Genomic DNA, 144,179 nt, shown 5'->3' with positions numbered 1-144,179 from the left:
ATATGCGAAAATACGACAAACCAATCAGAATGAGCGTATGACTTCAAGCACTTCGGTCGAAGAATCCCTCAGGAATATTTTTTTTATTTTACATTTGTCTTGCATTTAATAACATACCCAAGATACAGTTAAATGTGTATAATCATACTGTATAATACTGTAAGTCCCGATGTGTTCAATAGCATCTGGAATATCTATGATATATTGGGGTAATACGTGTGAACCATCAGCGCTCATTACTGTAAAGTGTTGGCTTCTATTGTCTTTTACTAATCACCCATCAGCGCCAGTCATCTGTTGGCCTCCCTTGTTAGTTTCCACCTTTTGTTGTCTTATTACTCCTGTTGTCCTTACATGTACATATAAATGCTCTCTGTCTCATGGCATTCATTCACCTGATGAAGAAGTAAGCATATACTCCGAAACGTTGTGTTAAGCAGAGACCATATAGTCTCTGGTTAAGCCATAATAAAGAAGTTGACATCCATAAATTCTTTTCCTTATATGTATCACTTCTAAATGCCATTCAAAGACTTGATTACGCAACGAGTTAACAATTCGTTTGGTGTCCTCCCATTAGTTAGACGTCCCAATAGTTAGACAGCTTAAAACAACACTTTAAACGGTTGAGTGCACACAAATCCTTTTGCCTGTTACCTCTGACTTTAAAATGGAATAGTCCAGATAAGATCTAACAAACAAAGCAAAGCAGCTTAAATAGATACTTTAATATTATACTTAACATTTAATGACACTTTACATTTGATAAATTTTATACAGTTTGGATTTGTAGATTGCTGATTGTGTATTGCTGAGGCCATGCCCATTAGTTCGGCCGTGAATATGGATTGGTTGTTTGGGAGTCGGTAAGATTGTGTGTTTTGGGTTGGTTGTGCGATGTGGACTCCGAAACCAGTGTGTTTTGAGATCGGTTCTGAGGATCGTTAATCATAATATTGAAGAGTGTTGGGCTAAGGATGCTGCCCTGGGGAGTGCCATTTTCTAGGGGACATTGGTCCGATAGCGTTTGGTCTATGCCCACGGTGATTTTGCGGTTTGTTAGGAAACTTTGGATGTAGTTAATTATTCGACCTTTAAGACCTGTTTTTTGTACTTACTTCCACGCCGCGAGGTGAAGTACTCTACTTTCCTTAAACCAGTCATATCGATACTGATAATGATACATACCCCATGATCATTTTTATTTGTTGGATAAGTAGATAATCTAAACTCAAGTCCTTCAACTGAACATACAGTAAGACCTTAGTTTACATAGTTAATCTCATGCCTATTGAACCTGTGCTGAGAGTAAGGTAATTTAGGTTAATTAAACGAAATTGTAACATATATACTCCCTATACTGTGAGTCCCCTATCCCTACTCAGTAATTTAATCTAATTAGGACTGATCCATTATACCTGTAGGTATATTCGATCTTTGCCTAAATAAAAATGTCTAACAAATGGGACGTCTAACAAATGGGACGTCTAACTAATGGGATATAACCATTCGTTTAGCTATGCCCGTTTGCGTTTAGACGGAACCCAGTCGTATGAATGGCCACGAGAGGGGCGCGTGTCGCCATTTGGCTTGTCCCGGAATAACACGAATTGGTCACGAATCATTCGCTAAACTGACCGGGATATCCACACCGTAGTTATCAGTTCATTACAAGGAGTCGGTTATTAAATTTTAGTATCAAATGTGATTGTTACCGTTTCTTCAGCATCTGATTCTTATTTTTTGTGTAAGTTAAATCGTTGTCAAGCAAGGAATATCACTGCAAAATTTCAGTCAGTCCCAATTTCCTTTCGATTTTGAATCACGAATAAGACGTCTGAATATTTACTGAAACGCTTTGAAAAAGCATAGTGGATTTTCACTCTTAATAAGTAACACGTGACTGAAAGCTTATGTCCAGCTATGACAAAGTGAATGAGGATTAAAAGTCATTATTGCGATGTTGCATGCCTTCAGACCTCACCCAGTACCACCGTTTACATTTATGTTTGTTTGGTGTTTTTGTTGTTTAACCTCGCACTCAGCAAAATTCCAGCTATTTGACGGCGGTCTGTAAATAACCGAGTCTGGACCAGACAATCCAGTGATTGACATCATGAGCATCGATCCACCAATTGGGATACAATGATATGCATCAACCAAGTCAGGGGGCCGGACCACCCGATGCCGTTAGTCGCCTCTTACAACAAGCATAGTCACATTTTACGGCAAACATGGGTTGCTGAAGCCCTATTCTACCCCGGATCTTCTTTGTTTTCTGTCAGTTCGCTGACAATTATTTCGCAAATTCCACAGCGCGCTTTCATACTCTGTCAGTGTATTTCTGGTTGTATAGTATTCCCGTGGATGCCGATTTAACCTCTAAAGGCACATTTTCATAAATTCTGTACGAAAATAACGCTTTGCGAGAACAACACTGGATCTCAATGCAATTAAGTAGAGTTGTTGAGTATTAAATCTAAAAATTTAAATTTAAATTATAATTTTGTGTGTGTGTGTCTGTGTGTGTGTGTGTGTGTGTGTGTGTGTGTGTCTGTGTGTGTGTGGGTGTGTGTGTGTGGGTGTGCGTGTGTTGTTGTTGTTATTATTCTCTTGTTGATTTTTTGTTTGTATGTTTTGTTTTGTTTTTTGGGGGTGTCGGTTTTTTATTGTTCTGTTTTGGGTTTTTTGGGGGGGTGGGGGGGACAACTTGAGATGAACTATTACTAAAACACTCCATTATATGTCATTAAAACTAATGAAATCAACGGAAAATCTTCATATGCGGTAGACACATTAATCTTCAATAAAATTATAAATTAGAATTACCTAGTTAAGTTTACAAATACTGTCCTTGAGAATTCAGATAGAAATTGTTTTCATTACCAATCTCATTAAAATCAGATCTTAGTTCTCGCTATCGCTAAACAAAGATCTGAGGACATCCCATTACGGGTCACGTCAGAACGACCTTTCATCCAACCAATCAGAGCGTCATTTACCAGATCATGAACGTGACAGTCGGAATGTGTTTTCTAATCATGCAACAACGAAATATTTAACACGGGGTATTCCGTACGACAGTAACAGGTTTTATGAATATATCCATACAATCTAGGCCATCTATAAGCCATTCCAGAATGTTCTTCATATCAGTTTTAATTTTTTTTAATCGAGAATACGTCAAAATATGTTTCGAAGCGTAGTCGCCAGTTTGAAACTTGTGTCGTAAAGCTCGAGAAAGCTGCCTTCTGATTGGCTAATGTCGATTTCTTGTCAGTCATTTCATTGGTCCGTCAAAATTCGCGAAAGGTCGTTCTGACGTGTAATGGGATGTCCTCAGATCTTTGTTTAGCGGTAGCGAAAACTAAGATCTGATTTTAATGAGATTAGGTCATTACAAACAACGAGTTTCTAATAAACTGATGATAAGTTTATAATTACCGGACATATGCTCCACTTGTGATGACAGATGCAAATCATATGATCTATTGGTGGTGACATTGTGATAAGTGTGCATGTTTAATGTTTCAATTCTCAGCCCTGAATTGTATGTATACCCATAGCTTCATGCAAACACTTGGATCTGCTTGTTAAACTTATAACAGAGCAAACAATAAAGCCTTCACCTGACGTTATTGTTTAATCATGAATATAAGCAATTTAATGTGAAAGCATCTCCCACTGTCATGTCGTCAATGGCACTGATTCAGAATCTTCACGTGGTGCAAGTGAAAAGACAAAAACTAAACAGCATAATATCAAATTAAAAATATGTAAATTCAGCAACCAATACTACTGTGTGTGGAAAAGGTTGCATTTAATGCGTTATTTCAGGTACTGTTCTAAGTTATCCTTGATTTCGAGTGGTTAACTCAGGTTGAATCTATCAACCATACCTGTCAGAAATGTGTTCAACTCGATTGACTCAGGTCACACGAATCTTAATAAACGAATGCACGTTCACATGAACGCAAAATTGACAAAGTGAAAGTCAACTCTGAAATACCGGTAACACTGTTTAGCCATTTTACATGATATTCAGTCGCCTGATGATATTCTGTCGCCTAATAAACCGTGAAGATCCGGGGTAGAATAGGTCTTCAGCAACCCATGCTTGCCATAAAAGCGACTATGCTTGTCGTAAAAGGCGACTAACGGGATCGGGTGGTCAGGCTCGCTGACTTGGTTGATGCGTGTCATCGATCCCAATTGCGTGGATCGATGCTCATGTTATCAACCACTGGATTGTCTGGTCAAGACTTAATTTTTACAGACCGCCGTCATATAGCAGGAATATTGCTGAGTGTGGTGTTAACCACAAACAAACAAATTTGATTAGTCTCTAAAGAGCGTGAAGAAGAGCCCGGGTTCGACGATTGCCTGTGACGATCCTGTTTGACGTCATTCCGATCGGAAACTGAGGACGTAATCGTAGCCGGTGTCTTCTCTCTAAAGACTACGGAATGAGCTGATACTGACAGATGAATATGTTGAGATATATCGGACAAAAGGAAAGAACCTGAAGTTTGGTCCAGGGAAGGTAGGGTATTGTTCGACGAAGCAACCTTCGAAGGTTTTGAACGAGGGGCCTTCAATGTATGTCTCTTGGCTTTCTTAGCGTCAAAAGATCCCTGTTTCTCAGATTTTGATTTTGAACATCCATCGTCTGCTTCAGTCTATAGAGAGTAAAATCTTCACCATTTCACCCTCTACATTTCTCACATCTATCGGCATAAAAATATATTCCCCGGCAATAAATACATCATGGGGATTGAAAACGTTAGCTTGCATTTATCACAAACTTTCCTCTTTTGTCCGACCATAAGCATAACCAATACACTGTGTGACAAAGGAATATTCTCTTCATTGAAAACACATCTCCACTCAGAGGCGATAAGAAAGAGAATGAGTTAATAAGGCAGGCCACGTGGTCAGGTTGCACAAGGTCCATGCGTGACTGAGGCTTGTGGTGATAGTGGTAACCATGGTTATGGCTGGGGTGTGTTTGGGTGGTGTTTTTTGAAGCTGCAAAGAGGTTCAGGGATGCTGCAAAGGGAGAAATGCATAGTGTGAGATAGTAGAAGTTTTAAAAATGGTATATTTCCTTTATGGCTATGAAGGCATGTGTCTCATACCAAAAGACGTTAAAAGATGGTACTTGTTGTTATCCTGCCTGGCGCTCAGCATAAAGGGGATAAAACAAGGACTGGTCAGCTTGGAGTCAGTATACTGTGTCTGAGTTGGGTATTCATGTTAAATTGCGTCATGGTATCTCAGTGGGCTATTACTATAAAATCGACATTAGTCTGGACTAGTACAAGCAGCCACACACACGTGCATGCACATCCCTCTTTTTAAATGAAATAATCTTGAACGCGACGCTAAACCCCATTTCACCTCAACTCCAGATCAGCCTAGCATCTACCAGATTGTGGGTGAGCCGACATGCAGTGACACGCCTGTAGTACTGTTCCAAGTGGCAGAAAACCCCACTCACTCACTCACTCACTCAGCAAATAAAAACAGTCAAACATTTGAAGTATGTGTTTAATTGACGTTGCACTCAGAAAAAGCATCATGAGATTACAAAACAATAAATCAAGCAAGTAAAGATTCAGGAATGCCACTTTCAAATGATAAACAATCTTCATGCTTTGACTAAAATTGTTTGAATGCGCTCTGGTAGTATCCAACACATACAGAGTAACACAACACAGGCTTCAAGTATGGACGGCTACTGATTAAGACATTGTAAAATCTAACATCAAAACTGTAAAACATAGCTGCAGGAATCAATATATCATAAAATAAATAACATAAAAAATAATTTTCTAAACAAGTAAACGAGTAAACAAAGTGTTGGGACCAAGTTGGGACGTTCAATACAGATATTACAAAGCTGACATGATTATAACAGGAAAATGTCCTTTGCCAAACATTATGTATTTCAATGACAATCTAGTATGTCTAAAAACATTGAGATGGCAAAATATATATAATGCAAAGCATAGACAGTTTTTTAAGAGATGACCTATAATATTATTGATAAAACACACCACAGAAGATGATTTCTCGTCTTCCTGCTGTTCATCTAAAAGATGTGAACAAATTGTATCTTGGATGATCAATAATATTTTACATTTGTTATATTCTATTTAAATCCAGAATGTCAGGACTTTAATGGAATTTCATCATTCCCGATCTTAACGATGTTCCCCTGGATAATAATAAGTTTTTGCCTTGTTGTCTGGTCGTTTGAAAATTACCTGAAGATGAAAAACATTCTTGTAATGGCCTAATGCTTAATAAGGGCTTATTTGTATGTACGGGCAGCCTTGATTTGAAATTTTTTAACAGTAGGTTAGACTTCTCATAAGATACAGACATACAAATGAAGAATATAGTTATAGGGTCATGATTCAAAATACCAGTATGAACATTCTCCACACATTTCTTTTGCACCAAATAATTCCTTCAAAATCTAAGGTCAGTACTATGAACTACAACAATAAAACATCAGAAACAGCTATAGTATTTTGACATAAGGCCACAACAAATTGTATATTTGTTATTCAGGTGTTTTCCCAAAGTGAAAGTATGAAAGGAAAGACCTTTGTTGAAATGATAACATCATAAAGACTTTTTATAACATAAAAACAATTTCACCATTTGGTTTGGCACATGCTGATCATTCATAATCGTCACGAACATCCAGCAGAGTTCTATATGACCTATTATTTTTACCAGGTATATTTTTGCAAACTAGATACTAAAGTTTATCAAAATAATAACAAGTGACCACCAGAAACCAGTTGGTGAAAAGAGTGGGATTCTGAATCACTAATCAATTTGTCGTGGCTAAAGGTTACTGTATTCTGAGTTCACAGTCAAAGATTCCTTTCCTCCATGGCATTATCTTTCAGTTCATTGTGAATGTGTTCAAAGATGACAAAAATATGGTCATTTACAATAATGTGATGATTAACACCAAATTCCATACATGAGTGAACAAAAGACAGAAACTCTTCACATAAAATCTGTTTGTCGTTGAAACACTGAAATTAACACAAAATGTTCATCACAGGACTGGAACAGACATTGGGCCATGGCACTAACAATCTTAGTTTTTGATTAACATAGTCAATTGGTAGGCTGTCTATAACGACCAACATTAAACACTATGAAATCAAATCACACAAGAAAAGTTATTTTGACTTATTTATCATTACTTTGTTCTTTGATTTGATATAGCAAGGTGTTATGAGAATGATTTCAAGAACAAATACAGGAGAATGGTTGTATTTGTCAGATGACAAAATGGCTCCAAATATGAATTTGTTCACAGTGTAAAATATATCTAAATTGTTGATGCCTGAATGCTTAACACAGTTAATTTTGGAACATACTACACAATGAAATTACACAATTACAAACACATACACAGAAAGAGAAACTAACAAAAATTGCATCCTTATAGCGTGTCTGTACATTTCTATGTTACGTCATCTGCATTATTGGTATCTGTATGTACCAGGGCCACTTGACTTAGGTAACATGAATTTCATAATTATTCTAATGCCATAACTTACAAGACAAACACTAATGGTAAAAATTATGAATTTGAGATTTGTAAGTATTTGGTGACGTACACATTATTTTAACTTCAAAGACACACTTAATTTGACTTTCATTACTCATAAATTCTGTCCAGTTTGTATTGATAATTCTTTGATCGTATCCATATTTACCTTTAATGAATGTGTTCTGTCACAATTATCTCCCTTACAGTCTATGAAACCAGAGTTATCTCCCTTCTTTCACACACCCAGAACCAAGTTATTTCTCCTACCATTACTCAGTTTACAGGTCCATAAGTTATTCATGTCAGCTCATGTCCCAATGACAATGTGCAATACTGAGACACAATAAAACAAATATAAATTACAAGTTGTATGTACAATGCAAAATTGTACATCAGATATGTACATATTAATACAAAACATGAGTAAAAAACACATAAAAAAGTTTGCTATCTCTCAATTACAGCTTGCACACAAAAGCAAATATATTTAGCTTTCAAATTACTCTTTTACCTGGTGAAGAAACATGACTATGCCTTAGTGTGAATATATTTGTACCATTCTCAAAATATTTTCTTACAATGACAAATTCACAACAGGCATAAAATGGAATATGTGTGAAGACTATGTACAACAAAATCATTCTGGCTTATTCAAAACTCATATCAAGAGTTGAGATAACATTTTCTCCAAATTGTCAACAATTCTCGGCAATAATATTTATTATATCTGTAATTCCTAAACTTTAATCCAGCCTCAATACAATGTACTGCTCAAAACAATTTAAGGACAACACAATTCTTTCATTATAACTGTTAATCTGTCATGACATGACATGATAGATTAACTATAGTAATATGAAGGAATCGGGTAGTCCATAACTTCTTTTGAGTAGTATATGTAAAGACAAAATGAACACATGAAATTCAATCACAAGTGATGTTGGTAGAGACAGACAAACATAGAATGTGCATATCATATATTTCCTATTGTATTTGCATGTTACGATTCAACAAATAGACTATCTGTCATATCACATTCACCAAATTGGACAAGAGCAGTTATCAACATCCACATGATCATCGCCATCTTGGCTGCAGCTGTACAAAGAGCTAGTCCACACTGCATACAACATCATAAAGGAGAAACAGAAAATCCACAAACTTTCATCTTAAAAATGCATTTACAACTTATTTCCTATGCTGAATGAAGATAACTTTCTTAACCTGCTTCATCAACTCATTGAGTGAATGATTTAGGTCTCATTCTATCGGAACAGTGAGTGAGTGAGTGAGTGAGTGAGTATGGTTTTACCCCACTTTTAGCAATATTCCAGCAATATCATGGCTGGGGACACCAGAAATGGGTTTCACACATTGTACCCATGTTGGGAATCGAACCCAGGTCTTCAGCGTGAAGATCAAACACTTTAACCGCTAGGCTACCCGACGGCCCCCTGTCAGAACAGTATTTCCGTCACAATGTGTGAGCCAAATGATGGAAGGAGAGACAGGGGAGAGCCGAAGTGATGCTTATGGTTGCACACAGTTGATGCTCACTACTTTGGTGAAGCCCAGGAACATAGTGAGGACAGGTCAGGTGAAACAGGGTTTAAGGTCACATCCAAGATTATTGCACTCATATAGCACCTTGCATGCAAGTGTGTGGTTAATTGTACTTGTCCTGACTTTACAGTGCTGACAGAAGGTTGGACAGGGGCGGTCCCAGGAGAATGGTTGTAATGAAACCAAGGGTAATGATCGGGACAAATCAGGGATTTAACAGACCCTGGTACAACAAGAGTCATTACCCCGTACAGCCAATTGTCAATTGAGATTCGGACCATACATGATTGGGAAACTTCACAAATATGTGTCGAGGATGAACCCAGTCAGCATATAAATATACTATCTTGTTACAGTGACAGTAACCATTATCTTCAGCATTAGCAACATACAGGATAGGCATGTTAACTATATTATTCATCATTCCTGATTGAAAATAATTCTACATTTTGTCTGATATGACAAAATCATCAGAGGCAGATATCCCCCCTTTTTCATGGATTAAGATCAATGTATTCTTATGGAAGTACCCCAAAGAAATAAACTGAACATGATAAATGGCCAAGACACACCAAGATCGTTTAGATAAAAAGAACTGCTTTTGAGTCAAATCTTGAATCAAATCTTGATGGACAGATTGACCAAGTATTAATGTAATTTTCCAAAAAACTGTGTTGTGTTGTGGGATAATATGCTACATTCAAGATTTATATGATGAAAGTTCAATCACGTTTAAGCAAAATGAAATTTGACAGAAGAACATGCCTTTGAACCACACAATGAGACTAAATCATGTTATGTATATTTATATTTATGTAAGTTGATGGAATGGCATCCCCTTGGTGTTACAAACCTCCTAACAACTTTACCATAAACTTCCTGTCTCAAAGTCGTCATGGGAACAACACAGCTATTAAGTACACTCCCTTGTCTCTTGTGAACCAACAACCTCCTTAAGCTGATAGCGCCAAAAGAAAAGTTTTACTGGGCCCCTGGCAAGTTAAAAATAACCTTTCAAATCACTTGCTCTCAAGTTTAAAGTCTCTTTAGTTACTACCTAACCAACCATGGGATTGAAATTGTACCACTTGTCTTCTGGGTAGTTCATTTCTTAAATCATAAACTTGACATTTTTAACGATCTGCAGAAAATGAACAGGGTGTTATGCTGCTTTATGCAATACTTAGATATATTAAAACATATCTATATATAAAAACGATTTATCTCCACTTCAGATAAAATCGCTAAATGACTGTATCAAAATGTCAGTCAAGTTTCGTAATATGAACAAAAATCAAATACATTAAACCTGCATCACAGTATTATCATTATGAAATTTGTCTTCCAGTCACCCAAACCACCAACCCTGAAACTAAAAGTTATCCTTTAAGCTGAACTAAACACTCTCTAGTTATTTTATCTATGTGCAATTTCAGTATTACCTCTGCTCCACAAGAGGCCGTCTAGATTGTGTCAATCACTTTTCTACATCATTACAATACTTTACAACGAAACTATCCACACTTTTTCTCTTCCATATTTGCACACACCAGATTCCTTCATCATATCTGGTACTGTGTGCAAATAGTAACACGAGACATGAGTGTGAGGTATTTGTCATCTCCATGGAAACACACCAACAAATGTATCCTCCTTCAGACATCATCATATCAAGCGGTAGCAGTCTGCACAACACAAGCTTCACTTACAGCTCAACCACACCAACATCTTATCAACATCTCTAAAAAGAAGTTTAAAATATTTAGTACAAAAATATTACCTACCAACTATTTCATATTAGGATAACATCAATAGTTTGTTTCATTCGCCATTTACACTTCAGTTCACATATACCGTATTCAACATAATAAGCACCCATGGTGATATTTGCTAATATATTGGCAACAATCCCAATTAGCATCCCTTCGAATTGATCAATGTACACAAGACTTATTTATTCGTGTATAATCACACTCATGTGTTATATGCAGTATACACCCTTAATTATGGAAAATCAAATTCTGGAAAAATATATCTGTTGTATATAAACATTAAAGGCTGTCAGCATAAACCATGAAATTATTTTTTTTCCACCAAATCAATATTGTAATAAGAGCCCCCTATTTCTAATTTTGATAGCACCTTGGGCGCGTATTACGTTGAATACGGTAATTTCCAAATCAGCACACACTCAATAGGTTAATATTGTTTTGTGGCACGAACAACAATAATCAAGGGGAAGGTATATATTAGAAACAGAACATTCAAAGTATGCTAAAAAAATCATGGTTAATAATGCTTGATTCAAAGTGTATCGAACAAGTCTTACCAAGGAATAAGTAGTTCATAATGACCAATGACATAATACTAAATGACACGCTGCAATGTAACTTAGTAAACAACAGTATGAAATTTGAAGATGGTAAATGTTTTACAATAACAGTACATTAACAAACTCATAATTTGGCACATGTTTTCGTTCCCCTATGATTAATTTTGTTTACTAAAGTTTATTCATAAAAGACACAATCAGGGATTTACCCCATTCATATAGAAATACAATTTATATCAACATCCTAAACAAAATACCATACAAGTCATGCATCTAGATATAATCCTCAATAAAATCTTCACTTTACTTCATCATAGCATAGGGTATCTTAAATTATTTTTCGTATATAACTTAATATTTCTGTGCTCAATAAAGGCCAGGCCAATGTAAGTATTTGTTTTATCAGCTTTCATCCCCAAAACTCCTGAAGGCAGGAGAACTCTTAAATTTTAATGATGGAAGGACAAAGTATGATCAGAACTCTCTCTGGCCAACAGGAAGTACCCAGTATTAAACTAGGAGTGAGTGAGTGAGTGAGTGAGTGAGTATAGTTTAACACCGCTTTTAGCAATATTCCACCAATATAACGGCGGGAGACACCAGAAATGGGCTTCACACATTGTACCATAAAATTAGGAAATGAGGAAAAGTTTTGCAACCAGTTATGAGTGAGTGAGTGAGTGAGCTGGGTTTATCGCTGCTTTGAACAGTATATTCCAGTTATATCGCGGCGTGTCAGCTTAATGTGGGAGGAAAGCCTGAAGTGCTGCATGTGTCAAACGTTCATCAGTTTGATGACACCCACGACCATGGGTATGGTGCTTACTAACCTAGAAACATAATCAGGGTAAACCGAGGATTCAAACCCACAAGATTGGTGGTGTGTACAGTCAATTGAGCACCTTAGATGACTGGATCCCTTTAAACCATTATGAAAGTAAACAGATGTTTTCATATGAATAACAAACAAACTAGACACAATTATTATTCCAATTGAAAACGGCTTAAGAGTGACAGGTGGATCTCTAAAACAAGTAATTGAATTGGTCTGGCCATAGAATTGACTATTGATGGTGTACACCCCCTGCTTCCATGCTGTGCAGACTGTCTGACTGTTCTGTAGGACACTAGCAGTGGCGTGTGTCAGGCACTCAGTGTATTGGTTGACGATCTGATGATGGAGCAAGTGATCACATGCCCATCTGCATGTCGGCAAAGTTGTAGAAGTTGTCGATCTGCTGCAGCGCTGCTGTCAGGTTCTGGCTCACGAACACCAGCCCAGTTGTCCCCTTCGTCAGATCCACAACTGTTTCTTGGCAGTGTTTTATTACACCAGTTCCATTATACTCCAACCCAATCACAGGCCCTGAAATAGTATTAAAATACTGTGAACTTTGAGGTGGTGAGGTGAAATGGGGTTTAACATCGTGTCCAAGATTATTGCATTTATATAGCAACGTCCATACACGTGTATGTGTGTGTTTGAGTGTGGCAGCTTGTACTCGTCCGGACTGATGCCGATTTATAGTGCTAGCCCACTGAAATACCATGCAGCAGTTTAACAAAGAATACCCCACTCAGACACAGTATACTGACTCCGAGCTGACCAGTCCTTGTTTAAGCCTCTTAATGCCAAGTGCCAGACAGGGTAACAACAAGTACCATCTTTAAACGTCTTTTGGTATGACGTGGCCGGGGATCGAACACCTTCTTTTCCGCTCTCCGGACAGACGCTCTACCAATAGACCACCAGGGCGGTTGTGAAGTTTGAGGACTGACATGACCATGAGTGAATGTTGTTTAACACTGCAGTTATCAATCTTACAGCTTAAAGAGGAGCCTGTAAACAGTTGAGTCTGGACTAGACAAAGTATGATTGGTGTTATGAGGAACGGCCCATGCTGCCAACAATAAGCAGACTACTATGATGAAACACAGGAGTACGAGTGCTGCCAACCTTGAAACATCATCAGGACAAATGTTGGAATAAAACTGACCATCAATGCTTTTAGTGACAGAACTCTACACAGAAAAATGCCGCATCTCAGATGATTCACTGAGTACAGGTTTCTGGTGCGCCTAAGGGATGCAACTCTGGACAGAGAAATGAAGCACTTTAGAGATACCCTGCTGAACATACCTTGTTGTACTGCTAATGAATAGGAGTCAGTGCCAAACACTCGTTGTGCGTCTGCAGACTGCATAGAGACTTCCTTCGTCTGCATCAGGGAACAGTCAGGCTGAGGAAGGGAGAAAAAGTATTATTCCAGATATACCTCAAATTTTTCAGTTTCACAAAATGTATGTCCTTTGAACAGAAGTAATTCACCTTCATCAAGCCATATGTATGATACACTTATAATACCAAGCAACCTTTACACGATGGCTGCCCCAATCAATAGGTAGACATGTTATTTATTTTAGAAAACTCACATGGTTATTCCTCATGGCTTCTATAAATGAGATGGCCCGGTCATGAGAGCCTCCATCATTGAAGAATATAATGAGACATGACTGGAACAGAGAGATGAAACATTGAAATGCCATAAAAATGAATGGTTTGTTCTCCCTGCAGTGTTTTATTCACTCCTAGTTGTCGTTTATTTCTTAAATACATGTAACAGATTGAGACAATTAATATAATCATAATACATGTAACAGATAAACAATGTAAAAAGCAGCATTACTCCGTATTCAAGATTCACACTCTAAACATTAGTGTAATAAAGATATTATGCTGAAAACACCACAATATAATTTTCACACCTCATCTGACTTTTTCCGCCTTGTGCCGAGTGTGTAAGGGACACAACTCTTCCTGGCATCATATGTGATCTGTAAAGAGGCAAACTGCTCCCCAGTTGGCAGTGGGATATAGTCCTCAATATTCACATCCTGAAGTAAATAGAGACATTAAATCATCACCATACAAGGCAAAAAAAATATTTGTCCATGCAAGATAACAATTAGAACTCCCAAGCATCAAAATGATCACATATATATTGTCTCTCACAGTCCCTACTTGATTTCAGTAAATGGAAAAAAATGAGAAAGTTATTTAGTACATCCTGGTTATTTTTGTATTATGTGTGTTTGTTGTTTAACACCGCACTCAGCAATATTCCAGCTATTATGAGGGCGGTCTGTAAATAAGTGGGTCTGAACCAGACAATCGAGTGATTGAAAACATGAGCATTGATCTACACAATTGGTATACAATGACATGCATCAACCAAGTCAGTGATCCCATTATTTGCCTCTTACGACAAGCATAGTCGCCTTTTTTGCATGGTTTGCTGAAGACCTATTCAACCCCGGATCTTAACGGACATATTTTTGTATTAACGCTATTTCAGGCATCCCTTGTGATGACATTGGAGGAATATTGCTAAAACCGGTAAAAAAACCATGATTAGGGTTATCATGAACACCTTGACAGACCTACATAAAACTTGAGATGGCAAAGAGGAAGAAGACGGTACTAAAACAAACTTGGGTTGCCAACTGGCCTACATCTCGTCCCCCTCATCACACTAATGTCCTGAGTGAATGTGTTCTGTTGAGCTGCTACTCACCTCTGAGAGAAGGGAGAAGTTTGTCTCCCCTGGGGCGGGCGTAAAGTCGTGGATGTTACTCCAGGTGTTATTGAACACTGTCCTCCCGGCCGCCTTCATCTGAGCTGCAAGTAGACATGGGGATCCATTAACTTGCAGGTTTTACCAGACAAACATATACTGTCGGATACACGTACAACTTGAGAAGGGACTCAAATAACCAGACCTGAGATTCACATGGGATGTAAACTATTCTATGTTGCAAACATTAACACTTCAGTTAAATTCCACAGAGTGAGTGAGTAAGGGGAGGAAGGAAGGCCTGACATTTCAGCTGCCACTATATCATCCATAAGGTTGAGACAACTCTCCGACAACATCCTCCACAGCTGTTTCAATGGCAATACTGTTGCATTGGCTAAAGTTTAAATAATACACTAAAGAAAAACTGTAGAACTGTAGAAAAACAGTTGATACCAAATGATTAAACAACGTATCACTATATAAAAATAGTTGATACCCAATGATTAAACAACGTATCACTATAGACATGATAGAAAAGCAGTTGATACGCAAAGATTAAACAACATATCACTATAGAAAAGCAGTTGATACACAATGATTAAACAACGTATCATTGTAGCAAAACAGTTGATGCCCGATGACTAAACAATGTATCACTATAGAAAAACAGTTGATACGCAATGACTATCACAATGTATCACTATAGGAAAACAGCTGATACCCAATGAATATCACAATGTATAACTATAGGAAAACAGTTGATACCCAATGACTATCACAATGTATAACTATAGGAAAACAGTTGATACCCAATGACTAAATAATGTATCACTATAGGAAAACAGTTGATACCCAATGAATATCACAATGTATCACTATAGGAAAACAGTTGATACCAATGACTATCACAATGTATCACTATAGGAAAACAGCTGATACCCAATGACTATCACAATTTATCACTATAGGGCACAGGAAAACAGCTGATACCCAATGACTAAACAATGTACAGTATCACGATTGGACAAGGAAAACAGTTGATACCCAATGACTATCACAATGTATCACTATAGGACATAGGAAAACAGTTGATACCCAATGACTAAACAATGTATCACTATAGAACGAAGGGTATTGTGTATTATGCTGTGTGACTATTGTGGTGAAGCAGTGCATCAGTGAAACACTTGAAGCTGAGCCCCAGTACAAGCTTCTCAATAAGTTCATCAAACATACTGTCGAGCTGTGGGTAGGAGCACTGGAAGCAGCCTAACTTGACATTGTTGGTGGACTCAATGATAGGCTGCGATCCACAACACAAGAATATGTCCAGTCGGCTGCAGTCTCGCGTCCGGAACTGCTGGCAGGCAACCATTGCTTTGATGTCCTTGCAGTCACGGAAAAAAACACTGAAACCAAAGATATACTTCATTGACTATTGGAAAAAATATGTAGCGATTGCATATCATTTTTCATGAGAACCATGAGATAAATATGTACAAGTTATTGTAACACAATATTATTTGTTGCTGCACTTAGCAATATTCCAGCTATATATATATGACAGCCTGTAAATAATCGAGTCTGGACCAAGCAAACCGGTGTTTGATATTATGAGCTACATCCCATGCTGGTGGGGTATGATGATACACAATCAGCTATGCCTGACCTCCCGATCCATTTAGTTGCCTTATATGACAAGCATAGGCTGCTGAGGAATAGTTGGTCTGCTGATATAAGCACCAGATTATACTACCCTTATACAGTTGCTTGTAATATTCTTACACACTAAGAATGACTGTAGCACTTGTAGCACAGTGCTGTTTGTTTGCTTGGACGAATAAATATGGCAGAGTGACGCTGTGTTCAATCTTTGTTTTATTGCCAGGATTACATCTGGTAAGGGGTACCGCGGCTTGGACGTCAAGGGAGACAACTTTCATGCATCACACACTATAACATTCACTTATCGCACAATACAACAATGATACACTGCTCACCATCCTTAAGGTTAAAGATGCACAACTGTGGCGTATTGATCAATAAGAGACACACAATTCTAATAAGGCCAACTGTAACACAGTATATCATCATGATCATGCCAAAAAGGTTTTTACTTGCCTTTATTTAGCAAAGCTTTAGTTAAAGCATGTTCTGTAGTGACATGATTGAGAGATGAGATGAATGCAGCTAGACAGCATTCTAACAAACCTTGTTTTGATTGGTCCAAGGAACATCCGACAGTTCGTGCAGTCATCTATGGTTATAGTTGCAGAGTGGTCAAACACATAGATGTTACAGTCCTAAAGGAAATGTAGAACTGTACTATACCAATAACAATAATAACAATAATAATCTTCATAATACTCATCCTAATCATCATGATCATAATCATAATAGTGAGTTGTTTTTAACACCGCTTTTAACAGTATTCCAGTTATATCACGGCATGTCAGCTTAATGTGGGAGGAAAGCCTGAAGTAATGCAGGTCTCAGACATTTAGCACTTTGGTGAAACCCACGAGCACGGGTATGGTGCCGACAAACCTAGAAACATATTCGGGGCGAATCAGGATTCGAACCCACAACCATAGGTTTCTGGTGTGCCCAAGGGACGCAACTCTGCACAGCAAATTGCGGTGCCTTAGACGACTGTGCCCCCTCATAATCATAATAAGCAGTAATAAGTTACACACATTTCTAAAATATATTTATGGTGCCTATAATCATGATAATGCAGCTAACATCCAGGATATCCAATTACATAGTAATCATGGTGTCATATCAGACAATGGATTAGTGTGCACTCCAACTGCATTTTCAGCTGGTAAACATGGTAACGTAATGAGTCAAAGCTTTCTGCTGAAATCAACAATATAACAACAGTAATATAACAAAAACATCTACATCATTGCCATCGGTAATCCTTGCAAACCTAAAACATTAGTAATCATCGTAATAATTATCATAACAATGAACTGGTGAATGTTTACTTCAAGTTTGGGCATTTTGAACAGCTAGAGGACTGCAGGTAGAGGGTGGACCGTGAGGCTGAGAGTTGCAGATGAACCTGTGGTAGTTACCTCACAGTTCTGTATGACCAGCTGCTGCCCATTGACACTTCCTGGCAGTCGACTGACCGTTTCATTCTTCAAGTCTTCTATGATGAAGTCTTTCACATTCACCTGGGCTCGTACATCCCTGAAACAGAAGTAACCACAGATGTTTCGTTTGTTTGTTTGTTTGTTGTATAATGTCTCACGCAGATATAGGAAGGCTTTCTGTAATTAATCGAATCTGTACCAGACAATCCGGGATATGATGACATGCATAGGTGAAGTCAGTGAGTCTGACCACCCAATCCCTAAAGTTGCCCCTTCCGGCAAAGCATGGGTTGCTAAGAGACCAATTCTGACCCAGATCTTGACGGGGAAACACAGATGTAGTCCATTATACTGCAATGTTGGGATAGCACATTCACATGGTCTTAGGACTTCTTAGGATTTCAAAATAAAGGTTAGATCAACATGGTAAATAGGCCATTTTTATTAGATCATATTTGTCAGGTGGACCACGTATATGAGTAAGTGAGTTCAGTGCTGCTTTGAACAGTATTCACTTTCAGTCATATCCGAGCATGAGTATAATGAGAGGAAAGCCCGGAGATGCAATCTTTTACCATTTTGGCCAAACCCACAAGCAAGGGTATGATGTGAGGAAAGCCCGAAGTGATGCAATCCTTTACCATTTTGGCAAAACCCACAAGCATGGGTATGATGCTGACAAACCAATAAACATAAGCAGGTAGAAATGAGATTTGAATCTACAATCATAGGTTTCTGGAACACCTAACACCTAAGGGATGTGATTCAACACAGCAAATTGCAGTACCTTGTAAGACTGGTCCAGCAGTGCTCCTTAATAACTGTTGAACTCTTGAAGTCACAATGTTCATGTGGTGAGGTGAGGTGAAATGGGGCTTAACGTCACATTCAAGATTATTGCACTTAAATAGCAACGAGCATGCATATGTGTGTGCGTGTGTGTGTGTGGCTGCTTGTACTAGTCTAGATCCATGCCGATTTTATAGTGATAGCCAACTGAGATACCATGCTGCAGTTTAACATGAATATCCAACTCAGACACAGTATACCAACTCCGAGCCGCTTTTTTTAGCCCCTTATTGCCAAGTGCCAGCCAGGGTAACAACAAGTACCATTTTTAAACGTCTTTTGGTATGACATGCCCGGGGATTGAACCATGGCCCTTTTTGTTCTCTGGGCAGACACTCTACCATAAGACCACACGGGCGGTTGTGAAGGAAACAAAGACATTATACACATACCATAAAAAAAATGAAAAAATTCAAATTTAATTATTGATTGTTAGGTCAACAGGTCAAGAACATGATGAAAAATAAATACTTTTTCATAAAGAGGTTATTTTAAAGGACTTGATAATCAGCTTTTTTCACTCAAAATACAGAAAAATAATGCATGTTTCAGCAACACACAAGAAAAGATCATTTTGCCATTAACATGATTAAAATCCAGGGAGTCTTGACATCCACTTAATAGAAAAACTGGAATTTAAACAAACTGAACCAGAAGTTATTCATCACCCTGAAACAAAAAATCATTCAAATTTCAACTTTTCAAAGCTCTTGTGTGTTGTACATGTTTTAGCACTGAGTTGCAAGAAACATACATGGCTACTCATTGATGAAAATCTGCAATTTCAACCATCAAGTCATGAAGGTCATGATGGCTTGCCCAGCCATTTCAGATGATTTGACAATAACACACATAAACACCTTATCCAATCAATCAAACACAAGCTTCAACGGTTTTTACAGTATCAACACAGGGAGAACCATGCACGTCTCGACAAGGCCTCCTCTTGTACAACAGTTCTGTTTGTCAGAAAAATCAACAAAAATGACAATCACTTAACAGGCTGCCTCGTTACATCAGACAACTGGAGCAGAACAGCGTACCTTCTAATCAACACCCTGTACAAGGTCGTTCTTATTGATTGTGTTGATTGCTTTCATTTGTCAATAGCAATGTGAGCATGACAACACTGCTGAGCTACCTTCTGCATATCAGCTGATCATGTCTATCTATACCAAAACAGAAATGTACCTCCCAATGTTTATAACAGTCATTTCATCAACACTCATCAGAAAACTGGATTGATTGAGTCTCTTGATTGGTCTCTGAGTGGTCAGGCATCAAGGTCATAGTGTTAGACATAATGTGACTTTCTTCTTGTTTGTTTTTTAACTTACTTTCTTTATTTGTTTACTTATTTATTTGTTAGTTAATTCAGGCTGCTGTCAGGAACATTCAAGCTATGTAACAAGAGCCATTTAATATCCTTATCTTCACTGGTCAAAGAATCTAGTCATCTGAGGATCAGCCAGGTGGTCAAAAAACAATTCAGCTGATGTGACATTGCTTGGCATGTCACAACTGATGCTGTTCACACTTCAAGTTACAAAATTCAAAATTCAAAGTAATATAGCAGTCACGGGATAGTTCAAGGATAGATCATTATCAAGGTTCCATGCATACAGCATATGCTTAGAGGTTGACACACAATCAAGGTTCCATGCATATACAGTGATCCCTCGCTGCAACGCTTCCTTAGGGGTCCAAATGATTGATGAGCATTCTAGATGATGAGCGGTTTAACCGAGGTGGAGTCGTTAGTGGTAGATGACCAACAAAACAGTATACATGTTCTGCCAACCTAACACGATCTATGTTACACGTTTCAGAGTTAAAAAAAGATTAGAATAGACATGATAGAAGTTGTTTATGATTCATAGTGTAAATAAAGATTTATCGAGGAACTCAGTATCAATATGCGCTTTCAAAAAAACACATAATATCCCTTCAGCGAATTCAGGAATAACAAACTGGGTCAATAAAAATATGCAATTTGATTTAAGACATCACCAGACATGATTTACCATCTAAATTGTATTTCCTGCTCTCCAAGGCATTGTTTTATTTGTAGAGATTAAGATTACCATGTGTATTTTCTTATAAACTAAGTCAGAAATAGCAATCAGCTGTGCACACGTTTCCTCCCAATCTACCGGTGATTCAGTTAAAATGTACCCAATGATACACTGATACAACGGCAAAGAATTTTGATATATAAACTATATATATTAAAAAATAAGTATTTTTGTACAGGTGGTACGCGGGATATTTTTACATATGGAACAATTTAACCAGTCACCGTAAGGACTTCCCGCGCTACATGTATTTCAATTGCGAAAACGTTATGTTGACATTTAATAGTTAAACTGCCAAAAACATGACTTTTAACTAGTCAAGGTATGGCATTTATGATATTTGTATCCATTCTCTTGCAATTAAAGTTTGTTTCAAGGGGCCAATAGCGGTAATCTGACTGTGGTTGCTGTATATAACAGTGTGCAATCTACCGATCACTACGCATATGATTTCGCCAAAATTGTTGTGAACATTATTATAATTATTGAATGAAATTTTGAATATAATTAATAAAATATATTGCAAACATTAGTCCAGATAAACAATGAACAATTTTTTTATAACCAGATATTATAATAATAGGATTAAAATGTGTACTTCAATTGTTGATTTATATGATCACGGCGATCAGCTGATAATGTTTTTTGAGATGGGGCAAAACATCACGTCATTAGAAATCTTGAGTCTATTAAAAATGTAGGTAAATTTTGGGAGCCATGCTTTACTGCGAGCTGTAACCGAGTTAGCACCATATTGAAGAGCCCAATAGTGGGGGAACACTGTAGCATATGCTCAGTGGTTGACACGATCAAGGTTCCATGCATACATCATATGCTCAGTGCTTGACACGATCAAGGTTCCATGCATACAGCATATGCTCAGTGCTTGACACATGATCAAGGTTCCATGCATACAGCATATGCTCAGTGCTTGACATGATCAAGCTTCCATGCATACAGCATATTCTCAGCACTTGACATGATCAAGGTTTCATGCATACAGCATATGCTCAGTGCTTGACACATGATCAAGGTTCCATGCATACAGCATATGCTCAGTGCTTGACATGATCAAGGTTCCATGCATACAGCATATGCTCAGTGCTTGACACATGATCAAGGTTCCATGCATACAGCATATGCTCAGTGCTTGACACGATCAAGGTTCCATGCATACAGCATATGCTCAGTGCTTGACACATGATCAAAGTTCCATGCATACAGCATATTCTCAGTGCTTGACACATGATCAAGGTTCCATGCATACAGCATATGCTCAGTGCTTGACACATGATCAAGGTTCCATGCATACAGCATATGCTCAGTGCTTGACACATGATCAAGCTTCCATGCATACAGCATATGCTCAGTGCTTGACATGATCAAGCTTCCATGCATACAGCATATGCTCAGTGCTTGACACATGATCAAGGTTCCATGCATACAGCATATGCTCAGTGCTTGACATGATCAAGGTTCCATGCATACAGCATATGCTCAGTGCTTGACACATGATCAAAGTTCCATGCATACAGCATATGCTCAGTGCTTGACACATGATCAAGGTTCCATGCATACAGCATATGCTCAGTGCTTGACACGATCAAGGTTCCATGCATACAGCATATGCTCAGTGCTTGACACATGATCAAGGTTCCATGCATACAGCATATGCTCAGTGCTTGACACATGATCAAAGTTCCATGCATACAGCATATGCTCAGTGCTTGACACATGATCAAGGTTCCATGCATACAGCATATGCTCAGTGCTTGACACGATCAAGGTTCCATGCATACAGCATATGCTCAGTGCTTGACACATGATCAAGGTTCCATGCATACAGCATATGCTCAGTGCTTGACACGATCAAGGTTCCATGCATACAGCATATGCTCAGTGCTTGACACATGATCAAGGTTCCATGCATACAGCATATGCTCAGTGCTTGACACATGATCAAAGTTCCATGCATACAGCATATGCTCAGTGCTTGACACATGATCAAGGTTCCATGCATACAGCATATGCTCAGTGCTTGACACGATCAAGGTTCCATGCATACAGCATATGCTCAGTGCTTGACACATGATCAAGGTTCCATGCATACAGCATATGCTCAGTGCTTGACATGATCAAGCTTCCATGCATACAGCATATGCTCAGTGCTTCACACGATCAAGGTTCCATGCATACAGCATATGCTCAGTGCTTGACACATGATCAAGGTTCCATGCATACAGCATATGCTCAGTGCTTGACACGATCAAGGTTCCATGCATACAGCATATGCTCAGTGCTTGACACATGATCAAGGTTCCATGCATCCAACAAAAGAACAGGATACACAGGGGTAGAAACTAACATTTTTTGTCCACCAGTCCTTATAATGATAACATATAGCAAAAACCTTAAAAATGGCAAATATCTACTAGTCCTTATGATATCTTAACTATTGGGCAGATTGGCAAGGACTATAGGACTGGTGCCAATTTCTAACCCTGATACAATTAGTCAAGTCACACAACCTGACCACCTAATCCTCATTTTAGTCGTCTAAGACCTATTCTGACCAGGAATCAACACCAGGGCATCCCAACATATAATTCTGTGTGACTTATTCCCATAAACATTGATCCCAGTCCCACACTTAATTACTTTACTCTATCATGACACATCAAATACATATAGTGTGATATACAGGCCTCCAGACAAGGAGGTTCCAGTAAAACCCTCTCATCGAACATAAAAGCAAACATGAAGTAATTTAGCTCACATTTCAGGCAAATGATTAATTCTATCAATGGTGTTTACCTACCCTTATCAAAAGCATTGTAAACACAGCAAAGTACATGTGTTAGCCCATGTAAATAGCAGAGGTTCTTAATCACTTAATTTCCCTGATAACACTGATATTTTTGTTTGTTTGTTTGTCTTGTTTGCCTGTTGTTTAACTCTGCACTCAACAATATTTCACCTATATGATTATGGTCTGTAAATATTCAGACAATCCAGGAATTGATATCCTGAGCATCAATCTAAGCAAATGGGATATGATGACATGAATCAACCAAATCAACACATCTGACCACCCGATCCCGTTAGTCGCCTCTTACGGTAAAGCATGGGTTGCTGAAGACCTAAACTGGTTCCACTGTTGGTATGCGACGCAAGCTTAGCCCATTCTACTCCGGATCTTCACAGGTTTATCTTTATGTGGCACAGGTCATAAGTACAAGTACCCGTGAAGATCTGGGTAGGAACTGCTTGTCATAAGATCGGGTGGTCAGGCTCGCTGACGTGGTCGATTCTTGTCACTGTATCCCAAATTGCGTAGATCGATGCTTGTGATGTCAATCACTGGATTGTTTGGTCCAGATATGATTATTTACAGACCGCCATCATATAGCTGGAATATTGCTGAGTGCAGCTTTAAGGAACAAAGAAACAAACAAATAAAACAAAGGGAACAAATAGCACACATACAAACATGTCGAGAACAAATAACGGCAAAGGAATCTTATATGTCGCTCAGGCCCCAAAGAGGTTACTCCAGAATTAGACATCCCAATCAAATGTGTCATCACAGAAAAGAGTATTGATTTGATTGCCTTCTACCCACCTACATGAAGCCAGTTTCATTTATAATATATCTCACATGAAATACTAATGAGGCTGTGTTGATATCATCAACTAGTTGTAGATGTGCAAGATCACTATGGCAGAACCACAAAACAATGTCTGTTGTCATCAGGTCATAAAACTGTATTGGTAGTTCAGAAAATACTAATAAAAGAAGGGTCATCTCATGTAAAACATTGTTACACTGAGTGAATTATGCAGATTTTAGACGTTTACCACATTGGTCGAACCTAGGAGCTCAGGTATGGTGTGACAAACCAAGAAGCATAATCAGGTCGTATATGGGATTCAAACCCACGATCAGAAGCACATCAATGGATGCAACTCTGCACAACATGCACAACAAATTGCAACTTAGTTAGACCCTTGGAACTTCCTTTAAACGTCACAAATGAACATACCATAATATATTGGTGTTACATGAGAATTATGAAAATCATTTCACAAAGACTATGTTCATTCATGGTAGTTATGGTTTCTAAATATTTCGGGGAGATTCTATTTTCTGTTTGTTTTGTTTGTGGTACATTTTTATGATTGTATTCCCTTTTTTTGCCCCATATTCATATTTACCATGTTACACAGGATAAAACATGGTTCATCCAGTTCATACATGGTTACCATGGTTACATTAGCAGTTGGTACCATCAGGGTTTCAGATGGGTTCATTTTCGAATTCTGTTCTTATATTTACACTTTGCGATCAAAATATGATCAAAACCTTTCTGTTCTCATGAAGTGTTTCGCTTGTTAACCTACCTACAAACCCTAAACCTATTGTTCGTTACAGACAAAAGCAAAAAGAAATTCACATTATATTGCATGTTCCAGTACATTCGGAACATTGAAAAGTACCCTTCAGTTATTACCCGATGTATTAGTCCTTTGAACATGTTGAACAAGACAAACCAAAGACAATACCAAAATTTGTTTGTTTTGTCAATTTATACTGCAAACAAGAATGTTACTTGTTACAAAGCAGCAATTTTGTACAAAATAATTTCCACAGCATTTAAAAAATGGCAGGTACAAAAAACAAACCTACCAAAACATTCAGTGTCAACACAAACATAAACACAACCAAATTTCATTCACTGAAAAATGTTTACATTGATTACGAAATTATAGTCACCTAGCTAACCACATGTAGTTAAAATAACAACTTGACTTTGGACAATAATTGAGTTACATAAGCATGATACACAGCGATGAAGATCATTGGCAGAAATTTGTGTGAAACCTAAAAATCATGGTAATATTCATGATAATCATGATAATCATGTGATAATATTGGTTATTTACTCCTGTTGTTATGTTTCGTTATTACCTCAAGACCCAGATTGCTTTCAGTAGTGCTAAAATGTACAAAACAGATTTTTACCATATCACAAAAGTGTATCACCTTTATTGTGTTGGTTTATCAAATCGATAACTATCATAACACTATCCAATATATCCTCTAAAAAATATTACCTGCTTAATTGACGACATCTTCTGCACTTGTGTTTTGTCATAACAGTACAAGTTTTGTGAAATCCCAGCAGATGACTGATACACTCCATGGCAAAAGGGTATCGTATTACACAGCAAACCCCATTCTATCTCCAGCGGTCAAAACAACACAAGCACAGTTGTGTCTGTCTGCTTCTCATTGCCACAGTAAATATTGTCATCACTGTGTTGGTAGCAGAATTTTCAGTATATCATCAACGTTTCATCGACTTGCTTCATGAAACAAACTCAAGCTGAACATCAAACAATCATTTCCCACTGAAATTGAATTGCTTGTTACTGGTATCCAATGTTTGCTCATAAATATTGATATCACTAAGTCATTAATAACTGTGACATCAAAAATTCATCACACCTCAAGCATGTCGAGGACGTCATACCCAACAATGCATGATTACCATATTTACATATTATGTAAGTATGTCATAAATATAATCAAAAACTTCCAAATGCTTAAAAATGAGTCAACACACCACATAAAGCCATAGTGAAGTCATTGTATCCAGAAAGGCTTCATATACACAACCGATTTGGCCAAACCTTATCACAGAACAATCCACAACATCAAAGAACCCTTACATGCTTGTGGCTGACCAAACACAATACATATGAAAGTGGGTTCATAATCAGATCACTAGTCACAGGTAATCAACCATGGACGACTTGTAATCACAAACAAAAAGCCAGCCAACTACATCTTCACTGTACACTCCTCGGTACAATTCCTTCACAAGAGTATCAGCCAAGCATCGTGGCTGATAAGGTCTGAATCAACGAGACCTAGGTCACGAAATATTAATTCCTGTTCCGTACATGCCCACTGCTTGACGACATGGAGGGAAGAAGTGACTACATTCCTCTGGCAGTTTCACACAGAAATAATCAATGGTGTATTGATGACCATGATGAATGGGAAAGGCCGGGAAAATGAAAATATTCTTTATTCATGACTGACCCAGCAAAGAGTGGTGGAACTTAAAATGGGAGTCACATTGTGACTAGAACACATAACGATTACAAAGGTTTGGGGGTAGTTTCACATTATGACAAACCTACACTGCTATCAATCTCTTACAATTTCACAGCAAAATCTGATAGTGGTGTGGTGTGGTGTGGTGTGGTGTGGTGTGGTGTGGTGTGGCGTATGTAATATCCCAGTAATATCATATTATTATGATAATGAGTCAAGTTCCATACAATCAGGGTTCAATGACACACAATCAACCATGTCACCAAGACCCTAACAGGGCCGGGTGGTCAGACTCAGTGTCTCGGCTGCTGTATGTCATCGTATCCTAACTGCGTCGATCAGTGCTCATGATGTTGATCACTGGATGGTCTGACCCAGACTCGATCATTAACTGTCCGCCATCATATGGCTTAATATTGCTGAGTGAGGCGTTAAACAACAAACAAACACACCATGTTAGGTATCTTAATCACCCAATCCATCTAGTTGCTCTTACAGCAAGGCACTGATTGTTTGCTTGTTTGTTGTGTAACGGCGGGCTGTAGATAATCGAGTCTGGATCAGACAATCCGGTGATTGACATCATGAGCATCAATCCACCCAATTGGTATACAATGACATGCATCAACCAAGTCAGCTAACCAGACCACCCGATCCCGCTAGTCGCCTTTTATGGCAAATGCTCCAGATCTTCACGGGTCTGTGACGTTATGAGACCAGAGTTATGCTTACACAAGACCAAAACTTACATTGTTGAGCATATTAACTAACAGTGCAATTTCTATGAAAAAGATGGGAAACACTGACCGGGACAAAAACACATCTTACAAACATGAACTTCCCCTGACAACTCAAGTACATGTACACTGAAACCCTGGTCACCAATATCCAAAATCTACTTAAAATTGATTTATTATTTATAAGACAATGTGATTTCATAGCCACAGCAGGTCTTTGGTCTGATATTGGTTGACAATCATCCCACGATTTCACTGTAGACACAACTAAAAAACTACCTCTCGCTGTGTTCAGCGAGTTTTCTGTTGCTCCGAGTGAGTAAGTGTGTATGGTTTTAAATCATATTTAGCAATATTCCAGCAACATCAAGGTGAAAGACACCAGAAATGGGCTTCACATATTGGACCCACATGGAGAATCCAAGCCAGGTCCTCGGCATGACAAGTGAATGCTTTAACCAGTAGGCTACCCCACCACCCTATGTTGCTGATTATCGATATGAAATTGTTCATCGATAATAACTTACATAAACTATTGTGATGAAATAAAGTTTAGATTTACCGAAACAGACTTCTTATTGTCAATCATGTCAATTGCTGAACACGGAAAGCGACTGTTTTCGTTATATCCCAAATGTCCACAAAGTAATCCATGCATAAATATGTCACTGCTCACCAGTGGCGTGAAATATGTTGATTTCTTACAGGACTTTCTTGCATATTTGCTGAAAGTTACTTCTCCAATATTATATCGATAATTGATTAATATTTAGTTAGCTATTATCGATCTCTATGATCTATATTGATAGCCAAGCCTCCTATTGACACCAAGAATCATAATCAAGGCGAATCTGGTATTCAAACCCATGATCGTATGATTCAAGTTCACCTACATGCCTAAGGGAAGCAACTCTGCACAGATAATTGCAGTACTTTAGATCACTGGGCTCCTCATTTAGCTGATGATAGTACTGCATGTTTGTTTGATCGTTTGTTTGTTTGTATCTTGTTTAATGCTCTGCTCACCAATACTCTAGCTGTATGACAATGGTCTGTACATAATCGAGTCTGGACCTGACAATCCAGAATTTGACATCATGAGCATCGATCCATGCAACTGCAATAGATGACATGCAATCAACCAAGTCACCGACCCTGACCAACCAACCAATCCATTAAGTCACCTCTTAAGACCAGCATAGGTTGCTAGGCACCAAGTCACCGACCCTGACCAACCAACCAATCCATTAAGTCGCCTCTTAAGACCAGCATAGGTTGCGAGGCACCAAGTCACCGACCCTGACCAACCAACCAATCCATTAAGTCGCCTCTTAAGACCAGCATAGGTTGCGAGGCACCTAGTCCTACCCGGAACACACACTGGGGTTTGGCTGGTACAATGACAGGTACTATTAGATTTGACCCGTTTGTTTTCAGTATTTTCAAAGAAAGTGACATAACTATAACAACAATGTTTCCCTCAATTTTCTCGAGCCTACCAAAACAAAACTGAACATATCTGTCATCAAACGAATTTCAGTCAAATTCAAATCAATACAATTAAAAAGCCATATCAGGCTTATATAAACCTTAAAACATCCACAAACCCACACAGCTAAATGGTCAGTTATGTTCTATGGACTTCCTAGCCTCCAACTCTGCAGAAACTTGACCCTTTCACCCTGGGTGGGGGTGGGGGGTGGGGGGTGGACACTTTAGCTGACATGCTTGTTTTCTTATGCAAACATTCTGGGTTGTTAACAAGGAACAATATTTCGTGTAGAGATGAATATTGTCTTTACCTCTCAAGGTTCATGGGTTCAATTGGTATGTTTGGTCAATCAACATATGATAAAATTCAGTCAGACCATTTGAGCATATACATTTTGGAGATACATTTACATGTCAAATTTCGGAAATCATAATTTTTGGTTCAGTTTGGTTCAAATTTTCAAACACTGACCATGCTGACTGTTTCTTATAAAAAAAACTGTAAACATTGCTGAAATAAATGATATAGAATACACGATTCATTGACTTCTACATCATTTATGAATTTTGAAGAAAGTCCAGTCAGATATTGATATTGATCAACTAGTAAGAATGCCTTATTCCTCTTGTTAAATTACTATCACATAAAACTTTGACGAAATACTATAACCATGACAACTGTGTAAAATATATAATGAATTGGAACCCTAAGTCTATAAAACCAAACCAACAGTCACACATGTTCATTATCTCGGCCTAGCCAAGCTGTCTGGTTTAACATCCCGAACAAAACACTTTTATCATTTATGGATGTAAGTGAAAATCGATGTCTGTTGCCATCAAGCCCAGTCTGAAAATAACATTGTGTATGAACCATAGCATGCACCTGTCAAACAGGTTAGATGACAGGTGCTCTTTTGCATATCTCTGTTACCATAGCAACACTAAACAAACATTCTCTCAGGACTGCAAAACAAAGCCAATGACATACAAGAAAGACTAATGATGTCACAGCTGGTTCTACTCTGTGATATGAATATGCCTTACATTATCACTACCAAATAATTAAATATAAACAGAGCTCCAGATAAGCTTTTGGTGTTGTTGGTATTTTACCCATGCATTTTAAAATCATTGGGTATCAGTAATTCTATCTGGGTATTCAAATTTCTGTTACCCACTAGTTTTTACACATGTGGGTATTAAGTTAAATATTTAAAAACACTATTCATCTAGTCCCTGCAAATCTGTCGTCCTGTGGGTTCGAGAGCTTTATAGGACTCAAAAATACCACGATACTTCCACAAGAAAGTGTGATGGCAAATGATCATGATGTAACTGTCATCGTGTGGTTTGGCAAGGTTGACGGAATGCCCGTTTATAATTTCAAAATAAGTTGCTGATTTGCTAATTGAATACGCAGGGTTACTTCACAATATTTTGATGATACGCACAAGTTTTATTTTTGCAGCGTATCTGTAATGTTCGTTGCGTATTTGATACGCTTGGATTTTGTTTTACTGCGTATTTCTGCATTTCTGATGTGTATTTTACGCAGATACGCAGCTTATCTGGAGCTCTGTATAAATAACATTTAATCTGTAACTATGATAATGATGATATACGATATAATGGAAATCAACAAGCTATTTTTCAAAACTCACTATCAGCTAGTATCAAGATTCAGAAAATGTTTGTGACATGTTTGAAGGCATTTTAAGTCATCATTGGTTATACAGTATACAGAACCATGGTCTATATCATGAGGAATCTGTAAAACAGAATGTTAAGGCTGAATTTGAGAGATTTGTATGCAAGATTTGTTTGTTTGTTGTTTAATGCTGAACTCGAGAGATGGGGATGGAGATAGAGTTATCAGTCTGGTTGTCTGACTGAAATTTGGAGGAATTTTATACACTGCTTATAGCAATAACAAAGGGGATACCTGGGACTAAATTGCTAAAACAATCTTCGTCACTATCATAAGATAATCGTACATTGTCATTCCCTAAGTTCAAAACTATTGCATACTGAAGATATTGTAAAATATGGCAATCACCTGGTAGCTTATTCTGCAAATATATGTGTATGATAAACATTTGCCTTGCTTTTAAAACATGTTTTTAGAATCTACTATTCCAATTGCATATTGCAACCTGTTTATGACATAAAACTGTACATTATCATGATTATCATGATTGTAAAATGTAAACATGCATTTCCAACCTATCCTAATTTTTAAGTTTGTGAAAATGGAAATCAAAATATCTTTGACATATTACATGTAGCATGCATGTTTAGTTGCATTAGATATAATAATACTTTGATTTTAGGCAATCATCATATGACTCAGGAGAAGTCAACATGATCAGATGATCAAAGAAATTATTTCTATCCCTGAATTCAACATTTAATTGAAACAAATATTTATACAAACTCAGCATACTGAGATGTCCATACGCTATGAACAATTTCCTGTAAAGAAAGTTCTGTCATTATCATCAGCTGTCTATTGATTTTATCGAATTCTAAAGCTAAAAAATGTTTCAACTTATTGAATTCAAAGAATGACCATAAGCATGATAAGAATACTTCAATCTTATTAACAAGTAAAGAAAGATTTATACAATGAAGAAAATCAACAAATGCTTTGCAGCATTATAGTCAAAGGGAGATAACTCTCATTCAAACAAATATAAACTTTTGCAAACTATCTTCCAAATGCATTACAGTAAGAACTATTTTCAGGCAACAATCCCAACATGCCCAAAGAGTCTTGAATACAAACGAACACAATTCAAACATCTATTGAATAAAATTGCTGAAAAGAATCACATTTAACCATAGCTCCTTTGTCTTTGACCGTGTTCTAACTAACTGAATTGTTAGTTAAACACCACTTGGCAATGACAGAACTTCTTTTTTCAGCTATCATTTGTCTTGATGAAAGAACAATTTCATGAAAAACATTTGTCGCCCAGTGGGATTCAAACCCGCGAAGTCCGCACTGAAGACTAACGAATGTAGTCTTCAGCCACGGCGACATGGGAGAAAAGGTATGAAATTAACAAATAAATATCAATTGCATATCCCTTTATGAACTACGAAATGTGTTGAAATGATTGATTAAACCACTCGGCGCTGCACACCTCGTGGTTTAATTAACCATTTCAAGGATTAGACACTGGGTCCTCGTGGTCTAACCTATACATAATAATCAGTGTAAAGCTTACATGCTTTACCTTACTAACCCACAAACTAAAAACTTATTGACCATGCATTGCTGTATTGTATGATGTATCAAAAGTTTTGAGTCAAATTATGATGGATTGCATGGATGCAACCAATTACTTATCAACAGAAGTGCGTCCGAGGTGAACAGACACGATGCTAAAGAGCCTGAATCCCACTGGTGTAGGCTTCCTCCTGGTGGTGTAAGTCCTTCACAGTAGAAATGATGTCATCATTATTTGTATAATGCTTGCCAACAAGTTCAAGTTGGTAAAGAGGGGGAAATCTAACTGTGCCAAATCTTGTGAATACAGAGGCTGTTAACTGTGTGTAAAGCCACAGTCATGTACTGCAGTCATGGCAACACAGACTTCTGCACAGGTGCATTGTCCTAGAGGAACAACACACCTTCACTGACTTTTCCTTGACATTTAGCCTTTTTTGTTTGTTTGTTTGTTGTTTAACGCTACGCTCAGCAATATTCCAGCTATATGACGGCGGTCTGTAAATAATGAAGTCTGGACCAGACAATACAGTGATTGACATCATGAGCATCGATCTGCACAATTAGGATACGGTGACATGCATCAACCAAGTCAGAAAGCCTGACCACCCAATCGTGTTAGTCGCCTCTTACGACAACATAGTCGCCTTTAACGGCAAGCATGGGTTGCTGAAGACCTATTCTATCTTCTATTTATTTAGCCTTATTATTCTCTCACAGTTGCCAAAGCAGAATAGAATAATACTGGCCATTAATAGTCAGACATTTCAGGTTGTAGTCCATAAAGTAGAATTCCCTTGGAATCCCAAGAAACCAAAGCCTACACCTTGCCAACTGCTGGACCAGATTTTGCCTCTTCGTCTGAGGAGACATTAGATGTTTCCACTACTTTGACTGTTGTTTAGTCTCTTGCTCAAAGGGGTGACTCAAGACTCATCCACGGTTACAAATTATTCAACAAAATCAGCTGGGTCAGCTTCCAAACAATGTAAATTCTCACATGAGATGATGAACCCGGAGCAGTTCTGATGCCCAGTTCAAACCTCAGAATATTCTCAACTGTCTCATGAAAGACACCTACTGTATTGGCAATGTGATGTGTGGTGAGTCATCGATCATCCATTATCACCTAATGTATTTTATCAACATTTTCCTCAGTGGAAGCAGTTGGAAGGCCTTCCTCATCTTGGATCATGCTCAAGGTACTCGCATCCTTTTCAACAGTTGGCTATCTAGAAACATGCTGCCTTGTTGTGTATTCGGTTTAAATGCAACCAGTAAGCATGGAGAGTATTGCACTCAATACATGCAAACAGCTAAGTCTGTACTATACATCCCTTTTCTGCCACCCCTCATATATCATAATTAATATGTACTTGTAACAGATTGTATGGTGTAATGGGACAAGAAAACACAAAATGACACATGAGTTTTACTTACATCATTAACCACTACAGACAGCATGTACCATAACAACAATGTGCCAGGTCAGCACCCAAATGGCAGCGGTGGTGCCCCAGTGCACCGAAGCAAAGCTCCTAAGCAAAGCAAAGCTCGGCTCACCAAAGCAGGGCTTACAACAACCTGACTTTTTCTCTCTCTGTCAATCCCAGTCAGGATTTAAGCTTCAATAGCCAAAGTCACAAGTCATGCAAGACATTCTTAACAATCTTCAGAAAATAAAATGAGCAAGAAGCCTAGCTGGTTGACATCATTTAGCACAGGACAAAATTCACAATATAAGTTAAGTACCACACAGGGTTTAAACATAGGAAGCTTATCCATATTAGCTGAGGATTAGACTGTACAAACTGCAATTAATTAGTGAATGAAGCATAAATGACATGACTACAGGGTAATTTAACAGTTTGAAGCAAAATTAATTACAACAAGAGTTTGCCACTAACGTGGCTATATGCCCCACCCCTGTTGCAGAATTTATGACATCATTAAATCTAAACAAACCCTGACCTTTTTTAACCGAGGTGGAACTTGTCATGGAAATTGTAAAAAAAAAGAAGAGTATGGAGCCTAAGTCCATCTTGTTGCCATGGAAACGTAAAAAAGTAAACATTTCTAAAATTTCTAAATAGCAAAAGGCACCAGTTCAGCATGTACTTGACAGACCTGCAAAGTTTCATGAACAAACATTGAATGGTTTCTGAGTTATGCTCCGGAGGGTTTCTTACAACAAATTAGCTTGAATAGGTGGGAACTAAAATGAAAATGATTTTTTCCAGCTCAAGATATTTATTTTTCCTTAATTTCTTTGGTTCTATCTATTATTATTAAGTAAGGAAAAAGTAAACGCTACTTAACACGTCTACAGTACATGATGTACATATACCATCTCCATTAAGTTCAAAGTAGCAAGTACACACATTCACTCCAGTAAGTGTCAGAAATGGGTTGCATATAAGGAAAATCATATCTTTTACTCCAATGCGACATCTCTCAGCATGAATTACCTTGGACATTCTCAATGCCAGCATCAAGGCTTCCAAATGCTCAGTACAAGTGCACAGAGCATTCAGACAAGAATCTGATATCAGTTTCTTGAAAACAAGCACAAACAATCTTTCACAATTGTACATAATGAAGACCACACCTGCATCATGACCATAATGTTGTGGATATTTTATACACCCTCTCATTTCAGTCCAGTTCTACAGTGTAGCAGTACCATTGAAGGTATATTTGTGTCCTGTGTTAGTTTTCTTTTAACACCAAATTATTTCAGTAAGCTGTTATCTGATTGCCTCAAGAACCCACGCATCCTTCATTTAGACTGGGTGGTCATGGTCGGCTCATCAGTTCACCTGATGTGACCTATAAACTTATTTGGGTCAGTCAGTATTTAGTAGGAAAAAATGAATGACAATACCATGAATACTGTTTAATATGTTCAACATGGTCAGACAAATATTTCAACTATTTTCATTTTATTTTCTGACTGTGGCAATCTGCTACAGTCGGTCAAATTTATAAATCAAATGGATAAGGTGCTGCCTGAGCTATGCATTTTATCAAATATTAGCAAGCATCATAATAAGAACCTAACATTTATATCTACTCGTTTTCTTTTTTTCTTTTACTACAATAAAAAATGCAACAGTGGGACAAATCAAAATAAATTGAAACTATGCTATTTAGTGTTGCCTTACCCAGCCTGGTTTCTATTAACATTATTAAGATGTGGCCAAACATTAATCACATCATTGTTTACATACCACAATCAATATAATCTGTCTTAGTACCACAACAAACATAACTTTCATGTCCTTATCAACTAGCTACAATCAATGGCAATGCAGTCTACAGGGTTGGTTGGTTGGTTGGTTTGTTGTTTAACGCTGCACTCAGCAATATTCCAGCTATATGACGGCAATCTGTAAATAATTGAGTCTGGACCAGACAATCAAGTGATTGACATCATGAGCATCGATCCACGCATTTGGGGTACGATGACATGCATCAACCAAGCCAGCAAGCCTGACCACCCAATTCCATTATCAGTCTACAGGGATGATATTGTCATAGATTCCAAACCAAGTGCCCTTGACCATGTTGACACCCAAATGGGAAAAACATTGCTATTATTGTTCAAAATTAAGATTTAATAGTTTGTAATTTCTTGAATTTAGAACATTGTATTTCAACATTGCTTTAAATGCAACAAGTATAAAATAAGCTTAACAGCCTCTTCCCCTTTACTGGTCCTGTAATGATAACACAGTGCAATACAAGTCCTCTCAACCAAGCCATAACATTAGCATAATTGTAGGCAATCTGTGAAACTATTATAAGGATTTCTGTGATAATACTTCATGTACTTCAGCTTTAATAAATGTTAAGATTTCTATTACAAGTATGATTTCTAAATATGAATTGGTCTGCAATATTATTTTTTTATTATCCCAAGCTGGCTTCAACAGGAGATATGGCTTGGCTGAGATCCTGTGAGATATTGCTTCAATGAAATTTCAAAACAATGCTTTGCAGACTACCGGTATTGTGATGTCACTGGTCACCAGAATGTCACAATCAAATGCCATCACTAATCTCTCTGCCACTGAAGATGGCTAGCTGTACTTTTTACAAACCAGATATTGCTCTAAAAGATGAAAAAGTTGAAGAATGGTGTTGGAGATGTTGGAAGATAAATAGAATCTCACCCCCGTGTCTTTGGATATCAAATATATCAACACTCATCAATAAAGGTTTGAACTCTTATCAACTGTGTTGATAAATATGACATCAAAAGAGTATGAGATTATCAATCTAATCATGCTAATTATCATTTCGTTTCAGAATATGACAGTATACTAGGCATGTTAAGTTAAGGTGTATCTGAAAATCACGATTAATCATATATTTAACACCATTGAACATGGTGAATAAGAACACCTCATATTAGTTAGATGGCTAAAATGGAAAATATAGCCCCTAACACAAAGCCACAACTTACAGTTACACTAAGACCATGAACATGATGATGACTGTAAATGTAAAGGACCAAGATAGTAAGCATGGTAAAGAAAATCAAGGTTAGTGAAGTGAGAATCAATTAACAAGATGATCGAGAGCTGCTCCCAGCTAACTGCTCTCTTTCGCATTGTCATTTCCATAGCAGCAAGAACCAAACATGCCAGTTACCAAGATTATAGCACATTCCAAATTTAGAGTGATGGCTCAATTAACGTTCTATTGAGCACACCTTTTCACTCAAATATCAACTAATCATGCTAATTGAAAAAAACATAAGAATCTTTGTGTTTAATACACATTATCATGTAATCTACACAACATTATCTAAGGAACAACATTTGACTGAAGACGGCCATTTTGGTCCATAGCAAATGTTGAGAAGTATAGATTATGCTAGATTATGCTTATTAATTATCATGTTTATTAATTATCATGTTAAAAGAAGAAGACAATTAATCTATTCTGATCAAATGGGGTTTTTTAACTCTGTTTCACAGATTTTTAAGAATTACCAACAATAATGTCCGAATCAACAATGTGAACTGTGTCACTTAAAATAATTGAAAAATGCATTGTATTAAATTGTAGATAACAACATGTACAAAGTGTTCTTACAAGTACATATATATCCATGTTAGCTTAAAAATATTAACATGATTAATTAACATATACATACCCCTGTATGACCAAAATACCTTTAAGAAACATACAACTTGCAATTAAACAAAACATATTCATCATGGTTAGCTTCACAATTTCATTTTCATTTTGGGCTACTAACTAAATGTTAATCAAACATTCATAAATAAAAAATAAAAAAGTGTGTCCTGAAGCAGGGATTTTTCAAGGATTAACAAAGAAAGTGCACTTGCTTGAGGGAGGGTGGCTATTTTGTTCGATTTTTTTTATTTCGTTTCAAGTTGTTTTCTTAACTTCAGAGGTATTATAACATTGTATTTTGTGATAACATTCAATGCAATAACATAAAACCAAACATAAAACCTCTTCCTAATTATTGGTGCTCTTTACAGTGAAATACAGATTATCCCAACAAAGCCATAGAATTAGTTATTAGTTATGTATATAAACATGAATTGGGAAATTATTAATTCCAATCTTGGATTTATTACTGGCATTTCCTGCAGACTTGGGTCCAACTATTGGCCTTTCAGCATGTCTAGATAAATCCCTGTAATGTGTTCCTGTCACTTTTCTCTGATCCAATGATGAATGTCATGTCAAGTTTACTGATATGCAGAAATACATTGTCGAATGCATTTTTTCGGTTTAATAAAAATGTAGACAAAATAAATATAGACCATTTATGTACATTGCATGATTACAACATTGCAAAAGAGCCACATTTCTTAATATTTTTGCACATGGCCATTTAAGCAGTTTACAACTATGGAATACATCCATTACACAATTTCATCTGTTCTCTAGCATGTCTAGGAGAATGGCAGCAAAATAATTTCATATAATTAGATTCTTGATATTGTGCCAAACAACACAGTGTCTTTCATCTCTCATGATGTTCCAAAGTGTCATCAGGATAACATCACATATGTTGCACGCTTCTACAATGGTTGGTAGAAAGTGACTTCACTTCAGCAATGTTCAGTAGAGTTTCTAAATCTGTGTAACTGAGTTTAAGGGGTTCATATTTCATACATTTTTCTGAACCTTATATTTCCTATGATGAAAATTGATGAATATGTCATATATTCCATAACCGATATGATTATGTCTTCTCTCGTGAATGAATGCTGCAAGTTAGGGTAATTTCCTTGCCATTCGACCATTGAAGCTGGCATGACAGGATTTGGACTGATTAACACCTTTCTGCTGCAGATAATCCATAATGTCTCCAAATTTGTAAGTTATTTTCTAAGGAACCTTTTCAACCACAATATTTACAATAAGAAATCAATCAGAGTTTGCCATTCAAAATAAAGCCTTTGCAGTGTTCTAAAGTAAGCATGCTATTTTATATATATGGGTCCAGTGTTTCAGTAATATCACTATCGTGCTTTAGGGGTCTGTGGTCCTGAAGCATGTTGAGATTTGCTCTTGTAGTAGTAGTAGTAGTAGTAGTAGTAGTAGTAGTAGTACCCCTTGAGTTTCATGCTTATAATTTCGAACACATGAATAATTAAAGTGTCAGCATATCAGAACACTTCCTTTCCAAGTCAGAAATGATTACAATAATCATGTAGGAAAATGTGCAAATTATTAAGGGGTTCATTAAAAGATCTACTGACAAGGAACATTTTTTAATACTCACAGGAATTCACAAGTGTTACATTCAGTTTCACTTTGAAACATCAGATGTAATGTAGATGGTATATCGATATGCTATAAATATTTAGTCGTCATGAAGTCGTCACAAACGGTGGTGGTCTATATGATTGGGACACTGCAATAGTTATATACACTTGTCCAACAGTATCACTTCTGAAGAATAATTATGTCACAACTCACGTCGTGTTTTGACAGGTACGATTTCATCTGCAGACACGCATGGAAACTGTACTTACCACGAATATTGCTTTGGTTTTGGAGGTTCATCTTCTTCTTCAAGGGGTTGTCTGCTACCAAATCGGGAAAAAATGCACCCCATGACTCAGCAGATGCATTCGGTTATTCAGATAACGTGTAGTTTCAAAGCAAGCAGCTTAATCTCTTGCTAGTCGCGGCTTACCACTTTCTGACCACAACAAACTACTGCTATTCAGCATCACAGCTGTACCGGGCTCGCCGGTTTTACTGCATTCTGATTGGTTGAAATAATGCCGTGCCAGCTGATTTTGCAAGCACCTGTTCAGATGGAAGTTTTGCATGCATTTTTGTGTAAGACTTATATCTGCTTTTTTAAGTCGAGGCAAATATACCATAAACGCGACTGCTTAATGAATAATCGATTCCATAAGGAGTTTTCGCAATTCAGCACTACAAAAGCAAAATAATACCCTCCCCTTCTCTCTCTCTCTCTCTCTCTCTCTCTCTCTCTCTCTCTCTCTCTCTCTCTCTCTCTCTCTCTCTCTCTCTTAATATGAGGATTCTTCACAAAAACACGCACGATCCTTTTGGGGGAGCGCCGTGACAAAAAAAGATAGTTATGGTTTCAGTTAAGACTATAGGTCAAATAGAAGTCTTAGCAAGTTCCCTATGATACATATTCTAATCTAACATATGTCCTATTTGGGATTACACTTTCTTAATAACGGACAAATTCTAGTACTGTTTAGGGTAACATAAGTTACAACTTTTACCACTTTCTAAAATGCATTAGCTATTGAAATACAAATCTAGCTGTAGATAATTTAGCTGATTACACAGATACATATTAGATACAGCGTCTGTAATCACCAATAAACCCATTAACGCCCAGATCTCTACTGGAAATGGTTAGCGCTGAGCATAGTTTCTAGGGCTGCAACGATACACCTAGGTCACGATACGATACGTATCTCGATACTTACATCACGATTCGATACGTATCTCGATACGCATAGTGACAAGAGAAGACAAGAGATAAATGAATTAAACTTAGTTTATTAAAATGAAAAATAAAATGAAAGTGTATGAATGTTCATGAGTCATAAAATATATACTGTAATGAGTACTTTAACTTAATGAATCATCTGCCATTTCCATGTAATGGCTAGCAAACACAAAAGTAACAGTCCTACATATTTGTGACTTGTGACTAGATGGTAGGAGGAAATACTAAATGTACCAGTGTCCAGTAACCAATGATTTGCCATTTTCATGTATAGAGGCAAAAAAACCAATTAAAAACAATTATAGCGACAGCCCTGTAATACACCATTTGAAAGGTCTAATCCTATAGTGATTATAACTATGAAAGTTATGTCTATCACATTATTTAAATAATGCATTGACAACTTAATTAAGTTCGTTGTAAATAAAAAAATTGTAAGCTAACACATTCATAACGTCCAGATTAAGGACCAAGGAAGCGACAATTTGACGATTTTGGGCAAATATAAGATTTCAAAAGATCTACTTATCATTTCTTTTTTATTTTCATTGTTTACGTAATTGGATTTTTTTTTTTTTAAATTATGAACAGCATCTGTTTTCACCCATTTCCGGATAACAGTGGCTGTCCGCTCAGTAACATGAAGAAATACCTCCGTTTTCGAAAGCTTCGTGTGATAAACACGTCCGTCGGTGACTGGCATATATGACACATCGCGAGAAAGCTTGTTTGTTTTTTTCAACTAGGCGCACGTAACATTGCCTGGAGTCTTTTCGTAGCTATAACATAAGATTTCATTGGATACAAAATGGTTTCGAATGACGCTTTCTTGCCGAAATCTGCTACAAGATTCATGATTGGTCAAATTTGAGCACGTGACCTGGACAGGCAATCAAATTACAAATCCTCGTCAATTTCAGATTTTACGAAATATTTTGGTTGAATCGTGTTATTCTGAACGTTTTAAGCAGGAAATCGCGATCTATATTAAAAATATGGAGCTTCGTGGATGTATCATGCTAGGTTATAAGCTGTGAGAAAGATTTTTCATGCATATATTTTGGCATTGAACATCGTGTCCGAGCCGGGAATTCGAGGCGACGAAAGCCGAGATGTCATTTGACTAACATTACACGCGATCGCACGAAAAGATGGAAATGATAACTTAGCTGTAAGTGCGACCACTTTTAGATATATTTTTGTTGATTTTATTTATCACTTTGTATAATTATTTATTTAAAGATTTGCTTGAAACGTCTTTGTTTTGCTCTTTGACATGTACGATGTGCACCCGTTGTCGAAGTGTGTGTCCGAGAATTACATTTTCAATAACATTGCGGGAAATAGTGAATAACTTTTAATCTATCGATAAAAAATGATAAACTGAAAAAGAATAAGCATTTCAGACATTGTGAGATGTGATAGATTTAATAAATGAATGGTAATGACAGGTAGGTCCATAAAAATATATTCTATTTAGACGTGACTAAGTCTGGCCGGTTAACCAGCCTACGGTGCCTGGAGACCGATGCTTCTTGGCCGGTCTACCAGCCTACGGTGATGGAAAAAGAGTGAAAACACATTTAAAACGTATCTGTGATAAAAGTTTATTTACAAAAAAAGACGTACGTATATACGTCTTTGAAAAAACGTATCGTGAAAAATCGAGATACAGCACCTCACAAATAGCACACTGTATCGTATGGTGTGAATCGCGATGCATCGGTGTCCCGGGATATCGTTTCAGCCCTAATAGTTTAGTTTCCCAGTCAGATTATTCGTGTTACACAACCGTCATGAAAAAGGTAGAAACGGCCACCGTAATGCTTTGTTTTGGCCGTTATGATTGTTTTCAATGTCCATTTTGACGTGTGACCATCTTTAACAGTAAATTTCACGACAACAAATTACCTTGCTTATGTTGCTTTTGTTGTTAGTGTCGTGATCAAAATGAGAAAAAAAGAAATTAAATGGGAGGGTCGGATATGACGAATCTTTGCACATAAATCAAGATTAATAATGGGGGGGGGGGGGGGGGGGGGGGGGTGTTGTCGGGTAGCCTAATGGTTAAAGCGTTCGCCCATCACGCCGAAGACCCGGGTTCGATTCCCGACATGGGTACAATGTTTGAAGCCAATTTCTGGTGTCCCTGGCCGTGATATTGCTGGAATATTGCTAAAAGGGGCGTAAAACAATACTCACTCACGAATAATAGAGGAGTTCTTCAACATTCTATAGTTGCACTGTTTCTGAGTGTTGCACTTACACGTAACAGTGAGTGTGGGAGGTATAGCTAGGCTTCTTTGAACAGTACCTATGTCATATAAATGGACCAACTAAATGTGGGAGGGAAGCCCGAAGTGATCCTATAGACGTTTACGAACACGGGTATGGTGCTGACATACCTAGCTCAATACGAAACTATGATTCGCTCCCACAATCAACGGATCCTGATAAACTACGGGACACAATTATAACAGTCATAGAATCGTTTGTCGAAAACATGTAAAACTAAAAGTGACGATTTTTAAAATTGGCCTATTTAAAGTGAAATCAAGGTTACCTATACTGTCCACTTTACATATTTACTTGTTTGATTTCATAACTGTAATTATTTAGACTAATAACTTGAAATAGTCTGTCTGTCGTGGAAATGACATCTTTATCATGTCACTCGGTGAAATAAACATGTTATCTGACATGCCCTCTATTATAGCCATACAATCACGGACTGAAATTAACACCACGGACGAACCACGTGTATACACAGTCAAGCTAAGATATATGTGACTTTTTGTTGCATCTGTTTATGTTATCCTTGTATTCCATCGTAGAAGAACGGTAAATTAAGGCAGCATTAATTCCTCCCATGGCTCTGCGTGTATTTATATAACAGTGTGTCACGACAACGTGTATTTATTTGACAGATTCACCACTACATGATAAGTCATGTAAACTGCCGGGCAAAAGAAAGTATACACCCGTGTTTGGTGGAACAAAAAGAAACAAACAAGATATGGTTATTCCATGGTGACATAGTTTATACGGGTATCATATACAGCTGTGTTTTGGACATTAAGTTTGCAATGTTTCGGCGACTCTTTTCCGCCTTGTAACGTTGTTATAACACTTGTAATTCTTTGGTCAAATACAATTTCCCAGTGTATACTTTCTTTTGCCCGGCAGTGTATGTTATTTAGCATTGTCAGAAACATTTACTGGCTTTGTTCTGGACGTCTATATAGACTTTTTTCGTATTTGGTGAAAACTGGTAACGTGAACATTTCTATATATTGGTTTGGTAACATTTTTATATTTTGTAACAGATATTTGTGAACCAGTTAGCTTGGAAAGTCGAAGTAAAGATAAGAAAAGAAAAGAAAAAAGGCCAACTCACATATCCTGAAAGCAACATTCGTGGTATAACCCCAATTCCAATGTGTGTCTGTCTGAAAACACGACAAAATTCGTTTTAATTTGTTTAGTTCAAAGTAGTTTATATTTCGCTCCTTATAAAGTTTTTTCGGTTTAGTGATTAAAAATATGCAAATTCTGCTACTGGTCGACATTTCATATTTTTGCTCAAGTTGTACATGTAAATGCATTTACTTCTGGAATAGAAGGCTTTGTGTTGTTGTTGTTGTTGTTGTTGTTGTTGTTGTTGTTGTTGTTGTTTTTAACTTGTGGTTTGCAATAACCCGAGTCTGTATACATTATGTCATATATTAATCAAAATATTACATCAAATTAATTCTAGTAGTTTTACAATTTTTCGGCGTAGAGAGCCGTAGGGCAAATAATTGATTTGTTTGTTATTATCTGATTGTGTGGGTCATTTAAAAGGGAATCTGTAAAGAAAACAAATAAAGATGTGTCGTCTCTAAGCAATGTTAGAAAGTAGTAAAACACAACAACCATTCTGAATTACGCAATAGGATGGTCATGCTCTATGTACAATGTATGTCTGAGTGCAGTTGTGACCCGATGGTGCCGGAAGTTCCTCACGCTATCGGTCTCTTGTTAACGTTTCCTGGCCAATTAATACCCTATAAAGTGACACAATAGTTTGTTTTTGGGTGGTGGTGTTTTCTTTAATCATATTTGAAACTTATCACCTTACACATGACGGCGGTCTGTAAGTAATCGAGTCTGGACCAGACAATCAAGTGATTGACATCGTGAGCATCGATCTACGAAATTGGGATTCGATGACGTTCATCATCAACCAAGTCAGCGAGCAAAGTGAGGCTAATGATTGTATGTGTATCCTCCTTATTTTACGAAACTTATCAGAATTCATCATTTTTCCTGTGTCTCCCGACACTCGTATCCAAACATCGGAACATACAAATACATTTAAAGTAAAACACGAATATTTATTTTAAAAGAAAGCATGTACCCCAGGCCTAGTAACAATATTTCTTCTGAAGAGTATGCCTAACAGTTAATATATGAAATGAAAATATTTTTAGATTTGTTTGCCTAAATCAAATTGTCTTTAAACATAGATAGAAAGGAGTACAGAGAATCATTTTCTGAAAATGACGAAATCTAGACATGCCAAAGTATTTTTGACTTGATTGGGAGTTTTCCGATATTTCATCTAAATAATTGGTTCAAGGGAGAATCTTTATTATCTGTTGAAAAACAACACTGCAAGTCTCTGCCTATATTGTTTTAAATTAAAATTATTGCAATGTGTTTCACCAGACACAAAACAGAACATTGCATTATTTAATGGACTCTGTATTACATTGCCTTAGAGAGCACAATACTGCAAGTAATTAAAAAGGTTTTATTATGAAAGATTATATGCGTACATACAAGAACAACACATAAATATTTCACATCATACATAAAGATTTCATGTTACAACATCAGCTTTGATTTGGCGGCATGCAGGGGACTTTCCTCCATATATCTTTTATATGTGTCTGGCTTGCTGGCATAAAATGATGTTCGTCCAGATCGGCGGGCAGTAACTGTTGGCGGCGTACTGATAGTCGTTGTCGCAGTGGTAGCTGTTGGGGTCTGCAGACAGGGGGATCAGGTCGTTCAGATGATATGGCATGTCCGGGGGAGGCTGGCCTGGGTCAACAGGAACTCCTCTGAATAGCAAGTCATCCTCGGGACCGATGTAAGGGTCTGAAACATTTAGTCATACTAGTTATACTTTAGTTATAATTGTTATACTATATATTAGATGGGATCACTTAGATCTACTCTTTTTCCCCCTTTCACCAAAACAATACGGAAGTGTGTGTGTGTGTGTGTGTGTTGCTGGGTTGTTGTTGTTTTGTGTGTGTGTGTGTGTGTGTGTGTGTGTGTGTGCGTGCGTGCGTGCGTGCGTGCGTGCGTGTGTGTGTGTGTGTGTTATTTTATTATTTATTTTCATTTTTTAATTTGAGTACTTGCTGGTAGGTGGAACCGTAAAACGAAGTTCTTAAAAAAGAAAAGAAAACCCGCCTTATTAATAAAAGTGACAGCGTGGTACCTACCGCGAGGTTTCATCAGTTTCTTGAATTCGTGGGTTGCCATGGCCAGGAAGGGCAAGAGAATCATCTGGAACAAAATGTGGAAAAATCTGAAGAGCTGTGATTATCTCAGCAGTGAACAACAAATACAATTTTAAGGCGCATTCCCCAGACGATAGCAGTTCGGTATGCATGTACTATCAACTGCAAAACTATATACTTCATATTGATGTGAAAAGTGGACATATAAGGTGTTTTTTATGTAATCTATTATAAAATTTGCCCCTTTTTTTATTCCAGTTAATTACCAGAAAACTATCATGGCCAAGCTTACCTTTGAAAGTAAAGACGTGTTTTCAAATTTCCCACTTCTGTGATGTGTTTGTTTGACAACATCGATTCTTTTGGTTTGTATAGGTGACTGTGACGTAATAATCAGCGTGACGTGATTGTGACATCATAATCAGGGTCACGTGAGTTAAAGCAAGCCGTGACCTTGCCTTGTTGTAAGCATAACCATTGTTCTGTCACCTTTCAGGGGCAGCGCTCTAATCTCTGAAATGAACATATCTGACAGATAAAAACAGTTGTTAAATATAATAAAAAGGAGCCAAGAGACTCTATTCATTTTCTGATACTACAGTAATCTAGACTTGCCAAATATTATAGACTTGCATGGGCTGTTTTGTTTATTTGTTTCAGGGACTGTATGTCACACAACCTCCACTGTGCTAGGCAGCCTGCAGCCATGAATGGATGAACCACAGCCGACTGACAGTTATGTTTACAAGATGGTATACATCAATGTTTGATTGTGGTTAAAAGAGCTGAATCAAACTAGAAATGCTTATTCGAAGGTGATGTAATAAATATACGTGTATCATATACTATTCAACATTTGCTGAGGACCACACCTTTGACTAAAGATGACTATTTGGTCGTTAGCAAATATTGAGAAGTATAATTGTGTTTTGGATCTCTAATTTGCAGTGTTGCGGCGACTGTTTTCAGTCTAGTAACGTTTTGATGACGTTTGTAATTGTTTTTGTAAAATCCAGTTTTCAAGTGTATATTTTCTTTTGCCGGGCAGCTTATGTTATTTAGTATACGTAGAGTCAAAAACATTTATTGGCTTTGATCAGGACGTCTATATATTTCGTATAGACTTATTTCATATTTTTATGAAAACTGGTAAAGTGAGCTTTTCTATGTATTGGTTCATTAACACTTTTGTATGATTGACGATATTTGTGAACCAGCGAGCTTGGTAAAGTCGAAGAAGAGGTAAGAAAAGAAAAAAGTCAACTCTCATAACCTGATAATAGAACTTTGGGGTTCTATTTTTCTAACTAGCATTCAAAGCTGCCCATGCCATGTGAACCACATCCGTTATGTGAGAAACTGGCGTGACGTCGCATGTATTTGGCGCTACAATTTCATATCATTTGAGGGGTATATGTGGTAAGTATCCATCTAGGAATAATTTTGTTTCATATTTAATCCTTACCTACAATTGTGTTATATTTCGTCGATATATTCATATGCTGATCGCATGCGAAGTAAAACCGGCCCCTTACAAAACGCATAGCAGACGACATATTCCTCGCCATTTGTACCGTCATTTCTGGCTTGTTCCACACGCATTATTCGCAAATTGTGAGATGAAATCCCAATCCAAATTGCGCTTGTGACATTTGAAAGTTTCCGTTTATTTGAATGATGTTCAAATATAATGAATATATATTTAAGGTTCTATATCAATCGCCTGAAAGTGCGAAGCGGACTACATGCAACAAATCTCTGAACATCCAAATTTGGGATCCGCGGGCATGATCAGCATGCATCGACAATGCATCAGCAGAGAGTAGTGTAAGTATTTAATAAACAAAAAGAACTGAACCTTCACAGGACATGCTTTTGGCTATTTTATGCGAAATATTTAAATCAGTCTTGTTGTTTCTATTACAGGGTGCATTGCAGATAATCAGTACCATCTATGGAAATTATTGCACACAGCACACGTCTACACAAAGGAGGAAAAGAAACATGGTTTTGCAAATCAAATAAGAAGGTACTTGTGTATATTTTGCTCTAGTCTTTATCCAAGTAAGTGATAACTTTGTTAGCCAAATGACATTTTTGGCAAAACATTTTGCAACATATAAATAATGAAACAAATGTCACGGTAATCTTGCGTTTACTAATGAACATTTTTTAGAATAATGTCTTATGCAATATGTACGAGTTTGATAAATATATGATTGTGACAAAATAAATGTTTGGTGTTGTAGGATGTTGCGGAGTCATATTTGACATGAAGTTTTCTGGAGCATGCAATGCATGCATGCATATTTACCCACAAGAAACATCTGCGAAGTACATGCGCTTCCTGAAAGACTTGAAACTTACATTATCTTAAGTATGAAAGTATGCTTCAATTTGCTACACGACAGTTTGTAATTTTTCATGAAGAACTGTGACTCACATATTTAAGTGACTTGAATATCCATGATCATGACAAATAAATATAATAAAGAATTCATGGTTGCAGTTCAGAATTTCGTCCATGTGATTTTATGCCAGAGAATATGCATGGGTGTATGGTTCAAATTCTAACGCCTTGAAAAAACATCGGGTAAATTGTATTCGACACACACGATGAGTTGTCATTTCAGTACTGTGGAAATACTTGTCTGAGAACATGTAGTGTTCTGACTCTCGTTCCAGACAGACTTGACAGACGTTCTAACAGTGTTACATCGTCAGAACACGTTGAAGCGTTCTAAATATGTTTGTAGAACACTCCTGTTCTGGGGCGAGAACATCAACGTTCAGAATATTTTCAGAACACATGGACCCGTTCTAAAAGGGTTACATCCATGTGTTCTGTCTAGTGATCAGAAGTAGAACACTTGGGTTTAGTGTGTATATTCTGGACATTTCATATGTATCATTGGATTGGTTCCATGTTATAGTCGATTATAGTTAATGAAACAAGCAGAGAGGCAAGATACTTTTCATTTGTAACATCCGGAGTGAGTCACAAAATCATTAGAGAGATGATCAATCTGGCACGTAGGCTTCTGTGTTTTTCCGATTACGACACACATGAGTTCATGGTCAGATCTAACTTTTAACGAATGAAAATGAGGTATTGTGACATTTGACAAAGACAGGCCAGGCCCGAACACTATAAAATGATACCTTCGACATTAGGAGAAGAGAGCGCGGTTTGCAATCGATCGAGTCGAATCCCGATCGATCTAAGTTCTCCCCAGTTAGGGACGAGCCTGGCCGGTCTGATCCTGTCGTGTATTGATAGATGGGCTGAGAGTAAGTAAAACTTATGTGAGTATAAAGCTGGTGTTGCGTTTCTTTATTATGCGAGTATGAATGCTGATGGAGACAATTGTAAACGTCGTTTGACCAATCACGGCTTGACGGAGCTGAGCCGATGCTCACAAGACGATTTGCACAGTCATGGCTTAACTGACCATGATGACAAAGAACGGCAATACTTTTAGTAACTGTAGTAGGGTCGTACTGGACACCCGAAAGCAGTTACAATACCTGTGGCGATTCTGCGCGTGTAAGCTTAAGTGGACGAATGAGTGTGGTTTTACACCGCCTTTAGTAATATTACAGCAGGGGACATACATCATATCACACCTGCGAGACGAGCTGGGCTGCCCCATCGCCCATTATATATATATATATATATATATATATATATATATATGTATATACATACTTAGTTAGAGAACACATATTCTTTCAGTTTACTATAGTTAATCTGTCATGCCATGACTATATTACTTTAGTAATATGAAAGAATTTGGTGTTCCTTAACTTGTTTTGAGTAGTATATATTACAGAGATATAGATCAGTGCTTGTAGTTATTGGCGTTTTGGGGTGGTTGGGTAGCCTAGTGGTTAAAGCGTTCGCTCGTCACGCCAAAGACCCGGGTTCGATTGCCCACATGGGTACAATGTGTGAAGCCCATTTCTGGTGTACCCCCGCCGTGAAAATGCTGTAATATTGCTAAAAGCGACGTAAAACCATACTCACTCACTAATACACTCGTTTTACATTCCGTCCATCACTGGTCTGTCTGGTCAAAGCTCGATTACTTACATATTCACCCTATCAGCGCCATAGACCCTTTAGGTTTACAAAAGTAATAAACACCTTGATATTATTATAACATGAAGTCGACACACTGTAACAAAAAAACATACTGTCCAAAACGCCATTAAAGCTTTCAGTTATTCAATCAGTCCCGCGTGGATTACGACTCGGAATAGGTGCACACGACCCCCATGCTGTCTTTCGGGCAATATGAGCCGACTGTAAGATGTTGTTCATATTGTGTGGTACTCATACTATCAACCACTGGTTTGTCTGGTCCAGACTCAATATTTTAATGCCGTTGTGATATAGCCTGAAAAATATGATGACTGCAGCGCCACACAACTCGGAACTATGCAATGGCTTGTGTCATCATGGCTTGAATTATTAGTGCACAAAACATTGATCATTTTTCAGATTTACAAAGCAAGCGAGAAACAAATTAACTTAGAAAAAGAAAACATAAAAATGACACACATTGACTCTATTTTTGTTTAATGATGCCACTATCACCTTTTACAGCTAACATGACAGTTGAATGTACCGTAGTTCCTCCAACAAGCACCAGCACCCATATTAATTCAGACGAGCTGTAACATTGGTTGGTTGGTATGCTGTTTAACGCTACACTCAACAATATTCCAGCTATATGACGGCGGTCTGTAAATAATCGAGTCTGGACCAGACAATCCAGTGATCCACCATGAGCATCGATTCACGCAACTGGGATCGATGACATGCATCAACCAAGTCAGCGAGCCTGACCACCGATCCCGTTAGTGACTTAGTCGCCTCTTATGACAAGCATAGTCGGCTGATTAGAAAGTTCACCCGACGTGACCCCTTAGGGAGGTGTTCTCGGATCTCAATACATGGGGGTAGCTTATCGGGGCAAAAGATCTGGGTATTTTTAGCAGAATGTAAACGTCTAACCATTGCATCACTTCGAGGTTTCATCCCACATCAAGCTGACAGCCGTGAAAGAATTATTGTTCAAAGCGGCGTTATCCTGAACTCACTCCTTCTCAGTTAACATATATAACTGACCCGGGCCTAATTATAAATTTAGTTCGGGTGCCTATTGCGACCACGGAGGGTCTTCACATGCGCTTACACGGCGTTTATTGGAGGTAGTAAGGCAGTTTGTTTTCTGAGATTTAGTAAACGCACATACCCATTTCAGTTGACTGACGTCATCACCAATTCATATAGCGGAGTGAGGATGGTTTTCCATTTCAATATGGCAGTTGAGAGAGAGAGAGGTTAATTGCCGGATTTAGTTTCTGAAGGTCAGCGGTTTGTTTATTTGTCAAATGTAATCGATATCAGTAACCACATGAAGACTTTCCTATTTATGTCTGGCTCGGTCGACGAAAATACAATAGAAAAAATTACATTGCTGAGATTTCTAAATATGTTTACCCCGTAGGCATTCCTTTTTAATATATAAAGTCTTAGCAATCTATGCTGATCGTTAGAGGCGACTTCGTGGATCGGATGACGACCCTCTTCTACAGACTCCCAGGTGGTCGGATTCATGGTTGATGGCGTGGCATCGTACCCCGACGGTGTGGATAGTTGATCAGAATATCAATCACTGATTTGTCCAGATTCCATTATTTACAGGCCGCCGTCATATAGCTGGGATATTCGTGAGTGCGGTGTTAAAACAACAAACAAAGAAATCTACATATGTTCTTTACTGAATAGTAAAACACAATACTCGAACACCGGCTTACGTGAACTGACAAAATACACAAAATGCGATGCGAAATAAACATATTGTAAAACCACCGAAATAACCATACAATGAAAGGGTATTTGCCTTAAGACCGCCTCCGTGGTCTTTTGGTAGAGCGTCCGCCCGATCCCCGGCCGCGTCATACCAAAAGACGTTAAAAGATGGTACTTGTTGTTACCCTGTCAGGCGTTCGGCATTAAGGGGCCAAGGACTGGTCGGCTCGGAGTCAGTATACTGTATCTGAGTGGGGTATTCATGTTAAACTGCGGCATGGTATCTCAGTGAGCTAGCACTATAAATCGGCGTCAGTCCGGACTAGTACAAGCAGCCACACACACACACACACACACACACACACACACACACACACAAGTCGCTATATAAGTGCAAAAATCTTGGACGCGACGTTAAACACAATTTCACCACACCTCACCTCACCTTTGCCTTTGAAACCCTGCATGTCCTGATGCCTGTATGGAGGTGTGTTTCATTTCTATCATGGTGTGGCGACTCAATGTGGAAAGAGCCCAAAGTGTCGTAGGACTTTGACGTTTACAACTTTGGCCAAAATCCACGTTAAAAAAGTAACTGTAACCATAAAACAATATTGATATCTGGACAACAATTATAATTATTAAATAAATGAGTGTGACATATGCAGTTATATGAAAAAGAACAAAAGTCATTTTTTTCTATATAAATCATATGAAAGTATATTTGAAAAGAATGTGTGTGTGTGTGTGTGTGTGTGTGTGTGTGTGTGCATGTGTGTGTGTGCGTGCGTGCGTGCGTGTGTGTGTGTGTGTGTGTAATCATTCGTTATGGGTGCCATTATAAACAAACAGCATGCATGTGTCTATCTTTCTCAATCTAGGAAAGCAAGTGACACTACATGGAATGACGGTATTTTTAATCATGTACATGACTTTGGATTGCGAGGCCATTTGTCTCAATTTATATCTCAGTTGCTGATGCTGATGCTAAAACCCCACGAATCTGTGACACCAATTCTCATCCCCTACAGCGATATCAGACCTGTCAGCAGATGTTACATCAGAGATATAATACTGAAGAAGGGGGCCACCCAAATAGGTTTTAATAAATCACATAAAATTAAACTTTAGGTTTAGATTTGAAGAGGTCATTATGCGACGATGTCGTATTGACCATTCAGGATATACACACAAGTATTTGTTGAAAGGTGTGGATCCTCCGTTCTGTATCCCTTGTGATGAAAGACTCACCGTCAAGCATGTCCTGCTTGACTGTATTGATTTTTCCATCACAAGGGAAGACTATTTGAAAGTTTCACCCATAAAGAATCTTTCCGATATCAGTTCTCATTTAGTGATTGTTTCTTAAAAGAAATTGTTGTGTTTAAAATACAGGGCCCTGTTCCACAAAGCGATTTAAGTGCTACGATGATCGTAAGTCTTTGTTAAAGTATGGAATTTACTATCATCGTAGTGCTAAGATAGCTTTGTGGAATTGGGCCGAGGACGGGTTTTTTCATATAATTGGCAGCGTAAATGTGATAACAAAGATTGTTAGTGGCAGTACCCTCGAAGGGGGTTGAACTAGTGTAAAATAATTGTCTCCTGGAGAGGGTATGTAAGACCACGTCATTCAAAGTAGATTTATTCCTACTACGTTTTAATAGTAGCATATGTGTTGTTTAAATGCTAGGCTAAATGTGTCAATAATTGCAAACACCCAAAGGGGTGATGTTATCCTGCTGGGGTCCATGCAGGTAGCAAAAGTACTGTAAGTCCCCGTGGTCCCTAGTATGGGGATCTAACTTCAGTTGTTGGCGATCTTTAGCCCGTTCTTATAGCAAACTAAATTTACTTAACTCTATGATATGTTCTAGTAAGACGATCTTTTAAACTCCCATTCATTAACATCGGCCTATGATAGTTGTCGCTTTGTTCAAAGGTGTGCTGGGCGTCTACAAGTGCGCGACGTTGTTGCAAACCTATGGGCATGGGTAAGGTTTGATGTGTGCATGGATCAAGCAAACCACGCAGAGCTTGTGAGCTTTAACTACGTCGTCTCGGTGCGATGACACACCAGCCACTCATCCTTCAGAAGAGTTGGTTATCCGAGCAATAGGTGGGTCGGGTAATATGATTGTTCTTTGAATAGGAAAGGGTGTCCACTAACCTATAAACATCTGGCCACACTACGGTAACAGAAGGTTCTTCGAAATGTTGGTAAACTTCCCAGGCAGGCAATATCAACAAGGCCTGGGACCTGGTGAATACATTTCAATTGTCATACCTAGGTTTTACAATGCCTCTTGATGCGAATGCCTGTTATACCGCGATGCACTGTATTGTTTCACTATTTCGATGTTTTCTTTTTTAATGGTAGTTCTTGCATTAAGACGCTTCATAAGTGGGATAAGGGTTTTCCCTCGCTCGCCGTTTTACATTTTCAACCAAAACTTCGGAGACGTGTTTTATCCTATATTATAAACCTATTCATTGGGATCTCTATTAAGTAAGAGAGTTCTTTCTATAGGCATTAAAACCTATTGTGAGGTTTTACATTTCAAAGCAAAACCCATTATGAGGTTTTATTTTCGTTCGGGAGGTTTTACTTTGAATGTAAAACCTCAAATCCCAGGTTTAACCAAGTAACTGAAAAAATGACAACAAGTAGCAATTCAAAATTTTAATTCAATTAAAATTGAATGTCATGTGTACAGTTCCTATCATTCTTATAGGTTGTTGATTTCGATACACATATTTCCAAACGTTTATCAAGTTCTTCATCGGTTAATGGCTTTCCAAATCGATAAGAAAAGTCATTGCTTTCTTCAGTGAATGAAGACTGGGTAACAAAATGAAAGTCGTCGTTGCTCATCTTTCCACTTCAGAGTCTCTGGTGAAAGGACAGCGAGCTTTCAAAACACGTGCTTTTAAACAAGTGCTTATCAATGCTGCACAATTTGCACGTGCAGTAACTGCTAGCCGTTACGTCACAACTACCTCTATGTAACAGTTGGATTGTTTAAAGTCGATAATCTTGTAAAGCAAAAAACACCTTTAAAATTTGCGAAATTTCGTTTTGAAAAGTTTAAAAGAAGTGGAATATTGCAACACAAACATTTAGAAACCGAAAATTTCACTTTCATTTAAAAGCAAGTATTTTAGTTGTGTTTTGTTGTTGACACATCCAAGTGCTCTTGAACGCCTGGCAAGTCAGCGAATTTCACGTGCACGTTATGATATCATGTCTTCAAGGAAGCGCTATAATTAAGGGCCTCATTTATAGATGCTCGTTATAACATTTCATCAATTTAGACGCTTCGCCCCCTTGGTTTTTCCCTCTCCCCAGGGCGTGCTCTGTCTACCAAAACCTCGTAAGCGTGTTTTCTCCAATACCCAAGTCTAGTTTTCATATAGGCAACTGGGCACTCTTGATGGGAAGATTATTCCTCACACACTATCCGAAGATTTGCTCTCATTGACCTTCCTAGATTGGGGCAGTCTCGATTCTTTAAAACAACATGTAAAAAATGTCTCAAATTACCGCGAACAAGCAAACAAGAAAACAAGCAAAATACAACCAAAAATGAAACTTTGTTCTATGATTACGAAACGTATATCGGAATTGTTCTTGTGTTTTCTTTATTTAATTCCTATTTGAAACAATCCCATCGGAATATAAATTTTCTTGCGTTCTATTTCCGCTTTGTTAAAAGGTTTATACTATTTGCAACTGAAGAAATGAGCCTGGCAGTTGCCTGGCAATACGTTATAAGAGAATGAGAAGCAAAACAGACCAAACCAAATATTTGCTGTGGTATGAGCTTCGCATGGATTTTTATTTATTCGTTTATTTGAAATCAATTGCATAAGAGAGCGATTGTGGCCGAGAACAACATTGCTCACTTTAGCGATTCGAACCTGAAATGTCCTGCTGCTTAGGAAGTTTATTACGTTCTGCAGATGCTTGACAAAGCTACCTCCCTATAAAAACACGCTCCCAAGCTCCTTCCTAGCGCGTGACACCTTCGTTACACTCTCGTTATTAGAGAGCTCCGCGAGCAGACTATCGCTGTGAGGAGCTTGTCTCGGTATTAGAGAGCTCCGCGAACGGGATATCGCTGTGAGGAGCTTGGGCGATTTCAATTGCACAATGTCGCAAAATGTTGCAGTGGTGTGAGCAACTTTCATCCCAAGTGCACGAAAAATACAATATACAATTTGTGTGCAGATATGAGAAGTTGTGCTGAAGCCTCATGACTGTCATCTAATTTGGTGAAGTACTATACAACTTTTGTCTTGATTGTCACCATTACTTTTACGAGCGCTTTGGTTAGTGAGGGAGGAAATTCTTAACTTGTACAAACATTTTTTTAAGAAACTACATTTTATACATTCTCCATGGGTGATAATGTTCATAAGAGTGTTAAGTTTGACTTGTATGTATAATGCCGTAGTTCCCCGTGGGTACCTGCACTGAAATGTTACATTAAAAGAATGAAGTTCACATAAGTCCTCGATACATATCTAAAATGCCATTTAAAGATATATGGGTAGTATCTACAGCCAAACTCTGTGACCTGTCTAGGAGTGTAACACTTAATCAAATTGTCACTGCATTAACAGTGTGCATGGTCCAATGCGAATACATTAATGATAAGATCAGGTATTGTGGATGAAGTAAAGGACTGCCAATAGGTTCGAGATAATCAACTACTTTGACTATCTATAGTTAGTAAATTGCCATTCTTTCTTGTATAAATTCATTATTCATCCTGTTTGAAGAGTCACATTCATATTGTTACATTTACCTCTGTCATGAATATGTTATATGCCTTTTACCACAGTATTGTTGATGAAATTTAGAAACATTGTTTGTGTGTAGTATAGGCATCACGTAATTCTTTCACATTACTATAGTTAATCTGTCGGATTAACTATAGTAACATCAAAGAATTTGGTGGTCCTTAACTTGTGTTGAGTAATATATGTATATGCTGTTATGATACTAATACTCAGAACACTACTACATGTTTGAGCAGAGACCATATAATTTGGTCTCTGGTTTGAGGAAAGGAAATCTTATCCAAAAAGTACTGTTTTCAATTTTTCACAATGTTTCCTCTTCCAACCAATTAACAACAGTTTTCTGCTTCCTGACACCATTTGTTTGTTTAATTCTTTAGGGGACGACATATTTCTGATGGCAGAGACCAAGAAACCTGAAGCTAGGTACTTCATTGCTAAATGTGCCAACATCGCATCTCTGAAGAAGTGTTGTGTTTCTGGCATCTGGGCCTGTAGAGACAGAACCAACTCTCAAGAACAGCCCAGAACCATTCTGTCTCAAGGCCTCAGAGAGGGTCGTGTGGTGTTGATATTCAGTGTAAACAACTGTCATGGTTGGCATGGTTACTGTGAGATGATTGACAGGCCCGGGCACTATGAGCCAGATGACAAAGAAGAGAAAGGCCAAGTAGATGGAGAATCAGGGGAGACAATCCAATGGCATTATTTTCGAGTTGTATGGAAATACTTATTTCTGCGTGAATTCAGTGAGCAGTGTGTTCCATTTACAGAGACTGAGTTCTTGCTTCCAGATGGTACACCTGTGAATAAGTCAAGAAACTGGCAAGAGCTGCCACCTGGTATTGGTGAGAAAATGTGCCATCTTGTTGAGAGTTTATACAGTGAATTGACATTGAAACGTAAACAAAAAGAGAATGAAAAGACAGCTCAACGTCCACCACCCTTTCTGGAATCAGATGACTGTGGGAGTGTGAATGATTATTGGGCAAGTGTTGTTGAGAAGGTTGAGAGGGAGCTGGGCAGAGTTCATTTAGCATGTCCATTTGGAAGTCAAAGGTGTGCATCTATTTTGGCTGAAGAGGTTGTTGTCAGCACAGGTACTACAGATATGTACCCGAGGTACCCTAGGATGAGTCCATTCCTCATTGCGCTGCACGCTTAACCAGTTCTTTGACACTGAACATGAAAGAATTTTTTAGTTTCTGGATCGGAACTGTCAACCTGTGGTGTGAGATGCATTCCAGCGTGCTATATAAAAAAACAGCATACACAGTGACAAATGTACAGTACTTTAGTATTCCGCAATGCAATGCAAAGCACTCCAGCATACACTCGTAATAAGACAAACCAAAACTACAACTTGCACCAGTTTCAGGTTGAGGAATGTGGACTCGTCCACTATTTAGGGTACGGGGTACTTTTCTGTATTCTGAATATGTACTTAGGGTACATATCTGTCATACCTGTGTCGACAACGACCCCTATATTTTGCTTTTGTGAAGTGACAAATGACATTGGTTACACCATTTATTGTCCAAAACTGGCTTCCACAGGAGATATCGCTTGGGTGAGATCAGGCAATATCTCCTACAGTGAAATTGTATAACAATGGTTTGCAGACCATTGTGACATCATCAGGACGCTACAATCAAATGACATCACTGAAGCTGGTTAGCCGTAGTTTTTACGACTCAAGACATTGGTTATAACTGTTTACAAACTGAACAAGTTGGTAGAATGATTTTGGATGATAAATAAAATATCACCCTTGTGTCCTTTGATATAAGATCAACAATTGTTGATAAAATTTAAAACCTTCCTCAGAGTTTTAAACAGTTATCAACCCGTGTTGATATATTTGATATCAAAAGACCCTTTGGTGAGATTCTCTATATAAGTGTTATTATCTACAATTTGAGCAAATCCTTGATTTTGCATCATATCACCATTCTATTTTTATAGATACCATGGACAAGGAGCTTCACAATTCACCAATATATCAATGCTTCATGATGTTACACCTGTCAATACAAACACCATACTTCTCCTATTTCATGGATAATTTTTTAAGAAAGTATGTTTTCAAAATGTAATATTTGCAAACTACACAGGCTAACACTGAGTATTTGCTTATTTCTAAACAAAATGCTAAATCTGATTGCATAATATTAAAAGAACGAACCTATGTTAATGCAAGATTAATACAAAGTGGTTGATAGAAGCAACCTCTTGTCAGCTGAGCCACAAGGAACAAGGAGTAGATCACACAAGAATGCTGTATGTATCCTGATAGTTATCGCAATCACTCTGGTATCTCTACCACTGAATCGTTGCAGGAGGTCCTCATGACACCCTTTTCCTGGACCCATCTGTTACCATAGTTTCAAACGGATTCAGAAACTTCCCATACAATTTCTTTCGCACATGAGTGTAGTTTGATTAGAAGGCTTTTCAGTTTTGTGTATTCCATGTTTTAACAAAACAGTTTTTTGTGTAGGGTCATCTTTGTTGTACACTCATGGTGACCATTCTTCCCTTCAGATACAATCTGGCTGGGCCGGAGAGCGACATCGATGTGTTTATTGTGTATCAGGCGGACACAGCAAGTCTCCTGGGCTTCAATCCTCCAAAACAGACAATCAAGGTAGTGTCCCGAGTCATGCCTTCATTCTGGGTGGGCGATGGGGGCTATGCAATGTTGCTATCTTATTCTGATTCTTTCTTGGAAAAATAAAACACTTCAGTCTCATTTTCTTCAACTATGAGATCAATGTTAGAATTTGGTAGAGTAAGTACCATTTTCCATATTTTAGTACTGACTTTTGGGAGTTGTCTAGCAAATTGTTTCTGGGACCTTTAATTCTGGTTAGAAACCATGGCAGCACAATTACGTGATGAAAAGAAAACTCATCCATTAAAATCCAGACAATCTTCATGCATAGAAATAAATAATAAACCTGGATTATTTTACCAGACAAAATCACCCAGGGAAAAATCATTCTAACTGCATGTTTTTAATGACCAGCTTACTGATTAAAAACATAAGGAAGAGAATATATGGATGTCAACTTCTTTATTATGAGAAACACAACATTTCGGAGTATATGCTTACTCCTTCATTCACCTGATGAAGGAGTGAGCATATATTCGGAAACGTTGTGTTCCTCATAATAAAGAAGTTGACATCCATATATTCTCTTCCTTATGTGAATCACTTCTTAATGCCTTTCAAAGACCAGAGTTTTAAACATGTCTTGACATGTTTCAGAACAGTGACCGAGAGCGATGTGACTACACAATTCTTGAACTGCACCGTTACTGTGAGCTGCTCTGTGGGGGAGACCCACGGTGTGTGGAGACTCTGTACATGAACCAGTCTACTGTCATCCATAGCTCCCCACAGTGGAGGCAGCTCACACAGCTTGCGCCACTCATGCACACAAGGTCAGTCACAGATCCATCTGTATTATGCTACGATAATGTGAAATGAAAATAACCCAAGATTTTGTGTCCACTGTTCTTAAGAAATAGTAAATGATATGTATAAAAGATTGTTTTGTTTTTTGTTGTTTAACGCTGCACTCAGCAATATTCCAGCTATATGACGGCGGTCTGGAAATAATCGAATCTGGACCAGACAATCCAGTGATTGCAATCATGAGCATCAATCTACGCAATTAGGATACGATGACATGCATCAAGCAAGCCTGACCACTTGATCCCATTAGTTGCCTCTTATGACAAGCAGTCGCCTTTCTATTCTACCCTGATATTTACGGGTCGATATGTATAAAAATCTTTATACTAATTTAAAAAACAGTTATCTGTCAGTACTGTTTTGCAGTTGCTCTATGGTGGTGTGACATACAAATTTATTGTTTACATTCATTAGTAGCAGTACTGTGAATGATGAACCAGGTGACTGAGTACAAATAAGTACTGTGTATTTGCATAAGTTTCTGTCAATATATATCCCATCCCTCTCCTACAATGGTTTTTTTAATAATGCTTCCTTTTTCTGATTAACCTATAGTTATTTATTCTATATTCTTTACCACACGTAGACAATGTCTGGACAAGTATTTACGAGATGCTCAGGGGTCAAATGGGGTCAAACAGTACAGAAAGTGGTGTGATGAAAACCCAGGTCACAGTGACCTTCCAGCTAAGATCAACAAGCTCTGTTACATCATCATCCGACTTCTCCAGAATGCAAGGTATTATATTAAGGAGTATGATTCTGATGATGAAGGTGATTGTGGTATAGATAGTGGTGGTGGTGGTGATTAATGGTAGTAGCAGTAGCATCATCATCATCATCATCATCATGTGGGAACGGAGAAAGGTTATCACTTAAAACCTAAATGCCTCATGGGTAATCTGATGAAGATTTGAGGACATCTCTGTCAGAGGTCGCATCAGGTGAACTTTCCAGTCTAGTCTAGGCAATCAAAATGGATGTTTCTATATTTATTAGGAGTGACTGACACATTCAGACAAGCATATCTGATTTCTGTATCTCGAAAACAAAAAAAATGACAAATTTCATACGTAGATAGATAAAACAATTATATAATTGTGGATTTTTTATACACCCTGTCATTTCTGAACTCCATGGCATCGACACCCAGAAGGAAGTACCATCAAAGGTAAACAAATGAAGCTGAATCATTTTGGAAACCTGAGATCTGTTTGGCTCAGGAACCCATATAAATTGGGTGTTCAAAGTTCTTTCTGAGATGAGTTTAGAGTTCACATGAGATGTCGGAGTAAATGATTGGATTTCATTGAGATTGTAATCACACAAAATGGGTTTAGAATGACTTCAATTCGAATTGCTTGGACTCACAATTTGGAGAATAGTCCATTTTATGATCTGTCTTGTCAGAGATGTGGTGAAGAAGGGACCTATCCGTGTATTCCGTGAAGAGGGGAGTGAGGAGAGGAGAGTCATCCTGTCTGTCCGCCGTGGGGAACTTACAGCCAGTCAGGTGCTACAGAATATACACAGGTAACGTAGTAGGGTAGGATATGTAACTATCTTTGAAAAATAGGGAAAATTATAGTATAGGTCCTCAACACGCAATGTTGAGAGCTAACTAAATTTCAGTGGTCAAGATGTGTGACAGGACTGAGTGTTTGTCATCATTGCCCAATGGTTGTTATTATTGCCCATGCTTTCAATATAGGAAAGCTGTTATATTGCTAACTAAGGTATAAAATAGCCCTCACTAACTTCACAATGAAAAGTATCAGTTGATGTTAGTAGGTTATGTAAGACAATTCCTACCATGGTGCTTGTTCTTGTTGTAAGATGTTTTGCCAAAGCAGTAAATGATGTTCAAATGTCAGATGCATTAGACATTGTGTAGGGTATGTGTAACGAAACCCCAATGGCGTCATATCACAATGAGAACAAAGAATGGTGATTTACATGGTTTGCACAGGCTTAAAGGTGTAAAATTAGATATGGTGCCTTGAAAGGTCTTCAACTTGAATCTGCCTTGAAAAAGCCTTCAGTTGATAAAATGCCTTTTCTTTGGCAACCATGGTTACAATGACATTATTTCTTCAGTAATGTTTTAAAACATCAAAGGCAAAACACCAGTTCATAACTGGTTTGTTTATTAATATACTAACTTTAGTATAATGAATTGTGTATTTGGATTTACATATGGCACCATTGAATTACTCTAGCAAGGCCAGGCCGGTGGATGTAGTGATATGTATGCCATCTGCCATCAGACTACAGCCACATAAACAAATATAATAAGAATTGTTGAAATTTAAATAAAAGGTTGCAATTTGAATTCATCAAAAGTAAATGCAATCTTGCAAGGTTATAATTGTCCTTTTCTGACAGAGTGAATGAGTAAATGGTAGGGCTCTATGCTGTGTTTATTTTCTATCTGTTTTAGAACAATTTGTTCAAGGCATCCGTTTACATTAACTGTCGACCATTGTAGTTCATGAATGTGTGGTAGGACTATGTTCATTCTAATTTTCATGAAGCAAAGAAACAAGGCATCATAATTAGTGAATTTATTTTGGAATATGTAGCTTTTTGTTCATCTGTAGTTGGGGGCATGAGTGGAACTGTCGTCTTAGGCACCACGATTCAAATTGCATTCCTTGGGCATGCCAGAAATGCCATAAAAATTTGAGACCTACTTCACTTCGGGCTTTGCTCCCACATTAAGCTGACGCATGGAGTTATAACTGGAACAGGGTTCAAAGCAGTGTTAACACCCAACTCACCCACTCACTCACTCATCTGTAGGTACTGTTGTCAAGTTTTGGGCAATAAGATTTTGCAGGGCAGGTAATTAGTTGTGAGGCAGGCATGGAGGAAATATGATGGTTAATTATGGTAAAATTACGTTTTTCAGTCTACAGGAAGAAATAGATAAGGGTCGGGATGATCTCACCACAGACAGTCCAGCAAGTTCAGTGGAGAAGTGGCTCCTTCAGCAAAGATACTGTAATTTTACTGAAAACTTTCCCCTGGCCAAGAAGAATGAATAACAGTCACAAGCTGTGATAGCAAGGTTATATCATACCTGGATATTATGACATTTATATATATATAAATGATGCCATAAAAAACACTTTTTATGATGTTATAAAGTCATAAATTGTACAATAAAAGTTTGTGAACCATCTAATGTGCAGTTTTGTGTTTACACCCCATCTAACCCACGTGGTCAGGAATATGTAGGGCCCCAATACCTCATACTTTTTGTGAAAGCCATCTAAAGCGTTGTTCTATGTTGTTTGATGCTGCACTCAGCATTATTCCAGCTATATGACAATGGATGACATGCAATCAACTAATTCACCGAGACTGACCAGCTGTTACATTTGGTAATTTCTTACGACGAGCATAGGTTATTGGAGGCCTATATTCTTACCTGGAACCCCCACATGTAAAATGAGTGTTGGGTGGTCAGGTTCTGACTTGGCTGTTTGTGCTTCATAATGTCCCGATGGTATGGATTGATGCTCATGCTTTCAATCACTGGTTTGTTGAATATTTACAATATCTTGAATATTGATGACTAAAATAAACAAATCGAAAACAGCTAGATTCAAGGTTTCTATCTGGTAGGTTACCTATTTAATCTGAAGTGTAGCCAAAATAATAAATAATCAGTGGTTATTGGGTTAGAAAGTTTTTCTATGCAAAATGACCACCCCCAAAGAAACAAACACAAGCATGGGTGCAGCTGTTTGGAAAGTATGGTGCATGTTAGGATCACATGTAAATATGCAACTATTGGATGTATGCAAATAATCTGCGAAGCATTTTGCACATGAAAGTCATATCACCAAATGGGTTAGTTACTGTGTTGTAAATTTTTAAACTGTAACCATAAAACGAAAGTATGATTCCAAAACACCTGCACCCCTCATACAGTGTGTCACCCTGCAACAAATCCCTTCTAATTTTGACTGGCAAAATCGTAACCTGTCTCAAAATTATGACTAGGTTCTTTTTATCAGAACAGTTAAAACATGTCCATTTTTAGTATAGTATTCACGACTGTCCTTACGTCCGTCCGTACGTTGGTTGCCGCGATATCTCAAGAACTAAACACTGGATTGTCTTCATATTTGGAACTATGGTGTATATACAGACTCCGCAGAGACCAGTCGGTTTTGGTGACCTTGACCCCATTTTCAAGGTCACAGCAGGCAAATCTGCTTTTGGAGTTGGAAAACGGTGTTGCCGCGATATCACAAGAACTAAACACTGGATTGTCTCCATATTTGGAACTATGGTGTATATACAGACTCCGCAGACACAAATCGGTTTTGGTGACCTTGACCCTATTTTCAAGGTCACAGCAGGCAAATCTGCTTTTGGAGTTGGAAACGGTGTTGCCGCAATATCTCAAGAACTAATCGCTGGATTGTCTTCATATTTGGAACTATGGTGTATATACAGACACCGCAGACACCAGTCGGTTTTGGTGACCTTGACCCCATTTTCAAGGTCACAGCAGGCAAATCTGCTTTTGGAGTTGGAAAACGGTGTTGCCGCGATATCTCAAGAACTAATCGCTGGATTGTCTTCATATTTGGAACTATGGTGTATATACAGGCGGGGGACATTTCGTCACTTTGTGCCAATACTTGTTGAACTTAGTTTTAAATTAGATGGACTTTGAAACACATCAAATCTTGATTAAACCAGTGCTAGAATCATGACACTGCTAATGGAACATGACATGTACTTCCATTGCAAGAATATGTTCACTGGTCATGTAAAGAATGATTGGCTGTCCCTCACCTCTAATCCCACCTTCTCACATAGCATTGGTGAGCGAGTTGCTCTGAACAGCTTCAGGTATATCACATCATGTCAGCTAAATGCAGTAAGAAAGACACAAGAAATTGATGTTTAGTGGGTACCCATAACCTTGGATGGCTGACAAACCAATATTCATAGTCAGGACACATCTTGGATTCTAACCCACAGCCAGTGGCATTCGTGACAAACTTGTGCCATCCAGGCCAAGCCAAATAGAGACCTTGCAGGAGACAGGAAGATGCGAATGGTGATGAATGGACCAGTTGATCCGGGCGCCTCAGGAACACAACTCTTCAGAACTGAGGCACTTCGTCTTAGACCACTGGGCAACCACTGCCCCCATCACACACCATGAATAACAAATTCATATTGAAATTCATAAATAGATTTATTTACAACAGAATCAGCCTCGTGAGACTTTCTTTATCACACACACATATTCTCATGTCAGGAAAAGTATTTACATATCTATGTGCAACATCTTCAGTATATGTACATACATACCTACATGATGAGAAGTATCAATTAAATGATACATAGTTTAAGTCCATTTTTAATAACTTCCCCTTATTTGTGTACACCATCTTTCTTTTATGCAATGTTTCCAAGCCAGTGAAAGTGCCGGATATTACCATTTGTAAAGAAGGTACTAATGATGTTCATTATGTTTGAATATCATTTCCCCAATTTTACTCGAAAACAAAATAGCAATAACTGTTATTTCACACCAATGTGTTTTGGATGCCACATGCATATATTATGCCATTTACAATTTTTATAAATTGATATATGTAATTGTATAATCAGAATAAAAGTGTAAAATGCAATATTCTATAAAATGTGTCAATGTACAATATTAATTAAAAAGTGTTAAAACCCAAATAAAATAGTTGACAATAGGTCTAAATTTACTGCAAGATCAGCAGTGTTTACATTGTGACACTTTACAAAGAGAAAACAAATCTGTTGATTTACGGGTTAAAGCCTAAAAAGGTTCACTCCTCTGAAATTAAACCAGCAAATTTTATCACATAATTGCCATACCAACCTATCTCAGAAGTACCATCCAAACCGGCCGTTTAACATCTTGCATGTGTCCAAACATATTACACAATGATGGGTTTCTTGCTACCAACATTCTGATACTCAGTGTTGTACATCTTGGGTGCAGTCATGACAGACTTGGTGCCGGCAGTAGGGAGGGTGTAGGGCGTGTCCACTGGACAGTAGAAGTTCTCCCTCATCCGAACGTGTGATGGACGTATGTACAAGTCTGAGTATTCAGTCTTCAAGCCCCTGGTGCATGAAGAAAGATAAACATTACATGTCTGCCACTATGTGTATCGCATGCATCATACACGTGGGGTTGGTTCCACAAAGCGGTTCTTAGCGCTAAAATGATGGTACGACCCACACTTTTATATTGACTTAGAGCTAAGATCGCTTTGTAGACGTGGCCCCGATGGAAACTATTTTGGATATTTCAAGCAAATTCTTCACTATTTCCAGATGCTTTGAACTGTTATTTGAATGAAGACATGCTGAACACATTCGGAACACCTTGCTGAAGCTTTGATTCTTGGCGTAAATGTTAACTTCCAGCATCATTCAACTCATATAACGTTGTTTGTTTGTTTGTTTTTTAAACCACGCTAGGCAATATTCCAGCTATATGACGGCAATCTGTAAATAATCGAGCTTGGACCAGACAATCCAGTGATTGACATCATGAGCATGTATCTACGTAATTGGGATACGATGACATGCATCAAACGTGTCTTGACCACCCAATCCCATTAGTCGCCTTGTAAAATAAGCATGGGTTGCTGAAGATCAATTCTAACCCAGATCTTCACACGTCTCAATCCTATAAAATTGTTCACCAATGTGAATTAAACTGACCATGAAGTACAACGATATTTCAGAAATATGCAAATCGATATTCTCAGTTATAGAAAGGCTTCAAAGATGGTGGAATATATTTATAAAAGTGTATGTTAAAAGTTGGTACTTAATTTAAGATATTTTGCAATATTGACCCCATAGTGAAAAGTTCAAATAAAACTGTCCTCATTCACCCTCTCCTGTAAATGTCACTACAATATTGTATACTCTTTCTTCCCCTGGCGTATAGATCACTCAAGTAGTACATGCAGGTTGTCAGTGAAATCAAATCATACATGGTGTGATATACTTACGAGTGAGGTACTGGCACCATTGCTTTTGGCTGACGGGGGATCTTTGTAGCTGTAGGGAATACCATTGTATCTCTCATAGGCAGGGGCTCTCGGGGCACGGAATCTTTAGGGAATGGGCTAGAAGAAAAGACAGTTTAGTAAATATGTGTCTGTATAGTATAGTTATACAGTAAATGATAAGGTAAGGTGAGGTGAGGCGAAATGGGGTTTAAAGTCGCGTCCATGATTATTGCACTACTGTTATGCATTAGCCAGTAACTATATTTAATCAGCTACTTTGATACAAAACTGCATAAACATTGTAAACTGTACAGTTGTGCAGCATACTCATTTCTTGTTGTCACAATGTACTGCACTTACTAATTTATTTTCAGAAATCATTGTTTAAATAATTCTTTCCTAATTTAAAAAAAAATAACTTGATAATTGAAATGAGTGAGTGAGTTTAACACTGCTTCAACAGTATTTCAGTTATGTTGTAGGATGTCAGTATATGTGGAAGGAATGAGTGAGTGAGTTGGGTTTAATGCCGTTTTTAACAGTATTCCAGTTATATCACGGCGTGTCAGCTTAATGTGGGAGGAAAGTCCTAAGCAATGCAGGTCTCAGACGTTTACCACTTCAGAAAAATCCACGAGCACGGGTATGGTGGTGACAAACCTAGAAACATAATAAGGGCAACTGGGATTCAAACCCACGATCATCAGTTTCTGGCGTGCCTAAGGGACCCACCTCTGCACAGCGAATCGCAGCGCCTTAGACAACTGGGCCACCTGTGCCCCCCATATGTGGAAAGACAGCTCAATATTAGGAGCACAGGGCCTTGTAAGGCAAAGATAGCAGATACAAGAAATATAGTCACTACTAGTGTCATAGTTCTATATAAAAGGATCCTTTTATATAGAATTAAGACACTGATAGTGTCATGTTGTAACTTTTATATAGTACTGAGACCCTGGTAGAGACCATATATCTTGTAGCTGCTACTTTTTGCATTACAAGGCCATGTCATTAGCAGGTCAAAGACGCATTTACTGAAAATCACAGGTATGGTGCTGACAAACCAAAGTTCATAATCTGATGAATCTCAGATTCAAACGAACTAACAGCAAATCCTGACTTCCAAGGGACATAACTCCGAACTAATAGCAATGCCTTAAATCACTCGTCCTCCTGTGCCATTTGATAATACATGTATAACCTCAACTTCATCAAAATATTATCAAACCAAATAAACAGACATAAAACAGATTTGTGAAAATAAAACTCAAGTTTAGCTGGTTTTCACTAAGTTGTACAAGTTCATCCATCACCGTGACTCACTTGTGTTTGAGGCCATGACCCCAGGATTTGGGCATGTCCTCACACTGCCAAGTTGTTGCTATGTCTTTCTTGGGATATTTTTTGAGCTCATCGGGTTTGAATGAACGGTGATCTTTCTGCGTGGTTGACAGGTAGGGGTCAAGAAGGGACAGTACTCCCTTGTCTCGCACATAGAATGGCTTGCCTTGGAGCTTGGGATTTTGTGTAGTTGCACGGCCATACTGAAAGAAAAACGTACCATTCTTAGACCAAAACATAGCAGGGCCTCCAAAATCAAGAAAAAATACCCTGCATGAAAGAATTTCACTACTGATTTTAGACACAAAAAAATTCTGATTCTTGTAGCAGTTTTCAATCTGAAGAAATGGGACAACCAATCATTACCTCGCCTCAGAATGATTTCTAAGAGCAAACATACTATTTTCAGTAAAACTTTAAGGTCTGTTAAGAACTACCTCAGTAAGTCAGTCAGAATGATTGCACATCATAATACTTAAAGTACAAGATGTCAAAATGGCCAACCTGATAAACGGGACGGGAGATATTTCCCAAGATGTTAGTCATGAACCTGCAGCGTTTACAAGTGTTAATCATCATTTAGCAATTGGCCCAAAATTGAAAGGTGATTGTAAAGATGTGTCAAATAGATACATGTACTACGGTAAATTCATAGATTGCTGTAGACTGTCACTGTCATTCTAGACACGGATCAGTCGAAGCGAGGAACGATCATGCAGCCAAACTCTTTAATGTTTGTCAGTGTATGCTAAAATGATGAGTTCAAGATTAAAGTGTTTAAATAATCAGAAACAACGCTTCTGTATGTATTCATGCCAGGGAATTCCCAGGGGTCCCCCAGGAATGTGTAAGTAGTCTGTCATTTCAAGAATACAGTCTCATGATAAACGTATGAACATCAAATTGTGTCGTTCATACACCTATGAACGTCAATTTCGTGGTCATGTGACCGACCTCTCAACCAGTGGAAAAGTTGTCTATCGTTAATAACCTTACATTTAAAATTATTGAGTTATGATATATTTGATATCAAAAGACACAAGGGTGATATTCTATTTATCATCAAAAACCACTGATGAAGAGTAATTAGCCATGTCTTGAGCAAAAAGATGCTGCTAACTGGCTTCATTGGTAGAGAAATTAGTGATGTCATTTGATTGTGATGTCATGTCACAATGGTGATGCAAATTCATTGTAGTAATACCTCCGAGGAGACATTTCTTGATCTTACCCAAGTGTTATCTCCTGTGCAAGACAGTTTGGGATCAGTAATACAACTTTCAAGGCATCAAGTATGTATATGAAACATTACTAACCAGAATATTCACAAAGCACAAAAGCCAAAGAAAAAATGGAAAATATGATCTTGCAACTTACATATCTTAATACAAAGTTTACAAAAATACAGCATGGAGGGAATTTCTGTCAAATGCTACATTGGTGATATTCATATAAGAAAATTCAAATTAACGGTCAAAATATCATTCCACTTTACAGTTCATCTGAGCACTGGATTTCTAATTAATAAAAGATGTAATTCATTGTCAAAAACGTATTGCCTAGGGGACTGTTCCACATAGAAACACATCTTACTTTTGTGCTAAGATGATCGTAACCTCCATACTTTAACTTATGTCTTACCACAGTCGTAGCGCAAAGATCGCTTGTGGGACAGAGCCCAGGATTTATTTCTTGCAATCACCAGATGTATGACTTACCTTTGAAGGCCCCTCCTTATGATGATCTTGTAGAATAAAGTTTTGAGGTCCAGCAAAATCTTCAAAGTGATATTTCTCCCTGATGCCAGGGGCAGCACAGAACTTGTCCTGCATCTCACTCTGCTGGTTCCCCATCGTCAGGGGTCTCCGCCACCCACCCTTGCCCAGCTGGAACATTCAGAGAAACGTTGCTAAGTAACATGCAGGACTAGGAAGAATGTAATTATTTGTTGTAGTACATGTGGAAAGAGAGTACCACTGACTTTTATATTTACAATATTAATAAACATTTAGTTTCGTTGCCATGTAAGCATGTAACTGACTGACATCATGTCATGTATTGTTAATCTCATTAAAATCGGATCGTAGTGTCCGCTATCACTACACAAAATGTAGCAGTTGCAAGCACTAAGATCTGATTATAATGAGATTGGAGTGCTGTGGAAATAATATCAATCCAGGGACATCTTAATACTTGCATACTAGCTCAAAACATCCAGAAAGCTTAACTCCAGGTACACATGCATTTTACTGTACACTTATCTGCCATGTTTAAATCTTGAAATTGACTATCAATGTTATTCATAAACATTGAAAATTAGACATAAAAATATTACTAACAAATAGAAGTTCCATAAAGTGCTTGTAGCAACCTCATCAGTGACATCTGTCAGGGTCCACATTTCAACAAACACATACGGGGTAGTATTTTTCATTAACTCAAAACCTTGGGGTGTGTAATAATTACATATAATTCTAAAAGCATTTGTTTAAGCTGTTGTGTGGAGGGCAAAAGCCCCAAACCCACTGTTATTTTAGCGGTCTGTTACAAATGATGTTTGAAAAACTTAGAAACAATTGTTCAGGTGGGAGGTTGTGCATATCCCTTACCAAAATAACAGAAGGTGTCCATGTCTTGTAAATTGCATTCTTGTGCAACTCTCATTTCTGTACCTTTACAAATTTATTGTATGAACTGTTAGGTGCTCTCACCTTCTCTGCCAGGTCCTTTACATAATTCACTTTCCAGTGTCCTGGAGCTTTCTTGTGAACAGTGTTGGCAAACACTCCTCCCGGGTATTTTCTGTCATGTGCATTTCCATATGTTGTCTGGAATATTTGATCTCTTGTGATTTCATCTGGTTTTGCAAGGTCTGATGGTAGTGGTTCTCTCATCTGTGTCTGTAAGCATAAATAATAAACATGATACACAGTAAAATCCTTTTGTGGCAGTGAATACAAAAACGTGTTTCTGGGAATCATGGAACATTGACTATTAGGGACTAGGTGGTATTGGTCTTTTAAAAGTGACTGAAGCCAGTTTACTCTCCGCAGGGCTTGCATTGTCGGATTCACTGTGCAGAGCTCTATTGTTTTGGATTAGGAATTGAATCAGACATGCGACATCACACTCAGAAATTGTTTCATGCATGATTTAAAAACGCACAGAACCAATTTTACAATGATCTAGTAGAATGACCAATCAAAATCCGATGATATCATGAAAATGTCCCATTACCATTTCTAGTCAAATCACTGCCCCATCACTGATGGCACAACCGTGCCATTTCAGGTAGGGTGCTAGCCGAGAGCCGTGAAGGGTCCTACAGTCCACATGACCCTACATTGCGTGATGTAGGGTCATGTCTTGACTGTAGGGGGCCCAGTTGTCTAAGGCGCCACGATTCGCTGTTCAGTGTTGCATCCCTTCAGCATGCCAGAAACCTATGATTGTGGGTTCGAATCCCGGTTCGCCTCAATAATGTTTCTAGGTTTGTCAGCACCATACCCGTGCTCGTGGGTTTCACCGAAGTGGTAAATGTCTGAGACCTGCATCACTTCGGGCTTTCCTCCCACATTAAGCTGACAGACAGTGATATAACTGGAAAACTGTTAAAAGCGGCGATAAACTCAACTCACTCACTCTTGACTGTAGGACCCCATTGCAGTTCTTGGCTAATAGGGTCCCTGAGGTTTTCTCCAAGTATTTCAGTGTTTGAACTCAATAATTGTCTGCTTTTAACATTAGTGGTATGACAAGGATACTTTGTAGGGGTGGGACGGGTAACTTGGGTACTCAGGTCGGGTGGGTACTGAGTAGGACCTGGGTACCCATCGGACTACCAGTTAATCACGTGATATTTAATGAACTCTATGGTTACACTATAATTGACTTATGTTTGCATTTCTTCTGACTTTATATGTTTGCATAAAGATAAAACTTCATTCAACTTCACTTTATGCATGACCAGAATGTTTTATATGAGTGTCTAAATACATTTTGCCAAGGCTACGGTCAAACTACTCCCAGTCGGACATTTGGACCTATCTCTTGAGACCTACAGCGGGTACCCAGGTAGAGTCGGTAATAGGGTGGTGGGTACCCGGGTTGTAAATTTGGACTCGTCCCAGCCCTAATACCATGACTTTTTTGCTTAATTTAGAAACACTGCACAAGATACCTAGATATTTATATCCCCTTAATGTGTCTGATAAAACACCATAACGAGAAGGGGGTATTATTATTTTTTTTAAATTGCAAAGGAATATATCATTCTATATGGTATATAATAAAGACAGGGACAGCGTAAACATTACCCATTACGTCCATTGTAATAACATATCGTATGTATAACAAATTTTGACGGTTAAATAGATATGATTAATGATGGCCTACCTGAAATTCAGAATTGGGAAAATAATATCCCGGCCTGTAATGATGGCCGACACCTGCGCTCGTTTCATGCCAATCCTGACGCCTCTCGCTGTTCACTTCCTTGAAGCTCATTTTTCTGGTATATTTGTCTTCCTCCCGATGAGATAGTGTTGCGTTTACATCGAATGATTTCTTGATACAACGTCGTCACCCCATGCACAACTCTTCCTTGGCAACGATGTAAACACAACGGTATTGTGGGTAACAGTCGGAAAACATCGGACACAGGCAGGGTTTTCAAAGCTCCATCCCAGCGCGTACTACCTTCGCGAAGATCACTAATGTGGTTGAAGTTGGTCACTGTGTGGAGTTCCGCTTTCCCCTTCGTTTAAACTGGTTCTTCTATTCTCAACGGTATCGTGGGAATGCTAACGGAGACAGGAACCCAGTTTATGCGCATTTGTCATTCCAACATATTGAAACATCATTGAACAAAATCCGAATGATTTCATAAGGTAAGTAACTCTATATGACTTAACATTTATCGGCGACCACTATCAAATCTAAGCAACATTTAAATGTATTTCCACTTTATTTTTAACCCATCAGGATCAAAGGTTTAAGTATGTTTGCAACACGGCAGATAATTTAGTAAATGTTTAACCGTCGTCTCCTTCAGTCTAGAGGATTTTATAAGATCTGATTTTCAGGAGATTGTGTCTCCTCAGAAACCACAGGGCTGGACCAATATGTTTCTGCTTTTCTTTAAACATTATTTATTGTCCAAAACATGGGGGAGGGGGGGCTAACCATGAGGACTTCACCTGCATGACTTTGGGTTCATACTGTGGTATAACTGAAATAGGGCTTTGAAGCGGCGTGTGCACGTGGTCAAAATCAGAACAAGCGTAAAATTAGTATTTTGTGTATTCACCTAATTGCCCATTTCGTTGTTCGCAATCGATCATGTGTTGTTGGTTGGTTTGGTTTGGTTTGGTTGGTATGTTGTTTAACACCGGACTAAGCAATATTCCAGCAAGCCTGACCACCCGATCCCGTTAGTCGCCCTTTGCGACACGCGTAATCGCCTTTTAGGGCAAGCATGTGTTGCTGATGACCTATTCTACCCCGGATCTTCACGGGTCGATCAGGTGTTGTAATCAATCAATATGTTGGATAAAAACTATCAGATATAAGTCTAATTGTATAGATCGTATCTCGGTACCATCACTGATCATAAACGAAGTTAATGCTAATGCAGACAACATTGCAACATGATTGTTTGATAGCCATTACTTAGAAGTTGACGGATGCCAAAGTAGAGCCAATTTATGGATAACAACTTCTCTATTTACTGTAAAGGCCCTACTGACGCGCAAGATTTACAGTGACGCGTCGATGCCAGAATTTTTTAATTTTTTTATTTGTGGTTGACCTATAAAATAAGGATAGATAGTCCACAAAAACCAAAAACAGAAAAGTAGAACTGTTCTGAAGAGTGTTTGGAGAGTAGGTGCTTCCCCTAAAGCTATATAAGCAGGACTAATTATATATAACATATGTTCAGGGTTATCCAGCATCATCTTCCAGCATGATCACGCGTGACCCCCTACTGCAAGGCTGACACGGGACGTCCTCAACAACATGAACGTTAATGTTTTGTCATGGCCCGCGTGTTCTCCTTAATCGAACATTTGTGGGATCATCTTGACATGCACGTCAGAAGGCGACCAATGCACCAGTAAGGACCTTGAGCGCATCTTCACGAGGCAAGGGGGTTAACTGACTATAAAAGTTCAGTTTCCAGCCTTGGCGAACTAGGCTGGAACGAATGAGTTCTGTTTTTTTCTGGACTAACCAGCCAATGCATTCAAGTGATATGAGGGGTGGAATCTGATTGTCCAATAGGAGGGACATAAAAGGGACATCATTCGTAATAGCCACTGGTGGTGTTAGGATCCAGCCCAGAAATTCAAGCCTTGGTTGGCAAGGGTGGAAACTGGTCTTTTATGGTCAGTTAACCCCCTTGCCTCGGGAAGATGCCTTGAGCGATGTTTAATCGAGACATTTATGACGTTTTATCGCTGCATTGTCCTCATTAGTTGATATAAATAATTCCGTCTATATTCGACTTCGTTAATTTCCCTTTACATCAAATGGTTTCAATTCTGACTGCAGGCACACTTTTAATAGGACCATTCAAAAATGTCCATGCATATGTCACATGTATGATAGTTGAGATGATATTAGTGTGTAAACGTGGTAACAATCCGACTGGGGATCGGCTGTCAGGTGACTGCGAGGGACCATATTTAGTAGCCTGTGCAGCGTACGAACATGATCAGGATGCGTGAAAGAGAAACACGTGCAGATGTAGTATTCAGGGATGTGAAATCTCCGCGGAAACGCGGAAAATCGCGTTTTTTAAAACAGTAGTCCTCGGAAAAAAACATCTCCCGCGTAAAAATTTAATATATTTTTTTTTAAAAACACAACGAAAAATATGATCGAAAACAGGACAATTGGCGCCGATTGTCCTGTTTTCGATCAGAGCTTTCACCAGCATAGGTTTTCGGACATCATACGTTTTCTGTCACGAATACTTGCACTATAACGTGGGGTGTGGCTACACACAGAAATTGTAAATACTCAGAGTCAGCTGATGGCTTGTTTTTAAGATAAAGTTGTCTTTTAGCCTGTAAGTGAATGAGATGTTTAACAGTTGTTCATGTGATAAGCGAGAAAACTATGAATGTTTCTTCAGCGTCCCAAACCCCATGTCATGGGGATATATGTTGTATTAATGTCTTATGTTTGCAATGGAGTTTTGTTTTTTTCATCAAGAGGTAAGTACAAGGTAAGTTTTTTTCAATATGCTTCAACATGGGGAAAGGGTCAGACATTGCACGCTTGTGACAGTTGTCCTTGTGTCTGGGGGATGGGGGTTGAAGTTTATGGCAGTATTGCTCCCAGACCTGGCGGGTAGCCAGGTGCGCGAGAGCTATGCCCAATTTTTTAAAAGTACTGATTTAACTTCGAAATTTTACTGCATCTGCCATCTTGTTTATTTGACTTATTGACTTTGGCCATTGACTTATTACATTTCTTGGTGTGAATGTTGTCCAAACTGCACGAAATTGCTTAAGATGCAATCAAATGTTTTAAAAATATCTGGGGGGGGTGGGGGCATGCCCCCAGACACCCCTAGACTTTCCTCTTTTTTCGGGAAAACCTGCTCACATCCCTGTAAGGGGCTAAAACAAGGACTGGTCGGCTCGGAGTCAGTATACTGTGTCTGAGTGGGGTATTCATGTTAAACTGCGGCATGGTAACACAGGGTATTCTGAATAACCGTTATGGTCTGTATCACTTATTCCGTCAAATCATCTCCCGATTCAGTTGGATAAACATTTGAACAGGAGAGACGTTACATAGTACGTGAGAAGTACTGCCATTGTCTATTTTAGGCATTCCAGAATGTTCTTTTGTTCAGTTTTCAAATGTTTAATCGAGAATTTTGTCAACAAATGTTTAAACATAGTCTGAAATGGATATCACCAGTTTGAAATTAGCTCAAGAAAGCTGCTTTCAATGTCGACTTCTTGTTAGTCATTTCATTGGTCGATCAAAGTTTGCGAAAGATCATTCTGACATTGCCTGTAATGGGATGTCCTCAGATCTTTGCTAAGCGGCAGTAAGAAATATGATCTGTTTTCAATGAGATTGGCCATCCTGAACAATTTAAACAGTGTATTTCCAGATTTTCTTGTAGTAAGAGTTATTGTCATTGCTTATTCATTATTTATTTGGGGCACAGGTGGCCCAGTCGTCTAAGGCCCCACGGTTAGCTGTGAAGAGTTGGGTCCCTTGGGCATGCCAGAAACCTATGATTGTGGGTTTGAATCCGATGTTTCTAGGTTTGTCAGCACCATACCCGTGCTCGTGGGTTTCACCGAAGTGGTAAACACCTGAGACCTGCATCACGTCGGGCTTTCCTCCCACATTAAGCGGCGTTAAACCCAACTCACTCACTCACTCACTCACTCACTCACCCACCCACCCACCCACCCACTCACTCACTCACTCACTCACTCACTCACCCACCCACCCACCCACTCACTCACTCACTCACTATTGAAATTGTTATGAAAAGACTCCCTTTGTATTTTTTTCTAGCCTGTGTATTTAAGTCTTTGATTGCTATTTGGAATTATGAGGACTATGTAGAAACTCATCCACTGGCCTTGATGTTTGTGTCCAGGTTTCTGCCCCTCTGGGTCGGAGCAAGAGGAGTGGAGTTCGACTGGAAGTATGTGCAGATGAGCTTTGATTCCAACGTTAGTCTGGTGAGTGTACCATCACACTGGAAAATGGCTCACATCATGAAGGTGAAGATCAAATGATCACAATTTCCAGAATGCAATTTTTTTCTTTCAACACTGTTCATTGAAGGAGAGAAGTTCCTTAGCGTTCTTGTGTTGGCGTCTAATGTACTGTAAATCTTGATATTAATGCGTCTAAAAATTAATACGACTGCCGACCCCTAGCCAAAGATGCATCTCCCCCCCCCCCCCCCCCCCCCCCCCCCTCATGTCCTTATCTTAATACAACCTTAAATTAATCCAATCAAACACAAATAGCACCGCTTATAAGTGCTGAGAAGAGCATTCCATAAAAACAATTAGGTGTTTTCCTAAAAACAACACACAGTTTATATGTTTATTCGGTCAATATTCGGCTCAATAAACCATGTTTGTGTTTATATTCAAGGTGGTATTTCCCCTATCCAAAGTGTGCAGTGCGACCGTCTTATTGTTGATAGTCATGTTGAAAGAGATTAATGCGAAGTTTCATTAATGCGAACAAAGACCAATCGCATTTTTCGCATTTAATTCACGCTCGCGTTAATTTCAAAATTTACAGTATTTAAACTGATGTGAAAGCAGTATTGTTTAAATCATTAAATAGGAGCAGTATCTTATTTTATCTATCCTCCCCTCGTGACCAAATCCTTGAAATGTTTTCTTGGAATTTATTATTGTCAGTCGGTCTCCATCTACATCATTGTAACTGACAATTTTGAGTGCTTGAGAGAGGTGGTACATTTTGCTGTACAGAGTTCCGTCCCTTAGCTGTTCCAGGATCTGGATTTGAATCCTAGATTCTCCTTGACATGACCCTTGGTCTGTCAGCACTGTTGCCTCATTCATGGATTTCACCGAAGTTGTAACCATCAACAAGTTGTGTCCCTTTGGAGTAATGGGCCTTGATAGAACTGAGACACTCTTCAAATAGAGTAACACTCACTCACACTTGCAATATTCCATTTTGACTGTCATTAATTTGTTTGTTTCAGATCCACCACATCAGTATGGCCATGTTGGTTTGGCTGTACTGCCGTAGTGACCTGCAGAAGTCACTGGTCCCCATCGTCATGTCATGTCCCTGCTGGCCCTCGGATGTTACAGACCCCTCATTGTAGAGTGAGTACCGGTGTTATAGTGGGGTAGTCTGGCTGTTACAGGCCCCTCATTGTAGAGTGTGTACAGGTGTTATAGTGGGATAGTCGGGCTGTTACAGACCCTGATTGTTGAGTGAGTACCGGTGTTATAGTGGGGTAGTCTGACTGTTAGGGGCCCTCATTGTAGAGTGAGTACCGATGTTATAGTGGGATGGTCTGGCTGTTACAGACCCCTCATTGTTGAGTGAGTACCGGTGTTATAGTGGGATAGTCTGGCTGTTACAGACCCCTCATTGTTGAGTGAGTACCGGTGTTATAGTGGGATGGTCTGGCTGTTACAGGCCCCTCATTGTTGAGTGAGTACCAGTATTAAAGTGGGATGGTCTGGCTGTTACAGACCCCTCATTGTAGAGCTTGTACCGGTGTTATAGTAGGATAGTCTGGCTGTTACAGACCCCTCATTGTAGAGTGAGTACCGGTATTAAAGTGGAATGGTCTGGCTGTTACAGACCCCTCATTGTTGAGTGAGTACCAGTATTAAAGTGGGATGGTCTGGCTGTTACAGACCCCTCATTGTTGAGTGAGTACCGGTGTTATAGTGGGGTAGTCTGGCTGTTACAGGCCCCTCATTGTAGAGCTTTTACCGGTGTTATAGTAGGATAGTCTGGCTGTTACAGACCCCTCATTGTAGCGTGAGTACCGGTATTAAAGTGGGATGGTCTGGCTGTTACAGACCCCTCATTGTTGAGTGAGTACCGGTATTAAAGTGGGATGGTCTGGCTGTTACAGACCCCTCATTGTTGAGTGAGTACCGGTGTTACAGTGGGGTAGTCTGGCTGTTACAGGCCCCTCATTGTAGAGCTTGTACCGGTGTTATAGTAGGATAGTCTGGCTGTTACAGACCCCTCATTGTAGAGTGAGTACCGGTGTTATAGTGGGGTAGTCTGGCTGTTACAGACCCCTCATTGTAGAGTGAGTACCGGTGTTATAGTGGGGTGGTCTGGCTGTTACAGACCCCTCATTGTTGAGTGAGTACCGGTGTTATAGTGGGATAGTCTGGCTGTTACAGACCCCTCATTGTAGAGTGAGTACCGGTGCTATAGTGGGGTAGTCTGGCTGTTACAGGCCCCTCATTGTTGAGTGTGTACCGGTGTTATAGTGGGGTGGTCTGGCTGTTACAGGCCCCTCATTGTAGAATGAGTACCGGTGTTATAGTGGGATAGTCTGGTTGTTACAGGCCCTGATTGTTGAGTGAGTACCGGTGTTATAGTAGGGTAGTCTGGCTGTTACAGGCCCCTCATTGTAGAGTGAGTACCGGTGTTATAGTGGGATGGTCTGGCTGTTACAGACCCCTCATTGTTGAGTGAGTACCGGTGTTATAGTGGGATAGTCTGGCTGTTACAGACCCCTCATTGTTGAGTGAGTACCGGTGTTATAGTGGGATGGTCTGGCTGTTACAGGCCCCTCATTGTTGAGTGAGTACCAGTATTAAAGTGGGATGGTCTGGCTGTTACAGACCCCTCATTGTAGAGCTTGTACCGGTGTTATAGTAGGATAGTCTGGCTGTTACAGACCCCTCATTGTAGAGTGAGTACCGGTATTAAAGTGGGATGGTCTGGCTGTTACAGACCCCTCATTGTTGAGTGAGTACCAGTATTAAAGTGGGATGGTCTGGCTGTTACAGACCCCTCATTGTTGAGTGAGTACCGGTGTTATAGTGGGGTAGTCTGGCTGTTACAGGCCCCTCATTGTAGAGCTTTTACCGGTGTTATAGTAGGATAGTCTGGCTGTTACAGACCCCTCATTGTAGAGTGAGTACCGGTATTAAAGTGGGATGGTCTGGCTGTTACAGACCCCTCATTGTTGAGTGAGTACCAGTATTAAAGTGGGATGGTCTGGCTGTTACAGACCCCTCATTGTTGAGTGAGTACCGGTGTTACAGTGGGGTAGTCTGGCTGTTACAGGCCCCTCATTGTAGAGCTTGTACCGGTGTTATAGTAGGATAGTCTGGCTGTTACAGACCCCTCATTGTAGAGTGAGTACCGGTGTTATAGTGGGGTAGTCTGGCTGTTACAGACCCCTCATTGTAGAGTGAGTACCGGTGTTATAGTGGGGTGGTCTGGCTGTTACAGACCCCTCATTGTTGAGTGAGTACCGGTGTTATAGTGGGATAGTCTGGCTGTTACAGACCCCTCATTGTAGAGTGAGTACCGGTGCTATAGTGGGGTAGTCTGGCTGTTACAGGCCCCTCATTGTTGAGTGTGTACCGGTGTTATAGTGGGGTGGTCTGGCTGTTACAGGCCCCTCATTGTAGAGTGAGTACCGGTGTTATAGTGGGATAGTCTGGTTGTTACAGGCCCTGATTGTTGAGTGAGTACCGGTGTTATAGTGGGGTAGTCTGGCTGTTACAGGCCCCTCATTGTAGAGTGTGTACCGGTGTTATAGTGGGGTGGTCTGGCTGTTACAGGCCCCTCATTGTAGAGTGAGTACCGGTGTTATAGTGGGATAGTCTGGCTGTTACAGACCCTGATTGTTGAGTGAGTACCGGTGATATAGTGGGGTAGTCTGGCTGTTACAGGGCCTCATTGTAGAGTGAGTACCGGTGTTATAGTGGGGCAGTCTGGCTGTTACAGGCCCCTCATTGTAGAGTGTGTACCGGTGTTATAGTGGGATAGTTGGGCTGTTACAGGCCCTTCATTGTTGAGTGAGTACCAGTGTTAAAGTGGGATAGTCTGGCTGTTACAGGCCCCTCTTTGTAGATTGAGTACAGGAGTACTTTTCAGAAGTTCCCAAATTTTGAAAAAAATTAATTTGTTACCAATTGTCTGCAAAGGGCACATAGTATGGAATCCTAGATAAATCCCCGACATATCTTGTAAAATACAAAGAATAAATGACTGTACCCCAATGCACATGAAACAAAACAGCAACAGTAAGACAACACTGTGCATGATTACCAAGTGTAGCCTGCTCACCGTGGACTCCACAGCATTGGGGGCGGTCGGGTAGCCTAGTGGTTAAAGCGTTAGTTCGTCACGCCGAAGACCTGGGTTCGATTCCCGACATGGGCACAATGTGTGAAGCCCATTTTCAGTGACCCCCGCCGTGATATTGCTAAAACGTTGCTAAAAGCGGCATAAAACCATACTCACTCACTCACTCCACAGCATTGACTAAGAATTCAGACACGTACATCACTGCAGTGAACTTCTGTAGCATGCAACACACTTGGGCAGCACACACTTCTAACATGCAGTTAGAAGTCACCTTGAAGTCACCTGATCTGTGAAGACCCGGGGTAGAATAGGTCTTCAGCAACCCATGCTTGCGGTAAAAGGTGACTATGCTTGTAGTAAGAGGCGAATAACGGGATCTGGTGGTCAGGCTCGCTGACTTGGTTGATGCATGTCATCGTACCCCAACTGAGTGAATCGATGCTCGTGATGTCAAACAGAGAATATGTTTGGTCCAACTTAGATATTTACAGCCTGTCGTCATACAGCTGGAATATTGCTGAGTGCGACGTTAAACAACAAACAAATCAACAAACAAACAAGGTGTCACCTCCAGTTATTTAATGTGTATGATACTGAAGATTTTTCTTGTCTCTTTCAGAATTCTCATCCATGCTGTTGGGTTCGGATCATGGACATTGCTGATATCTAAAGCCGTTTTCACAGCCTGTGTTTCCATGGTTTCGCTGCAGATGTATCTCGGAATCCCATCTCAACTCCAGAATTCCTTCTATTGAGCTATACCAACACAACAGTTATCTCCCTTGTAGTTACCTCCCTTGAATGATGTAGTTGGCCAGTATGAACGAGATGGTAGGGTAGAACTTTCCGCCAGCCTACAGACCAGGGCAGCTTGCCTCATGTTAATGGTATCCCAAAGTCCAGTCAAACTGGTATCAAGTCTATATTTCTGTTTGTTTTTGGAATATTTATAACATTTCAAGACTACAAGCTATGTGCTTGAAGGTTACTTGTTTCACTGGCTTGGAACAAAAAACAGAATCTGATAAATATTTTAATGATACAAATAAGAATAATGTTTTGGTTGAGGGATTTTTAGAATGTTTATTTGCATGGCTTTTTTTTGTATTTCCATGTAATTTCATTCCTAAAAGACATGATTAGTAGGAGTGAATATCAAGGGTTGTTTCTCACTATCATGAAAGTTTGTGTACTATCTCATACCTATATGATTATGCAAAACAATATGTAAATGCTCAAAAAGGCTTGCATTAGGCCAATCTGTTCTGATTTCAGAACAAGCATGTTTGTTTACAAACGAGAGAAAAGTCTTGTTTGAGAGGCTTTACTTAGAAGTTGACGGATGACAAAGTAGACACAATTTATGGATAACAACTTCTTTAGTATTGTAAAGGCGACATTTCGGTATAGCTCCTTATACCGTTCTATTACAAAACATCGCCTTGGATCAGGGTATGAAACTCCCAAAACTTTCAGCCAGTCCACAGGACTGGCTACCTGAAATACTTGCCAGCCCTGACCAAAACCCGCCTGCCCACTATAATCATGTGTTTCTCAGGATAAGCTTACGGGGTTTCTTTTTGGTTACATTTTATCATTCATCTTTACATGTGAATTAATGCTTATCATCAGGAAATATTTAGAATATTTTCACATATGAAATATAACCCGACCGTCGGGCAGGGGGATTTGAACATCTGGCAGCCCGAGTTGAAATCAACCCGTCTCGGACGGTCGGGCAGGCAGGTATTTCGAACACTGCTTGGATAAATTGTATCTACTTTGTCAAGAGAAAAGTCGTGTCACGTGACAAGCAAATTAGCCTGTTGTGTTATGCTAAGTCACCATTGCGCAGGGGTGGGAGGCAGCCATTGTGGTCAACTACAAAAGTGAAACTGGCTACTGGTTGTTTGTAAAACTAGGACTGATCTGACTGCAACAAATGAAATGAACTAGGCACTATCAGGTGTGAGAAGTAACAGTGGAGTGTTAAAGAAGAGTCTATACAACCCAACATGTACATAATCCATAACATGCTGGCTACTGGTTGTTTGTAAAACTAGGACTGATCTGACTGCAACAAATGAAATGAACTAGGCACTATCAGGTGACATGGGGCGTCTGTACATAATCCATAACATGCTGGCTAGCGTCGGCAGCAGGCTTGGTGGAAACTGGTTTCCACACAACATCCTATTCCTATCTGTGCTGTATGTTGTATTCCAGACAACTGTGTATATATATATGATGAGGCTGCAAGTCAGGAGAGGGTAAGATGATGTATGTGTTAATGTGTCTGACTGGATGTGTACATCATAGGTTTGTTGAAACTTCTGTTTGAGAGAGAATGAAAGTCAGAAATTCATACATTTATGTCATAAAATCATGCAAGAGACAATTTATCCATCACCCAAAGTACTCATTTCAAGAGCCAAAAATGTTGAAGTGTATTGATATATTTATCTACAGTTTAGGCAAGTTAAATGTCACAGTCATAAGTGGCATCTTTTGATAACAAAAAAAAAGAAAGTATTTTCAACTTTAGGATGCCTTATAAGGATAGTACCTGTTTATTAGTTTGTAGTGAATCTCTTACAAGAAGACTAAATAACTTAGGTGTGAGCACTTTTTTAGCCATTGACGTCATCCCTGTCCCTGTCACTCTGGGTGGCCACACCTTGCTGAGTTATCTCCCTTTAGTTGCCAGGATCTGCTGATTATGGATCCCTGGCTGACCCAAATCCTTGGCACAAGCGGGATTGGGTGGTCAGGCTTGCTGACTTGGTTGATACATGTCATTGTATCCCAATTGCGTGGATCGACGCTCTTGATGTCAATCACTGGATTATCTGCACCAGACTTGATTATTTACAGCCTGCCGTCTTTTGCTGGAATAGTGCTGAGTGTGGTGTTAATAAACAAACAAACAATCAAATTATGGATCCCTGGGCACCATGTGTAGCGGTGTCAATCTGTATGATTTAAAGCATTCCGTCCAAATTAAGCTGACGCAGCAAATATACGAAGCAGCATTAATGATACACTGCATGTTTCCTTGATTCAAGGAAGGATACATTATTTTATATGGTACAGTCTGTGCCAAAACACTTTGTATCTGCTAGCCTTATTAAGGGTCCAAGCATCAGTAGAGTTCAGTGGTATTTGGGCTGTCATTACAAGACCTTACTATACTGAACAAAATTGTACTTGACTCAGGCTGGTGGCTAACAGACTGATCTAGATAGTTTGTACTCTAATCTTCTCAAACTCCAATTGTGCTGAGCCCCCTTGGTGTGTAGAAAGTCCTCTCTAGCCTAAATACTGTTATTATCACCCCCTGCCAAACACTGTATTTCTGTGCACACCAGAAACCTACGAGCCAGAAACCTACGATCGTTGGTTCAAATCCCAGTTGGTGCACGGGTGGCCCAGTTGTCTAAGGTGCAGCGATTCGCTGTGCAGAGTTATGTCCCTTGGACACGCCAGAAACCTATGATTGTGGGTTTGAATCCTGGTTCGTCCTGATTGTGTTTCTAGGTTTGTCAGGACCATATTTAGGTTTCATCGAAGTGAAGACCTTCCCGTCTGAGACCTGCATCACTTCAGGCTTTCCTCCCACATTAAGCTGACACGCCAGATATAACAGGAATACTGTTAAAAGCTGCATTAAACCCAACTCACTCACTCAGGTCATAGTACAATACAATGAAGTGTGTAAGAATACAGGTCACCAAGGTGTACTTCAAACGAAACTGGAGTAGCATCTGAAACTGAAAGGAAGGGAGATAACTCTGACGTTATTTAACCCAACTTAGCTGAGGCACCCCATGCTCTGTACCTAGGTCCCTATAACCTTATAGTAATGAATAGCTGTGAGACTGTAACCAGATGTGTATATTGTGTGCTTGTGCCGAAGTGTTTGTTCTTATATTTATATTATTATCATCACGATGATCTCATGGTCATTGTTTGCACTGGATTGTTAAAAGTCCACTTTGACATTCAGTTAATTCCCTTGCCTCGGGAAGATGAGCCAACTCTGCATGTCTAGTGGACTGTGAGTGTATGGTCGGTAATGTCATGTAATAAATGTTTTATGTAAACAGACTTGAAGTGTTTCTGGTTTTTTAAACTGGACTGGTTTGAGGACTGCTACATAAGGGGGTGAGGTGTCTGTCATAATCAGGTTTGGGTTGGACAAACCTGTGATTGATATTATGACCACAATCGCTCTCCATCGGGGTACCACCGTGATTTAATTGGAATAATATTCATAGCCTGTTGTATGAGATGACTAACGGGATCGGGTGGTCAGGCTCGCTGACTTGGTTAATGCATGTCATCGGTCCCAATTGCGTGGACCCGTGAAGATCCAGGGTAGAATAGGTCTTCAGCAACCCATGCTTGCCGTTAAAGGTGACTATGCTTGTCGTAAGAGCCGACTAACGGGATTGGGTGGTCAGGCTCGCTGACTTGGTTGATGCATGTCATCGGTCCCAATTGCGTGGACCCGTGAAGATCCAGGGTAGAATAGGTCTTCAGCAACCCATGCTTGCCGTTGAAGGTGACTATGCTTGTCGTAAAAGGCGACTAACGGGATTGGGTGGTCAGGCTCGCTGACTTGGTTGATGCATGTCATCGGTCCCAATTGCGTGGATCCATGCTCATGATATTAATCACTGGATTGTCTGGTCCAGATTCGATTATTTACAGACCGCCGTCATATAGCTGGAATATTGCTGAGTGCGGCGTAAAACAACAAACCAACCAAACCAATCGTGTGGATTGATGCTCATGATATCGATCACTGGATTGTCTGGTCAAGACTTGCATATTTACAGACCGCCGTCATATAGCTGGAATATTGCTGAATGCAGCGTTAAACAACAACCAAACAAACCAATCATAGCGTGTTAAAACCAACTCACTCACCCCTGTACATGTCCACCATCCAAGGTAATGAGCTTGACCATATTTGCCTTGTGGTATATAGTAACAGGAAGAATGCTGATGCGGTGTTAAGCAATGCCCATTCACTCTCTCATTCCTAAAAGGAATATTCGCTCTGGTGTGTCATGATATGGGGTTGTGTTTCCTTCGGCTGCAAACTTCCGCTGGTGACAATTCGTGGAAACCTGAATGGCTCACAATACCAAGAAATTCCTTTCTGCTCATATTCTTTTGGAACACAAGATAAACTTGCTTTGGGACAACTTTTGCATCACATGAGGTTTACGTATAGGGCTTATAACAATCGTACATCTCTTTATAATAGTCATCATTAAGTGCCAAAAGTAACAGCTCACAAATATGGTGGGTGGCGCTTAACTTTTGTGCATGTGTATATAAGTTATGCATAGAGCTTCTACAGACATTATATATTCGAGCTGTATACTCGGACCCCATGGTACCGCGGCATTCATCGTATCGCGGCATTTGTGATTTCCGGTAGTTCACGCGGGACACGCCTCTTAGCGGCTGTCTATTAATGCAAATCAGTTACCAGGAAGTGCTCACTTCGTAAACAATTTCAATTTCGTCGGAATGTTCCGTCTGCTGTAAGCACGGACTTAGGTCCGTGCTGTAAGTAAGGAGTTATTAATCCGTTGATACATATTTCTGGCATCTGTTGTAATATTGCCTTACCCCCATCTATCAATGGCCAACGATATAACCAGCAGTTCCCCAAGTAAACTTTCTCTATCGACCTGAACTAGATCATCTGCATATTCATGGCGACTAATGAGGTAACGGAAGTTACGTAGTCCGCACATTTATTCCCCAGGGATGTGAAATCGCGTTTTTTAAAACAGTAGTCCTCGGAAACAATCATCTTCCGCGGAAAAAATTATTAAAAAACACTCCGAAAAATATGATCGAAAACAGGACAATTGGCGCCGATTGTCCTGTTTTCGATCGGAGCTTTCACAGCATAGGTTTTCGGACATCATACGTTTTCTGTCACGAATACTTGCACTATAACGTTGGGTGTGGCGTCACACAGAAATTGTAAATACTCAGAGTCAGCTGATGGCTTGTTTTTAAGATAAAGTTGTCTTTTAGCCTGTAAGTGAATGAGATGTTTTACAGTTGTTCATGTGATAAGCGAGAAATTTATGAATGTTTCTTCAGCGTCCAAAACCCCATGTCATGGGGATATATATTGTATTAATGTCTTAAGTTTGCAATGGAGTTTGGTTTTTTTCATCAAAAGGTAAGTAAGTACAAGGTAAGTTTTTTTCAATATGCTTCAACATGGGGAAAGGGTCAGACATTGCACGCTTGTGACAGTTGTCCTTGTGTCTGGGGGATGGGGGTTTAAGTTTATGGCAGTATTGCTCCCAGACCTGGCGGGTAGCCAGGTGCGCGAAAGCTATGCCCGATTTTTTTAAAGTACTGATTTAACTTCGAAATTTTACTGCATCTGCCATCTTGTTTATTTTACTTATTGACTTTTGCCATTGACTTATTACATTTCTTGGTGTGAATGTTGTCCAAACTGCATGAAATTGCCTAAAATGCAATCAAATGTTTTAAAAATTTCTGGGGGGGGCATACCCCCAGACCCCCCTAGACTTTTCCTCTTTTTTCGGCAAAATCTGCTCACATCCCTGAGTATTTAAAGCACAATTCACCAAGGTCATTGGTAAACATAACCTCTCACAGTCACGTGACTGTCAATTCTTACCCGGACTGAAGCCACGTGATAAAAACTCCATAATGTTTGTCGCAAAAAATTGACATTTCTTGAAATGCGCACTTTGCAATGTTTGTCATTGCTGAAAGTAATATTCCTTACAGGTGGACCTTTGGTCCTTGATTTACCTCATCAACCAGTCTTGAACTGGGGCGGGTGTATATAGTTTTATGTCCCCATTTCACTACGACCACGAATATCCCAAATCACCCCGAATAGGAAATTGTTCATATTCGTAGATAAATCTCAATCATTTCTTGAAGTTCTCAAATGAATCGTACAGTTCGCGGGAGTTCGTCGAATCGGCGAGAAAGCTTTTGTTTGTCAAAAACTTTCGTGGAAGGGTCGAATTGCAATTTCGTGGCTGTATCGTGTATTCGTAATTAATTCTTATGTTCCATAACAGCTTCGTAACCGATTCTTTTGCATTCTTGACTATTCTTAGCGATTCGTGGCTCCCAAAATTTCTTGTCCTCAACCCGAACACATTCCGAAACAGCCACGAATATCCCGAGTCATCTACGAATCATGTAAGAATTAAGTAAGAAGAACATTCGGCATATTCGTAACATAGTCGTAGGTGATTCTTACAATTCGTGCATGATCCGTACATGAATCATGTAATTCGTACATCTTTCGTAACCCATTCCTTGCATTCTTCATATTTTTCTACCCGATTAACCACCGAAAGTTTGCATAATTGGCCGAAACATCACGAATTTCGAAAGTTTGGAAAGTTGGTTGGTTGGTTGGTTGGTTGGTTGTTTTAAGCCGCACTCAGCAATATTCCAGCTATATGCCGGCGGTCTGTAAATAATCTGGACCAGACAATCCAGTGATTGATATCATGAGCATCGATCCGGGCAATTGGGATCGTAGTCAAAAGGAGCATTAGGATCCGACCTTCCGTCAGACTTCATTTGGAACACGTTTTTTTCCGAAATCGCTGATAAAACTTTGCCGACAAAATTTAGGAATAAGTATTTCTATTTCGAAAACCATCATTGAAAACATTATATTCGAAGTACTGTTTGACGCCAAGGAACATTTTGCAACCATATAGATGAACCAGTTCAATATCTCCGAGTTCATTAAGACCCCAGACCTCTGCTTCAAATAAAATAATGAGTAATTTGTGCATCAATTAATTTAAAAAAAGGTTTTATGTGAAAGATCAGTGAAATTTGTCAAACTGTGTAAGATACTCATTATCCTTTTTGCCTGGGCTGCTTCATGACTGGTGTGCCAATTTGGACCAGCTGTATGACATCTGCCGTAACAAGGATAGACTTTATTGGTGCTGTGACAATGATTGAAATGACAATATGGTGACAATGGTAGAGTTACCAATGAATAAAGCATATACAACTATACATAAATCATTCTTACCGTTGTCGTTTCAGGTCTCACCTACTCAATATTCTAACTATATATGACGACGACCTGTTTGTTTGTTTGTTGTTTAATGCCACACTCGGCAATATTCCAGCTATATGACAGCGGTCTTTAAATAATCGAGTCTGGACCAGACAATCCAGTGATTGACATCATGAGCATCGTTCTATGCAATTGAGAATGCGAAGACATGCATGAACCAAGTCAGCGTTCCTGACCAACAGATACTGTTGGTCGCCTCTTACAACAAGCAAGGGTTGTTGAAGGCCAATCCTAACCTTCATGTGGACAAGCAACAGTCCAATTAATGCAAATAATAAGAAACAGGTTTTATCATTGTCGACATAATCACAGGATTCTGGCCTGCCTAAGGGACGCAAATCATAAAACATCGCTGTTCCAAGTTTACTGGTTACATTAATCAGCTGCAAGTTCAGTAATTAAGTTAACTCAATTAATAGTCCATAAAGAACGCGGACCTAGTGGAATAAGTCGCACACATTAATTTAAACCATATAGATAACGAGCTGGGCATGAATCACACCTAAGTTAATACATGACCAACAATACAATCAATCAATATGCCATTGATTAAACATTCTAATTGTTATTCCTCCGATTGAAAAAAGATGTAGCGCCTTTCCAGGCGCCAACAACTGCAACGCCAACCGAACTTGCAGCAGCAGTGGCAGCAGAACTCATTCCCACTGCACCAACCGACTGGCAGACAGCAACAGCTCCTCCAGCAGCTACGCCCCCTCCATTAGCAACAGCAGCTACAGACATCGCTCGTGCTGCCAAGCTTCCTGCCACTATTCCACTGGCCCCGAAGCCCGCGGCAGAGAGAGCAAAAGGTATTGCTACAGGTAGAGCCACAGCTCCTACCACAAAGGGAGCTACATTTCTGGCCCTGTTTAACCAATCTGACGACGTCTCTTCCGGGTCAGATCTAAAAAGAGAAATGCTTCTCTTTAAGCACCAAAGACATGCAAAATTGAAAAAATATTAGTACAACTGTAAAAAAATAAATAATTATAACATAAACTTTGATACCGTGACCGAAAGACCATTACAAACGAGATAGGTTTTGAAAGTTAGGTATTGTCATTCGAGTCAGGTTTTACAATCGACTAAACCTTTCCCCTGGATTTATTATGCACGATAAATGAACAAGGATAACACAGGGCACTGGTGAAGATAGCAGTTGATAACTTTACTTAATCGGCCACGTTCATGCATCAAAGATTCTCCAAGGAGTAAAATAATTCGTCAAAAAAAGCAGGCTTACTATGAGATCGTAAGCTATACATAAAAGGTGATTAACAAAAGGATACTGACATACTGCCACCCTCCCTGTATCAGGCCAACAGGAGATTCATACTTGCCTACAGTTACCCTCCGTGAATCAGGCCAACAGATGCTTCATACTGACATACTGTCACCCTCCCTGGATCAGGCCAACAGATGCTTCATACTGACATGTGACCCTCCCTGGATCAGGCCAACAGATGCTTCATACTGACATGTCACCCTCCTTGGATCTGACCTAAAGATGCTACATACTGACATACTGTCACACTCCATGGATCAGGCCAACAGATACTTCATACTGACATGTGACCCTCCCTGGATCAGGCCAACAGATGCTTCATACTGACATGTCACCCTCCTTGGATCTGACCTAAAGATGCTACATACTGACATACTGTCACACTCCATGGATCAGGCCAACAGATGCTACATACTGACACAATGTCACCCTCCCTGGATCTGGCCAACAGGAGATTCATACTGACATGTCACCCTCCCTGGATCTGACCTAAAGATGCTTCATACTGACAAACTGTCATCCTCCCTGGATCCGGCCAACACATGCTTCATACTGACATGTCACCCTCCCTATATCAGGCCAACAGATGCTTCATACTGACATACTGTCGACCTCCCTGGATCTGACCTACAGATGCTTCATACTGACATGTGACCCTCCCTGGATCAGGCCAACAGATGCTTCATACTGACATACTGTCACTCTCCTTAGATCAGGCCAACAGGAGATTCATACTGACATACTGTCACCCTCCCTGGATCTGACCTAAAGATGCTTCATACTAACATACTGTCACCCTCCCTGGATCAGGCCAACAGATGCTTCATACTGACATGTCACCCTCCCTGGATCAGGCCAACAGATGCTTCATACTGACAAACTGTCATCCTCCCTGGATCCGGCCAACACATGCTTCATACTGACATGTCACCCTCCCTAGATCAGGCCAACAGATGCTTCATACTGACATACTGTCGACCTCCCTGGATCTGACCTACAGATGCTTCATACTGACATGTGACCCTCCCTGGATCAGGCCAACAGATGCTTCATACTGACATACTGTCACTCTCCTTAGATCAGGCCAACAGGAGATTCATACTGACATACTGTCACCCTCCCTGGATCTGACCTAAAGATGCTCCATACTAACATACTGTCACCCTCCCTGGATCAGGCCAACAGATGCTTCATACTGACATGTCACCCTCCCTGGATCAGGCCAACAGATGCTTCATACTGACATGTGACCCTCCCTGGATCAGGCCAACAGATGCTTCATACTGACATACGGTCACCCTCCCTGGATCAGGCCAACAGATACTTCATACTGACATGTGACCCTCCCTGGATCAGGCCAACAGATGCTTCATACTGACATACTGTCACCCTCCCTGGATCAGGCCAACAGATGCTTCATACTGACATGTGACCCTCCCTAGATCAGGCCAACAGATGCTTCATACTGAGATACTGTCACCCTCCCTGGATCAGGCCAAATGATGCTTCATACTGACATGTCACCCTCCCTGTATCAGGCCAACAGATGCTTCATACTGACATGTCACCCTCCCTGTATCAGGCCAACAATTACTTCATACTGACATGTCACCCTCCCTGGATCAGGCCAACAGATACTTCATACTGAGGTACTGTCGACCTCCCTAGTTCTGACCTACAGATGCTACATACTGACATGTCACCCTCCCTGGATCAGGCCAACAGATACTTCATACTGACATGTCACCCTCCCTGGATCAGGCCAACAGATACTTCATAATGACATGTCACCCTCCCTCGATCAGGCCAACAGATGCTTCATACTGACAGGTCACCCTACCTGGATCAGGCCAACAGATCCTTCACCCTCCCTCGATCAGGCCAACAGATGCTTCATACTGCAATATCACCCTCCCTGGATCAGGCCAACAGATACTTCATACTGACATGTGACCCTCCCTGGATCAGGCCAACAGATGCTTCATACTGACATACTGTCACCCTCCTTGGATCAGGCCAACAGATGCTTCATATTGACATGTGACCCTCCCTTGATCAGGCCAACAGATGCTTCATACTGAGATACTGTCACCCTCCCTGTATCAGGCCAAAAGATGCTTCATACTGACATGTCACCCTCCCTGTATCAGGCCAACAGATCCTTCATACTGACATGTCACCCTCCCTGGATCAGGCCAACAGATACTTCATACTGAGGTACTGTCGACCTCCCTAGTTCTGACCTACAGATGCTACATACTGACATACTGTCACCCTCCCTGGATCAAGCCAACAGATGCTACATACTGACATGTCACCCTCCCTGGATCAGGCCAACAGATACTTCATACTGACATGTCACCCTCCCTGGATCAGGCCAACAGATACTTCATAATGACATGTCACCCTCCCTCGATCAGGCCAACAGATACTTCATACTGACATGTCACCCTACCTGGATCAGGCCAACAGATCCTTCACCCTCCCTCGATTAGGCCAACAGATGCTTCATACTGCAATGTCACCCTCCCTTGATCAGGCCAACAGATGCTTCACACTGACATGTGACCCTCCCTGGATCAGGCCAACAGATACATCATACTGACATACTGTCAGCCTCCCTGGATCAGGCAAACAGATACTTCATTCTGACATGTCACCCTCCCTGGATCAGGCCAACAGATGCTTCACCCTCCCTGGATCAGGCCAAAAGATACTTCATACTGACATGTGACCCTCCCTGGATCAGGCCAACAGATGCTTCATACTGACATGTCACCCTCCCTGTATCAGGCCAACAGATGCTTCATACTGACATACTGTCACCCTCCCTGGATCAGGCCAACAGATACTTCATACTGACATGTCACCCTCCCTGGATCAGGCCAACAGATGCTTCATACTGACATACTGTCACCCTCCCTGGATCAGGCCAACAGATACTTCATTCTGACATGTCACCCTCCCTGGATCAGGCCAACAGATGCTTTATACTGACATGTCACCGTCCCTGTATCAGGCCAACAGATGCTTCATACTGACATGTCACCCTCCCTTGATCAGGCCAACAGATGCTTCATACTGAGAAACTCTCACCCTCCCTGTATCAGGCCAACAGATGCTTCATACTGACATGTCACCCTCCCTGTATCAGGCCAACAATTACTTCATACTGACATGTCACCCTCCCTGGATCAGGCCAACAGATACTTCATAATGAGGTACTGTCGACCTCCCTAGTTCTGACCTACAGATGCTACATACTGATATACTGTCACCCTCCCTGGATCAAGCCAACAGATGCTTCATACTGACATACTGTCACCCTCCCTGGATCAGGCCAACAGATACTTCATACTGACATGTCACCCTCCCTGGATCAGGCCAACAGATGCTTCATACTGACATGTCACCCTCCCTGTATCAGGCCAACAGATACTTCATACTGACATACTGTCACCCTCCCTGTATCAGGCCAACAGATGCTTCATACTGACATTTCACCCTCCCTGGATGAGGCCAACATATACTTCATACTGACATACTGTCACCCTCCCTGGATCAGGCCAACGGATACTTCATACTGACATACTGTCACCCTCCCTGGATCAGGCCAACAGATGCTACATACTGACATACTGTCACCCTCCCTGGATCAGGCCAACGGGAGATTAATACTGACATACTGTCATCCTCCATGGATAAGACCAACAGATGCTTCATACTGACATGTGACCCTCCCTGGATCAGGCCAACAGATACTTCATACTGACATGTCAACGTCCCTGGATCAGGCCAACAGATACTTCATACTGACATGTGACCCTCCCTGGATCAGGCCAACAGATGCTTCATACTGACATACTGTCACCCTCCCTGTATCAGGCCAACAGATGCTTCATACTGACATGTCACCCTCCCTGTATCAGGCCAACAGATGCTTCATACTGACATGTCACCCTCCCTGTATCAGGCCAACAATTACTTCATACTGACATGTCACCCTCCCTGGATCAGGCCAACAGATACTTCATACTGAGGTACTGTCGACCTCCCTAGTTCTGACCTACAGATGCTACATACTGACATACTGTCACCCTCCCTGGATCAAGCCAACAGATGCTACATACTGACATGTGACCCTCCCTGGATCAGGCCAACAGATACTTCATACTGACATGTCACCCTCCCTCGATCAGGCCAACAGATGCTTCATACTGACATGTCACCCTACCTGGATCAGGCCAACAGATCCTTCACCCTCCCTCGATCAGGCCAACAGATGCTTCATACTGACATGTCACCCTCCCTTGATCAGGCCAACAGATGCTTCATACTGACATGTGACCCTCCCTGGATCAGGCCAACAGATACTTCATACTGACATACTGTCAGCCTCCCTGGATCAGGCCAACAGATACTTCATACTGACATGTCACCCCCCCCCAGGATCAGGCCAACAGATGCTTCACCCTCCCTGGATCAGGCCAAAAGATACCTCATACTGACATGTGACCCTCCCTGGATCAGGCCAAAAGATACTTCATACTGACATGTGACCCTCCCTGGATCAGGCCAACAGATGCTTCATACTGACATGTCACCCTCCCTGTATCAGGCCAACAGATACTTCATACTGACATACTGTCAACCTCCCTGTATCAGGCCAACAGATGCTTCATACTGACATGTCACCCTCCTTGTATCAGGCCAACATATACTTCATACTAACATACTGTCACCCTCCCTGGATCAGGCCAACGGATACTTCATACTGACATACTGTCACCCTCCCTGGATCAGGCCAACAGATGCTACATACTGACATACTGTCACCCTCCCTGGATCAGGCCAACGGGAGATTAATACTGACATACTGTCATCCTCCATGGATAAGACCAACAGATGCTTCATACTGACATGTGACCCTCCCTGTATCAGGCCAACAGATACTTCATACTGACATACTGTCACCCTCCCTGTATCAGGCCAACAGATGCTTCATACTGACATGTCACCCTCCCTGGATGAGGCCAACATATACTTCATACTGACATACTGTCACCCTCCCTGGATCAGGCCAACGGATACTTCGTACTGACATACTGTCACCCTCCCTGGATCAGGCCAACAGATGCTTCATACTGACATACTGTCACCCTCCCTGGATCAGGCCAACGGGAGATTAATACTGACATACTGTCATCCTCCATGGATAAGACCAACAGATGCTTCATACTGACATGTGACCCTCCCTGGATCAGGCCAACAGATACTTCATACTGACATGTCAACCTCCCTGGATCAGGCCAACAGATACTTCATACTGACATGTGACCCTCCCTGGATCAGGCCAACAGATGCTTCATACTGACATACTGTCACCCTCCCTGTATCAGGCCAACAGATGCTTCATACTGACATGTCACCCTCCCTGTATCAGGCCAACAGATGCTTCATACTGACATGTCACCCTCCCTGTATCAGGCCAACAATTACTTCATACTGACATGTCACCCTCCCTGGATCAGGCCAACAGATACTTCATACTGAGGTACTGTCGACCTCCCTAGTTCTGACCTACAGATGCTACATACTGACATACTGTCACCCTCCCTGGATCAAGCCAACAGATGCTACATACTGACATGTGACCCTCCCTGGATCAGGCCAACAGATACTTCATACTGACATGTCACCCTCCATCGATCAGGCCAACAGATGCTTCATACTGACATGTCACCCTACCTGGATCAGGCCAACAGATCCTTCACCCTCCCTCGATCAGGCCAACAGATGCTTCATACTGACATGTCACCCTCCCTTGATCAGGCCAACAGATGCTTCATACTGACATGTGACCCTCCCTGGATCAGGCCAACAGATACTTCATACTGACATACTGTCAGCCTCCCCGGATCTGGCCAACAGATGCTTCACCCTCCCTGGATCAGGCCAAAAGATACCTCATACTGACATGTGACCCTCCCTGGATCAGGCCAACAGATGCTTCATACTGACATGTCACCCTCCCTGTATCAGGCCAACAGATACTTCATACTGACATACTGTCACCCTCCCTGGATCAGGCCAACAGATGCTTCATACTGACATGTCACCCTCCTTGTATCAGGCCAACATATACTTCATACTAACATACTGTCACCCTCCCTGGATGAGGCCAACATATACTTCATACTGACATACTGTCACCCTCCCTGGATCAGGCCAACAGATACTTCATACTGACATACTGTCACCCTCCCTGGATCAGGCCAACAGATGCTACATACTGACATACTGTCACCCTCCCTGGATCAGGCCAACGGGAGATTCATACTGACATCCTCCTTGGATAAGACCAACAGATGCTTCATACTGACATGTGACCCTCCCTGGATCAGGCCAACAGATACTTCATACTGACATGTGACCCTCCCTGGATCAGGCCAACAGATACTTCATACTGACATGTCAACCTCCCTTGATCAGGCCAACAGATGCTTCATACTGACATACTGTCACCCTCCCTGGATCAGGCCAACAGATGCTTCATACTGACATGTCACCCTCCCTGGATCAGGCCAACTTATGCTTCATACTGACATGTGACCCTCCCTGGATAAGACCAACAGATGCTTCATACTGACATACTGTCACCCTCCCTGGATCAGGCAAACAGATGCTTCACACTGACATGTCACCCTCCCTGTATCAGGCCAACAGATGCTTCATACTGACATGTCACCCTCCCTGTATCGGGCCAACAATTACTTCATACTGACATGTCACCCTCCCTGGATCAGGCCATCAGATACTTCATACAGGTACTGTCGACCTCCCTAGTTCTGACCTACAGATGCTACATACTGACATACTGTCACCCTCCCTGGATCAGGCCAACGGGAGATTCATACTGACATACTGTCATCCTCCTTGGATAAGACCAACAGATGCTTCATACTGACATGTCACCCTCCCTGGATCAGGCCAACAGATGCTTCATACTGACATACTGTCACCCTCCCTGGATCAGGCCAACAGATACTTCATACTGACATGTGACCCTCCCTGGATCAGGCCAACAGATGCTTCATACTGACATACTGTCACCCTCCCTGTATCAGGCCAACAGATGCTTCATACTGACATGTCACCCTCCCTGTATCAGGCCAACAGATGCTTCATACTGACATGTCACCCTCCCTGTATCAGGTCAACAATTACTTCATACTGACATGTCACCCTCCCTGGATCAGGCCAACAGATACTTCATACTGAGGTACTGTCGACCTCCCTAGTTCTGACCTACAGATGCTACATACTGACATACTGTCACCCTCCCTGGATCAAGCCAACAGATGCTACATACTGACATGTGACCCTCCCTGGATCAGGCCAACAGATACTTCATACTGACATGTCACCCTCCCTGGATCAGGCCATCAGATACTTCATAATGACATGTCACCCTCCCTCGATCAGGCCAACAGATGCTTCATACAGACATGTCACCCTACCTGTATCAGACCAACAGATGCTTCATACTGACATGTGACCCTCCCTGTATCAGGCCAACAGATGCTTCATACTGACATGTCACCATCCCTGTATCAGGCCAACAGATGCTTCATACTGACATGTGACCCTCCTTGTATCAGGCCAACAGATGCTACATACTGACATGTGACCCTCCCTGGATCAGGCCAACAGATGCTTCATACTGACATGTCACCCTCCCTGTATCAGGCCAACAGATGCTTCATACTGACATGTCACCCTCCCTGTATCAGGCCAACAGATGCTTCATACTGACATGTCACCTCCCCGGATCAGGCCAACAGATGCTGCAGCATCATTCTTGAGAAATATGGTTATCATGACATTGCAGTTAACAAACTCACAAAACACAAATGTTTTCAAAACAGTTTTACTCACAGCATGACACAGCATTACCAGGTTAAGTTGCAAGTTCATATGTCCATGTATTGAATCTGTAGTATCAACCCCCAAGATAGGACACTCATTACTCTGCCTAAAGATTTCAAGAAGATGAAGAATATGATAAAGAAAATGACAGTGACGAATAAGACGAGGAAAATAGATAGTGAAGAATAAGACAAAGAAAAATGACAGTGGAGAATATGACAAAGAAAACTGATAGTGAAGAATAAGACAAAGAAAACAGATAGTGAAGAATAAGATGAGGAAAACAGATAGTGAAGAATAAGACAAAGAAAAATGACAGTGAAGAATAAGACAAAGAAAACTGATAGTGAAGAATAAGACAAAGAAAACAGATAGGGAAGAATAAGACAAAGAAAACAGATAGTGAAGAATAAGACGAGGAAAACAGATAGTGAAGAATAAGACAAAGAAAAATGACAGTGAAGAATAAGACAAAGAAAACTGATAGTGAAGAATAAGACAAAGAAAACAGATAGGGAAGAATAAGGTCAAGTATAAGACAACGAAGAATAAGACGAAGAAAATTGAAAGGAAAGAATAAGATCAGGAATAACACAATGAAGAATAAGATCAAGAATAAGACTATATGAATACAATCTTCATCAAAATGAGCAAACTCTTTAACGACTCAGCTACCTCTCCACCACTTCGTAGTCTTATGACTGAGTGAGTGAATTTTAGAATGTCTACTAACATGAGTGAGTGAGTGAGTTGGGTTTAACGCTGCTTTTAACAGTATTCCAGTTATATCACGGCGTGTCAGCTTAACGTGGGAAGAAAGCCCAAAGTGATACAGGTCTCAGACATTTACCACTTCGATAAAACCCATGACCACAGGTATGGTGCTGACAAACCTAGAAACATAATCGGGGCGAACTGGGATTCAAACCCACAATCATAGGTTTCTGGCGTGCCCAAGGGATGCAACTCTGCACAGCAAATTGCGGCGCCTTATACGACTGGGCCTTCCGTGCCCCCATGTCTACTTACAGAAAAAAGTAACTGTACTTCATATAGAGTTCAATAAATGCACATTTATTCTGAAACTAAATGATGCATCTTTCAATACATATTCATGAAGACTTGGTCTTGATTCACAATTTGCATGTGCATGTTAATAAACCGTACACAATTTGGATGTTTGCCTGTTTGTTGGGAGCAAGATACTCATAACCATGTTTTCTTTAACTTAACACCACACGATGATTGTTCAGCTGTCAGGTGCTCATGAAAACACATTTGTTTTACAGTCAATAAAGCTTATGCAATGCAACGAGTTGCTGAAAATCAACATCCACCACCATGGGTATCCTGCCAACAGGAATGGTGCAAAATGAAGTTGCCGAATATTTTAATGTCATCAAACACAATATTATCTCTTTGGAGGCTTTATATACAGCCTGGCAACACTCATGACTTGCCACAGGCTGGTCATCAACGTGTGACATCACATCAACTAGACAACCAGATACAGTTGGTGCATCCATGGAATCGATACAAAACTGCAACATTAACAGCTCAGACAATTCCTGGGTTGAGACCAATCTGTGGCAAAACCTTACACAACCCGGCCCTGATGTCCAGGGATAGCCACAATACTGCTTCCACATCATCGTCAGACACGCCTAGCTTGATGTAGAGAGCATTGGAGGCCGGCACCATACTTGGAGATGAGTCCATGTTTCATCTAAACAGCTCTGATGGTCGGCATGGTTTAAAGGTGTCCAGGAGAACATTTTAGCAATGCTTGCGTTGCTCAACATCATCAGTGGAAGTGTAACGGTATGGGGTGGCATCACAACTAATAGGAGGACACATTGTTAATGTCGTACGCTACCGGGAAGACATCGTCAGAGATCATGTTTTACCCTTTGTGTAAATGCAGGGACGTAATGTCACGTTGCAGCAGAATAATGCCTGCCCACATGCTGCACATGTTGTAACAGACATTTTGAGAAAGTACAACATTGCTGCCATGGCCGGCTGTTTCTCCAGACCTATGCCCAATTTCTGGGATGAGATGGAACGACACCTAAGACAGGACCAGAGCAAGCCAGGAACACGAGCTCAGTTGGCCCAATCTTTGGTTGATATTTGGAACAATATTCCCCAAGCTGTTTTCAATAATCTTGAGTCTTCAATGCGCCACCGCTACCTTGCACGTATCAATGCAAATAGTGGTCAAACCCGATATTGACACTGTTCATTGAGTTGTTACACCACCCCTCTTTTAGCTTTTAGGGCAGGTGTCAATGAATATGTGATAAAACATTTATCAGACAAATGACAAAATATAATGTCATCATTTCCAATAACATGCACATATGTTTTTTATAAAGTTACTTTTTCAATTAACAGTATGTGGTACTGAACTATTTTCTCCATTTTATCATCTGATAGTCTGGGTTTTGTAGATTTCAGGAAACTCAGTAAAGTACTTGCTGTGTAACCACTGCAGGGGACCCACTTTGCCCCAGACTCACCATGATAGGATTGGGACCCATTCTGCCCTGGACCAAGATAGTCACGGGGGACCCATTCTTACCTGGAATCCAGACAACAGAAATTGTGCACTGGGTACCTATTCTTCCCCGCTCTAACAACAATTGGCATTGGGTACTGGGGACCTATTCATCCCTGCACTTACCGCAATAGCCATTGGGTACGAGGGGCCTATTCTTCCCCGCTGTAACCACAATAGCCATTGGGTACAAGGAATCTATTCTTCCCCGCTCTAACCACAATAGCCATCGGGTACTGGGGACCTATTCTTCCCTGCTCTAACAACAATAGCCATTTGGTACGAGGGACCTATTCTTCCCAGCTCTAAACTAACCACAGTAGCCGGGGGAGGGGGAGAGGGCTGGGGACCCTTTCTACCCCAGGTCCTCAAGAGAGTAATTGGGTAGTAGTGACACATTCAGCACCTTAATCCCCAGGGAGATGTAGAATGTCTAACTGATTTTAGCAACAACTGTCAATTGTCTGTGACAACACTAAAAAACATTCAGATATCTCTATCAAATGTATAAAACCACAATTTCTACCCAGAAATATCCTCATATTGATTTGATGAGATCTTCAGAAAGTCTTTGACTGATAACAATGTTTTATTCCTTTATTTAGACGTTGTTGTCAATGTTTGCTTTCTTTGCCAATGTTCATGAGCCTATTACGAAGTCATTATTCATGAATGCCATTCTTTCACTTCAAACAGACTGCCACACCTAATACCTACAATTAGATGAAGACAGAAGCCCCTCTAACTTGTTGTACAATAGACCCAAGAGAAGTATGAATTGCAATGTTCAGAAAATCCAGGCAAATGCACAGATACAATACTTTTCATGATCACACCATTTATTGAGCAAAAAGAAAATATCTGCCTCATTTCAAACATGGCTGAATTTTAAAATAATCATAAACATCCAAAATATCATAACAATTGATAAGAGTTTAAGGAACAAAATAATACAAAACCAATCAAGGTCCATTGCTTTTTGTGATTGTTGTAAAACTAATGAAGAGAATTGTGAATGATGTAACATAAAGTGTATTAGCTGCCTGAACATGTTGTCTTGGTGACTCTTAAAATGTTCTGTGCCTTAAGAAACCAAACATAATGATGAGTGAAAAGAGACTTAATCTGAACAACATTCCTGGCATGTCTAGTTTCCATGGTGACAAGAACCTGACTTTCTGCACTTTCTTCCCTCCACTGCCGGCTTTTCAACAAAAACTGCTCATGTAATGGCAGCCGCCAGAGCATAACCAGAACAGAGTCAAGTTCCCAACAGAACTACAACAGACAGCTGCATGGTAACTAAGACTGCTTGTTTCACAGAGAGTTTGGTCTTTTGGAAAAGGTTGCAGTCACTGTCTGGTCAATCACTGAGTATCAGGACCACACCAAACTCTTTTATCAATTGGTGGAATGTTTGGAACAGTTGAATCATAAGTCAAGATTGCTGAAGCAAAATGAGTTACGTTTGAGGGTAGAGAAGATCGTGCAGCTCTGACAACTTCTCACAGGTCATGCCACCTTTCGCTGCAAGGAGATTAAACAGGGATCTCTCTTCACTGAATTCATAGGCTGCTCCATCCACATTAATCTTGACCGTCTGCTTAGAGAGGTGGGGGAGGTCAATAGGCCATCGTAAGCCAACATGTTGGCGATGAAGCTAAAATATGACACACAAAACATCATAAGAAAAGCATTCGTCAATTGCATCCATAGTCAGATAGATCAAGTTAAACATGCATGTCAATTACAATCTCAGGAAAGTCAGATCTTAGTGCTAGCTGCCGCAAAACCAAGAGCAGAGGACATCCCATTTCGGGTCATGTCAGAACAGTTGCAAGGGACCTATTCTAGCCTGGAGTCCCATCTCTAGGAAGAATAAATACCTTAAACAATGCCCCAGTCTCACAGTGCCACACGATGCCCTCAACTAGACCCTCATCACTTTCCATCAACCATTGAGTAAGATTATCGCGGGTCGGAGGTCGAGGACAGTTCAAGGTCATGCTTCCATGGACAACCAGGAGATGCAATGGCTTCTGCCTGTTACCAATCTCTGAAAGAGATGACAATTTGATAGGAATAAGATCAATAGTTATCCACCAATGTTAAACATTCAGGGTAATACTATTATATACATACAGAGTATTTGAAGTTGATAAAAACTCATTGTCATAATCCTAATGTTGAAAGAATTAGGAGGACCTAAGAGACACTTTGTCAATTGATCATGTGTTGATAGGCTGGTTTGTTAAAGACGCAAAGCTATGTAACACTTCAGGCATATGAGTGAGTATGGTTTTACACCAATTTTAGCAATATTCCTGCAGTATCACAGAAGGGGAAACTGGAAATGGACTTTACACAATGAACCTTTGAGGGGAATCGAACCTAGGCCTTCGGTGTGACACTTTAACCAATAAGCTACCCCACCACCCTTGGCATAGCAAGGAATAGGGTATACAATATCTTGTGTCATTTTGTTTGTTTGTTTGTTTGTTTGTTTGTTTGTTGTCGTTTAACACCGCACTCAGTAATATTCCAGCTTTGTGATGGCTGTCTGTAAATAATTAAGTCTGGAACAGACAATCCAGTGATTGATATCATGAAGATCAATCTACGCTTTTCGGATATGATGACATGCATGAACCAAATCAGCAAGCCAAACCACCCAATCCCATCAGTCGCCTTTTACGACAAACATAATCGCCTTTTACGGCAAGCATTGGTTGTTGAAGACCTATTCTATCCCGGATCTTCACGAGTCTCCTATATAATGGTCGAATTATTGATGGCTTACTGTAAGGGTTTCCATTGATGTTTGTTCCAATGAGCTCCACAGTGTTGCCAAGGAGCTCTATCAGAGCCACACAGTCAATACAGAGGCCCTCTGCAGTTTGTCTGAAATAAATTACAACACAACAGAATAAAACAGGTTTTTGTTTGTTTGATTGTTCTTTAACTCTCCTTTTAGCTGTATGACAACAGCCTGTAAAATAATCAAATCCTCAAGATCATTTGGGGTGTCGGCAACTGTGCCGGTTGTGTCGGATCTCTCACATTCAGCCGACTTAACCAGATCCTCGAACAAGCAATCGTCCACTGATCCATCCATTACGTTCGCAATCCCACACTTCGAGAAACTTGAACAAGCAATCGTCCTCTGATCCATCCATTGCGTTCGCAATCCCACACTTCAAGAAACTTTGCTTTACCATGTCAGCTGGTATTTCCATCCAAGCTGCCTTCACCCATTCAGCAATAACTGGTAGTGGTGCCTTCCTTTGTTTGCTTGTTTTGGTGTAGGTGTGATCACCATTGACCATCCAGGTGTTCCACTCCCTCCTCATGCTGGCCTTGAAGGGTTTGTTGAGGCAGACGTCAAGTGGCTGCCACAGGGAGGTGCAGCCACCAGGGATCAAAGCCGGCCGTATTTTACTCTCCGCCAACTTCTTCACGGAAGTTGTGAGAGAACTTGGGAACTTGTCTTTCGGCATCGTTTTCCGCTTGAATATCAGCATCCGTTGCTTCTCTCCTCCACACGTTCGTACTGACACCCATTGAAGTCCAGCATCAATCCACACAATTGTGATACGATTATATGTATTCAACCAAGCCACTGCGATGATCCACAATCCATGATTTATGAGCAATAATCCATGCTGTCTGGGTACATGACATGCAATCAACCAAGCCCGACTACTTGCTCCTCAAGCATGTATCGTACAACAAGCATAGTTTGCTGGGGCCAATTCTAGCCCAGATCCCCCATCGGTGGTTAACACTTGTGATCAAATTCTCACTCAATACTTCACTGCATCGCATGCCAATGTGCGTGCATCTTTATCAATGTTACAGATTGTAAATGTCCAGCCCAACCTTGACAGAATACTGGCATTGTAAAGAGTGAGTGAATATTGCTTCATGACGTAGTCAGCGATATTACAGCTACTTCACTGCGGCCTTAAATAATTGTTTAAGGGCATGGAGGCATCCAACAAATGACATTCATACCATGTCAGCTCTTTGTCATGTGGACAAGGAATCCAACCTTGGATCAGGTCAGTGGTTCAAATCCCATCATGAAACTCGGAACTTTCCTGACTGCTACATAATCTGGTCTTGATATTGCAAATGTGTACTGGAAAGCATGAACAATGCCATTAAGGCACAATGACAATCAGCCAAGTCACCAAGGCTGACCATCAGGTGATCTCTTATGACTCTTATTTTCTCACCAAAACACATGAATAAACAATAACATTCAGACTAACACCTAACAGTGAACAAACAGCCTCAGACATAAATATGGCTTAATAAATATGGCATCATTGTGACCCGGGGGTGAAAACATATTTCACAAGTCACTTATTTCCAGATTTCCAAGCAGAGATTGATCTCACCTCAGTACAAGCCCCAGTCCCTTGGTCAGGTCTACAGAGGACAGGTGCCATAGGTGTTGTCGCTGGTTGGGGTCCACGGGCACCCAACCTGAAGGACAAACACCACATCAGAGCTCCAGATAACTTTTTGAGCAATTTAGTTTTTACTCTAGGGTTTCTATCTTAATTGGGTAATAAAAATTTTCATTGAGTAACCCATATTTATTCACTGATCTATTCATCACTCTATTTGGGTTTTCTCAAAATTAGTGAACATTTTAAGATCTTAAAAAAATGAATTAATGTTTTAGATGTATATAACTGTTCCAAATATATAGGCTTGACTCAGAGAGTAAATTAGCTCGTAATTGTGTTTTGGAAATTAGCTCCTTTGTATGCATGCTGAAAAAGCTTCATTGGGAATTTACGCATGCTGTTTTTATACATTTGAGTTTTTCATTTAATGCATTCGTTTCTGTACGTAAGTAAATTGCATGCATGCGTGGGGAAAAGGGGTATTCCAAAAATAATCTCTTCCCGAATACATCTTGTCCTTGGGTTATCCACAAAAGTAAATAGTTCCCTTTTTTCTAAAAAGTGTCTGGCTTCTTTCAGGATGTCTGCCTACACGATTTAATTCTGTCTCACTGAAGTGCCCATAACCAATTTGTATTGTATAAATTTTTGTTTGTCACTACCTGTGACCCCTTTTTGGTATATTCTAAAAGTGAGTGAGTGAGTGAATTGGGCTTAACACCACTTCGAACAGTATTACAGTACTATCACAGCGTGTCAGCTTGATGTGGGATAAAAGCCCAAAGTGATGCAGTCTTAGACGTTTAACACTTTGGTGAAACCCACGAGCACGGGTATGGTGCTGACATTCATGAAAACATAATCAAGGTGAATCAGGATTCGAACCCACAGTCACAGTTTGCAGCGCCTCAGATGACGGGGTCACCCATGACCCATGTTCTAAGATAGCAGGCCTATTGGCCCATGTGCATGTACGTGTTCCAAGAGAGCACAGTTTCCAATGGAAATAAACCTACTGTGTTTTGAAATTTGAGGTTGTCTAACTGTAGATTAGATCGAAATTCCAATTAGTGAGTGAGTGATTGAGTGGGTGAGACCAAGACGTTTACCACTTTGGTGAAACCCAAGCACATGGGTATGGTGTTGACAAACCCAGAAGTGGGTGACCGTGTTTGGCAGCATGACACCTGAGAGTTTTCTAGGACTTTGGTCCTGCCTACACTGGAGCACCTGGAGCACATGGAGCACATGTGGTGTCTCCTTAGGAAAGTGACCTTGTTCGAAATGTACCTCTGTTTACCCGACAGTGAATGGGTACCAAGTAGGATGAGATGGTAATGTGTCTGTTAACCTTCTAGCGCCTCACAGCTTGGGATTTATTGACCAGTGTAATAATATAGCACGTTGAGAGTGCTTTTGGATGTGGATTTGGCACATTATAAATATACAAATAATAATTTATTTTTGTTCTTTCATTTTTTTTAGTTGTAGTAGTAGAAGTAGTAGTAGTAGTAGTACCTGGGATATGTCCATGCTCATCAGGTTGAGGGACACCAAATTCAACTGACACTTCCAATGCTGGAATCCATTGACTGGGGACTTCCTGTAAAGAGAAACAAAACATTGTCCACAACTGTGAGTGAGTGAGTGAGTGAGTGAGTGAGTGAGTGAGTGAGTGAGTGAGTGAGTGAGTGAGTGAGTGAGTGAGTGAGTGAGTGAGTGAGTGAGTGAGTGAGTGAGTGAGTGAGTGAGTGAGTGAGTGAGTGAGTGAGTGAGTGAGTGAGTGAGTGAGTGAGTGAGTGAGTGAGTGAGTGAGTGAGTGAGTGAGTGAGTGAGTGAGTGAGTGAGTGAGTGAGTGAGTGAGTGAGTGAGTGAGTGAGTGAGTGAGTGAGTGAGTGAGTGAGTGAGTGAGTGAGTGAGTGAGTGAGTGAGTGAGTGAGTGAGTGAGTGAGTGAGTGAGTGAGTGAGTGAGTGAGTGAGTGAGTGAGTGAGTGAGTGAGTGAGTGAGTGAGTGAGTGAGTGAGCGAGCGAGCGAGCTGCGGTTACTACAATATTCAAAGTTTGTGTAGCAATAAATTTTGTGCAGAAAACACAATAGAAATCTACAAAAAGAATGTATTTTAAGTATTGGGAACAACAGAGAGCTTGGAATTTGGCGCTGTTCTATTTACGACTGTACATATCTTTTGCATCACAACGAGCAATATGACGTCATAATGGTGACGTGCGTTGTAGAACTGAATCTTTGCAAAGCTTGCTTAGTTCTGTTTATGGGTACCCACCTCATGTTAGCTTGCCCATTTGCCGTGCTTATATGCCTTCAAAGCCTGTCATATGTTTAAGTGAAGTATTACGGTGTAAACAAACTGATTGAGCATACAGCGCCATATTTTGTTTCAAGTCTGTCATCAGTGATTCGGTAATTCACATCGACAAGCCACACAAAACACTGGACTCAACCCATGCCGCTTCACTCAATATATTTGCTGACACCAAAGAGTTATTCAGTCATGGTAGAATGAAGATAAACATATCGTGTTTGGTTCCAAGTGGTTAAATCTACAGGTAACCTAGCTCTATACAGAAAACACACTATGTAAACTTAACTGGTGACAGTATCTGTTTAAGATGTAAATAGATAGTAATTGCAAATCTTGTGTACAAAGTCGTGTTTGCATCGCCTATGTTGAATACATAATTAATAAAAATGTTTTATATCATGATTTTTCAATTAATACAATCACAGGGGTTACACTTATTGCTGGGGTATTTTGTAACCCTGTTGCATTTGTATGAACATAAGTGATATTGTACCAAAAGGAAATATTTACATTTTTATTTAATGTACCTGTCTATTACAACTGAATACCCATCTCCACACAATGAAGCCCCTGCAAACATATGTCCTACTTCACATGAAACCTGTGGACCCATGAAGATCCGGGGTAGAATAGGTCTTCAGCAACCCATGAGTAGTAGAAGTAATGACAGTTCTACCGCAACTGCACTGGAGCCAGATTTATACCCAATACTGCTACTACAGAGAGAATTGCAAAAATGATGATGCGATTCAATGATCGTCATGAGACTAAACTAAATTGTAATTAAAATATTCTCTATTATTTTTACTCATACGCATACGATTATTTTGAACAAAGTGATATTCAACATTTTTACTGAGTTCTTCATTCATTCTACTAGGAGACCAGACTATATACTATTTTTCGAAATTGGATAGAAACAATTGATGACAGTATTTGTTTGGTTTGACACCACTGATATAATATATACCCGGTACCCTGTGGTAATTCTCGCAATTTGATTGGCTTGTAATTCTCCATTATTATATACTTATGTAAGCATTCGTTTAAACGTGATCAAACGATAGGAAACAATCTATTTTTAATCTCCAACCAGTTCTTTGGTTTTGGCACGGAAGAATTGACGCACTTGTTGTCTCCCCTGTTCTATGAACTTTTTTTTCTCGTCTTCGCTAATACCATTGGTCTTACGAGAATTTGATCGAACCTCTTGCTTCATTGCGTTGTATTTGGTTAGTTCTGTCAACATTAAACGAAACTCATCCTCAGATATCTTACAATCAGCCAGGGCTGTTGAAATATGATCCTCAATGCTGTTCAACTATGCTTCGGCGAGTATCCGAATATTATCATGTTTTAATGCTTTCTTTTGTAACCTACGAGAAATACATTTTATCGCTATTCCTGCCAGTCCTGAGACTCCGGCTGCTACTTCCAAATCAAGTACGATAGGCGCGGCGATTATAGTTGATAATAAAGCAACACCGGCTACACCGAGTCCCATGCCAACAGTCACAAGCGCAGTGTCAACTCCGTCAAGAGCATTTACAGCTCTGCGATACTTTTTATACAATCCAAGTCTCAACTCCCTCTCCTTCTCTATTCGATGTTTTATGTCGCTTATTTGATGTAATCGAAATCCATCAACAGTATCCATATAAATAGGCCATATAAATAATACTGCAACGTTGACGCTCGTGTTTCTTGAGCCATTTAATTGATAGACCTGGTAATATTTTGAAGGCATCTTCTGGTGCATCTCCAAACAAGACTTCAATAATAATTGTAGAAAGATCAGGTATAGCATTCAAGTTCTGTTTTATATCATTGAATTCAGTAACCAAATTTAAACTAACATTTTTTAATGCTGGACGACTCAATAACATATGACCTGGGTTTTCTGGCAGGGGAGCGACTAACACACTTTTTCGTTTTGAGGGGATATATTATCTTAGTTAACTGATGTCCCTTACCCGTCATCACATATGGTGGAGCAATGACGATAATAGCTATAAATGTTTTCGGACATTCTCCTAAAGGAATTGTTGTACACAGGATAAGCTCTGCTCCAGGACATATTCCCAGAATCAATTCATTTCTGATCGAAAAAGATGGTAAATATCATTATACGTGGATAAAGAGTTTAAGCAGGCTATTATGCGATCAAACAAAACATGATGGAAAGAAATATTTCTGCGAAAGATGCCTGCATGGGTACAGCAGACAAGATCTATTAGAAGCACATAAAGTAGACTGCAGAGGTGTTGGACAGACTGCTATCAGGATCGACATGCCTAAAGAGTGAAAAAATATATTAAAATTTGAACATTATTGTAATCAAATGCCGGTACCGTACATAATTTACGCTGACTTCGAAGCACAAACCTATAGAAAATATCGAACACAATTCTGAATGTAGTTTTACATACAAAACTCAAGAACATATATCCCTTGTGGGTTGGATATATAGTTGTAACACAAATACCGATGGCGGCTTTAATAACGTGCATTCCTAATAGTATGGAAAAATATATATCATTCTCGTTGACTAAAACTATACATTATACGGACCAGGATGGGAAAGCTAGAACAAAGCAAAGTAATGGGCTTTGATTCATAGACTCCATACAGTTTCTGTTATCTTCCCTAGACAATTTAGCTAATGCGAACAATCCTGATGACTGAACAGATAACTCGTCATTTGTTGCTGAGAAAAGGTGTATATCCTTACAAATATATGAATGATTGGTCCAGATTTGACAAAACTAAATTACCACCCCTTGAATCATTCGATAGTAACTTATCATTCGATAGTAACAAGGCAAGAGAGTTAACTGACTATAAAGGTCCAGTTTTCCACCCTTGCCGAACTAGGCTGGTATTATGGAGTTGGATTTTGGCTGGACTAATGAGTCTGTGCATAGACCAATCCAAATCGTGCAATGATATCAAAATCCGGTTCACAAACTGTCATGCAGATTTCGGTCAGTTGCAGGATTAGCAAAGCATGTGCACCGCCAACTCGTTGTCAACAGATGTTTTCCAAATCTCGTCATGTTTTTAATCTAGGTGCTCACGTGATTTGATGCACTTCCGATGTAAGACCCGTTTTATCACAACATACATCTTGATTACTGATCAGATCGTCTTGACTGGGCGCCACAGTTTTGTTTGAAGCAAATGCAAGTGATACGAGAGGTGAAATCTGACTGGTCCATAGGAGAGGCATAAAAGGGACATAACTCGTAATAGCCACTGGTGGCGCTACGATCAAGCCTAGGAATTCCAGCCTAGTTCGGCAAGGGTGGAAACTGGACTTTTAAAGTCAGTTAACTCTCTTAACTGACTCGGGAAGATGCATGTATCTGTATGTAGTAGTGATAAAAAAATCATTTGCACCGACAGAGGCAGTCAAATTCTCATAAACCTTGAGAGCAGTCCTATTCCACAGGGCTGCAAATGATCATTATTTTACTCTCTCCTTAATGATGGTTGTTTTTTCAAAACCAATACATATTGCTCAGGCCTGTAACTCTAATATTCTTTATTTGGCACTTGACAACAACAACCAGTTACCTTGAAGTCTATCTCGATGTCCCAGGCAATGGTGGGCCTGTCTCCGATCTCCCCATCTTCGCACCAGGCCTTTTTTTCCGATAAATACTTCTTCAGCTTTCTGTCCCCCGGTTTACTCAGCTTCCGGTCATGTCGAGCCCACAACCAGGGCTTACCTTAAACCATATCAATACACACAATTTCATATCATAAGTTGTAAACTATACACACAGTAACACAAGTAACACAAGCAACAGACCTGTAAACAAACAGATCCTCACTGATCTTGGCGATACTATTTCTGCCGGGGGGTTTTCAGGTGTAAAAGGTTATATTGACTCAAATAGGGTGAAAATTAGATTCCAAGTAGTGTATATTCTCAAAATTTAAACCAGAGTATCACAGGTACAGAAGCTCACCTTTATTCAGTCATAACTAGTTATCTTACCTACATGTTAGAATGTTGAGATCTGATTTCACTTAATGTTAAGCACATACTATATATCCCGCCTGGGAGGGTAATACATTTATGAGCAGGACAAAGAATCCCTTATACCCCACCAGAAAGAAAACAGGCTGCATATGGATTTCTGAGCAGGACCATAAGTCTCTTGCACTACTGATAGAAAGCTAAAAGCTTCACGTTTGTATGAGTCAAAGAAAGTCACGTGACCTCAGATCAATAGAACAGTTGTGTCGCTACCCATAAATGAATGTGCATTTCAATTTGTCTTAATTCTTTTACCATGGCAGATTGAAACATGTCGGCAAGATAAATGTGTTGCAGTAGTATCACTTGGGGTATATGTGGTTTTATGTGTCCTTTGTTAGGTTTTACACCACTCGCCTCCGGTTCATGGTCATCTTCCCCAGGCAAGGGAGTTAGCCGACTGTAAAAGTCCAGTTTCCACCCTTGCCGAACTAGGCTGGAATTTCATGGCTCAATTGCAGCGCCACCAGTGGCTAGTACGACTTATGTCCCTTCTAGGTACCTCCTACTGACGAATCAGTTTCTACCCCTAATATCACTTGCATTTGCACACCCAGTGGATGGTACACACGCTCTGCAAATCCTGCAATTGACTGAAATCTGTGCTGAAGTTTACGATTTTGATTGGACTATGCATAGACTCATTAGTCCATCCAAAATGTAACTTCATCATTCCAGCCTAGTTCGCTAAGGATGGAAACTGGACTTATTTAATCAGTTAACTCCAATACCTCAGGAAGATGGTTCGTGGTATAAAAGCCAATGATGGACACATAAACATGAGGAAACCACACATACCCCAAGTTCTCAGAGCATAGTGTGATACCCTTTCTTGAATGACCTAATATTTTGTTGTATACACTAACAAAAGAATAAGGACTATAACTCCTATTCCACAGTCCTATTTCTCTGAAATTTCTGATTACAGGCAAATTCACAAAAAAGGGCACACTGAACTATTTCTTTTCTTATTTAGAGTGATGCTCGATACTGATAGTAATAAGACAAACTTGGTAAAGAGTTTCTGTTTTTTCAAAGCAACTGCCATATCGTCTGAACATAATCAGATGTTCACTTAAGTACTCTCTGATCAGTTTCTGTTAAAGAAAGTATGAAACAGTCAATCCTGGGTTCGATTTAAGAAACTTGATTTATCTAGCACCCGGTGCATGTTGACATGAATTAAGTGTGATTTATTATCAGCAGCTGAACTTCTTGTGGGACCAGTAAAAAATGTCTTTTTGACTCTGGCTTTGTTCTTGTCATCATTTTCCTTAATAGAACCAAAAAAGATTAATTGTTAGTTTGTTTTTTAATGACGCACTCAGCAATATTCCAGCTATATGACCGCAGTCTGTAAATAACTGAGTCTGGACCAGACAATACAATGATTAACATCATCAGCATCAATCTACACAGTTGGGTTACGATGACATGCATGAACCAAGTCAGCAAGCCTGACCACCCGTTCCCGTTAGTTGCCTCTTATGACAAGCATAGTCGCTTTTTACAAGCAAGCATGGGTTGTTGAAGATCTGTTCTACCCCGGATCTTCACGGGTCGTTTAATCATGTAATAGCATTGTCTAGAGTAACGTGTATCTGGTTGTCTGTGCAAACATATCCAGTAATGAGATAACTCTGCATTGATAGTTTACACATATTGGGTGACCCATGAAGATCCGGGGTAGAATAGGTCTTTAGCAACCCATGCTTGCCGATGATGAAGCAACAACACCAAGACTTATAGTAAATAAAGCTGAGAGTTATTGAGTGTATTCAAAGATTGATGTTGTGTGGACAAGTAAGAGTTGATCAGACACAAAATTTGAAAATTTGATGTGCACTTGGTGCATGTTAATATTAGGTTGCATTTTTCAAACATAGGTTGTACTGGTGCATGTTTTATATAGCTAAATCGTGCCCTGCAAACAATGAAAACATCAATTTGTACAATATATTACTTCATCAGAAGGGCTGTGAGAGGAATTACACTGTCATTTCCCTAGGCAGTTGAGTGGGAGGAGGGGGATAGAAAAGGACTCAAGAAGGGCTGTTGAGGAAACCTGCAATACATAACAGATAGTGATGGAGAATAAACATATACCACCCCTGAATATAATTAGTGAGTGAGTATGTTTTTACACTGTTTTTAGCAATATTCCAGCAATATCACAGCGGGGAACTCCAGATATGGGCTTCACACATTGTACCCATGTCACGAATCAAACCCGGGTCTTCGGCATCACGAGCGAACGCTTTAACCACTCGGCTACCCGACCAACCCTGAATATAATTAACATGTGGTAGCTGGTAGCCATGGGCAAAAAAACAATAAACTACTGTGGGATTTACCCAGGATTCAAGACTGCGTACCCTTGGTTGGGAAATTATTCCTTCCAACTTGGGAATTCTACTGACATTTGCTGCAGACTGGGGGCTAATGTCGGCCTCGGAGCAGGTCCATATAAATCCCTGTTGGTACAACAGCATTTATCAATCAAAGACAAGAATTTCAAATATGTGAACAGAGAGGCTGAGACATTTGGCTGTGAAACTGTTACTGGTCAACCAAATCGGCTCTGGTTTCATGCTCACCTTCATACTCAGCAATATAGCAGCAAGTGCCATCAATCTTCTCCGAAACAATGGCAGTGTCCAGGATGTGCTGCTTCACTTCAACAAGGAGTTTGTCCGAGGCTACAACGAGAAAAGGTTGGTTCGGGCGCTTCCCAGAGGCCTTAGGTTCCACATTGATCTCGAACAGGCACTTCACCTTCTGCTGCACAGGATTTGTCCTTTGTTGTTCACTCATCTTCACCTCTCACACAATCCTTAAAAGAAAGGTTTGGAATTGGATCCATTTGATCTTTGTTTGTTTGATGTTTAACTCCACAATCAGCAATATTTCAGCTATATGACGGCGGTCTGTAAATAATCGAGTCTGGACCAGACAATCCGGTGATTGACATCATGAGCAACGATCCACGCAATGACAAGCATGAACCAAGTCAGCAAACCTGACCACCCAATCCCATGTCACCTCTTACAACAAGCATAGTCACCTTTTACGGCAAGCATGGGTTGCTGAAGACCTATTCTGCCCCCGATCTTCATGGGGTGATCCATTCGAAAAATGACTGAAAATGATTAGGTCAGGCTTTTTTATTTCTATTTTTACAGATGTCTTGGTGAAAAATCCTGGTCCATATATGGGGATAGATGGAGGGTAGTGTTTTTTATGGCGCACATGTAAGAAGGCATTGGGAAGATTGACAAAAATAGTGCTTTTCCAAATTTTCTTGTTCCACTTTTCAATCTTTTTTCATGTCAACTGATTTGGAAATCATTTTTTTTAAAGTATCACCTTATGTGCACTAGATATATAGTTACTGGAAAATTTAAAATTGAAATTTAGCAAACAAATCAAATGACAGACAAGAAGCATTTTATCTTGGAAGTTGTTGCAAATTCAATCTCATTAAAATCAGATCTTAGTTCTCACTACCACTAAACAAAAAGGTCCAAGGACATCCCATTTCAGATCATGTCAGAATGACCTTTCACGAACTTTGACCGACCAATGAGTGACTAAGAAGAAGTGGACAATAGCCAATCTGAAACCAGCTTTTTCAAGCTATACGGCACTAGTTTCAAACTGGCAACTTACACACCAGACTATGCTTTCAGGGATATTTCTTGCCGTAAAAGACGACTATGCTTGTCGTAAGACTCAGTTAGAGGCAACTAATGGGATCAGGTGGTCAGGCTCGCTGACTTGGTTGATGCATGTCATCGATCCCAATTGCATGGATTGATGCTCATGATGTCAATCACCGGATTGTCTGGTCCAGACTCGATCATTTACAGACCTCCGTCATATAGCTGGAATATTGCTGAGTCCGGCGTTAAACAACAAACAAACAAACCAACCAACATATATTGGGTACCTTCTGCAATCTGCTAAAATTGCCTTATTTGGTGACTGGTAGCCAATGCCAAGTACAAATTTACAAAATTTTGTATTAATTTTCTTAATTCTGTGACGAAATAAGGTTCCCCAAAGTTCCAACCTGTCTCAAGAAAATGGTTAAAAAGACACTTATAAAAGGGTAATAACACAGAACAGGTTTCCTTTACAGCTTCTGTTGGGATCCCATCATGTCCCAGTGATTTGCAAGTTTTCAAATGCTGTATAGCATTTATTATTTCCTATTCTGATATTTCCCCACTGACCAGTTCATCACAGTCTATGGTAGAATTGTTTTCTAGAAAATCTGCAACGTCTTCATCAAAGGAGTGATTTGGTTTTAAAAGTTCTCTGAGGTAGGCATCCAAGTCATCAGTAGTAATGGATGAGGATGCTAACTCACGTCTATAGCAATATTTATGAATTGTTTTCCAAAATAATTTACAATCCTAAATTTTTTCAGCATTTACACTTCTTCAGAGACAGACCTTTCACGATCAATCTTTTTTCATTTACAAGTTTCTTTAAAAAGGTTTTTGACGTTTAAATACTCACTACAAATGTTCACTATTGTTCGTAGTCCTAAACCTGTCTAGAAGGACATATGTTGTAGGTTTCAGTGTCTAGTATTCCCTATCAGTGAGTGAGTGAGTGAGTTGGGTTTAACGCTGCTTTTAACAGTATTCCAGTTATATCACGGCGTGTCAGCTTAATGTGGGAGGAAAGCCCGAAGTGATGCATGTCTCAGACGTTTACCACTTCGGTGAAACCCATGAGCACGGGTATGGTGCTGACAAACCTAGAAACATAATCGGGGCGAACCGGGATTCGAACCCAGAATTGTGGCACCTTAGACGACTGGGCCACCCGTGCCCCCTATTCCCTATCAAACCACTGTGGCTGGTGTTGGTGTAGCTTGTTTACTTTAGGTCGTCGTGCTTCACCACCACCGCTCTATCTGCCCACAGTACATGTGCATTCTCAAACACACTGTTGACAGTCATGGTCTGGGAACATATATTTAAAATCTGTGGTACTTTGGGGACAAGTTTCTATCGAAGGTTTTCACAAAACTTACATTTTTGAGTTTTGAAAAGGGCCCATTTACATTCCATATTATGAAGGATAATTTTATTTCCTGAATATATCTATATATATATATATATATATCTATCATCATGTTTGGATTTAGTAGTGGACCTGCACGTATCTTTACAATGGCCTTGACCACTTTCCTATCTGGATTGCCCTGTGCTACTGTTACGCTCGCCAGATTGTCTCTTGGGATGGCTGTATGTCCACCTTGTACAGTCCGTTTGACTCCAAATGAGAACGATGAATTGCAAAATAACTCGAAATCCAGAAAAGTGTATGAAACATCAATACGGTACTTGACCATGAATACCCTGTACCCAACAAAATCTGAATTTTGTTTAATTTAAGACCCATGACGGATGAAGTTCTTTAAGAAACTATCATGTAATTTTGTATAGAAATGTGTACATGACACGTAGGGGGGACAAACCGTGGAAGGCACAGCGCAAGCACGCATGCACTGCACGTTCTGTGTTAGGGGAAATGACAGAGCGTTAGAGGGGCCGTCTCATGATAATTTCAGTCGCAATCTGTAATTGCTTCTTTGTTGCCTAACGCCTCACGTCACCGACCAATCCCCCTGCCATACGACGCGGAGAGTGAACAATCGAGTCTGGACCAGTCAATCCAGTGATCAGTAAAAATAGGTAAGCCATCAACAATGATCCACATCGAAGGGGTACGACGCCACACTGTCAACCAAGTCACCAAGCCTGACAACCCGATGCTGAAAGTGAGCGCCAGTGAATAAGGAGGCGTGAAAAAGCGTTAGGTCATGGTATGGGATAACCAGCTGATTCCATAGCTCATTGACGAGGCAGGTAACACGCACGTGCCATATTTAGTACATACATCATCATCCATGCACTCAAATGTCGGCTAGTGGCGAAATAAATTATCTGTGTCGTTAGGTCTATGTATGTTACTTAGGATGGAATATATTTAGACCTACGTACATGAAAAGGGGGCCAGTGTCGTCCGTTCCTCAAATTAAAGAAAATCGGTTTCCGAGATACCTGTTTTCGTGGCATTCACTCCTCGCGGTCGAGTCAGTATACGTCCCTTTCCCAGACCAGGCCACAGCGCTACGTTTATCGAGAGGTATGCCTGTTGTACACGCGCGTGTACTTCAACTATACTGTATTTAAGCCCCCGCACGCCAAAACGAAATGCGCGGCTAATAATAGACAAATCCCAGTCAAATTATAACAATTCCATACATTTTCATTCGTGACCAACTCGTGTTATTCCGGGACAAGCCTTGCAGGTTACGGAAAGGGGCGAGTGGTGACGAATGATTGGACTGGACAACATATGCGTCAGACAGCTGTTTAGCAAAATATTGCAGCCAGTGAAGAGAGTACAAAAAATACACATATTTGGGTTGGGTCATGGACAAGTGGACATTGTATAAGAAAATACATTTTAAAGTGTTTTTACATTTTGTCTTTTCGCGGAGGGTCATGAAAAAAGTGTATAAGAAGATGGGGAGGGTCATCCAAAATTGTGACAAGCATAAGGGGAGCGTCAATATTATCGGTACATTAGTTGCACATGACCGGTCCCTTATCTTGTCGGTACATGACATACGGAGTCCTTACTTATTTTTGTGTCGCTCCTCTCCCGCCAAAAGAATCCATTATTTTTTATTTCTGAATTATCCGCCGTCCATCTCTTTTTGTATGCTGCTTCTTAAAAACGTTTTACACTCTTAACGTGTTTTTAACACCACGGTCGCATATATACATGGCAGTATGCGTTCTTAAAGTGACCGGTTGAAACTTGGAATGGAAGCAACTCTTTGCTTCTTATTTCTGTGGTGCGATGTAGGAATCGCTTCCACGATAGTTCATATAAAAAGCGGGGAGACGTTTCAGAAAACACGTGGCATGAAAACCTGTGATGATGGCAATCACACAGACGGGCCTCTCTAGCTGTTGTTTGTGTTTCAGGGTTGGTGCAACCTCGGTCGTCAAAGAAGGCACAACTTACTGCCATGTTTGAAAACCTCCTGACCTCTACCTTCGCGGATTCTCTCAGCGATTAGAGAGTTCAGTTTTGTACTCTTTGTAAGTGTTACCCAGGTCACATTCACTCAGAATGACTTAAAACTGAAAACAACAAAGAATTTGGGTCACGTTTGTTTTATGTTCGATAAAACATGGCTGACAAAGACGTCATGTAGATACATGTTTATACTTCAAGTTTTCAACTTGGTGTGGCGCAACGGATAAAATATCAACACTCATTAACTATACTAGGCATACAATAAAGTATTATAATACCCAACTAGTTCTTGGTTACTTATATTTTCAATGTCAACATTAGATGACAAGACCCATCAACACAACTTACAATGGAACTACAATGTAGTTGATAACATTAATATCAACTTTCAAGAAACCATAAAAGATAAATCCATGCATTCATGGTAACCATAACACCAGTAAGATGCTAAATTTCCATACTGTATTACAACATTGCATAAATATCAAATACTCTATAAAAGTGAACTATTTATATACTTGGCATATGTTATGTGTGAAAATAATACCTTAATGAATTATACTTCCAATAGTTTGTTATTACAAATGAAAACTAAGAAATTACAGATTATCTTATAAATGAGTATTGAGTCAAACTGCATTACATTGTGAAGTGTCGTAAAATCAGTGTGTAAACAAGACAACAAGAATTACCTCCCTTTAACTGAGACATGCTATGCTATGAAATGGGATGTGCTGTAACTTATTTTGGTTCAGCTCAGTTATAATGTTTTAATGCAGTAAAGTTATATTTACAATGATTATGCTATATGCTTGAAGTGTGTTCTTACAAAATATACAACGAAAGTATGCCAAACGATGTACATGAAAATGTGGGAGGTCACGTGACCTCAAATATGAACTATCAGCGAGGTGTGGACAAATATAGCTTTTTATCCTAACTTTTGCTTGAAAACATTGCCTGAGGAGTGTGTGTACATGTTTGACAGCGATACACATCATATATATTTGATGCAAAATTTAACTGAATGCACTTACAATGGGTGAAAGGTACTATATACAACATAAGCTTGACTCCGAACCATCACAGCCTGTTCAAGCTTCATCAACTTAAATGACTGGTTTACTTGCAATGAGCCAATTTGGTAACATTTACTGATCATATCTGTTTGTACGTATAATTTGTCACTTCATACTTATTACAAATATAAAGAAACCGTGAGGGCAGCCAAACTTACTTAGTTACCACTAGTAAAATATACACCAATGCGTACGATCTCCTGTCTCATAACATGAAGATTCAAGACATTTTGATTCAAATATCTTTTTGCAGAAACCTCAGTTTATTCAGTGCTTATAATATTCAATAGTTCTTGAATTTGCCTGACATACGTGAGACGATAGTTATCTTATATTCGTTTAGCTGTGAATTATCGAAAAGATGTTAGATATGCATGTAAATATTGTAGGAATTTATTGTATGAATGCTTGTAACATATGAAATCTGTTTCACTTAGGAAACATTCCGAAACAATACTTTGCATTTCTTTGTTGTTAAATTTAAACGTTGTTAAATCAGGGAGATCATGCAACACGACGGCGGTCTGTAATTAATTGAGTGATCCAGTGATTGATATTGTGAACAATGGAGGATCATCTGTACTTTTTCTGTTGTTGGTATGGGAGATAAAATAAATTACATATGTCTCGCATTCTAGGAAAAAAAAAAATGTGCCCTTTTCATGTAGACAACTGTCCAAATATACAATGTTATGTTTGTTTATTCAATAAAAATAATAATTGAGCAGCTGTTTATGTTGTAAAAATAATTGAGATCCTAAACATTAAAAATGCTGATCTTGATCAGCAGACCATTCGATCCATTTCGTCGCAGCTCACGACCAGCAAAGGTTGCTGGGGACCTATTCCAGTCGGGAATCCCCACGGGAGTCTCCTGGACTGCCTTCTGTGACTGATTGAAGCGCCTCATAAATATATTATTTTATCATATAATGGATAGGTTTCTCGGCAGGATAAAGCCAACGGATAAAAACGATATCCGTTGAGGTCATATGCGGATAGAGATGCAAATATCAAAGGTCAAGTAGGGACTACTTTCGCTGTTTATAAACAAACTTGGCGTCGCCCTCGTCATTCGGCGATGGAGTCAGAATTAACCACCGGGAATCTGGATAAACGACAGGGATAATTTCTATCATTATCAAAAGAACAGTCTAACATACTGAAAATCAGTGTCTAACTGTGACGTAGCTAAGGCATTTCATAAGTTGTGGCAACTTGGGAGATATAAATTTCGAAACGATTTTGCGAGGGCACTAGGCCTAGCCGAGCGGGATCAGTAGCCATATCTGTGCTTGAAGACCTCTGCGGCTTGAAACCTTCTCCACAAATTAAAAAAGTTGGATTTGGCCGAAATATGTTTGAATTGTTACCTTGTTTCGTTTTGTCGCTGTGTGTACATTTGACTACACTTCTTAACATTATGACAGGACAGACCGACTGTCAACAACGTATTCATGAACGTGGCCGTGACGTCTCATAGACTAGGGTTAGAGTAGCTTCCCTTTGACAAAGCGCAGTTACTCTAGCGGATAGACCAATGGATTGCCGCGAAAGACAATTAAAAACAATTGTTGTTTTGCGTATATGTTGCTTCAACACTGTATAAGAAACAGATTTCAGTTGGAACTATATTGGCTACTGTCACTGTCCGACTGACACATCACTCACCCTGTGACGTAATAAATATTAATGCGCGCATTCCAGGGCCCACTTGCACAAAGCGACCTTAGCGCTAAGATGATCGTAACTCCCATACTTTAACATAGGCTTCCAATAGTCTTAGCGCTAAGATTGCTTTGTGCAAGTGGACCCAGGAAGACACAATGTTTTTGTAATGTTTGTGAGAGAGGGAAAGCGATTTTGAAGCACAAAATTAAATAATGACATTATATGATAAAGAGGTTATCACGCTTGTGTGTTTGGAGATGGTAAATATCCTGTATTAGGAATAAACACCATGTATTTAGCTCGCCTAGGCTCGCTAAATACAATGTTTATTCCTAATGCAGGATATATACCATTGCGTGATAACCTCTATTTACATTATTGCAAAAGACAATATATTCCTCAAAGTTTTTGTTGTTGTTTTAAGTGTTTAAGAGGCCTCCTTCAGTCTTAGCAATTTCGGCTGACCTGTCCCCCTTTGGGACTTGTGTGTGAGTAGGGTACACATATGTATTGCGAGTGTAAGTATTCATAAACTTTCTCTTTTCGTGTTGATATGATTTCTATTTTCGTATATTGATATGACTTCATTTTTAATCTTTGGCTGGTGTGTTTATATATGTTCGAGTCCATCACTCGGAAAGTGAGTTAGTTTGGCCTCGCTATTGCATCTCTTGGCTACAGGAGATCTACAACAGATAGTGGATCTAACTGCAATTCTTGTTTTAACCGTGCCTGGGCATGGGCATGGTCTAGAGATTCCAGTAACAAGGGATCAATGGAATGAGGTTGATGGCAAGATGGGCATACCTTGCCATGGTGCTTGTGGTGAATTCCTCAAAGTAATATAGTACAGTACTTATAGTACATGTGAGATTATACTCAGGTTATGGAGAAGTTTAGTCTATCTAACAATGTATTTAATAAAAATAATGCAAAACAAACAGAACGGTTAAATGTTTTCATTATTCTTCAGTTTCCTATAGTCTATATAATTGAAAGAAATAATCCTAGTCTTGCCTAATAAAACTCCTGCAACCCAACACAGATCAAACGCAACTTACAAACACAATCAACAATCATAATCTGGTTAATCTGTGTCCACTTGACGAGTATGGAGCAGCTCAGTGATCAGAAGGTAAGACAAGGCAGTTACACTGGTCACACTTGACTGGTCTGTCTATGATTAGGTCATCTGACAATTGGGATGTCTGAAAACTGGGAGTGAACTCTTTACCAAAGACCAGGTAAACAGTTTTACTATTTAGTTTGGAACTCTGAGGCAATATATGATGCGTTTCTTGTTTAACGCCCCGCTCAGTAATATTCAAATACAACATATGATGTCGGTCTGTAAAAGAGGCTTCTTGTTGTGCATGTTTAGCTCATCAAATGACAAAACAAAATTAATATTTTCATGAGCCGCAATACATACACAAAATCGTCAAACTCTTTTCATGAGCAGCGCTACATACACAGAATGATCAAAGTGATCAACTTTTTCAGTTCACCAGATGAGATAGCTGTGTCATTTTAAAAGAACAGACAACTGTTCCATTTTTTGTATTTTCTTGCTGATCTCGTCACATCCATTAGGGGCAAACTGAAAGTAGTTCCGTCTGAAGTGGTGTTTCTTGCAGATAAATATAGAATTTCATTATTATGTACATATTAAACAATGTCATATTCATCAATAATAGCGTATTTACTATACATATACGTGTAGTTATCACAAGATAAAATGTTAATGGCGAGTCGTTATGATGACTGGGGTCCAATCTTGCAGCCTGGTTCCCTGGGTAGCTACATTGTGTACATTCTACTCGGGATCAGGCTGCCAATCTTGCCGAATCCTGGCTGCTCTGGCAGTTAATCGCTTTCATTTTCAGAAACTGGCAACTCAGGTCTGATTTAAACTGTTGTTTATTGTGTCACGCTTGATGACGTATGTACAAGAATTTACATCAAGGTATATGAACAATATCAATAAATACAGCTATACATATACATATAAACAAAAGGACAAATTGTACAACTGATTTTTTTTCATGTATGTACATATCACCACTGTACATTGCCTCCGAAGTTACAGAAAAGCTCATACTAGCTTTGTGAAAAGTAGGAATCAAACCAGAAATGAATGAGGATATGAACTGGTATTAATCAAACAATCACATACTCTTGTCAGCTCAACATGGAGGAAAGTCATGCAAGTCTTAAACCTTTACCAAGTTGGTGAATCCCACCTCAGGTACGATGTTAAACTAATAGGGATAACAATCAGAGTCAAATATGTTTTCAGAGAGTTATTATGAGAAAATATTTTAAGACACCTATAGTGAGATGATGAAAGTATAGTTTCAGTTTTAATACTCAAGCGGATTGAGAAAAGGAAGATGGTGAACTGTCACCAGGTCATTAAATCAGATTTACTGGTCTTACACTGAATTAGTAGAAAATATTTCAATATAGACCAATATATTGGTCATATATATATTTGAAGGATTCAATGAAATAATCACTTACTATGACATTTGTTCAAACTGGCAGACTGTATAGAAAATAAAGAGACAAACACACAAATATAAAAAATAAAAACAACTGGTGTCCAAATGGTGTTTTCGTAGGGGCATGCCACTATTATGTTTAAATGACAGTGTGTTACTCAGGTCAAAACCCTTTTTCCATTTTTTGGTACTAGTTTCCAAGAGACAAATTTAATATTTGGTGTTCTTTGGTATTGATATTTGTGACTAATAGTTCAGGTTTGAGAATTCTTGCAGATGTATTCTACAGTACAATTCAATAAATAGACACCAACATCATATAATGCCATTACTCTTGACTCGCATTTCACTCACTAAGTGATGACATAATCATACCGTAACCTGGATACATATTCTCTCAGCATCAGAGCAAAACACCATTTGAATCCTGTTATCTGAAGCCTGATCTTCATCACAGTGCATTATTTCAGGACATGAATCAACCAACTCAGTGGTCTCCAGGATAGTGTCTCTGTCCAAATGAGTGGACGGCTGGCGATTTGATCCCCATGTCATTACAAAAGATGCTAAAAGCTGGTATCTTTGTTACCGTGACTTGTGCTTGGCATCAAAAGGGTAAACAAGTACTGGCCAGCTCCGAGTCAGTAGACTGTGTTGGAGGAAGGTATCTATGTCCAAACTGTGGCATGGGTTCTCAATGGGCAAGTACATTAAACCAGCATTAGACTAGACAACAAGCAGCCCAAACACACCAATTGCATGCGCAACATTATGTGCATTAAAACCCCATTTCACCTCTCCTCTTAACATGTATCACACATTATTGGGATCATTGTTTGTTCTAGTGTCTGCTCTAACAAAACTGTATAAAACCATTTAAAACAGTCACCCATTTGATATTTGTTTCAACTCACGACATACAGTATTACTTTGATGTATAATGGCCATTTCAAATTATGTTCTTGAAAACAAGACATGAGAATAAGCCTTCAGGCTTATGAAAAATATACAAAAGATGCTATGATAAATTACAATAATAATGCAATTAATAGCATTTTGGTATGTACAAAGCCATCATTATTTGCATAGGAAAAATAATATTTGGACAGCAGCTTGCATATACAGGTTCTTTCAGTAAATAGAACCTGCCACATGAATTGCTTCATGATTATAAGATGAGAGACATAACTGGATACTCGATGTTCCTGTGCATCACATCTCCATTCTGTTATGACCACATACACTGGACACATTTTCCAGCAAACCTTCGCCTCGTCCAGGTTGGCAAGATAATTTATACGTCTGATCCATTGCATCAAGGGCTTGCTCGAATGGGACTGCAATTTTGAAATTAGACCAAATTTTGATTGGTTGTTGAATTCAATTTCCTGAGGAAGGAAATGTTGATGACAAGATGGAGATGAAGACATTACTCCTGAAATGAAGCTTTGGTGGCGCCTGGGTTCCAGGTATTCATCAAAATACAATAGTGATACTATACCCTTGATAATCAAGGAGCAAGATTTGAGCATTTCATGCTAGGTTCCATTCACAGAAAGAATAACCCCAAATATTCAGTGCTTTTGTCTACAATGCCCTGTAATTACCGGTTTTGCATCAGGAAGACATGTATACAAATGAATATATACACATATGGTTAGGTATACATATGTTTCTCTATGTACACATTGTATATACAATAGTATTGATGAGATGTAACATGAAGTGACGTATGAATATGCCTTATAGACTTCGTTACAACTAAAAGATCAAGTTTACAGATAACACATTCAAAAATCATCCAGAAATATCTAATGTCCCCTCAAACATTTTCTTTCAAACTAAAGCCAATAATATCTGGTCAACTATCCAACATTTAGCAAATAACAGATTTCTGTAAAATGTCATAAAAAGGTTCAATCTGAAACTGACTCTAAAAAATATTCATGAAGGTGTCTGATATGCCTTGCATTCTGTCATCCATTGCTTTAATTTAAAGACATATATAGGCACTGACTAAATAAAGATATAATTCAATGGATTTTGATAAAATTATTCATAAAACAACTAAAATTATTTAACAACTGCCAAATAAAATGTGGAATGGTTTTCAAAACCTTCTTTCCCTTAGGGGTCCTAAAACAAAATCAAGATTCTTACAGACATCTTTGCCTTAAACCAAATTAAAAGAAAGGTTAACAAAGTAAATAATTTGACTGCCAACAAAAAACAAGATTGAAATTTAACAGGTTGCACTAAAAACAGAATATATTTTAACACAGAATAAGACTGTTTAAGAGAGGAATATAATGTCAAACAACATTTGTTTTTATAAAATTTCAGAAATAACTGCCAGGCAAGTTTGAAAACATCATGGTAGTGAATAACGATGAGTTTGATTAATTGAAAGGATATGACAGTTCCATGATAAAACAAAATGTTAATGACTGGTAGACATCAGGTTTGCAACAAAACATGTTACTCCATCATCCTTAACAAGTTTCACAATGTGACAAGACTCCATGCATAGGAGTACCTACTGGACACACTGTGACATAGCACTTGATGTTTTTTACCACTAATCCTCAAGCTTCTTTTGGCGAGCTCTCTATCACCGTAGACTGTAACTGTGGAATTGATAATGCCGAGTCAATCAACGCCTCCAATTCATCTTCAATTTCTGGCTTCATTTCAAGATAGCTATCCCACGACAAATCAGGTTCAGACGTAGAAGTATTTGTCAAACTTTCTTCCACTTCTGTACTTGACTCATAGACGCCAGTCCTTATCGAACGTGATTCATGGAGATCAACGTCAACGTTTTTCAAACTGAAAATCTCTTCAAACTTATAGCACCCTTTGCTGCTGGGATCTTCATAATAATATGAGAGTGCTGACTCCATCTGGTTTGTAATATGTAGACACTGCTCAAATGTGTCAAATATTTCCTGACAGGGTGCGTTGGTTGCAGAGCAATGGTCGCTACCCCGAGGTAGGTATAGAAGATCGCCCGTGGGGCTGGACTGCTGTATTTGTACATCCTCCATTTGAAGCCTGTCCATGTGTCCATGAAGGTGTTCCAGTGACCGAACGGTGCTCGGCTTGGAAGTGTTGAAGTCAACAGCAAAGCCAATGTTGAAGTTGCGTACGATGGCACTATTGTTGGTTGCACTCTCAGGGTATTTCTTGCGTCGGTTGGCGGTGTTGCGAGTGCCAGGGGTGAAGGAGTGGCTTCTCCGAGTTGACAAACGACGGCGCCGTGGAGTCTGCTTCTGATCTTTTACTTCTGTGATGGCCAGCTGACAAGTAAACCTGAAAGTACAAATGATGTTGATATGATGTCTGTCCCATTAACACAACACACTATTCATACTTGCCCCAAATAGCATATAAATTTGAACCTCCAATAACAGTTCCGCACATCAAGCTTCAAGAACCAGGTCTGGGTTCAAATCTACATGGGTACAATATATAAGGTCCATTTCTGGTGTCCCCCGCTGAGACATTGCAGGAATAACATGGGTGTTATCATTATTAGGGAGCGTAAATATTTCAGTGTTGTTATGATGCTGTTGTGTGATACTGTTAGTAGTTCCAGTGGCGAGTAAGAGGATAGAAAAGGGCATATTTACCGAACACACAAGGAGAGGAAAAGGGTATGTATGCATATATCAAGATGGCCGCACCACACCGTGGGGGGTACACACCTAGCGGAATAGCGTGGGTGATGGTGGAACATCTTAATAGCAATGATCTTGAGCAGCTCCACAGTGTCGCCCACAACACTCTGCACATCCTGCGGCATCGACGGCAACCACTGCAGGAACCTGTAACACAACAACCAAATGTAAAGGCCCACTATCTGCTAATTCACATGATTTAATATTTCAGACATGTGTCACAAATACCCTCAAATGACAAAACACAACCTAGAAGTGTAAGGAGTTAATGCTTCGTCGAGGTTATTGCACTCATACACTGACATGCATGCATGTACGTACGTGTGTATGTGGCTGCATGTACTAGTCCGGACTAATGCGAGTTCCATAGTGCTGACCTACTGAGATGCCATGCCGCAGTTTAACATGAATACCCCACTTAGACACAGTATACTGAATCTTAAGCCGACCCATCCTTGTTTTAGCCGTTGAATGTCGAGTGCTAGGCAGGGTAACAACAAGTACTTTCTTTTGGTATGACACAAGGGACCAAACAAATGACCGTCCGCTTTCCAGGAAGACGCTCTCTCCAACAGACCACAGAGGCGGTCACAACAAGATGGCACACATCGTAAACATTCAATCCCAATCTTGTTGGCTCTTTTGTCATAATATTGCCGAAATGTGCTGCATTAGTGTACGAAATTAAGGGTGGTCCTAGGATCCTTGAGGACCCCCTACATATAACATCAGGACCCCTTTAACACTGCTAAATATTAACTCAGGTATCTTTATGACAAGGATAACACAGTGGGAACCTGTTTTCACTGAAAAACATGTAGGCCAAAGTAATGTGACTGCAGGCTAAAACACAAGTGTAGAACATTGTGAGTGTCTACAACTGACTTCCTATTTTTACTTACTTGACCACAGTTCGGACCGCCATCTCTGCAGGCAGCACCCAGGGGGTGGCGGCTAGGGAGAGGAGTTTGACCGGCCTGGAGTTATAGAAGTAGTTCACAAGCCCCTTGTTCACAGAGTCACATGCATGCTGGAATGCTGGAACAGTAAGAAAACATTCAAAAGGGTATAACATGATGTATAAATCCTGCAAAATTGCACTCAACTACTACTACTACTATTTTCATACTTGACACAAATCTGCAACATACTCCTCCCTACAAGCACAGGTTTTTTATGATAAAATCAATTAGGTTAGTGAAGTTATTTTTGTCATCACTATGGTGTAGACTTAAAGTTAACCTCATACATGACTCTCAACATAAATGCACAATATGATTGATGAAAATAGAAACTTTTCATGACAAGTAGTCAGAAGATAGTATTTTTCCAAACTATTTTTGTAAAATGTTGTTCTTTTATACAAAAGTATCATTGAGTGATCTCAGAATAGGATAATTGTATCTCAGCACTATGTACCACGATGCAGTGAAACACTGTTTTCCTCCTTCCCTGAAATGGAGAAGTATTGAAGAACCCTTTTAAGCCTAAGCATTTGTATCTCCTTATCAGTCGATTTCCAATGACAACAACTCACCCAGCATTACGGTTGGTGGCAGCGAATCAACCAGGGCCCCATGCAGTTTCTTCTTACACTCTTCGCAGTCATTGTCTTCACCGTCGCATTCAAAGTCTTCTTCATCCTCCTCGCTCTCTTCCGTCTCTGAGTCCTCCTCCGCGTCTGTTGTTGAGATACATGACCGCACGCTAAGGTGACGTGTGCATGATATCAGATCTGAAACAGTCCCAGCTTTCTTTGAAAACTTGTAAAACCATAAGTATCACAATACAGTTCCATGCATGAGTTGGTTCTTCTGTTTTGAAGTGTTGTTAAAATGTGGTTTAATGTCGTGTTCAAGACAATTGCACTTGTATAGCGATGTGCATGTGTCTACTTGTAATAGTCCAAACTAATGCTGGTCAGCCCACTGAGATACCAAGCCGCATGAACATAAATTCCCCATCAAATACTTTATACAGTCTCCGAGCCAACCAGTCCTTGTTTTATCCCCTTAATACCAAGTGCCAGGCAGGGTAACAAGTACCTTCTTTTAACATATTTTTGATGGAATCACTGACCTACAGGCAGACACTCCATCCCCAACAAACAACTTGAACACAACATTCATACATCGAGGAAAACCCTAAATCTGTAAGACATTTTTTTTGTGTGTGTGTTATCAGTTCCAATGCAGATTACTTACTGTTAGTCTGAAGGAAGACGAGTGTGTCATCAAAGCCCTGCCTACACATATCACTGAGCACTTCAGGGTGCGGGGGAAACAAGGCGTGGGAGAGGCGATACAGGTTCTCTGTGGTGCACTGCATGCTGGTATTGACGAGGGTGATGTGGAGAAAGTTAGACGAGCCATCGCTGGGGCAGATGTCACTCTCGCCTGAGAACGGTGACACAGTGATTGTGTCTTCATCCAGAATGGGCAGATTGTCACTAAGTCCTCCATCAACATAGCGCTGACAACCAAAACATCACAACATTGTATTAGACAAGTTGAACTGGATAACATAAACTTAGAACTATTTGGTTTTCCAGTTATTGAAAGCAAACAATATTTACAAATTTCACAAAAGCTATCTGACTATTAGTATAAGTGACAACAGAGTACATACCACTCCTCGGAACTTGGGAGGTATTAAGCCACTATAGAATGGCACAAAAGCACTGCATAACAAAGCCTGTAAAAGAGAATTTTGCTTATAAGACAAATTGAAGAAAGATGTAACTAGACTTGAAGCATTATTACACATCAATACATAGACATTAAGATTGACAGCATAGATCATAGCTGTATATCAGAAGGTAACAAGTTCATTTGGGGCTGGCTTTCGATATAGATCATCGAGATCAATAATCGCTAACTATATATTGATCAATTATTGATAAATATCAGAAAAATAGTGAGTGAGTGAGGTTTAACGCAGCTTTAAACAGTATTCCAGTTATAATGCGGCGTGTCAGCTTAATGTGGGAGGAAAGCCTGAAGTGATGCATGTCTCAGACGTTTACAACTTTGGTGACACCCACGAGCATGGGTATGGTGCTGACAATCCTAGAAACATAAGTGGGCGAACCGGGATTCGAACCTACAATCATAGGTTTCTGGCGTGCCAAGGGTACACAACTCTGCATAGCGCCTCAGACGACTGGGTCACCCGTGCCCCCCTTCAGAGAAATAACTTAAAGCAAATATGCAAGAAAGTTCTGAAAGAAATCAACTTCTTTCTTGCCACTGGTGAGCAGTGACACTTTGTGGAGATACGACAAAAACAGTTGCTTTCCGTCTCTGACAACTGACATGATTGACAATAACAAGTCCATTTCGGTAAATCTAAACTTGATTTCATCACAATAGTTTATGTAAATTAGTATCAATGACAACAATTTCATATAGATAATCGTTAATATTTCTTTCCATCAGCGATAATTCTGATTATTGATCTTTATAGCCAGCCCTATTCATAGTATGAAATGGTCGATGGCTTGACGATACATCAAAAAGTGAAACTATACATTGAAAAATAACAAACAATATGGAACCTGAACTAAATTTAGCACTCAAAGAAAAACAAAAACACTTTAGTGTCAGTGCCGTCTGTGGTCAGAATATACTATGGTTGGGTACACATGTTTTTCCTAACTACACACAATAATCACACTGAGGCATATGTGAAACATGTTAAATCATGTCAAAAATGCTGTAAAGGTTAAGACATGAGAATTAATTAATTATCAGGTGACCCACTTCCAACCCAACCAACAGATATGTACAATGACAAGGCAACTATCTCCAACAATGTGCCTGATGTGACCTTATTTCTCATGCCATCTTATCAATTCATGACCCAAGGCCGAGCATAACTGAATGTGACACCCCACCTAGCAATGACGCGTTTAGTTAACAGATACAATCCCACTATCTACATAGGATTCCATACTAAGTGCCCTTGAAGAAAAATTGGGAAACACAATTGGTATAAGTCTTAAATTCAGCATGATGAGATATAAAACATTATGGTTTAATTAACATTGCATTTAACATATTTAACTGCAATAATGTAAAACTGAGCAATAACCATGACAACGTCTCTTCCACTTGTGGTCCTGACATCAGAGAAATACAAGTCACTAGGGCTGGGATGGGTAACTCGGGTGGGTACTGAGTAGGACGCAGGTACCCACAGGACTACCCGGATCCATGGTTAGTCACGTGATATATTGTTTAATGACAAAAAATTATCTAGAACTCTATGGTTACGCTAAAAGACAATAATGTTCACATTTCTTTCTGACTATGCACCAATTCCTTCAGATTTTTCATATGGTTGAATAAAGATATAACTTAATTTAACTTCGGTGTATGAATGACCAGATTGTTTAATAGTTGTATCTAAATACATTTTGCCAGGGCTATGCTAAAAATGTTCCCAATCGGACATTTTGAGACATCTCCTGAGACCTACAGTGGGTACCCAAGTAGGGTTGGGTAATAGGGGGATGGGTACCCGGGAAGTAAATTTTGTCTTGTCCCAGCCCTAAAAGTCACCATTTCAAAGCCAAGTACAAAGTTGTAAGCATATTTAACATGAATCAGGAATCAAACTGGTACAATGAATAGTATTGTGCATCCCTAAAAACTCAATATTATTTTTCTCTGCATGAATTCTTTACATTTGTGTGTACTGGAAGTACATTTCTGTGTTGCATAAAACCCTACGTATTAAGTGTCATGTTCCAATAAGCATCTTCTGGCCAACTTGCAAACCAATCTGTAAGTAATCTTTATATGTGCCAAAAATGTATACGATGGTCAGTATTTTCATGTGTAAATTTTCGACAAGCATTTGATGTTATTTACGGGGATTTATCCTGACCTGCCCTAAGTCTGATAACAGGTCAAATGTGTGTAAAAATTCCAAAATTTGAATTAAAATAATTGTCAAATAGTTATTATAGTAATAAGAAAACTTATTACTTTGCATAGGTGAATTGCAATAAACAAGAAGAGGCTTTAAACGTTGAATTTAATCCAAAAATACCCCTGAATTGAAGAAAATAAGGACTTATTAGAAAATTTCAATATGATCGAACTGTTTTTACTTTAACCCTTAGTTTGGGATCCTAGATAAGCCCTGATCTGCGTCTATTTATATGAGTGTAGGATATTTTGCAACCGGTAAAACCTGACTTAACCATGTCAACGACTGCCTCAAAGACAACCGGTAATAAAAACAACAACATTTGCCTACATTTTTGATGGCCTAATGATTAATGTAGGCAAATGGTAAGTTACAGATAATAATTCACCTATAGCCACAGTGGACAAATCCACATCCTCCAATCAGGTGAGAATTAGTCATCCATAAGTCTTCATGTTTCGGAATTCATTGAAGTTTTAGATCTACATATTGTGTCGTACAAAACAATCAAAAAATAAATTCCGAAAGTTGATCTTAAAAATATATATAATTTCATAAAAGTCTGACAGATTTCAAGTTGTCAGACACGATGGCGGAATTTGATACTTTCTGATTGGTCACCCATGTTGTTTGATTGACAGGTCTCAAAATGATAATTATATGCATCAATAAGATTTATGAAGTAACAGATTAACAAGTAAATCAAGTCAGACAATTGGTACACACATTATTCTTTCATAGACGGGCTCAAATTACTTTAGTAGCTGGTTAAAGCAGGGATGTATCTTGACCAACTCAGAGGCAGATATTTGGACACAAGTCAACAGCAGAAAATGTCATTAAAATGTCCCATATTGAAAGTACAAAGTTCCTAATTCATGGTATTGCTTTGTTGAAGTGACTTGTATTTCACAGACAGGATTATTTTCTATAAATTGCCTGCTAAAGATACTTAGTTTGGTATCCAGGATAAATACCTGTAAAGTCATGCACTGTATTTATCCGTATTGATCTAATGTTGCACAAATAGCCACACATTAATCAATCAAAGTCTGTGATGAAGACAATTAAGTCATTGCACATCACAAATTAGAGAAGCCCCAATAGCCTGTAGAGCCACAACTAAATTTCATAACATTAGTGATTACAGACAGCCCACTTATTTTGCCACTAGACACAGGCTTGCAGGCCAGCATTAATTTGTATCACTGATGCGATAATAAGCCTTCTTGTTTTCTCACCTGGATAAGCTCTGCTTTTGAGTCAAAGTCTGATACAATCACACACTTCTTGTCCGAAACTCTTGTGAGGGAGACGAAAAGACGACCTGACACAATCTCATGGGCATTGTCTGGCAGAACTTCCCACAATGCGTCCCGGAGAATTCTGTCAATGGCAAAGCTGGGGTGCAGTGGTCCTAATGAGCGTGATCTAGCCTTGGTTGCTAGTCGGAGAGTAAAACTTGTACATTCACCTGAAACCAAGCAATCATAATGAGAAATCACATTACATCTTGTATAATTTGGATTATCCAACTGATCCTAATTTAAAGTAAATACATTTACTTTCTTTGTCAAAATTAAGCACGAATGTCAAGGGATATCTGATGTTCAAGCCTAAAGATTTAGGGAGTCCTCAGATTCAAATACTATTGACACATGACTGAGGCAAATCTCATCGGTTTACCAGGACCCCCATGTAAACTGTTAACGGTACTATTTTATGTCAGTGAAATTACAATATTTCTGCAATTAAGAACAGATATTTTCAATCTCGTTAAAATCAGATCTAATTTCACGCTTTGTTTAGCGGTAGCGAGAACTAAGGTCTGATTTGAATGAGATTGAGATATTTTGTTCATCCTTTTTGTAATGTGGAATGTTATAATCAGTAAAATGAAAATAATTACATTGCTAACGTTGCCACAAAGTCGCCAATATTGGCCAAGGGTGCAGGCAATCTTTATTTTAGGATGATGGTTGGTTTGCTGTTTAACGCTGCGCACAGCTATATTTTAGGATGACCTGCCATTCAAATTTTAGAAGATCAAGAAAGTAGCAGTGGTTTTGCTGAAGACATTACGACATATACTTTATCAACATTAAATAGGATATTCGTATATGTCATTATGAACAAAAGTTAAACGATCTTTTGGACATTTTTGATGAGTAGGTCGATGTCTAGAAAATTAAGCCATGTGGAAGTGACTGTCACCCCCCACGATTCTCCCCGAATCTGTCATATCTAGCCCAGCTACCCACTGACACCTCCCAAACAATTTAAATACAACAGATGAGAATATGGTATTCATGTCACTTTAATTTTGAATTCCTCAAAACGTAAACATCATTTGTCTACACATGTGTAACGAGCTCAAGTCAGCGTCCTCGAGTGGCAAATCACCCCATTTTCAACCAATCAGAAATGAGGACTAGACAGCGCCCCATAACTAAAAATCTAAACTGCAATAAACATCACGACACCAACAATGAATATACAAGTTTGTGTTCAGACAATCACAAGAAACAAAGACAACAACACTACACTTTTCGGCTTCTCTGTCAAACCCAAACAACTCAAGCATGTAACAAACGGCGACACGAAGCAATTGTTTCAGGCGAATCGAGACGCAATGTCAAATGCGGTTTGTTGTTGGTTGGCTATTGTCAGGTGATATTTACAGTCTCGCGATGACGATGTCTCATGCGAAATATACACAAACACAAACTTACCTAAACATGCATCACAAAGAAAACAACAAGCAGTGATGGCCCCCGCACTAGCTCCTAACAGCTTCCCTTCATGGAGAAAATGTGGCGCGTGTTCTCTCAGACAGCTTGCTACACCAATGTGGTAAATACCAAGAAATCCACACCCGGAAAACGAAAAACTCATAATTCCGCGGGGACCTTTCTCCTCCGAAATATATCCAACAGTTGGTAGAAGTTTTCACTTAGATCATATATCCAAAAGACAAAGCTAGTGGCACAGCATTTGTGTGAAGGGCCCTTCGAATACCTCCAGTGGCGATTGTTTTGAATGCCTTGAGCAACGCAACATGTGACGTTGAAGATCTGGAAGGTCACGTGGACACACAGCCCGTACGGTTTCGAAGAATCTGATTGGTTGTTGCTATCTGCCGAGTGAGTGCGAGCTCTGTGATTGGTCAGTAATTAAAGACAGTAAATTGTGTTTTTATGTAACGTATGAATGAACATTTTACCTCATGAAGTATTTATTAAAAGATATTTTAATGGGAATTCATGATATACAGAAAATGCCGACTATACATGCAGGTGTTATGGGTTTTCGGACGCTTAAGAAACATTCGTAATTTTCTCGTTAATCACAAGAACAACTGTAAAACATCTCACTCACTTATGAAAGACGACTTTATCTTAAAAACAGGTCATTATCAGAGAATTTACAATGTATGTGTGACGCTACACACCTTGTTATAGCGCGAGTAATCACGATAAACATGGTCGTCCGAAAACGGATGATCAAAGGCCATAAAATGGATCAATTTTATGGTCTCGGGTATGATGTCAGAAAATCTATGACACGACGATCTATTCAATGAATTACTTTGTCAAAGAATAAATGATTACCTGAAAATAATGCGCCATCTCACTTTTAGTTCAACGTGATAAACCTATGTTGAGAGAAAGAGCTAGACAGACAGACGGAGAGAGAGAGAGAGAATGAGAGTCAGAGACTCGAAAGGGGCGGACAGGTAGAGGCAGGCGTAGAGAGCGGAATTATCTGCACACTAAACAGCTGCCCAAAGACCAAACACCCACCACGAGACACGATGTGAGGAATCCTTCATCAGTCGAACACAACAAACATGACACAATCATACAAAATAAAAGCTGGGTTCGTTGGTCAAGCATCTTCGTTACGTCAGGGCCACTGACCCCGTCAATGTTATCTAACTCCCATTGGAAGTGACCATGTGGAATTCCAGCACGACCGGCACAAAGCATCTCAAAAATAGATACTGGAAAAGGATCATTTTACCTTCTATAACCTCTTTTTCCTCCTCAGTTGCCATCAGCCCCGGGGGGAGGTTAATTAGAAAGATCTCTCCCAACCCCATGGCGATTCTAGTTTCGACAATTGCTTTGACCACATTTATATTTGGCCATGCCCCATATAATATCTATTTATTAATTTACAACAATAACCGATCTATGCAGAAGGACCCGGATACAAAGTCCAAACCATGACATGACAGTATTTAGATATGGCAGTGCTATAAAATTCGCTTTTGAAAAACACCTATATATTACACCATACATAATATAGATCAGTCTTTCTGAAATAATTTGAGTAAATACCTTCACAAATATTACTCTCAAAATAGGAATTTCAGCCGTATACTTTCTTAATACCAACTGGAATCGGTTTTATGTGCTCGACGGTTCCTGATGTGTGACAATTTGGCGAATTCAACAGTTCGTTTGCAAATTCAGCCTTGCCAGATATGCACGTCTCACAAACATCATTGTGTGTGAATATATATATATATATATATATATATATGTGATATAGAACATAGTTCCATCATGTCATATATGTGTTGACAATAAATATGTTTTACGGAATAAATATTCATACACTTGAGCTACATAACCATGTATTCTGCAATTGTCATAATGTTATGCACTATTGCCAGTTTCTAATTATTATAGTCGCATAAGTATATGCATTTGTGTATGATGTATGACATAAATGTATGTATATGTGCGTGCGTGCGTGTGTGAGTTTATGCACTTAACTGTTATCAAAGTAAAAAACAATCTTGTTGGAAAAATATATTTAATTATTTTCGTTCTGGACTCCATGTGCACCTTAATGCCAAATATACAGAAAGGTGAAGCGCACAATTTCTTTTACTATCAAGAGTGCCTACATGCATGCATTGACCAAGCCAGGATAGCATTTGATGTAAACGTTGCTGTTAAACCAACCGTGACTATATTGGAATTGTCATGGTCTAACGGGCATGGGTCTCAATTTCTGACACCTTAGCTTCTCTCTTAACGAGCTGTCAGTCTCACTGAAGCTTCCGTGTTCAAAAACCCTTTGTGGAGATAACAACGACGAGCTAGAGGCATATTTAAGCTAATTAACATAATTACACAGAAGTCAGTTCAATGGAACAACAGACATGGTGTTTATGCGCCCTCTATGAAGTGTAATTAAAACAGACACTTATTACTCAGTTACTGTAGTGAACGATACTCACTCCTCTGGCGCCGCTTAATCTATTTCGTGTATATTTCCCACTGTGTTGATAATTGATGGAATAGACACGAAACTCGACGGTCAAGGTAAGGCCAACATGATTGTTTATTCTGCAGATTATTCCCTGAAATTGACTTTGCCTAAAAAACGATACAGAGGACGAATACTATTTGATAAAACTATTATTAATATTTAGTATTCCGAACCTCATATGAATAATAATTGTTTAAGCTAATGGGTGAAGAACAAATAAATAGGTTAAATTGTTGCCTGAACATCCCTTGCCAGTGATATGTTTTCAAGGTGTCAATACAATTTACGTAGTCATTTATGTAAACAATATCGATGGTGTCACACCCGTGGCCCTGATTTTGTTTTATTCTTTGTTTGTGAAGGGACACGTATAAAAGAAAATATTATTTTAGAATAAAAGTAGGCAGACATGGTGTATCCATGTGTAACACCTTGTCAAATTTGGTTCTTGTAAAGAAAACGAGCAAGGATTAGTTTTAATGCACTGATGTGACATATCTTGCCCTTTGCAGAACAGATACCTTGTGTTACAAGGTACCTCCCTATTCCGACTGTTGTCTATCTGGGGATCAAATTGTTAAACTGGGATCGACCAACCTGAAAATAGCATCACATTTATTAGAGTTTGGTTCAAGGACTGAACATTGTATCGATCCTACGTCTGATTATAATACTCTCTGGTTTTATCTGATCCTGAGCTTTTCTTGTGTCACATTTTCTAGGCGACACTGTACAATGTGAAGAAAATAGCCCGTTTATGTCATTACTTAGAGTGTTGTCATGGTTGGTTCCTAGGTGTCTGAGCGATTGATGTCCACAATAAACTGTTTGTCCATCTTTTAGTTCTTTTTGGGGGTTAAAATTCATTAAGACTCAGAATAAACCAATTCTTTGGCTTAGATTTAACATTATTCAGTGTCTATGGTTTAATATATAAAAAGACTGTCAATCACATGTGGTGGACGTTAATATGTAACATATACAATATGTTGTTTTCTTTTTGAATATTATACGGTCGGTCCTTAAAACGAACTCCTCAATATACTAGAAATCCGTGTACAATGTACATGTACAAGATAACAACTAGTCTTCATAAGAGTCCTTTCAACACAATATAACACAATGCTATCTGGACCTGACTATTATATTCTACTGAATTATATTTGCGTATAATTATTATCTAACTCTACCTGCGTTTTTGTTGCGAGGGTAAGATATTTGAGCAAGAGTATATATAAGTATATATAATATCAACAAACTGGGTTTGTATATTGCGCTGTATCCCTATTAGGCAAGCTGGGTCACGTACACATATTTTTTTTTAATACTTTAAACAAAATATATACAAACGTATATAACGAACTGATTTCTCCCGTCTCTTGCAGTTCGTTATATCCATGTTCTAGTGTTGACATGCTACTGCACCCCGCCACACACACACACACACACACACACACACACCCCTCACACCTCTGGACCCGTCAATGATGTAACATGCAACAGTACACCGAGAAATGTGTGAAAACCGAGTTAACACATGGATGTCAACTTCTTTATACTCCACCCTGTATTCCGCGACAGCTTTTATAGAATGTTTGTATGTGTTTCAGAATAGCCATGAGATCGCAGACTTCTTATTGTAAGAAATGATAGTTTTAACAAATGTGTTTACATCGTGCTTGACCGACTTTCTCTGAGCTGGTTTTGGACTTGGGGCAGCCGGTCGCCTCCAGCTTGACCTACAACACGGATCGACTTAAATGCTAGCACTTGCAGTGCGCATCGGTACGTGTTCCCGCGTTGTGAGGAGCCAGCCGAGAGGGAAGCCAACAAAGACTTTTGCCGCCGCCAAAATCTTTATGTCATTATACAAAAGCGGATATTTCTGAAAAAGACCCTTGGTCCTGTGATTAGCAATCAACGAATATACTGCAATAAATTAAAAAAACTTTTTAACTGTGCTGGGGTTTTTTCGTGCCATTCCCGAAACTGTACGTATTTGTTTAAATAAATCTTCTTTTGTGTTCACATGGGGAATGTGTTTTGATGCATTTTTTTAATGACTGTGCATATTTAAGTATTTATTTGAATTCCCCTAAGGGAATGAACACAAAAGAAGAAAACTGTGTGTATTGATGAATTTGTTCAAATTACACTAATTTATGTACAGGCATGTACGCCTATCATGCGAATTGAGAAATGGCGTATATATTTACATATCTGAGGAAAAATTACTTGGGGCAAAGACATTTTAACCTAATGTATTTTGATATACTAGTATATATGTATATGTATATTTAGTATTGTTATAAGTACAAAATATGCATGTGATGGAATTAATAAAGTCTAGTTCTCATTCACATGAACAGATCTGATAACGTTCATAATAATTTCTACATGGTTGCTCATTTTGTAAATAATACAGGGCCTGTAACTCACCCTTTAACTCTTCCGTATTAAAAGAGCTTTTATCACCAGACTTGAATACAGATTTGCTTATCAGGTGGTTGTAAACAACCTTGCTACATACATACTTTCAACACGGTGACATGGTCGACATGACCGCCGAGTCTGAAGTCCTCGACATGACTCATGCATAGCAGCACCCCTTCCCCCACCTGCCTACCACATATGATTACGAGGTTTGTACTTTCCAACAATCAGATAAGAGGCTGCAAAAAATGCTGGTTGCGAATATACAGTGTAGTATAATGAGATCCTAAAGCATGGGTTTATCATTATATTTACATTTTTTCTATGTTGCAATGACATCAACTACAACAACCATTTCTTTCACTAATCAAATAAAACAATTTTAAAAATATATACCCTTCAGTTGATTTAATCAAATGTTTGATTTTCAATTGAAAATATCTTAAGCTAGCGATATTATGTAAAAATATGGACGGTACTGGCGCCTAGAAAGCACTAAAAGAATACTTTTTCGTGTGTTTTTCATTTGTTTAAATTATTTAAAGCTTTTGAAAATTGAAAAAAACAAATACACAACTGCTGATGGGTATCTTGGACACCTATCTTTGAAAATTAATACATTTGCTCTCTTTTTTGTGTGCACAAATTTACACTTCTAACATCGTAGGGTCACGTGGTTTAAAATTTCTTACCCCAGTCTTCATTGAACCAATTTATGTTTTGCACAAAATTACCATAATCATACAAACAACAGATCTTTCTTTTTCATTTACATAAAAAACCCAACTCGGTATACTTTCTTTTTCTCAAAGTCTTTATCAGTCACACCAATCCATAAATAAATAGACAGTAAAAACATATGTGTAAAGGTAACACGGCAATGTAGAAATAAGAATGTGTTATGCACCAAATATAATAAATTCAAAGTTAGTTTCAGAGTATATCTTCACTGAATCATCTCACATTCTAACCAACAAGACAGGCTGTTTGTTGTTCAACATTTCATTGTCTCCTGCTTCGTAGCCATTTTTGTCTATTGTTTCTATGTGAACGTCGCATCTAAGGAAGGATCGCTTTTTTAAAGAGTGTATATTGTTAATCGAGGCAAGAAATTATCTACAGGTGTATGAATATGTAACTTTAAAAAATCAGGGCTCGGTCCTCTTCATCCGTCTATGCAGTGATTTCAGTTGAATTTTCACAACAGAAAATCCACAAAGCAATTATTCTGGTCACGGATAAACCCCGCACATGCTTAGCATCTCGTCAGATATGTATATGCATATACACGTAATCATCGAAGCGTAGGAGTTTACTTATTAACATCGCTAAATACTCCAACACATACCAAATGCAGGCCCTGCAACAACTATATCCAATACAGCCTATGCAAGTCTACATTACAGCAGTTTCTGAAAATGAAGAAAGACTTTAGGCTCCTTTTTATTATAATTTATAACTATAATTTAACAGTTGTTAATTTTCTGTAAAATATGATAACTTCAGAGACTAGATGTTAGTCTAGGTTCTAAACACCAAGGTTACACACGTTCGGAGATGTACAACGAAACCTCGTTAGTACGGACACTGTTAGTCTGGACATCCTCAGGACTCCTTCCTTGGTTCCCTGTTCTGTCTAGGTGGGTGCCCATAACTCTGACCATCATCAGAATTTCACGGGTTTGGTCGCCCAGCAGTGAATGGGTACCGGCTGAATGAGATGGAAGATGGTGACTGTTAACCTCGCGCCTCACAGGCAGCATGGGTTGTATACTCCCCATAGAGCTGAGAATGAAGACATGCATACTGATCCACTGACGAGGTAATAATAATAATAATAATAATAATAATAAAGCGCGTGGAGACGACACATGTTAAACATGTATTATTCCGTCTTGGATTTGGCTATGTATGTGTTACGCAAGAAATAGGCGATAACACATAAAGAGGTTAAAAAACTGTGCTACTCAGGATTGAAATGATACGTTAAGCAAATCATTGGAAATGTACAGCAATTTTAAATCACTTTTGAATGGCTAATTTTATCTACTTCATGTAGATTCTCTGTGTACAGAAGAATGTTTACTAAGCATCGAAATAGATATACAATTTAGGCATACGAAAAGTTCGTAGATGTGTAAATGCGATTACTAATAAGGGCTTTTTATGTTTTTGTGTACACATGTACATTGGGTCGTTTGGCCTTTGATACAAATAAATACATATGACTATACAACAAAGGAATTATTTGGTGTTGAAAATTTGTATCAAAGTTATAACAGAAATCCCTTTTTTTATACGAATCAGACTGTCATTTTTTAAAGCATAACTGTATACATAAAATATTGGTGCCAATGAGTGAGTGAGTATTTGTTTGCAATATTACACTACCAGAACGGGGGGCACAGAAATGGGCTTCACGAACTGTACCCATGTGGGGAATCGAACCCTCGACTACCCCACCACTCCTGGTGCCTGAGGTAAAACTTCATGGAGCATGGTTAGCTATCTCTTTACCTTGTACCAATTCTATTCTGGGATGGAACACATAGTTATGTAATATGTATACGCCCAGGTCATTACCAGTGTATATGCTTGGCACAACAGTATAATGCGATAATTCCTAATCTACCACCCACATTTCACATTCTTACCGATTTCCCCAATTGCGTACGGAATAAGCTATGGAGCTCTTACAGTATAAGCTTTATTAAAGGGTGGTTTAATAACAAACAGTGCTGTAAGCATTTCGTGACATTGAAATGACAAATCAGGTGGCTGTATCAGTATTTCTTATCGGGTTATTAATCAAAGCCCCTGTCGAGAGCGTCGTAGCGAAGTCCATGACGTTATGGTTTCTATTTTTGGTGATGACCGTGAGCGTGTCCTGTTGTCTAAGCGTAGTTTGATAAATAAACTGCGTCTTCTCCCTGTTGAAAGTTTCTGCATCTTTAATTCGAAGCCCACCTAATCAATTGGCGTCAGTGCATCCCGAAAAAAGCTACTACTATCTTATTTCATAAATTATTAGAATCCGCATTCTTCACGTTTCTTGGGTACAGGAACCATCGGGTTGGCAGTATATTGTTCACTGGGAATGGGCGTTTTTAAACTTATGGAACAAGAGAGAGAAAAATAAACACAGAAATTGACTTATTTCGAATGTTTCATACATTATCGTACAAAGAGTTTGAAATTGTTGGTGGTTTATCCCTGAGAGTGATTTTGTCATGACAAAGCAGATTTTAAAAGGAGGGCTTCGCGCAGTCACGAGTGACAAAACAGCAACCTTGATAGGTCAGGTAGTAAGATAAAATCTTATATGA

The 144,179-nt window shown here is 39.4% G+C and overlaps 5 protein-coding genes and 2 long non-coding RNA genes across 11 annotated transcripts; 3 read left to right on the top strand and 4 right to left on the bottom strand.

Annotated features, from left to right (window-relative positions):
• Positions 1 to 11,200: 11,200 nt before the first annotated feature.
• Positions 11,201 to 39,912, bottom strand: LOC124141032 (protein XRP2-like). 2 transcript variants are annotated; one of them, XM_046508894.2, is made up of 9 exons: positions 39,702 to 39,912; positions 18,142 to 18,259; positions 17,270 to 17,361; positions 16,295 to 16,467; positions 15,056 to 15,159; positions 14,247 to 14,375; positions 13,914 to 13,994; positions 13,621 to 13,720; positions 11,201 to 12,846 (listed from the first exon to the last, which is right to left on the bottom strand). In XM_046508894.2, the coding sequence occupies exons 1-9, from the start codon at positions 39,782 to 39,784 to the stop codon at positions 12,671 to 12,673; spliced, it is 1,056 nt and encodes a 351-aa protein (XP_046364850.1). In that variant the 5' UTR covers positions 39,785 to 39,912; the 3' UTR covers positions 11,201 to 12,670. The 2 variants fall into 2 exon arrangements, with proteins under 2 accessions (XP_046364850.1, XP_046364849.1); XM_046508893.2 differs by lacking the exon at positions 39,702 to 39,912 and adding an exon at positions 26,202 to 27,087.
• A 16,208-nt stretch (positions 39,913 to 56,120) lies between these two features.
• LOC124141033 lies at positions 56,121 to 63,401 on the top strand. 2 transcript variants are annotated; one of them, XM_046508895.2, is made up of 7 exons: positions 56,121 to 56,281; positions 57,193 to 57,871; positions 59,357 to 59,459; positions 60,084 to 60,259; positions 60,880 to 61,032; positions 61,704 to 61,826; positions 63,205 to 63,401. In XM_046508895.2, exons 2-7 carry the CDS (start codon positions 57,210 to 57,212, stop codon positions 63,338 to 63,340), a joined length of 1,353 nt encoding a protein of 450 aa, XP_046364851.2. In that variant the 5' UTR covers positions 56,121 to 56,281; positions 57,193 to 57,209; the 3' UTR covers positions 63,341 to 63,401. The 2 variants fall into 2 exon arrangements, with proteins under 2 accessions (XP_046364851.2, XP_046364852.2); XM_046508896.2 differs by having other exon boundaries at positions 56,121 to 56,286.
• Positions 63,402 to 65,498: 2,097 nt separating this feature from the next.
• LOC124141034 lies at positions 65,499 to 73,300 on the bottom strand. The gene is made up of 6 exons (XM_046508899.2): positions 73,064 to 73,300; positions 71,380 to 71,568; positions 70,387 to 70,554; positions 68,651 to 68,871; positions 67,328 to 67,444; positions 65,499 to 66,425 (listed from the first exon to the last, which is right to left on the bottom strand). The coding sequence occupies exons 1-6, from the start codon at positions 73,172 to 73,174 to the stop codon at positions 66,236 to 66,238; spliced, it is 996 nt and encodes a 331-aa protein (XP_046364855.1). The 5' UTR covers positions 73,175 to 73,300; the 3' UTR covers positions 65,499 to 66,235.
• A 3,890-nt stretch (positions 73,301 to 77,190) lies between these two features.
• Positions 77,191 to 83,122, top strand: LOC124141035. Its single transcript, XR_006861990.2, has 3 exons — positions 77,191 to 77,388; positions 78,399 to 78,525; positions 82,119 to 83,122. It is a non-coding gene; the product is annotated as an uncharacterized LOC124141035 (long non-coding RNA).
• Positions 83,123 to 83,174: 52 nt separating this feature from the next.
• LOC125374893 lies at positions 83,175 to 85,606 on the top strand. The gene is made up of 2 exons (XR_007218788.1): positions 83,175 to 83,465; positions 83,607 to 85,606. It is a non-coding gene; the product is annotated as an uncharacterized LOC125374893 (long non-coding RNA).
• A 3,866-nt stretch (positions 85,607 to 89,472) lies between these two features.
• Positions 89,473 to 121,742, bottom strand: LOC124141036 (uncharacterized protein C12orf29 homolog). Of its 3 annotated transcripts, none has more exons than XM_048385705.1 (9): positions 121,718 to 121,742; positions 114,792 to 115,027; positions 111,726 to 111,880; positions 107,347 to 107,431; positions 105,814 to 105,901; positions 104,211 to 104,311; positions 103,297 to 103,466; positions 102,877 to 103,070; positions 89,473 to 90,540 (listed from the first exon to the last, which is right to left on the bottom strand). In XM_048385705.1, the coding sequence occupies exons 2-9, from the start codon at positions 115,006 to 115,008 to the stop codon at positions 90,192 to 90,194; spliced, it is 1,359 nt and encodes a 452-aa protein (XP_048241662.1). In that variant the 5' UTR covers positions 115,009 to 115,027; positions 121,718 to 121,742; the 3' UTR covers positions 89,473 to 90,191. The 3 variants fall into 3 exon arrangements, with proteins under 3 accessions (XP_048241662.1, XP_046364857.2, XP_046364856.2); XM_046508901.2 differs by lacking the exon at positions 121,718 to 121,742 and adding an exon at positions 118,215 to 118,476; XM_046508900.2 differs by lacking the exon at positions 121,718 to 121,742 and adding an exon at positions 118,275 to 118,475.
• A 2,177-nt stretch (positions 121,743 to 123,919) lies between these two features.
• Positions 123,920 to 136,214, bottom strand: LOC124141037 (1-acylglycerol-3-phosphate O-acyltransferase Pnpla3-like). Its single transcript, XM_048385816.1, has 8 exons — positions 135,867 to 136,214; positions 134,376 to 134,608; positions 130,828 to 130,893; positions 130,404 to 130,671; positions 129,737 to 129,934; positions 129,102 to 129,237; positions 128,227 to 128,346; positions 123,920 to 127,831 (listed from the first exon to the last, which is right to left on the bottom strand). Exons 1-8 carry the CDS (start codon positions 136,027 to 136,029, stop codon positions 127,105 to 127,107), a joined length of 1,911 nt encoding a protein of 636 aa, XP_048241773.1. The 5' UTR covers positions 136,030 to 136,214; the 3' UTR covers positions 123,920 to 127,104.
• Positions 136,215 to 144,179: the final 7,965 nt, after the last annotated feature.

The sequence above is a fragment of the Haliotis rufescens genome, unplaced genomic scaffold, assembly GCF_023055435.1.
Source record: "Haliotis rufescens isolate VD_foot unplaced genomic scaffold, xgHalRufe1.0.p SCAF_6, whole genome shotgun sequence".
NCBI lineage: Eukaryota > Metazoa > Mollusca > Gastropoda > Lepetellida > Haliotidae > Haliotis > Haliotis rufescens.
The sequence above is the reverse complement of the archived record's forward strand: the minus strand, read 5'-3'. Positions and strand labels throughout refer to the sequence as shown.

Bases quoted from the DNA above. Each gene is read 5' to 3' on its own strand.
- LOC124141032 (XM_046508893.2), bottom strand. From the start codon at position 26,290: ATGGAGTGTATCAGTCATCTGCTGGGATTTCACAAAACTTGTACTGTT. The intron at 16,468-17,269 runs GTTTGTTAGAAT...CTTTGGTTTCAG, and splicing joins CTTGGACCAATCAAAACAAG to TGTTTTTTTCCGTGACTGCA. The intron at 15,160-16,294 runs GTATGTTTGATG...GTCTACTTGCAG, and splicing joins CTCCTACCCACAGCTCGACA to CTCAGATGAAGGCGGCCGGG.
- LOC124141033 (XM_046508895.2), top strand. From the start codon at position 57,210: ATGGCAGAGACCAAGAAACCTGAAGCTAGGTACTTCATTGCTAAATGT. The intron at 59,460-60,083 runs GTAGTGTCCCGA...GACATGTTTCAG, and splicing joins CTCCAAAACAGACAATCAAG to AACAGTGACCGAGAGCGATG. The intron at 60,260-60,879 runs GTCAGTCACAGA...TACCACACGTAG, and splicing joins GCGCCACTCATGCACACAAG to ACAATGTCTGGACAAGTATT.
- LOC124141034 (XM_046508899.2), bottom strand. From the start codon at position 73,174: ATGAGCTTCAAGGAAGTGAACAGCGAGAGGCGTCAGGATTGGCATGAA. The intron at 71,569-73,063 runs GTAGGCCATCAT...TTATGCTTACAG, and splicing joins TTCCCAATTCTGAATTTCAG to ACACAGATGAGAGAACCACT. The intron at 68,872-70,386 runs GTAAGTCATACA...TTTTTCTTTCAG, and splicing joins ATAAGGAGGGGCCTTCAAAG to TATGGCCGTGCAACTACACA.
- LOC124141036 (XM_048385705.1), bottom strand. From the start codon at position 115,008: ATGAGTGAACAACAAAGGACAAATCCTGTGCAGCAGAAGGTGAAGTGC. The intron at 111,881-114,791 runs GTGAGCATGAAA...ATATGGTTTAAG, and splicing joins CTATATTGCTGAGTATGAAG to GTAAGCCCTGGTTGTGGGCT. The intron at 103,467-104,210 runs GTAAGCCATCAA...CATCTCTTTCAG, and splicing joins CATCAATGGAAACCCTTACA to AGATTGGTAACAGGCAGAAG.
- LOC124141037 (XM_048385816.1), bottom strand. From the start codon at position 136,029: ATGAGTTTTTCGTTTTCCGGGTGTGGATTTCTTGGTATTTACCACATT. The intron at 130,894-134,375 runs GTGAGAAAACAA...TCTCTTTTACAG, and splicing joins CAAAAGCAGAGCTTATCCAG to GCTTTGTTATGCAGTGCTTT. The intron at 129,238-129,736 runs GTGAGTTGTTGT...TTACTGTTCCAG, and splicing joins GCCACCAACCGTAATGCTGG to CATTCCAGCATGCATGTGAC.